This window comes from Solanum lycopersicum, chromosome 1, assembly GCF_036512215.1.
Source record: "Solanum lycopersicum chromosome 1, SLM_r2.1".
In the NCBI taxonomy this organism is placed as follows: Eukaryota; Viridiplantae; Streptophyta; class Magnoliopsida; order Solanales; family Solanaceae; genus Solanum; species Solanum lycopersicum.
In genome coordinates this window covers 86,555,769-86,674,310 of record NC_090800.1, presented here as the reverse complement: position 1 = coordinate 86,674,310, position 118,542 = coordinate 86,555,769, and the positions used below count along the sequence as shown (strand labels likewise).

Genomic DNA, 118,542 nt, shown 5'->3' with positions numbered 1-118,542 from the left:
AGTTGTATAATTTTACTTACATATATAAAAGAAAAAAATTGTACTACTTTGGTGTACATATATAAAAGATCAATTATATAAAGCGAGAAAGAGAGAAAGACAAAAGAAAATTTAAAAGGGGAAGATCGTATTTGTATAATCATAAGTGTATAGGATGAAAATATTTGAATTTGTATTTGTATATATAATTTTCTCTCACTTTATACGAACACAAACACAATGTATAGATTTGTGTTTGTGTAAAGTGAGAGAGGCGAGTGAGCGAGCGAGATCTAGGAGAGTGGCGAGCGAGATGTGGGAAATGGGAGAGTGGAGAACAAAAATATATGTATATATATACATTTTTCTCTTCCTTTATACAAACACAAACATAATTTATACATTTGCATTTTTGCATAAAGCGAGAGAGACAAGTGAGCAAGCGAGAATTGGGAGGGGGAGAGAGGGGAACAAATATATATATATATATATATATATATATTCTCTCGATTTATACAAATACAAACACATTTTACACATTTACATTTGTATAAAATCGGGAGAGGCGAAGGAGAGAACGAGACTACAACAAAAAAACTTTTAGTGGCAATAAATATTGACCTTAATAAAGAGTGCTAAAGTCTATATCGGCATTAGTTAAGTACCATTAGAACCAATTATTCTAAAGGCTTTATGGACATATACAAAGAATGCTAATTGCCGCTAAAAATATATATTTTGCAGCAGTTATTTTTTAATTGTCGCTAATGATCATTTTTGATGTACTGGTGGTGGCAAGCGAGCGAGATTTAAACCCGTAGAGAGGTGAAATAGCAACAGTTTACTATAGGATACAATTAAATCAAACTATAATAATAATATTTAATTTAAATTAATAATTTACTATTATATATCATTTTTCCTTTTTTAAATTGACCCAAAGAAGAGGGTTATAACTTTGAAAATAATCATTCTGGACTTTGGCCATAAAAATAGAAATGAATTTTAATCATGAAATTTGTGATGGTGAGAACATTTCGTGCGATGGGGAGAAAACTTAAGGTGCAAATATTTATAATGTGAAATATTAGCCGTTCTTTTTGTCATTTAATCAGCATAAAAAAAGGCAAAAAAACTCTTCTCCTTCAAATAATACTATCACAACAAAAAGGAGTTTATAACAAAGACAAAGCAAAACTAAAACTAAAAATTAAAGAAAGGCTATCGCCTCCCAACTAACAGAATATTTTAAAACACTGTTGGCTAAAGATATCAAATGAGCCACTTAAATTAAATTTAAATAAATTAAATTAAATTAAGTTAATAAAAAAGATCTCAAAAATTATTTTAATCGAAATGAACTTAAATATAAATTAAAACTCAAATTTATCTAAATTTTAATAATTTCTTTTTATATATATACAAACAACGTAAGCAAAATGAAGACGCACAACGCAAGCTGAGTCACGGGATGTATACAGGACAAGGGTCCCAATCTAAATTGTCATGCATATATGGTTGCTTTCCAAATTAATTACCCAATAATTAATCAAAATATGATCATCATTGCTACATATTATATTATAAGCATTTTATTTTTTCTCATCGATGTCCAAGTCCACGTTGGAATCCTAGCCATCTTTGACGATTAATCAATAATTCGAAGTACTTTTCTTGCATATTCTTGATAAATCAGTATTTATATAGAGATGTAGAAGGATCTGTTAATTGAGATAGCGCATTTCAAGGTCTACTTAGGGATATCGCTTTTAACAAGATTTGCTTCATGCCCAACGCTCAAATTTGAACATTTTAATTAAGAGTGAAACAGTTTCACTATTATATCAGAACTCATGTTGATATGTATAAACGTTTTTATTTGGGAAAATTGCATAAAATAACAAACTATTAATTCAAATTAAATGCTATAACTATAGTTTATTTTATTTGTAATTCGCAGCAAACATCTCCTTTTTTTTGCCATCTAGTTCAGTATAAAATTGCCATTTTCGGCATACAAATATAAAAAATGTACAACATCATGTTTGTATAAAGCGAGAGAAAGATATATATATATATATATAAATAAATATATTTTTGTCATATACACTTATAATTATATAAATACAGATTTTATTATGTAAATTACAATGTATAAATGAATTTGTACAAAATCAAATAATTTGTATAAAATTGAATGTATACAAAGTAAAAGCTTCATAGCAAATATAAAATTTGCTGTAAAACGTAATCATTTAGACTATAAATATAATATATAAATATAATTTTACGTTGACTAGCACTTTTTTCTTTGGTTGATGAGTTTCGCAGAAACGTGTGAACTATAATATCCTGTTAACTTTCTCTTATTGTATAGTTAGATGATGTGTTGTATTAATTGTTACTTCCAATTGTTGCATGCATGGTGGTAAGTATGAATTAATTTTTGTTTATTACGTGCCCTCTTTTAGTTTTAGTAGAACAAAATTAATTAAATTATGATAAGAACAAATTAAACAAGCTAAGCTAGCTGTTTTGATTTCAAAAGAGTATTTCACACGTCACAAGAGAACAATCCCTCACCTGAATAATGTGATACCTTCGTCCAAAAGAAAAAACAATTTAAATAATCGTGAGTATATTTCAAAATTATTATTTTCTTTATTATTTTCTTATTTCAATTTGTTTATTTTATTTTAAACTATTCTTTATTATATTTTAATTCTTTCTTAGTAAAACTTCTAGATTCATCTAATGTCCAAGTGACATTCTTTTTTGGTGATTGCCCCTGCCGTCTTTCGTAATATTGTACTACGAGTATAAAATTGTAACTCTAGTTCGTTACAACTTACATATGTATTATTGTTCCTTTTTATTTTTTCAAATATTTTTTTTAATATATAGTTTCTTCTTCCCAATAAGGAATTGTAAACTTTATTTGGTTTGAACGTGGATCTTGCATCAATGTGTTAACCTCTCGTGACAATATAATGCATGTCTACCTTACATGAATGATTGTAAAGAAACGTTTTACAATATAGTAACCCCCTAAGAGATGCGTGGATTTTCTTCATTTATAACAATGATGACATATAAGTTATCATTGTCATCACCATTTCCACGTCCTCTTAAATTATTCAATAAAATTCGATCAAAGAAAAAAAGAGAGAATAATATATATAGGCTAATTAATCAATTCAAACTTTTAACGTGGTGTGATTATATTAATCGTTTTGAGTCAAGTTCATATATTTTTTTATACATTTTATGTAGTTTTTCAGTCTTTTTCAGCTATAATGTGTGACTTTATGACACACCTAATAATTTCAACCGGAACTTGACTGCGTTAGTAACAATTGGTGGGTCAAATCATCTCTGAAATACTAATAATATGATGAGGTATTGATGCTTTAAGCCAAATTCACACTATTTTCCCTTCTCACTTGATTATTTAGAAATTTTACATCTTAAATATAGCTTTTCAACTATTAATATGAGATTTTATTCGTACACTCAATCATACCCTTAATAAAAAAAAAAGAGACTATACTTAATTCGTTTCGTAGATAAGCCAATATAATCATTCCAATGATTCTTGAAGACAAAAACAATCATTTATTTCTTTCAATCCGTTAAGAAGAATAAAAAAAGAATAAAATCCACTTTGTTGTTATACATATTGACAAAGTGACTTTAACTAATTTTCTTATACAGATGGTTAATAGAAATTGTAAAATATATATCTTATATTATTAGTGTAAATATCTCTACATAACCCTTATATATTTTCACTAAGTAAGGATAAAATAACTTATATGCATCACCCATCTCAACGCAATTTATGAGATTACACTTTGATTAATTATTAATTGAAGTGGAACACAAGTCCAAACAAAACATGAAATGAAATGAAACCGTCAAATGTACTCTCCATGCTTTTGGTGACATACAGAAAATTGCTTTTAGTCTAAGCTGCTGAGATGGCAAAATGTAATAGAATTTGATTGCTGCAAGCTTATGCAAAAAGAAGCCAAAGCTGGCAATCACCAAAGATACTATTAACTGAAAGCTACTTTTTTCTCCTCAATATTCTTGATCTCATGTAACAATTTAATGGCAAGTTCTATGCATGAAAATAAGCTACCATGTCTTACAAGAAACCACCCCACCCCCACCCCCAACCCATCCTAAATATAGTAACAGAGTCTGAATTTCTATTACGAGATATCAAAATATAATAAATAAATTGATATAAAAGTCAAGATCAAATATCAATATGTTATATATATATATATACATTAAAAAATATTTGTATAATAGGTGTTTATTAACATACCTCAAGTATATCTGAACCCGTCACTACCCTAGACCGATCCAATTCTTAAAGTACTGAGTAGGTTTGACTTGTACTCAAATGTTACAAATATTTAATTAATAAACTCAATATACCTATATATTAATGTAAAAATATTACTTTAAATCTTGAATCCATCTCTTTTTATCGTACCCCTACCCCTACCACCCTCACACCCTATCGACGGTTCTTGTTTGTTTTTTTCTGAGTATACAGGTCATTTCTTGAACTTCACAAAAGCCCTTTAATTTTTCTTGTATATATATATATTTATTCTCACACATAACAAACACTACTTCTCATTATAAAAACTAACCAACCCGGCCCTTTTTCTTTAGTTAAATCTTTCATTTCTCTTCTTTCTTCATTTTCCTTTTCTTCTTGTTTATTGTCAAGAAGAAGTTGGAGAAGAAGATTTTAAATATGGGGAATGACTTGTTGCCTTTGTTGACTATGGTGATTGTACAATTAGGGTATGCAGGGATGAATATTATTTCAAAGCTTGCAATGGATTCAGGCATGAACCCTTTTGTTCATGTAGCTTACAGACAAATATTTGCTACCATTGCAATTGCACCATTTGCATATTTCTTGGAAAGGTACAAACTTTATCTACAGTCTGTACCATTTATGGCTTCTATTTTCAATCTCTTTTTCCAAGAAAGCTTAAAAATTGCATGCATATTATTTTGGTTGGGTGATTTTTTCGTGACTTTTTTAAATTTTTGGAACCATGCAAATGGTTCACGAAATAGACATGGCTTAACTAGCTTACTTCTTCATTTTCACCTTCTTTATGCCAAAAATCTTGCATTTTCTTGATCTTTTTTTTTTTTGGGGGGTTAAAAAAGGTATGTATCTTTTTCATTGTGAAGGAGAAAGAAGATGGAAGAAACAAATTTACAACAAGATATTATTAGGTTGATTAATATTCTTTGTTATTTCGTACAATTTTTTTTATTTTGTTATCTACTATAGTTTAGCCAGAAATATAATCACATAACGCTAGGAAAATGATATATAGCAACTAATCATTTTTTAGTTGTACAAAATATATTTGCTTTTGGACACTAATTTGGATTGCGTACGTTTTTTTTCTTTTTTCTTTCTATTTTCATCTAATATTTGAAGTGAGATTTACGTATATGTTTTGTGCAGAAAAACAAGGCCAAAGTTAACTCCATCCATCCTTTTCCAGATTTTCTTGTGCTCTATTTTTGGGTGAGTCACTTATTCAACTTTAATTTCTAATGAAATGAAATTGTAAAAAGTAAAAATCTGATGAAAGGCTCAATTGATATGATTTTTCAGGGTTAGTATGAACCAAATAACATACTTTGTTGGCCTCAAGAATACAACTCCAACTATTTCATGTGCTTTGTCAAATCTAACCCCAGCTGTCACTTTTCTTCTAGCTATCCCCTTTGGGTAATCATTATCATGACCTCATTACTTACTTACTTACTTAATTAATTACTCGTTGAAATTTCGAGATTCAAACTTTGTAAATTTTGACAGGCTAGAAAGAGTGGGACTTGGGAGTAAAGCAGGACAAGCAAAAATGTTAGGTACAATATTATGTGTTGGTGGTGCTATGTTATTGTCATTTTACCATGGATCTATTGTTCCAATTGATCAACCAAACATCCATTGGAAATATGCACAAGACATGACACAAAATAAAAGCACCACAACCCATGAAAATTTCATATTAGGCCCTTTTCTACTCATTATTAGTGCTGTTTCTTGGGGAATTTGGTCTATCCTTCAGGTAACAAATTTTATTTTTCACCAAGATTTTAATTTTTACTATTCAATTGATATTTTATTATTATTATTATTATTTTTGGTCAGGCAAAACTAAGCATGGTGTATGCAGCTCCTTATTCTAGCTCAGCTTTGATGTGTCTAATGGCTAGTTTTCAATGTGTGATTGTTGGAATTTGCTTTGATCATAATATATCTGATTGGTCTTTGAGCCATAGCATCAGAGCTGTCTCTTCTATTTACTCCGTACGTATTTAATTTATATACACTATAACAAGTTATTTTAAAAAATATATGACTAATTAATAAAACGCGTTATTTTAATTTAAATTTACAGGGAGTGGTGTGCACTGCATTAGCTTACTGCTTAATGTCATGGTGCATAGAAAGAAAAGGTCCATTGTATGTTTCAGTATTCAATCCATTATTGCTAGTAATTGTAGCAATTCTCAGCTGGGGTGTGCTTCAAGAGAAAATCTACATCGGAACGTAAGTTAATTTATTAAATTAAAGTCTACACATTCATCGTCATTATTTGGACTAATTAATTAATGTGTATTTTTGGTAATTAATTTATTTTTCAGGGTTATAGGGTCAATTCTGATAGTATTGGGACTTTATGGAGTACTTTGGGGAAAAAATAATGAGTTGAAGCTGCTTCCAATAGAATTTGATGAAGAAATTGGTGATATTGAAAAAGAAAAACAGAAAAAGGACATGGAAATGCAGTTGCAGCATTAAAAATGCATGGACTTTATCAAGTAGTTGTAGAAGAATGTTATTTAGCTGAGCAACTCCTAAAAACTTTGTTGTATCATTATTACCATTGTTCTTGCTTCACAAATATAATGACCTCTTTTCATTGTTATATCTTGATACATACCAAAAAAATAAAAAAAAATGGAACAAATTAAAAATCAATGATTTAAAAGGTTTTATGATACCTTTTAAATTTCGAGATTCAAATCAAGGTTATTTTTAATCATAGGTTTTTCATAAATTTTTCAATTGTCAATTATTGTGACTTGTAGTACTATTTACGTAGTTTACAAATGCATATTTTTTAAAAAAAAAAATTGAAGATTCTGTAAACAAATTTTTGATCAAATTTAAACTATTTAACGATGAAGAAATGAAACGTGACGAATAAATCGGAAGGGAGGAAGTAAAATTTAGACTTTGGTTTTGTTTGTCACAAGGCCAATTTCTTTTTCACGTGGTTTAAGTCTGCTTATATGCTTTGATACAGTTTTTTAATTTCTAATTCGATTCATTTGATTATAATTATGACATGTACTCGAATTGAGAATTTATTTACTTAGAAAATTATCAGGTACACATATTATTATGTCTTGATGTTTTGCTTTCAATTTTGTGTGATATCATCTACTTTTTTTTTTATATATATAGTTTGCAAATACTCTGAACAGCTTACAATATCTCATACTATATTTTTATCACATTAATATGTACTCTCACTTTAATTTTCAGTCAATGATATTTTTTATTTTTATTTTTTGATTGTCATAATTTCTCTTTTCTAGAGTTAAAAGATAATAACTTTGGTTATCATTTTACAATATACTTTTTTCATTATATTGATATGTAAATAATTTGATTTATAGTACTTTTCGCATAATTTTGAAATATTTAAATTTTTGTTTAAAATATCGAATTAATGTAGTCAAATTTAACTTTAAAATTCGATCAAATTATTTTCAAAAAGTGCAACATAACAATTAAAATGGACGTAGGAAATAATACTAAACAATAACTTTAATCCTAAATTAAAGTTATCTCAAATTTACAAAATTGCCCTCTGATCTTGTAGCCTTAAACATGCCACATGGAAAGTTCTTAAAAAAAATGTCATTCTTTTTAAACAGATTAAAAATAAAAGGTCAATCTTTTTTAAACGAAAGGACTAATCTTTTTTCAAAATTTCTAATCTAAGCTTAAACAATCCCATATTTATATCAACCATCAACCAACATAAATACCCAACGATCAATAACTACCAACTTTATAATGATAAAATCCCTCAACAACAACTTTTTCTCCTCGGAATTTATTTTTCCTGAGTCAAATTTCATATATACGACTCATATTGAAGATGTTTATTTATCAAGCATATATCATCATTATGTATAATAATAATCGAAAAATGATACTATACAATAGAATTTAAAAAAGGGAAAATTGTATAAAACAGCAAACTAATAACCTAAATTAAATGGAATAGCTAGGGTTTGATTTAATTGTGCTCCATAGCAAACGTTGGCAAAAATTTGCCAGGCGTCTCTCTCCCAGAAGTCTCGCTCGCCACTCTCCCATTCTCGCCTCTCTCGCTTTATACACAAAAGTGTATAATTCAGTTTCTGTTTTGTATAAAGCGAGAGAAAATTGTATATACACATGCAAAAATGTATATCTTCGTGTTATACACTTAATTATACAATTTACAAACATTTTACTTCAAAAATTGCAGAGAAAAAAGCCAACGAATTATACAATTGCAGTGAAATACAATTTTCTCTAGCTTTATACAACAGAAGTGTATATATTGTGTTTCTGTTTTTGTATAAAGCGAGAAAAACATATATCTTTTTGCTATAAACTTATAATTATGCAATATACATATATTTTAATTCGATTCAACTATATGCAAAGCAAATTATACAATTGCAGCGAAATAGGCCAGCGAATTATACACTTGTATATGTATAGCGAATTATACAGTTTTTATGTTTGCTATGGAGCGCAATTATGCAAAGTTTGCTATATTATACAAATATGAATTTTTTGTTTGCTATATGTGAAAGTTGCCCTTTAAAAAATGCCAAGGATAATAGCATATAATATCTTGTATACAAGATCTAATTTATAACATTCACTTAACTATTTATTATGTGATATTATTTTTTTAGAGCAAATTTTGTTGATTGCTTAAAGTAAATTAATTAAGTTGAATAATTTTGCGAATTTTAGAAATCAAGAGAGGTAATTCGTAAATTATATTTTATATATAAATATTATTTACAAAAATTACAAGAATACAATTTAATATTTAAAAAAATTCAACCTAAATACTCTAATATATGGTGAAGAGCCTAATAGAATAGAATCCAAATCTGTAACTTAATATTTGAAAATTAAGTTACCTATTTCCAAAAAAAATAAATAAAAAAAAAAATTTAAAAATTCAAAATCGTGACAATTTATTAGGAGTGACATTAAAATACGTGAGGCTTTCGCTAAAACAAGAAGAGAACCTCCAAAATTGCCCATTTCTTGTCAATTGTACAAAGGGCAGTCTTTTTCTAGATCTACTGCCCCCTCTCTCTCTCTGTGATTCCTTCTTCATCACCGTAAGATCTCTCTCCTCTATTGCATTTGAATTTCATCTATATATCACAGACACGTCGTTCGGTTCTTAACAATTGATTTGACAAAGTTGATGTATGTATCTCTTTATTGATTGAAAAGTTTGTTGAATGGGAGATCTGGATTTTTGCTTTTTGGATCTGGGAATTTGATAAAGTTTTCATCTTTCTTTGATTTCTTGTGTTTTTCCTCTACTGATTTGATCTCCGTATGCGTTTTTGATCTGGGTTCTTCTTCTTTTTAGGATCTTGATTTGGGTTCTTCGTCTTTTTGACGAACGGATCCGGATTTTATTAGTTATGCCATTGCCCAAGATCCGATTTTAGTAGAGGGGTTCTTGATTCTTTTGATTGTTAAACTTGTTGCTACTAGATCTCTCGATGAATAAAGGATTATTGAAATTTATGATGAAATCTTCTGATACATCAAATGTATTGAAATGACGGATGAGATCAGTATGTTAAGAGGAGTACCACGCCATAATTTGGATTTATGTTGGCTTAGGATCATAATTTTGTATTGTGCATTTATGTAACCTCTTGATTCAATAAAATATGTTGTCTTAAGCTTGATTGATAGGTGAATTTGTGTGGTAATTTGAATCTTAATTTTGGTCCAACAGGCATTGAAGAAAGATGGGTTTATCATTCGGGAAGCTTTTCAGCCGGCTGTTTGCCAAGAAGGAGATGCGTATTCTGATGGTTGGTCTTGATGCAGCTGGTAAAACCACCATATTGTACAAGCTCAAGCTGGGAGAGATTGTTACCACCATTCCTACCATTGGTAATTTATGTTGTGTGTACTATACATGTTTTGTTGATTGCAGAACTGATAGATGCCTATTATCCTAGCATTGTCATTGTGTTTTTGTAATTGGCAGTTTCTGCCAAAACATCTGTATGTTATACCTACAATTTAAGCTACAGCCTTAAGTGTCCAAGTGAATACAAAGCATCCTAAGAACATGTGCAAGATTCCTGCCATCACCAAAACATCCAACGCCCAATCATAGTATTGCAGAGTTTCCTTGCAATAGCCTCCAATAGAATGCTATATAGTAGTAGAGCTTGTTGAACACATTGTTTTAACCACCAATTAAATTCCAAACTAGCGAAGTCAACAGTCGAAACTACCTTCTGGTCTGCAAAATTTATTACTTTAATAAGAAGCTATCAACTGAGCCCCCAGAAAGAAAAAATCTAACTGATTCTTCAGCAATATAATCGCAAGGACTCCTCTCTGCAGACTGAACCTAGTAGCAAATGAAAAGCAGCACTGTCTAACTTCAGGCACTAATCTTGTATGACCAGTTGTAAAACTGTAAAGAGAGCTTAGGTTCAACCAGTGACATAGAAAGCACTTTTTCATAAGGTTAAAAGGGTCCCATATCCTTCGCTAGTCATTTTCTTCAGCAAACTATTAATATAAGAAACATCCCAAACTTTTTTTGATAATTCAGAGCATGCCAACTTCCATCCTCAGCATGTATTAAGATATAAGGAACCCCTCAAGACGTTTGTTGATAAATCAGGGTACAGAAAGCAATTCTGCAGCTACCGGGCAAGGGTGCATCACTTTTTACATGAATGACTGGCTTGTCTTCTGTAAATTGTTAGATAAATTTGTCCTATTTTCTGCTTCATTATATATTTGATAATCTAGATGCAATTGCTGCTGCAAACAGCTATGCACCACAATTATGTCCTCTTTTTTTAGCAGCATGGTTTGTTCTGCTGACACACGTTTGTCTTATTTTGTGCTGATTAAAGCTATTGCTCTTAATGTTATCTGCAATAACTCTTTCTTTATCAGGATTCAATGTGGAGACTGTTGAATACAAGAACATAAGCTTCACCGTCTGGGATGTCGGGGGTCAGGACAAGGTACTTAGTGCCTTAAAACAAAGTACTATGCTCTTTTTAGTATCTGACATTAAAAGATGATTGCAAGTTCTTCTACTTTGAGTTTGTCTGACTTCATACTGACCTTACTAAGCTGCGAGTTATAGAAAGAGCATTTCTGGTTTTGAAATTATATTTTCTTTCTATTACTAGTTTTCAAATTCACCATGCCTATTTTTCCGATTTTTTTGCAAAATGTTCGTACCCACCAGCCACCAGAATAACAGAAATATAAAACCAAGAAATGATCTTTTCTTCTGTTCATTGACTTCTAGCGTTCTTTGCTGCTGTCAAGTACATATACTTATCTGGAATCTGCAGTCATGCAATGACTTCTTTCGGATATTGACTTACTTTTTGTTGTCTGTTGTTCCTTGTCAATTTTTTGGCACTTCCAGATCAGACCATTGTGGAGGCATTACTTCCAAAACACACAAGGACTTATCTTTGTGGTTGATAGTAATGATCGTGATCGTGTTGTTGAGGCCAGAGACGAGCTGCATCGGATGTTGAATGAGGTATGCAACACACACCTCTCATTCTTTCGGTTAAGATTATATTGTGTCTTGGGGTGGCCCATGTCTGGTGCAATACACAAGATACATCCAGAATAGGCCCCATGGAGCATTTAAAAGTCTGAAATGATCTGTATTTACTATTTACCAACTTTCTGTTCTAATTAACTTGTAGTTGGTTCTTTTCACTCGTACCCTATTTTGAATAAATTTTGCAATGTATGCATAGGATGAACTGAGAGATGCTGTGCTGCTTGTGTTTGCTAACAAGCAAGATCTTCCAAATGCTATGAATGCTGCTGAGATCACTGACAAGCTTGGTTTGCACTCCCTCCGTCAACGTCACTGGTATGTACTATTTTGTGTTACCTTATTTGTAAGATGTTCAAGTATATGTGTTTATTTAGTATGGTGCTGGAGATTGATAGGACTTGCATGTGCTACCAAATGCTGAATCTATGACTTTCTATAACAGGTACATTCAGAGCACATGTGCTACCTCTGGAGAAGGGTTGTATGAGGGGCTTGACTGGCTCTCAAACAACATTGCAAACAAGGTATGGGAGTGAGGCATATCGTATTAGATTTTATTTGACACTTTAATTTTGCTCTCATCTTCCAATGACCTTGTTTTTGCAGGGTTGAACACGAGATCCATGATTTTTGCAGCTATATTTTTGTCAATATAGACTTCAAACAATGTCTAGAGCACTTGTGCACCTGCTGAATGGATCCACTTATCACTATTTTTTATTTCAGTACATTTTCATTTCTTTAAAAGAATGTTACTTTACAGTAACTTTAGTTGAATTCATGTAATATTTTACATTCTGGGTTTACATATTCTCAATGACTCTGCTTTCGATATTTTGTTTTAGTTAAGACTCGAGATTCCCTCCCAGTCTTCGTTGGTTTTAGTTAATGCTGCTTTTCGATACTGCTGGAGTTTGAACTATTTTGTTTGGTTAAGAAGTTTAGGCCTCCACAACTTTATAACAAAATCTTAAAGGGTTGTCTGCATAATTCATTTACACACTTCAACTAGGGCTTATATCTATGGAATATTTGTACCCCTTAAAATTTATATCTATTTGACAATTTTTGACAATCAGCCAAATATATGAGATGTGTGATTTGAATTCAAAAATTAATTAAAAATGATATTTTAAAAAATAACTATTTTGGTTTATTTATTAACTAAAAAATAAATAAAAAGAATTTTCCAAAAAAACTACCCACCAGTAAAATGATGACACGTGGTTTGAGTTCAATTTTTTTAAAAAGCTCTATTTAAATAACTTAGAAATAATTTTATTTTTTTTATTTAACCCCCCGCCAGACCCATTTCCTCTTAATCGGCGTCGATGGCAATTACGACGCCAACAAATCATGGCCTTACCTCTTTCTTCTCCTTCATTCATTTTTATTCCTTTCGCCGGCATAAGCTGCATCACCTTTGTGTCTTTGGTTGTGGAATGATTATGATCATAACATTTTTTGGTAACAAATAATTTGCCGGATCAATATTTGAGACATAGATCTACATAAGAAAAAAAAAAAAAGCAAGAGAAGAACCATAAAGTGTGAGAGAAAGAGAGAGGGGCAGGGAATGGGGTGGGTTGTGCATGTGCGTAAATAATTGATGAAAATGGTGGATGAGAATTGAGCATAGTTATACGTTAGGGAATATTGGGATGCAGTGGAAGAAGACGACTCTTTCTTCCTTTTCTTTTTGTTAATTATTTCCTTTTTAAAAAAATATTAATTTTGTTGTAAAAATTAATAATAAAAAAATATTTTGGTACATTTATGCGCTTAAAGAGAGTAAACCACACGTTTATTGACATGTAAACATTTTGTGTCAAATATGCATGACTTTTGAACCACTGAGGTGTTCAATAGGGACATCCTATAGTTGTCTAAGTGAAGTATGCAAACAACTTTGAAGAGCTGCATATGATTTAAACCAAATGTTATTTAATAGGAGTATTTTTTAGTCTTCCAAATTCGACTCGAGGAGGAATTTTACTAGTTTAATCAGTTGACTACTTCATTTTACCTAGTTGGTGAGAGGTTGGATCTCCACCAGCAGACGAGTCAGTAGTAGGAAAGCTCCTCTTAAAGCAATCGCATGAAATAGAGAATGGACACCCCAATCCTCTCTATTTTAGACTCTACTCTTTATTTCTAGAAAATTTTCACTTTTTTAATATTTTATTATTATTTTTTAATTAACATATTATTTTATATATAATGTCATTGATTAAATATCTAATATTCATAATTATTTTTCAATGTAACACAATAATTTTTAAAATAGATTATTTATATATATTACTTTCATCCCAAATTAAAATATTTTGATTTTTTTTCTAATTTTAGTCAATAGTATAGCTTTATTTTATTATTAATTTTCACTATAAAAAATGAACAAAATTAAAATGATAAGATGAAAACTTTAATTTAAAATTACATACATAACATAATAATTTAAATATAAAACATAATACAATACATAACATAATAATTAATTCATCACAATAATAATTCAGTAGTTCGGTAGGTCGATTTTTCATATTTAACACTAATTGGAAAAAAAAATTATGATATAATGGTAAATGAAAATCTCCAATTTGAATAATTTCTTAGCTAAACATAAAAAAAGTTTGAGAAAAAGTACTCATTTTGAACTACTTAATGCATTAATAAAACATTTATGGAGCTACATAATAATTTTGAAAGTTGAATGTCTATATAATTGTGTTTTACTTTTATATGAATCTGTTCACTAATTTCTTTTCCATTGTTCAATCGCTTGATTGAATTTCTTAGAGAATTTTGTAACTAACGTAATATCGTACACGTGTTCCATAAAAAACCAAGAAGAATCACAACTCAGGAAAACATTTGGGGTCACAATGTGTTTACAACAATTTTAACCTATACAATTTATAATATAACACCAACTTTATTATTTACGTTAGTAAAAGAATCCTAAATAGAGTATTTGAAAATTCAAAATTGTGACAATTTAATAATAGGGTTGACATTAAAATATTAGAGGCTTCTAAAACAACAAGAGAACATCCAAAGGTTCCCATTTCTTGTCAATTATATACAAAGGGCAGTTTTTTCTAGATCTACTGCCCCCCCTCTCTCTCTCTGTGATTCCTTCTTCATCATTGTAAGATCTCTCTTTCCCCCTTTGAATTGCATCTATCTTTCACACACACGTCGATTTGGTTCATAACAATTGATTTTGACAGAGTTTATGTATGTATCTCTTTCTTCATTGAAGAGTTTACTGAATTGGAGATCTGGAATTTGGCCTTTTAGATCTGGGAATTTGATAAAGTTTTCATCTTTCTTTGATTTCTTGTATTTTTATTCGACTGATTTAATCTCCGTATGATTTGGGTTCTTCTTTCTTTTTGGATCTTGATTTGGGTTCTTCTTCTGGATCCGGATTTTTATTAGTTATGTAAGATCCGATTGGTCGTCGATTCTATCGATTTTTAAACCTGTTGCGATGCATCTCTCATGGATAATTGAAATTTATGATGAGATCTTTTGAAAAGGATCCAATAGTTGGTTTTTTTGATACATCTAATGCAGCGAAAATGAAGCCTGAAGATCAGACACCATAATTTGGATTTTTGTTGGCTTCAGATCATAATTTTGTTCATGATTGTGCATTTATGTAACCTAATCTGTTGGCTTAAGCTTAACGGGTGAATTTGTGTGGTAATTTGAATCTTAATTTTGGTCCTGACAGGCATTGAAAAAAAGATGGGTTTATCATTCGGGAAGCTTTTCAGCCGGTTGTTTGCCAAGAAGGAGATGCGTATTCTGATGGTTGGTCTTGATGCAGCTGGTAAAACCACAATATTGTACAAGCTCAAGCTGGGAGAGATTGTTACCACTATTCCTACCATTGGTAATTTATCTTGTGTGTTGTACTATACATGTTTTATTGCTCGCAGGACTGATATATCGCTATTATCGTATCACTGTCACTGTGTTTTTGTTTTGAGTAGTTTCTGCCTAAACATCTCTATATTAAACACACAATTTAAGCTACACCCTTAAGTATCCTGAAGTACCAACGTGAACACAAATCATCCTTAGAATTTCGTAAGTGAGCTGGCTTCATCACTCCATTACACACTTTTGATATGAACAATGGAATACAAGACATACGCCATCCCCACAACATCCGTTGCCCGATCATAGTATTGTAGAGTTTCTGCAGTAGTCTCCAATGGAATACTATATAGTAGTGGAGCTTGTTGAACACATTTAACCACCAATTAAATTCCAAACCAGACAAGCCACTAATCAAAACTATTTTCTTGTCTGAAAAATTTATTACTTTAAACAGAAGGTATCAACTATGACCCCAGAAAAATACAAATCTAACTGATTCTTCAGCAATATACTTGCTAGCAGTCCTTCTTTCTGCAGACTGACATTATCTCACTAGAACCTAGTGGCAAATCAAAATCACACTGTTTAACTGCAGGGATAACCTTCTATGACCAGTTGTAAAACCGTAAAGAGAGCTTAACTTCAAAAAGCGACATAGAAACACTTGGTCAGAAGTTTAAAGGGTCCCATTTCCTTCGTTGGTCATTTTCTTCAGCAAACTATATATTTAAGAGATGTCCCGAATATTTGTTGTTGATTCAGAGCATGTCAAACTTCCATCTTCAGCATGAGTAAGATATAAGGAACCCTTCAAGACTACTTATGTTCTGTTTCAAGATATATTTAATATTCTAGATCCACTTTCTGCTGCAAACAGCTATGCACCACAATTATGTCCTCTGTTTCTAGAAGCATGGTTGTTCTGCTGACACGTCTGTCTTATTTGTAGTGATTCAAGCTACTGCTCTTAATGTTATTTGCAATAACTCCTTCTTTATCAGGATTCAATGTGGAGACTGTTGAATACAAGAACATAAGCTTCACTGTCTGGGATGTCGGGGGTCAGGACAAGGTACTTAGTGCCTTAAAACAAAGTGCTATGCTCTTTTCAGTATCTGATATTAGAAGATGATTTTCAAGTTCTTCTACTTTGAGTTTTGCTGACTTCACACTGACCTTACTTAAACTTGGCAAGTTATAGAAAGAGCATTTGTGGTTTTGGAATTATATTTTCATTCTCTTACTAGTATTTCAGATTCACCATGCTTATTTTTCTAATTTTTCACTAAATGTTCATATTCTAGAATAACAGAAATATAAAACCAAGATATGATATTTTGTTCAGTATCATTCTAAATGTTGCGTGCTCTGCTGCTATCAAGTACATAGTTATCTAAAATCTGCAGATATGCAATGACTTGTATGGCATGTCTTTCGGATATTGACATACTTTATGTCCTCTGTTGTTCCTTGTCAATTTTCTTGCACTTCCAGATCAGACCATTGTGGAGGCATTACTTCCAAAACACACAAGGACTTATCTTTGTGGTTGATAGTAATGATCGTGATCGTGTTGTTGAGGCTAGGGATGAGCTGCATCGCATGTTGAATGAGGTATGCAGCACGCACCCTCGTTCTTTCATTTAAGATTATATTGTGTCTTGGGGAGGCCCATGTCTGGTGGTGCATACACAAGATACATCCGGAAATGGGCCCGTGGGGCACTTGAAAGTCTGCAATGATCTGTATAGCAACTTTCTGTTCTTAGTTAGCATCTTGGAGTTGGTTCCTTTCACTCATACTTTATTTTGAATGAATTTTGCAATTTATGCATAGGATGAACTGAGGGATGCTGTGCTGCTTGTGTTTGCCAACAAGCAAGATCTTCCAAATGCTATGAATGCTGCTGAGATTACCGACAAGCTTGGTTTGCACTCCCTCCGTCAGCGTCACTGGTATGTACTATTTTGTGTTACCTTATTTGTAAGATGTTCAAGTATATGTGTTTATTTAGTATGGTGCTGGAGATTGATAGGACTTGCATGTGCTACCAAATGCTGAATCTATGACTTTCTATAACAGGTACATTCAGAGCACATGTGCTACCTCTGGAGAAGGGTTGTATGAGGGGCTTGACTGGCTCTCAAACAACATTGCAAACAAGGTATGGAGCGCATTATCAGATTAGCTTTAATTTGATTCTTAAACTTGCTCTAATCATCCAATGACCTTGTTTTTGCAGGGTTGAACATGAGATCCATGATTTTTGCAGCTATATTTTTGTCAATATAGACTTCAACAATGTCTAGAACACTTGTGCACCATGCGAGATGGATCCACTTATCAGTATTATTTTTTTTTCAGTACATTTTCCTTTCTTTAAAAGAATGTTGCTTTACAGTAACTTTAGTTGAATTCATGTAATATTTTATACTCTGGGTTTACATATTCTCAATGACTCTGCTTTTGGCATTTTGTTTTAATTAAGACTTGATGTTCTCGCCCAGTGTTCGTATGTTTTAGTTAGTGAAGCTTTTCTATACTGCTGGTGAGCAGGTCTTTACTATATCTGTGCTATCTCTACTAAACAAATTTTCAGTTGAAACTATTTGTTTGGTTGAGAAGTATCCTTGCAAAGTCTAACCCTATAACAATTGAAGTTCAATAATTTCTAAGCTTCCAGAGCAGACTTGTGATAATTTTAATCTGATATAACTTTAACAAACACGAAACTGCTAGCGTCTGATCTGCCGTCAACCTGAATTAGTTCCGACTCTGAGTAATCGTATGACATTACTTGTGCACTTGCCCATCAAATCATCCAGTGTAACCTCATTTTTTGTTGTTGTCGTACTCTTGATTGTGTGTATATGTTGGCCATCAAAGACCTAATGTTTACCCTCATATATCAATAGCATATAAAGCTTGTCTTCCACTTTGGTAGGATACTAGCAATAGCACAACACCTTCCTAAAACTTCCCATTGTTAGCATTTAGACTCTATAATTCAATCTAATCCCCCGCTTACTTCATTTACTTTTACATGAGTTGTGCAATATTATTGTGTCTTAAATTATCCTTAATATTCATTCTTCATTCTTCTCCATAATTCAAACTTTTGGTCGACTTGCTCGTACTTAACACAATGGTACAGAACAATGGTACAGATGTTCTATAGAAGCATGATATGGATTCAATCACAACTTGGAAAAACATTTGGGCTCGCAATGTGTTGACAACAATTTAACCTATTCAATTTGTAAGATTACACCAACTTTTTAGTCCCCACAAGAGCATATAGAAAATAGGAGATACGTATACAAACCAAATAAACAGAATAATTCTAATCTACAAATTTAAAACTTTATCAGTTCTAGCTTCATGGTTATCTGACCAGAAAGAATGAAATGGTAAAGTACGTTGACACCAGTTCCAAAGAAGTGTGCATCAGTTCTCTTTATCTTAGAACACGGTTTGAGCTTAAGAAAAAGTTCTCTTCGCCAGCAATAGTAGAATGTAGTGTTCCACCAGCCCAACCATTGTTTAATGGACGACCAGCAGCACGACCTGGATCTCCCCCTACCACTCGAGTGCCCTCAACTTGTTTTTCATATTCAGGAAGGCCCTTTGCCTTCCTCTCTTTCCGTCGTTGCCTCTCCTCGTCTCTTTCTTTCCTCAGCCATCTCTCTACTGTCCTCTGTATATCCAGGTAGAACGACCATGCAAAGTCCAAATGAGATAAATTGCCACAGTATATATCATATGATTCAGTCATAATGTCCAGGTATTAGATAAAATCAGATCATCTATCGATGTGGACATCTAGCTAAGAGTATGAAAGGAAACATGTTTGAGTTTCAAAGAAAACCCGAATGAGGTTCTATTTTGGATTTCACATTTTCTTAGTACACCAGAACTTACCATTAGTGATAAATTGCTGATCTGCTTCACCCTATCCATTGGCATTGCTAATTGCAGCTTCCCATGAGCCACATATATCTGCAAATAAAACAATTATTCTAACCATCACTTTGTTAATTTTTTAAGAAGCTAATCCTTAACTTTTCAAGGAATCCTTCAAAGGAACAAATGCAAACTTGAAAAGGGATGTAAGTTTGATGATATTGGGTTATACATGTTCTGATTCTCAATTTCTAAAAATTACTTCAATGGGTTGTCTCAGACCTTCTAATAGGTATTTATCTCAAGATCCAAAGATAAAGCAAGAGGTAAGTAAGATCAGCTCTTACTAAATGAGAAGGCCAATTCTCAAGACCATCAAAAATGTGTGTTGCATAAATTATTGTAGCGCCTCGCTCTTCACATTCTTTGATCAGAAATTTCAAAAGATCAGCCCTTGCAAGAACATCTAGATCAACTGTTATCTCATCGAGAAGTAGTACCTAGACAAGCAGGGTTCTATCTTGTGTCAACATTTTCTTCAAGTAATCTGTAACAGTTAAAAGATAATGCTTTTCACTTGGTGAAGGTATTTACAGATATACCTTGAATGGTTTCAGAAGACCCATACATATCTGCACTCTTCTTCTTTGCCCATCAGATGATCTGTGCATTCTCCAGGACAGATCGATACCAAGAACCTTCATAAACATAAGATTAAGAATATTCACATATGCTGATTTAGTTGTTTGCATAAATGAGTTCACCACAATCAGCTTTTATCGAAGATAATTTACTGTAAAAGGTAACACCCGCCCGAAAAGGTTAAGAGGTTTAAAACTTCCTTCCGTAGTTTGCCGTGCATGTTTGTGTGTATTGACTTATTCCCATTAGCAATTTTTATCATAGTACAAAGTTAGAGCACTCCTACTTGTCATGAGAGACAGAATTCTGATTAAGCCTGGTAATTAGTAAGAAGAATAAGAGAGATAATATTTCCAGGCTTTAGCATATTGTCTATACCTTTATAAGTTTACCTCAAACACTAGCAGAATATATGATACATTCTTTTTGAGTTGCCCATGGGACTTTCTAGAATTTCACGCATATAACAATTGCTCATTTTTATCTGTACCTTAATTAGTTCGTCTCGTCTTTGTGGATCAGTACCTGGAACCCCAAAAATCATTTTCTCAGCAGAAACATCCATTTGGATAGGCACCTCAAATCCAGCAAACGCAACTTCCCTCCTCCACTGCAAAACAGAAAGCACAGCAGAACTTAGTTTTCTACTTTGGTAATCAATTTCCGAATTCACAAGTTCATTTAAAAGATGTCGCATGTTTGTCATTTCAGGAAACAGGTTTAATCAAGCGTAAACAAGATGTTAGCACTGCCGTAGCATATTGCTTCTATAACTAAAATCTTCTTGAGAAGTACCATATTACATGTAGAAACTAGCAACAAATAAATGAGAGAAACCATGTTACAGAGATTGAATTTTAAAGCTGATTCCAAATAGAACTCCAACTAAGCAAGAACTTAACCTTAGTTAAACATAACAGAAGAGCACTTAGTGCTGCTGGAATTTATTGAATTGTTACATAAGATGACACTGCCAAGTTCCAAGACATGCAATTAACAAACTAAAGAAGGTGACAGTCCTCAAAATATAATAAACTATGAAGAGATAGTGAAGGAGCAAAGCAAGAGAAGAGACACCTCTCCACCAAGATAACTGAGGTCTCCAGAAGCCGTCAAAGCAGTGTCATGAAATGCAGATCTTCCAAGGACTCTGACCATGTCTGGTTCTACCATATGCTTTCCTCCCAATATCTTCAGGATTGTAGTCTTCCCTATCAAAAGAACATGTCTCTCAGATCTCAATCAAACCTCTTATTAAGGGAATGCCTTTGGTAGGGCAAAAAATGTATATACAGTGTTTGGTTGGCTATGTTTTCTACAATTTTCTAGCAAAATAAGCAAGATGGCATCCTCTCCCTTTATGAAGGCAAGTCATTTTTCTGTACAAATATGACAATTCTTACTCACCACAACAGACATCTAAACATTGTTGTCAACCTTTAACACTAAAAAAGAATATGTCAAAACACTATCCTTGTACCTTATCTTGTACATTATACAATTACCCTGGGTTAGCACACCTTCTATATCTTATCAAATGGTGGAAACATCATTAAGAAAACAACTTCTTTTCCACGAAAAGACAATTTCGTCAACACCAAAAGGCACCCTAAAAATTCGGAATTGGGGATAGCAGGATCGAGAAACAAGTTTAATACAACCCCTTTAGAATTCTTGATTATACTAAAGAGAGTAATTCAGATTTTCAATGTGTGGAATGGAAATAGAATTAGAACCTGCGCCATTAGATCCGACAAGAAGGCATCGATCACCAGGATAAAGGGTAAGGTTGAAATCATCTATCAAAGGGGTAGATCCGGGAGGCGGATGTCCATCTATACCAGGATAGGTGAACTTGAGATTGTTGATCTCTACTGATGGCTTTTTGTCCTTTACCGCCATAATCTTTCAAGTGTTCTATGAAATGCGGCACAGAAGTATAGTACAAACTCGGCTTGTGAGACAGATTAATATAGCAAGTACAAATTAATTATGCAAAGGATATTACAAGATTCAGCCATGGCCACGTTCTTTGCTTATTTCCCACGTATATATACTTTCCCTTCCAACTACCATACTCGCAACTCGCCGACGGGCGGCAGAAATTCAATGGTCTTTATTTAATTGCACCGTTGGAAACTTTTTTCTTTTATGTCTTTATTTTCTTTAAAAGGTTGAATATAGATTTATACTATTTTATCTTAGTTAATAGGTAATAAATTTTTTTCTTTTTAAATCATAAATCCACTTCTATTTTTTAAAATTGTTCTTTCATCACGTGTTATTCAAATTAAAATGAGTACATCGATAATGAGAGATGAATAGTTAGTATCTCACTCCATCGAAACAGACATAGAAACAAATGTTTTAGTTAGACCATCAGCAATATGATTGTTGATTTCTTAACAACCGAACAAAGAGAGAAAAGACAACTCTCTGGTAAGAGTTTTACGATAAAAAATAGAGAATCAAAATAAGAGTAATTCACCTAATTTCTTCCTGAGCTTGCTTCACAAGTAGCTTATCACTTCCCACTGCAAATATCGTTCTAATGAACCGTTCCTTTAGCCAACTAGAGCTTCACGCACCCTATGATCTCGGCCAACAACGGGGTAAGCACGCAATCAAGAGATAAAGTTTTCCTACCAATAAATTGACTAAGTGATCGCGTAACATCACGTCTATCCTCGCCAAACTGATAGTTGATACCGTAAGAGTGCATCAATGTTACATTTAATTATGTCAAGCAAATGTCGCTTCCATTTAGTAATCATTTTTGGAGCAACAACAATCGTCTCGACTCCTGAATTGGCACTCCTCTATTTGTCGAACTCTTTCTTCGCATAATATAAAGTAATCGCGTTCACATTTTATTTATTGTTTCAACATTAGTTACTTCCGATTTCCCACAAATTCCATAAAATCAGTAACTGTTTTCTTTATTTTTTTCGTATTGCTCTTTGTAATTGTACCAAAATAGTATACGTAAGAAAATAACAATCAAATTGAGTAAATCTAATTTTCTTCTTCTAAAGGTAAAATGATCTCTTATAATCACTTACAAATTGAAAAAAATTAATATTATTTCAAATTTCTTTGGTGTAAAAATTAAATCTCTTAGGAAGATATAAATTAAAAAAAAAAAGAAGACAAAACCAAACCTTTTATCAACCATGGCCCTAATTATTAACCAATAAGAGAAACATTGTTCAGTAAAAATAAAATAAATATGGGGGTTTTAACAAAAATAATCATCATTTGCATTGATTTAAGAAAGTTTGTTTTCCTAATTATTTCATAAAGCGGGGATAGCTCAGTTGGGAGAGCGTCAGACTGAAGATCTGAAGGTCACGTGTTCGATCCACGTTCACCGCATATATTTTAAATTTTTTATTAATATCCTTTTCTTTCCCAAACTCTTCTCTACAAAATTGTTTTGCTCTCTTTTCCTTTTGTCCATCCTCTTCCGTACAGAGCTTGGACTACCCCATTTTGCATCTGAATTCAGGTAAACTCTCCTCATTTTCACTCGTCTCATCTTTGCCTGTCTAATTAGGGTTTGAATATTTTTGCCCCTTACATCAACTAGTGTACTCAATCTAACTTAGATCAACTCTCTAAAATCAGAGATCAGTCTTGTAACAAACCAACTAACCTGGGTTAGAGGCATAGTAGGTAGTTGCTGTCATTTTTTTTTCTTTTGTGTTACTTGTATCCAGGAAAAATTGGCTGTAATCTTCTCTTGCTAGAGATCAAGAACGGTTTTTTTTTCTTCTTTTGGGAAATGACCCACTTGTGGGATTTTACTGGGTTTCTTGTTGTTACTTCTTTTCGGAAATTGGTATACAGTGCAATATTTTGTATGTTTTTCAGAAAATTGAATTCATTCGGATCAAGAGAACTTTTGGTGTTCTCTTTGGTGGCCATGTTTTGGATAACTTATCCCACCGTTTATACCGTGGTGATGGGACTAGTTATCCTAGTTCCCAACCAAAACGACCCCTAATAGTACTATTATTTTTTAATTATTGAATTTTGGTTATGTACCTTTATTTCTACATAAGTCGTGATGAAATCTATACCCTAATCCAGTAGGCGAACCAATTCATATATTGAAAGACAAGAAGTTTAAGCATTTGAAACCATTTGGTAATCATAACATAAATCTCATAAGTCAACTCTGCAGAAAGTACGTAACACCTCCAAGACTAGTTCAAGTTCTTTGAATACTTGTTTGCAATTTCCGTTTTCAGTTTATACACGTTCATGCCAAAACTTTCTTAAATGATCTTGTAATGCTCCATTATTACAGAATAGCAGAAAACATACATTCTTTCGTCTCATGGAGTACCTTATTTTATCAAGTGTGGTTCTTCAATATGATTTCGACATTTTGTAGCGCACTCTGCTTCATATGTCTAAGAAATTATACTGCCTCAAAGAAAGGGTGCAATTCTGCAACATATATGTAAAAGGATTCTAGCTATATTACAAGTTCAAAGCATATTGGCTAAAAATTTGACCATGTGTGTCCCTAAGAAGTTGTAGAGGACAAGTATCAAAACTGTTTCATAAAAAACCTTTCGAAGGACATAGGAATCTATGAACAAAGTCTTATGATAAAACAGTCTAATATAGCACACATGGGTAAAACCCTGTAGTCTGGCTAGTTATATGTCAAGAGAGGAATACAAAGCTATCATCTCACTTCAAAGTTCCAGATAAGTGACAGGTTAACTTAAATGAATATGAGAAGTAATCAAATCCTTGAAAATTCTGGTGAAAAACAAGTCGATCTTGTGATATGCGTGATGAAAGTTTCACACTCTATTCAAGAAGCACCCCCTTTCTCTGTAGACCGCTGCAAGGCTTCTTCCATTTCTTCTGCTCTTTTCTTAATTACATCACCTTCTTCTGATGCCATCAACTTCCTCACAACGTTCTCAATAATGGATGCACTTACTAGCTCCTCGCGTTTCTCCCACTCCCTCACAATCAGGCCTATTTTCAACATTTCCATCACCAAGAAACCATTTATCTCTTGGTCAGAATGCATAGCCAAGCAGCTATAGGCACTTCCATAGTAATACTCGCTATACATGAATTCCATCCACAAAGACTCATGAACCCTCCTGTGGATGTACGAGCCAAGATTTCTGGTTGTGGTGCCTATTCTCTTACCACTAAGCCTAAATCTTTTAATCTCTTCTCCAACCCTTCTGGAAGCTCTACCCTTCTATCTTCCCCAGTAAAGATATCTCCTCTATTGGCATCTCTCAACACCCATATGAACTTCTGTTTGCTTAGTTCTAAACCCATCTCATGCTCCTTTATTTTTCTATCGGAAAATGATGTTGTTCCAAAAGATATATAAAGTACTGAGCTTGGAGGTTGTTTGTTAAGCCACTCCAAACATATATCATTCCTATTTGAGGTATGAACGAGTTTAGTAGACAGAATAGGACTAATTGCCCATTGTTTCTTGTTCAGATTAAGTTGTGCTTGTGCCAGCAAATCAAGATAATTGTCTTCAATTACTCTGCTTGTATTATAAAGATCACCTGATCAAATATCTGGATACCGGTGCTGAGAACTGATAATTCCCTGACTTCATCTGTCATAATTTCTTCGGGGGGGGGGGGGGGGGGCGGGTAGCTTTTTAAGCAATTCTTGTTAAGTTGGTCAGCATCCCAAAAAATTACTGAAATTCTAAATTGAATTCATTCAGATCAACAAACAGAAGGATTCAATATAAATGGCAGCTATTTACAGCCTTTACATCATCAATAAATCAGGAGGGCTTATCTTCTGCAAGGTGAATATAAATTCCAACACTTCTCAGCTTAGGTCATTTTATTTTGTGGTTTTAATGGGTGTGTAAGATTCCTTAGGATTATGGTTCGGCTGGAAAAATGGACACAAATGATAGTTTGAGATTGGCTAGTCTGTGGCATTCTATGCACGCTATCTCTCAGCAGTTGTCCCCAGTTAATGGTTGTGCTGGTATCGAACTCCTTCAAGCTGATACGTTTGATCTACATTGCTTCCAATCTCTTACCGGTAATTCTTACATCTCCACCATTTTGTCTTTATCTGATTTATTTTTGAGAAGCATCTTTTTCTTTTTGAGATTTTTATCAGCTTTAGGTTTTGACATCTTTTATCATGTATGTTGTGTTGTAAATTGTAGTTGTAAAATTCTCCTATAAGCTTGAATGGAATTAAAGCTTACTCAGTAGCAACAAGGTTACAAACTTAAATTTAAATCTTTGGCCCAAAAGTTATAAGAATTTAATTCATATGCTGGAAAGGGGGAAAGTTTAACCTATTTGGCACTTTAGGCTCAATTAAGTAGCTCAATATGAATAATGATTTCCTGCTGAAGTTCTGTATGCGACTTCTATGTCAGGAAATATGATGCAGCATCTTTAAGTGGTGCATGCATCTCTTCTCCATTTCCGTTATTTTTATTTGTTTAATTACCCTCCTATTTTAATTGCGGAACAAAGAAATTTCCATTTCTCTATCCAGAAAAGCTAGAAATGTGGTTTAAGAGACTACAGGATGAAAATCAGGTAGAATCTAAACGTTTCTGTAAGACTGGGTATGGAGGGCTTAGATCACCTCCGCACTGATGTGATGTGCGCTAACAATCTTAGTGTTATCGATCAGGATCTTATAGCAGCTTCTTGAGATTTTATGCACCAGTGTGGCAGTATCAAGACATTTGAGATTAAATGATAGATGAAACTAAATTTGGATAAAAATCAGGAGGACTTATTAAAGCGAATCTACACAGGCTCTTGTTGCTCAAAACAGCTCCCAGATATATATGGAAAACATCATGTAAGTTTTGGACAAAGAAACTTCTAAAGGCATGTGGTGATCCCCAAATATTTGGCATAACTTAGTCAGAAGGAATTTGTGTTCTTTTATTTGTTCCAGTGTGCATCTGAATAGTGGCCCTAATTTCAGTTAATGAAACAATTATATTTTATCAGTATGATTGCCTATTTCTATGTATGTCAGTGTTTATACTGACTTGTTTTTCAAATCTATAAGTACGCTCATGGATATTTAACAATCTAAATTGGGTATAATTTTCTATTTTCTCTGGAGCTTTGTTAAAGGATGCTGCCTCCTAGTTTCTATCTTGATACTACTGGTTAAGAGATTTGCTGAATCTGTTGAAAGTTCTTTCTACATACACAGGTCCAATGGGCATAACAAGTGAAAGGCTAATAGACAAAGTACAGGCTAATAGTAACGACGAAAAGATATAGGCTTCCTACAAGTTTATTAGGGATAACATTCGTTCTGTAATGAAAAATAGTGTTGACTAATTAGGCTCAAACAAGCTGCTTGATCTGTTTTATAATGAGTTGTGGCGTGGTTTCAATTTCCATAGCCTTGTTGAAGTTGCCTGCTTCAAGGCTAACAGGGCAAGAATGATCTGTTGAAGTTGGACAGACCAAGAAAAAAAATAAGACGAAATTTTCATGACCTCATTCTTTCCATGTTTTCAAGATCTACCTTAATTGTGAACCATAACAGATATCCAAAGAAGATTGTATGTTTCTTCAACAATAGCTAATATCTTAACCTGCATAGATGATATTCTCCTTATATTGTTGTGTTGAAACTGTACCTCACAGAATTAAGTTTCTCCCTTCGATGATACTAAGTTGAAAGAAGTGAAATATTCGAAAACAGGAACATATTTGGTGAAGATGGCAGCTCTTTGCTCATTTTTTAAGAAACAATGGAAGTTGTTCACTTGTATAATGAGTCAACGGAAATGATGAAACAATGGAAGTTGTTCACTTGTATAATGAGTCAACGGAAATGATGGAGACTAATGAGTAATACATGGAAAGCCACTTGGTAAAAATTTGATAGGCTGGTAGAATGTTTAGTGCTTCAGGCAAACTAGTGCGTCTGAGTTGAGACTGCCATGGAACATCTGACTTGATACTCAATTTTACATCTTATTTCTCAAATCTTTCTGCCTTCAGTCACTGCTGTCATTCAGGTTTACACTTTTGATTAATTTACTTGCAGGAACAAAATTCTTTGTGGTCTGTGAGCCTGGAACTCTTCATATGGAGTCCCTGTTGAAGTATATCTATGAATTATACACTGATTACGTCTTGAAGAACCCTTTCTATGAAATGGAAATGCCGATCCGGTGTGAGCTCTTTGACATAAGTTTGTCACAGGCCGTTCAGAAAGATCGCGTTGCTTTGTTGGGGAGATGAGCTAGAAAAAAAATTTATATGACAATTTTGTTGACAGGTTCGGTTATGCATCTGGAATGTGATTTTTTTCTTTGTTGTTTCAAGATAATGGCTTGTAAGATAAATTTTGAGAATCCCAAATAACATTTTTCGCGGACAATTACCAACTCGGCATGTCTCCATATTTACATGGTAAGCCTAGAGGTGAATTTTACCTTACCTGAATATTCTAGTATCTCTATAGTTGGTTCTACTTTTGAAGCTCTTAGCTGCTGCTATAGCACTATAAAGTTTAAAATCATTAAGGAAAGTAAATTGAAAGACAGCATGAATATATATAATTTCCATAGAGTGCTGTTCCAACATCTGTTCACAGATTATATAATTATCACTAAGATTCACACACACTATATAAGTTGCAAATAATACAAAAACTCACTCTTATTGGACCACCAAACTAAACCTGCCAAAAAAAATAAACAAGTGGCAGTATTTTTTCATGATACCCTCCACAACTAATAACATCAAGAGTTGATCATTGCCAGTCGTATATTTAGTTAAGCAGCTGATGGGCTAGTAATATATAAAGCACTTATGTTCGTATCCGAAAAGGCTGCTCCCCTTAATCTGTTTGCTTCAACTGTGGAACCCTGCGCCTTGTGATCCAGTGTGGTGTCATTATAAATGTCCCACCATTTCTTCACTAGCATTTTTATATCCTCTCGATCCATATGTTCTTCCTTCCCAGTGTATTTCCACGGTTTAGCCCCTGGAGAACAGTAGTGAACTGCTTTCGCCTTGTTCACCTCTATTTTCTCCGGGTGGCGCCATAGCATGGCCAGCAACATATTGTATGTATAAGGAATTGGCTTGTACACGTCTTTAAAGTACATGTTCAGAAAGTCCTACAAAAAGGATGTACATGAGAATGTGCTATAGAAACATAACTTCATATGCACACAAATGTATATATACCTGTTCAGCAAATTGGGTGGGTGGGGTAACTTTGAGTGTGTTCAAGAGACGAACATAGACAGACGGATTTGGCTGAAAGACAAACATGCCTGCATTGAAGTAAACAGATGGCCTTGGCCCCAACTCTTTGGGCCACGGCAGAACCTCATCACATGGCTCCCCATACATATCGCATATGCAGTCCGCCACCGCGTATAAATACTTATCAGGCAGCTCAAATAGATGGTCTATATTCTCAAAAACTTGCATATCTCCATCCAAATACACCATCTTACTGTACTCCACAAACTGCAATCCAATACCAAAAAACGATCATATCATCAATAAAAACAAATCACAATCATCGCAATAATTATAGTAGCTTTACTTTACCTGCCAAATCCGAAGTTTGGAGTAGTTAAGCACGTAATAAGATCGTGCATACTTATCCAACGATTGCAATGAAGGAGCTAGTGGCTCTATCTCCTTCACTATGCAACCGTGCCTCGTCAATATCATCCTGTGTTCCTCAGGCACATCAGGTAAAATTGCCACAACCAAAGGATACATAGATTTAGCTTTTATCAATCCCTTCGCTAAACCAACCACACCTTTCACATAATCACCATTACCAGCTAAGAAAGTCACATAAGCACATGATGATTTTTGAATAGTAGTAGCCATTTTTGTTCCACTTTCAAATTCTGGAGCCATATTTATCTTTTTATTTTTGTAACAGTTTTTTTTTAATGATATGTATGAGAATTGTCAGTATGGTTAATTTGTGTCTAACATATATAGTAGTAGTACATGCATGGAACGCGGTTGCATGGACAGTGAGATACCGTCATACGGAAAATTTTTCACCGACCAAAAAACTTGCAACGGATAGCGTTGAGAGTTAAACAATTGTGATGGTAGACAGACACGTGGCGGAGAGCGGTGCCACATGCTACTCTACGTGTATTTCTTTGTGCATTGCCACATGGCATTCATATAAATGGGAATACTACAATTTGTTTTTTCAACTAATAACTATATCAAGGTTTTGGAGTTATGTGTTGTTCTACTCAGTTCCGATCCTTTAATTTGTCGTGAGTGGTTTCGGCTTCTTCTCATTTTTCTTTCGATCTCCATATTTTTTCAAGTTTTTATTGGATCGATAAGGTGATAATAGTACATTATATTTTATTCTAATACTGATAATTCAAATTAAATAAGGTTTTAATCGTAGGATTATAAATGAACTATTTTATCGTATTTTTTTCTACTGCTTCGTTTTAAGAATATCATGATGAAAATCTAAAATAGTAAATATGTCCAATAATCTGTATTAATTTTTTATAAGACAAATTAAATTGCGAAAAAGTTGTCTTGACATTATTTTGAATTTAAAATTCAATAATAATAACTCAATGCTTATCGTAATTTTGTGAAGGATCTACAATTTTTAAATTTTTTCATTAAATAATACGTAGAATATATACACATTATTCACTATTATATTAAGACAAAATGTAGATAGTGTTAAAACTACAATTATGATTTGTTAAAGGAATGTCGAAAACATGCATAATGAGATGAATCGACTTAGTCCTAATAATAAGGTTTGAGAAATCCTTTTTCTTTTAATTAGTTTTTGAGATGGATTAAGTTTAATATCTAATTTAACATTTAACATGGCATCAAAACAAAAATTCATGTAAAGTACAAACTTATAGGATCAAAACTGTTCGTATTGATACATAAGGGATTATTTTGATATATTAACAAAATAAGGGACCTTTTTTTGTCATTTTTCTATTTTTCTTTTTTCCCATATTAAACTTTTTGATTATTTATTTAATTAGGAAATAAGAATAATGATATCGGCTGAGAAAGAAGAGAGGTGAATTGGTTCCAACTCCATTTCAGAGTAAAGAAAGCAAAGTTATGTTGCAATGCATTTTTCTTCTCTCCGATTCCGGGTATCCTTCCCTTCTTCTTCTTCTTCTTCTTAATCTCCGTCAAATTCATATTAATCGTAATTAAAAAAGGGGTTCTTTACATTTTAATTTGTATTTATTGGGATATTGAATCACTGGGCATTTGATTTGAAGTTTGTTACTGAAGATCTGTGTAATTCAATGACTCTGTAGGGAAGTGATGCTGGAAAAACAGCTTACTGGACACTGGGTTGATAGAGCAATATGTTCCTGGTTTTGGGATCAGTCAATTGCTCAAGGTGATTCCTTCAAGGTAGGGGCATAACAGTAATTTGTTCCAACGTTATAGTTAAAGATGCTATAAAACTGAGTGTATAGAGAAAATCAAGATTTTTGATCTTGAATTTACTGGTGTTTTTTGCTTGACCAAGTTTGAAACTTTATCTTGAAAAAAGTTTTGGCTTGTCGCAGCATTTACCGGTGATTGCTTCACCAACGCATTACCTTTTCCAAGTTAATCGTGAAGGAGTTACCTTCTTGGCGTGCACCCAAGTGGAAATGCCACCTTTAATGGCAATTGAGGTAATACACTTGGTTATTTTATGTTGTTGCTGCGGGATTGATTTCTTCTAAAATAAGATTATGAGACAAGATGGGTTTAATGGAATTGTCTTGGAACTACTAAACACCTGACCAGAATATGTTAAATGGTGATGCCTCTTGTAATTCTTACCAATTTAAAATATGAACATCCTAGCATACTATTGCTTTCAATCTCAACTGAAAGTATTCTATTTGATTAGTACGTCGAGAGGATATTGAAGGATTTGAGATAAAAACATAGCATTTTGGCCCCTGGGCTTTGGTTCAGTGAGAAGGATGCAACTCCGATGTGAGATTGAACCTAGCCACTGAATAGGAGCATGGTATGTTGGTCATCAAAATGATAGGAGCATGGTACGTAAGTGGAAGTAAAATAGTGTGGCGGATACTTCCCCGGTTTTGACCTGTGAGCTAACCGGTATTGGACCAGCTAACTCACGGAATTTTGTGGTTATCAGAAGAGAAGGACCCTTTAATGTGTGACTCTCAAGATTATTTACACTAGTATGTTATAGTAATTGGTTATTGGAAGGCAAACAAATTATGGTGTAGAGCCCCCTTCATCCACAATATATAAATGTATGTTAGATGTGTTTGTCGTAGTAGAGTTCATTAAACCTTATATTTGCTGTCGCCATAGTAGGTATGCCCTTTGTGGGCTTTTCTTATTGGTTACATGGATTAGATCTGTAAGAGTCCAGTCATACTATTGGAAGTCCTTGCACCTGGCAGTTGAGCTTTTTCTGCTAACTGATTCATTGAATCGATATGTCAAAGTTTTAGCTCTAGCTATTGTAGTCTTTTGCTGCTAGGTGAACACAGGGAGGCTAGTTGGCTACTACAGTTTGCTTATTAACTTTGAACCCCTGTATCATCTCTGCAAATGAGGGCCTTATTGATAATTTAACTATTTAATTTCTAGTTCTTGTGCAGAGTAGCTGATGTCCTGTCAGAATATCTTGGAGGGTTGAATGAAGATTTGATAAAGGATAATTTTGTGATTGTATATGAGGTAATTGACATCTCCAAGCTCTTTTTTTGGAATTGCTTGCTGCAAAATATATTTTGTAAAGATACTTTTCTTACCAAAAAAAAAAAAAAAATTTTGTTAGGAAGCTTGGAAAGATGCTAACCAGGCTAAGTTAAACCTTTTAAAAACCATCAAAGTAAGAAGATGTTAAACAAGCTGTACTTTCAGTCCATCACAATGTACAGTCAGATTCTATAGAGTGATTTGGTTGAATTTCTCAACTCCCTTTTCTTTTTCTTCTTTTTCCTTGTCAATTCTTTCCTACTAATTGTTTATTCACATACTTTAGTGCAATCACAAATGTTGTCTGTTAACCTATACTATTGACATGTTCCTGTACAGTTTTTGTATTAATTTTTCCACTCCAAAACTTTTGTTGGCTTTTGGCCGAAATTACCAGTTGACCAACTACCAGTGCAACTGTAGAGCCTGTTACCATGATATTTATTGATGCACAAAAGAGGCAGTTCTAAAAAGAAAAAAGAAGAACCTGCCAAATTCTGGCTTGTAAAGATCCTAAAGTGCTCGCTCATCGCATTAGGCCAAATACACTAGGTGACTGCTAACATGCTGAACACTGCATAAAGCTGGCTTTTCTTTCCTTCCAAACCCCCCTATGAGCTATGGCCCTACCTGCTGTGAGATGTTCCATTTACTGAAGCTTGAAATATCTGGTAGATCCTTGAGACTTCAAAGAATAGCTTAATAAAAAATTGCCGTGGGACAGAACTCTAAACAGGTGTTGGATTCTTCTAAGAACTTCAGCAAAAGTAGAGAGAACTAAAACTTCTGTGGACACAGAATGAGGAAGATTTTCCTCCCAAACTGTCTTGTTAAATTTCCTTCGACACACTAATTATATGCTGGTGGACTTCAAATTGACTATGGCCTTAACATTTGTTTTGATATGCAGCTTTTGGATGAGATGATAGACAATGGTTTCCCTCTTACTACAGAACCTAATATACTAAGGGAAATGATAGCTCCTCCAAATATCGTAAGCAAAGTATTGAGTGTTGTGACTGGTAACACTTCCAACATGAGCAACACACTTCCAGGTGCAACAGGATCTTGTGTTCCTTGGAGAAAAACAGACCTGAAGCATTCAAGCAATGAAATTTATGTTGATTTAGTTGAAGAAATGGATGCTACTATAAATAGGTTTATATCTTACTATCACTTAACCTCCATTTGCAGCTCCTTATTTCTCAGTATGTGAGAATCTGTCTATTAATATCTTTAAAATCTTATATTTATCATCAAACTTTTAAGTTTGACATGACGTAACCCATTGTATCACAAAAGGTGAAGGGTAAACACAATGATATGCTACTTCGAAGCAATCTCGGGTATACCCTAGAGGTTAAAATCTCACATAAAAACATCTAGAGGTTAAGATTTCAAGAATCAAAGAGTGATCTTAAAAGGATAGTGTGAAAACTGGCGCAGGTTAATTTTGAAGGTAACACTTTTTTCTTTCCATGTTACCTATGAACTCTTTCCACTATTTCAATTCATGTGACATTTTTCTACTAGGTAATATCTCAAAATGTTCCACACTTTTCTATTATTATATTATACCATTTTTGAGGGTTCAAATTCATCTAACCATTCAAATTAACTTTGACGTCATCTTTGTTCTATCAAGGTAAATGTTTAAGTAGTTTAGTATTCTATTCTCCATTATGCTTAAAGTTTAAACTATTTCGATGTGGAGTCAACCGTCAGCGGGAGCCATAGAGTTATGATCTGCTTCATGCCACATAAAAGGCATGCTTTTGTGCACTAGTACAAATGGCTTCTTCAGGGGAATCTGGCAGCATCCTTGAGAATTGAAATGTATTATAGTATGCATACACATGTATATGTGTGCTTGTCAAAGTATATAAGTTACATTTCTTATATTGTTTCGATGAGCATTTCCTTTCTATCAATCTGTTGTATTATAAAAGTGAACCCTAGACCATTATATATATACAAAAGAGAATTCCAAGACTTCCTCTGAATTTTCAAGAAAGTTACTAGAAACTGAACTTCTTGAAGACTGCCGTGAAGTAAAATGAAGGAAAAAGAAATCCATTTCTTGTATGTTCTGTGATATTTGCAGGACAAATAAGAGTTTCTTAATTGCTTTTCTGAACAAACTTCTCTTCATATAAAACACGCGGACATTCCTTTCTCTTTTATGGGCAATGTAACTGCACCTAAGGCGGATAGTGGAATCTGCCCAGAAGACCTGACTTTTTCCATGCCACATTCTTCTCTTTGCTGTGACCAAATTGATTTTGTTTTCTTCTTCACGATATGCCGAATAATGGATTGCTTTTCGAAATTGGGGGTTCTAAGTCTGAATACACTTGACCATTGGAGCATCTTTTTCTTATTTGTTATATTCTTGAACTAGGGTTTACAGGAATAGCCAATTACCTAAGGCTTCTGATTCTAGTTTTTTTATGCTTCTCAGAGACGGGGTTCTGGTGAAATGTGAGATCTATGGTGAAGTTCAAGTGAATTCTCATCTTTCTGGTCTTCCTGATCTTACCCTTTCATTTGCAAATACTTCCATCCTGAATGATGTAAGATTCCATCCTTGTGTTCGACTACGACCATGGGAATCAAACCAAATTCTGTCTTTTGTTCCTCCTGATGGACAATTCAAGCTCATGAGCTACAGGTTTGTGGTGTTAACTAGTGCAGTTGCCTCCACTCATGATCAAAATTTGGTGGTTTTGACTTTATGTAAAAAGTACTCTAATCTTGTGCTTACATTTGGTATGTACTTGTACATCATAGAGTTATCTTCTATTTATTCCCTCTGATACTGGAACCCATAAAATTAACCCCTTGCTTGCTTGGTAAGGAGGGTCAACCCAGCAAAAAAAAAAAACCTTTTTGATGAAATGAAAATATTTGTCAATATTGAAACTCCGACTAAATTTCATGCTGCTAACTTGCTCCTTCCAATAACGAAAGTTGAACTGTCAATGCATGCATAATGAAACCTGAAGTATTTATAAATGCACTGTATTTTCAGAAGGAAAGGTATGTCTTTTTCCGATAATTACTATTTAATGAGATGTATTCACAAGTAGTGGCAGTTGATCCATTGTTGATGGGGTTATGTGTGGATTTTGAAACTACAATGTGCATCCACCAAACATGAATTACAAGAAATGGCAAATTGTAAACCAAGCATGTGTGTTCACTATAGGATTGCATTAAAGATTTCACTTCTTTGCAGCGTTTACCTTGTCTAAACTTTTTTTTCTCCCTCTCTAATCTACACCATGCAGAATAAAGAAGTTGAAGAGCACCCCTATATATGTAAAGCCACAAATTACTTCAGACTCAGGGACATGTCGTATTAGCTTGTTAGTTGGGATACGCAATGATCCTGGGAAGGCAATTGATGATATAAACGTTCAATTTCAACTACCCCCTCGCGTTTTATCTGCAGATCTTACATCAAATTATGGAACAGTAAACATCCTTTCCAACAAGGTACGTAGTAATGCTTGTGTCTGGCAGTTAAGCAGAAGTAAATGAATGAAGATACTTGTAGTCAGTTGTAGTCCTACCGTAAAATAACAGAAACAATTATGTGATAGAGGCGGCCTTAATCTGCAAACTTTTCTAGTTTTGTCTTTGACATGTTGATTTATTAGTGCAGACATGCACTTGGTCCATTGGTAGGATGCCCAAAGACAAAACTCCTTCAATGACTGGAACATTAGTGTTGGAAACAGGAGTTGAGCGGCTTCATGTATTCCCTACGTTTCTTGTGGGATTTAAAATTTTGGGTGTTGCACTCTCAGGTTTGAAAATAGAAAAACTTGATTTCAAGAATCTACCTACCCGACCATATAAAGGATTTCGAGCTCTAACCAGGTCTGGGCAATATGAAGTCAGGTCATAATTAAATTTCAGAGCTTTGATGTTGATTGAGACTGTTGAAGAGTTCTCTGTATGATAGAATCTTATTCTTACATGATCTTTTATCCAATGTGAAAAAAATCAGACTATTTCAGAAAGATTTTTCATCAAAATAACACTGATGAAGCAATGTTTTGAATTGATCATTGCTTCATAAGCTCTGTAACCCTGATACAGCGATGTGGATTTTTTTGCTTTGCTTGTGTTCAATATTCCCATTACTTTTAAACCTAACTTTGTACATGTGGAAAAGGCAAGTTGGATCATTTGGACTCCTCTTTCCTCTCCTTTTTTGGTGCCAATAATGTGATAATATTGGAGCTAGCAGGATTATTTGGAAGCTTGTCTTTAGTTATCAATCTTAACATCAGTTTTTGGAAATTGAACTTTTTCAGCTATGATTCTAAATGAATTTACTTCAAAAAGTTAATCATCCATCTTTTACACATTTTAGTCGTTGTTGCAAATTATGAGTGGACATGAATTGAATTCCAGTGAGGGCCATACCATATCCTTTGTGGATAACAACTCTATAATTAAATTAGTGGGTCACCAGCACTTGTCTATTTTTCTTGAATTTGTTTTTTTTTTCCTACGTACGTTGCTTTTGTTTCAACAAGTCATGTCTCATATTTCTCACACGTACTGATTGTATTTTCCTATGGAAAAAAAAATGGTATTCTTATCTCAAATGACAAATATACTGGAGAAGTTTGCAACTTGGCTTCTAAAATTGACCGTTTGTGCAAAGTGGAAAATTCCATGGGCAGCTCCTTACGTTTTATCTTTGCTTTTCTTGTCGTGAACATTTTCTTTTATAGTATTTCCCTAAATTAAGAACTAACGGTTTTCTTTTTTTTTTTTTTAAATGACTGAGTTGGTTAATTTGTTAGCTGTAAGGTATAAAATCTCCAAATGTATAAACAAATTATGAGTAATTATTAATTATAGAAGCATGTGTCTTTACTAACGGATTAGATTAATCCAAATTCAATCATGCAAGACTTAGCGCTCCCAACTAATTAAGGAGTTCTTCATGGAATATCTTTAATAATTAAGTGAAGAAAAAAAAAGTGAAATTTGGAAGAAGATATAGTATGTAATTTTAAATTAAATATGATATTTTAAAATTGAATTTGTGTTTAAATATGAATACAATGGTTTTAAATTGTGAGCAATTTAGAGCGAAAATAACTATTTTGAAGTTTTTTGAATTTAAAAAATTTGTAAACAAATTTATGTTCAAATAATAACATATGCAATATAATTTTACAAAAAAGGTTGTTTGCGATAGGCTTTTTGCTTTCTAAACATCTCAAAGTTGTTTGAAAAAAATTAAAATGGAAGTCGTAACAATCAAAGAACAATAACAACAACCAACTAGTGTGACAAATAAAGCATGAAAAATATAAATATTTATAACAATCAACGAACAAGAAACTACAAGAATAGTGTCAATAAATACTATTTGCAAGAGAGTTGGTACCAATATGATCACCCCTATCATAACCCCAACAAGAAAATAAGAAAACATCTAATAATTATCAAATTCTACTCTAATTTGCGATTTTCGTATCTTTTTATTTAAGATTATGACCAACTCAAAATACACATCGTCCTCTCTATTCATCTTCCCAATACCTTTTCACCAATCATTGTCAACCTCCCACCTCACATCTATGCTTCCCATCTTTATATCCTAAATAATCTCAACTTTATTTTTCTCATTTTATCAAATCACTTCACGTTATCCTAAATATCTTCATTCCTAGTTTAACACCTAAAAAAAAAAAAATTAAAAATTCTCCTGCTGCCTTTTTTTTCCTCCAAAACTAGCAATAGTGACAAGAAACTTTTTCATCCTATTTTTGGTTTTATTTGTTTCCTTTTTCTAAAATCGTATTTTCTAGTGGTCGAAATAGAAAAAAGAAAAATGAATTTCTTCCATCACAATGCTGGCGGCTATAAATAACTCTCTACATCTGAATTAGCCATTCCCACTTTCCAAAGTTCTTCAAACTTTCCAAGAATCATTTTTTTTTCTCTCTTTCCCAAAATTGAATCTCTCTTCTTTCTTTTTTTAATCTTATCCCAAGATTTTCTCTTTTCCCTCTATATGTTTGCTGATTCAAATATTGTTCATCACAAAAATCTGTTCATCACACAATACATTATTACAACATCAACAAACTTTTTAACTACTTTCTTGCAAGCCATATATTTGCCAAATTTTGGATAATTTACTGTATGAAATCAATCAATTTGATAACTATGACGCCTTGTTGTCGAATTTTAATACCATGTAGAAGCAATTCTTTTCTGGGTCTTCCATTCAAGAAGACCCATAATTTGTCTAATTTCAGGCAAAAATGTGATTTTTATAGCTACCCATCTCGTATTTTGGGCAATGGAAGGATTATCAATCGGACCCAGAAGTTGTTTTGTGTTATGCGAAATTCATCTTGTGGTCAATCTAGGGTTTTTTCAAGAAATTTTAATGGCATTAACCCGATGGGGACCTCAAAGAGAGGTTTCCGTGTTATTGCTAGTGTTGCATCTGACTTTAGGAATCATTCAACTTCCATTGAGAAAACCCGTGTTAATAATGACAAGAATTTTGAAAGGATTTATGTTCAAGGAGGTTTCAATGCGAAGAAGCCATTGGGGTTGGAAAATGCTGATTTAGATGAACATGCTGCAACTGGTCAACATGAGAAAGTTGAGAGCGTGAAAGAGGGTGAGGAGTCACAGACGGTGAAGGAAGCATGGAAGTTGTTGGAGAATGCTGTTGTTAAATATTGTGGGAGCCCTATAGGGACTCTTGCTGCTAATGATCCTAATGATAAATTGCCATTGAATTATGATCAAGTATTTATTAGGGATTTTATTCCTTCCGCCCTCGCTTTTTTACTCAAGGGGGAGAAAGAGATTGTTAGAAACTTTCTACTTCACACTCTCCAATTGCAGGTAGTCTTCAAAAATTACTTGCTTGTGGTATTAAATTTCTGCTTCTACCAATTGGATGTGCTGTTGTGGTAGCTTTAGATTCACATAATAATTAGTATTGTTTATCTCGCCTTTGCCTACTTTCGAAAGTAAAACACAGAAAAGGTCTCACATGTACCAGTAGGACTTAGAATTGATAATGCTTTCTGTTTTTTGGAGAGAGGGGTCGGGGACCTGGCTGAACTTTTTGGTTTTTCCTAAATACTCGAGGTAAGTGTGAGATCAGGACTGTATATGATTTGCTTCTCTGAGATTCTTTATTGAATCCTTATTTGGTGGAGACTGGAGAATTGATCTTTTAAAAAGGAATTTCATGATTATGTTGTAAATTCAACCATATATCCCTTCATCCAGTCGCAATAATAGCATCAGCTATTATAGTATTATTGTTATGTGATCACATGATTAGCTACATATATTTCATTGTTTAGATCTTCCATTGATGCATCTTCAGATTTAGTCAAAAACCAATGATTGGGATAAACTATTTTTGTTGTTGGTTGGACACATGTTTTTCCTTCCCATTTTTTCTGTGTTTGAGTAGATATTGGTCTGGGTTATTAATTGATTTACTGCAAATGAATTGACAACTGTTGGTTTCTATAATTTAGAGTTGGGAGAAAACTGTGGACTGTTACAGTCCAGGGCAAGGGTTGATGCCTGCAAGTTTTAAAGTCAGAACAGTGCCTCTCGATGATAACAAATATGAAGAAGTTCTAGACCCAGATTTTGGGGAGTCAGCTATTGGCCGTGTAGCACCTGTTGACTCAGGTGTGTGTTTACTTTTCATTCCCTTCATTTAATAGTAAGTCCCATAATGTCTGCTCATTCACAGGAGGATCCAACCTTATTGTTTATTAACTAATGATTGAACATTTGGGAACTATTAGTTACTTGATCAGTTAAAGAAAAAGTTGCCTTAGAAAGAGGAGAACTTTTCTCAGGTGTTCACTTTTTGTATAAATTACCTTAAACTTTTCCTTGAGAGCAATATACTGTTACATTTGTACACCTTTATAAAAATGATAAGTGGATGCCAATGTGGACTGGACCAAAGTAGAAAATCGGTTGTTGAATGTAAGAAGAGAGTATTAATACTAACCTTTTTAAAAAAATGCAAGAAGAGAGTATCTTGGTTAATTGTTTCTAGTCTCCATAAGTGTTTATCACTAGTGAAGAGGTAGTTCGCAGTTATAGTTTATTATTTATTTCTTTGAAGGATGTCCTCTAGAAAAATAAATAACTGTAAGGAAAGAAAATTGGTCAAGAAAAGAATCATCACAAAAGTTTGGTACTTTAGCTCCATCTGTTAAATGAATATTGAAAGATCTTAAAATGTGACTTTTTCAGGCTTGTGGTGGATTATCTTATTGAGAGCTTATGGGAAGATAACCGGTGACTATGGATTACAAGAAAGAGTGGATGTACAGACTGGCATAAAGCTGATAATAAACCTGTGTTTGTCTGATGGGTTTGATATGTTTCCTTCTTTGCTAGTCACTGATGGTTCCTGCATGATAGATAGACGGATGGGTATTCATGGACATCCACTTGAGATTCAAGTAAGTTGATACTGCCAATTATCTTTTGAATGTTCAATTGGTGTAGCCTGTTCCTCTTTTTGTGTTTAAGATATATTTTAAGTTCATCTTGTGAGTTGTATGCTGACATTGGTGTATACTTATTTGATAGATGCCCCTTTTTCTAGGATATTACAGTGAATGAGAATTTGGTGATAGCTGAACTGTATAAACTTTGGAACTTGATCTTTCCTTAACTTCACACAGTAGGAGAGGGTGGCATAATCTTAATATTTTTATTCTATGTTGACAAGTGTTGGATAGCTAGTCGGAAGGATCCTTCCACCTCCAGTGATGAGGTTAGGTATTTAGGGGAGTGGCTTTACCAAATAAAAAGTAACAATGTTAATAATGTATTGTATATTTCTGGGTTGCACATTTTCAGCGAGTGATCTGAAGTGCTATCATTGTTTTCCTTCGATGATTCTCCCTTTGATCTTTTTTGGGATTGTTTGATGTTGCAGGCATTATTTTACTCAGCACTTAGGTGCTCCCATGAGCTGCTTTCTTTGGATGACGGATCCAAGAATTTGGTGAATGCCATAAACAACAGACTTAGTGCATTGTCATTTCACATTAGAGAATATTATTGGGTTGATATGAAAAAGATCAATGAAATATATCGATATAAGACAGAGGAGTATTCCACTGAAGCCACTAACAAATTCAACATCTACCCTGAACAAATCCCTCATTGGTTGATGGACTGGATTCCTGAGGAAGGTGGTTATCTTATTGGCAATTTACAACCTGCCCACATGGACTTTAGATTCTTCACACTTGGAAATTTGTGGTCCATTGTGTCGTCTTTGAGTACCCCAAAACAGAATGAGGCTATCCTGAATCTGATTGAAGCAAAGTGGTACGATCTTGTGGGTCTTATGCCCCTTAAGATATGTTACCCTGCTCTGGAGTCTGAAGATTGGCGTATAATCACTGGTAGCGACCCTAAGAACACGTGAGCTCTCTCTTTATACATACATATATTTATATAAACGTGTGTGTCAGGTCTTGCTAACCTACTGAGGGTAGCAGATTAGCATTTTACCTTTTAATTTAACTACCCTCAATAGTCATTTAAGAACACAACAATTATCAGGGCCTTTTGGTCTTTCAATTAAAAAAACTAAACGTGCTTCTTCTTCCCCTTTCGTCTACCGTCTCCTTCTGTGTTAATCTTCTCTCTCTCATCCATGAGTCTTCCAAATTTTACAAGATAGCAATGTAACGTCAAGACAACAGAGGAACTCCTTTCTCTGTCATACTGAACTTGTTAGTAATCTCTCTATATGGGTAACTTCCTGAAAAGAGATTAGCATATTTTTGTGAGTGGTAAAAAGTTCTTTTTAATTTTACATTTATGATTAAGCCCTTTTTTTCCTGTTTCTCCAACTTGATTTGAAGATTCTGAAAGTGATCAAGACTGGTTAAGTGGCTGACTACATTCTTGAGTCTTAAACATCACAGAAATATGATTCAAAAATAGGCTCATCCTCTTCAGTTTCTCCAATTTATTCTTCACAGTGAACTTTTTGTGTATTATAAATGGATACCCTTTCTCTTCCCTAATCAACTTCTAATGTTGAATATTTCTCTTTATTCACGGTATTTGAGAGCTCAAACCTTGAACAATATACCCAATGTAATCCCACAAGTGGAGTTTGGAGAGGTTAGGATGTACGCAAACCTTAAATGAGGAAGGGGTCTGTAGAAGGTGTTAGATGGGTAATAGTGACTTCAAGTGAAAAGACAAAATAAAGTCCCAGCTATTTTATAGGGTAACAAGGATTGGCAGGGTTAGTTTTGGTATATTAGAAGTGGGTACAATGCTATCCTACTACCCATTTACATAATGTGTTATCTTTGGGCATTTAAGGAGTCAAAGTTACTAATCTTTCCAAATTGACTGTTGCAGACCTTGGTCATATCATAATGGGGGTTCTTGGCCAACTCTTCTCTGGCAGGTATAGTCACATTCTCTTCTCGTGTTGATTGATGATTTTCTCTTAATGATATCTCTTTCTTCCTTCATTCAGAATTTGAAATGATTTTATTTTCCTAACTCGTGATTTTATGTTCATTCCACTGAATTCATTTGATTGATGTCCCTTACATACTGTAACTACAACGCAAGTCTTTGGAGTGCTGTAGGAGGCTGAGCAGTAACCTGATAAGCTTATAAACGTTTTATCTTTTGTGCATTGCAATTGTCCTGGATAAATAGGTAACTGAAAAGTGATCTTAGTTTTGTCCTAGTAAATTTCAACCACGGAATTATATGTAAAATTAAATTCTCCATAACCTGTACCCATTCGGTTGACTGAAGAAGCAACTTAAACTTATTGAACGAAAAGATATAACCTGATTAGACTATTACTGTCTGTTTCGTAGTTTTCATCAGTTAGTTGGTTTTTGAATTATTGCTTATGATGATAAAGTAATGTTAGCTAAAGCTACTGTAACAAACATCGCTAGCTTGCTCCTACCTTTGCTGTTTTATGATGTTGCCCTTTGTATTCATTCAGTTCACGCTGGCATGCATCAAGATGAATAGGCTTGACCTGGCTAAGAAGGCAGTGGATTCAGCTGAGAAAAGGCTTGGGGTGGATCAGTGGCCTGAATATTATGATACCAGGTATGGTAAATTTACAGGAAAGCAAGCGCGGCTGTACCAAACATGGACTATAGCTGGTTTTCTGACATCGAAAATGCTGTTGGAAAATCCAGAGACAGCTTCCTTGCTATTCTGGGAAGAAGACTATGATCTTCTTGAGAATTGTGTCTGTGCTCTTAAGAAATCTGGAAGGAAAAAGTGCTCACGTGGCGCGGCCAAGTCTCAAATCCTTGTATGAGTTACAACCAATCATTCTTTCAGAGTTTTAACTCATTTTATATGTACAGGAAATCGGTAGGATTAGGGTTTTTGTCTGGGGGGTTTTTTCAACCTCAAGACATAAAGAAAAGAAGACAGTGTTTTTCACACAGCATTATGGAATTACCATTGCTTTTATACGCCAATCAATTGTTTTAGTACATCAACTTAGGAAATGAAGCCAAGTTCATTTAAGGCCTTCATAACAGGAATTAGTCTGTATATAAATTATACTACGATGATTGGCATGTTGTATTTGTTACTTGTATTTTGTGTAAGATGAATTGGAGTGAGTTTTAATGTTCCTTTATGATTGATATTTTGTCATTTTTCCTTAAGCTCTTTATATGCTGGAACCTTTAAGATTAAAAGTCTAAATGGGAGTTAAAACTTCGTGGGAAAATCTGTTGCAGCTTCATGATTGATTCGTGGACTTTAAACCTTTATCAATTCAAATTTTTATGAAGTTAAAACTCCAATAAAGTTAAATTTATTGGAGTTTTTCCGTGATTTAACCAGGGTTATTTTATCAAAATTATTAAAAAACAGCTAAACATCGAAGGGTTAACCTTCATAACTAGAAGTTTGAACTTCCTTCCGACTTATAAATTAGAAAATAATCAGCGACTTGTACAAATGAAGCACATTTTAATACTATTATACATAATGAATCAAAGACTTGTACTTTCTGTGATCTAGCACATTCCTTAAATCGATTTGTGTTATTCCTAAATTTATGTTTAAGCAATGAATGCAAGAAAGCTAGTTTCCCAAACTCATTGTACTCAAATTCCTCAAACTATCAAGAACTCTCTTCTTTGTGCTGCAATCGACCCACCCCATTCAAACCCACCATTTTTACCCAAGCCTCCTTCTATATTAGCCACTGGTCTTCTCAAATCTTATTTTGAAAGGGGTCTGATTAGAGAAGCACGTACGCTGTTCGATGAAATGCCTGAAAGAGATGTTGTTGCTTGGACGACCATGATTTCTGGATACACTTCATGTAATCTTCATGGACGTGCTTGGGTGGTTTTCTGTGACATGATGAGGTTTACGGACGTGCGCCCCAACGAGTTCACCTTATCTTGTACGTTGAAGGCTTGTAAAGGGATCAATTCATACTCTCATGGAGCTTTGCTTCATGGTTTGGTTATGAAGCAAGGCATGGGTGGAAGTATTTATGTTTCTAATGCACTCTTGGATGTCTATGCGACGTGTTGTGTTAATATGGATGAAGCATCCGCGGTTTTTCAGGAGATTAGAGAGAGAAATGATGTGTCTTGGACTACATTCATTGCGGGATATACTCATCGTGGTGATGGTTATATGGGGCTTAGTGTTTTTAGAAGAATGTTATCGGTATGTGTTTAGATATATCCTGGCAAAAGGCCAGTTAATGTATATACAATGTAGTGCCACTTTTATCCTCTTGAATACTCATGTTATAGAAAAAATTGTATTCTAACTTTTCATGCTTTTTTGGTGTGTTTTTGGATGGACAGGAAGGGGGTGAATCAAACCCATTTAGCTTTTCAATAGCAGTCAGAGCTTGTGCCTCGGTCCATTCATGTACATATGGGAAGCAACTTCATGCTGCAATCGCCAAGCATGGATTGGACTTTAATCTACCTGTAATGAATTCTATTTTAGATATGTATTGTAGGTGTAACAGCTTAAATGATGCAAAGCAATGCTTCAATGAAATGACTCAAAGGGATTTAATCACATGGAACACTTTGATTGCTGGATATGAGAAGTCTGATCCATATGTATCTATCAGCACATACTCTTGTATGGAGCTTGAAGGTCTCAGCCCTAATTGCTTCACATTTTCCAGCATTGTAGCAGCTGTGGCCAATTTGGCAATTTTGAGTTGTGGAGAGCAGATTCATGGAAGAATCTTAAAGAGAGGCCTCGGAGGGAACTTGGAATTGGACAATGCCTTAATAGACATGTACGCAAAGTCTGGAAATATTGGAAGTGCACGTAGAATTTTTGATAAAATGCCCACGAAAAATCTGGTTTCGTGGACCTCAATGATGATTGGTTATGGAAGCCATGGATATGGAAATGAAGCTGTTGACTTTTTTGAAGAGATGGTTAAATTTAGAGTCAGGCCAGATAGGATAGCGTTTGAGGCAGTTTTAAATGCATGTAGTCATGCTGGGCTTGTAGATAAAGGTGTAAGGTATTTTATGTCAATGGTTGATGATTACAACATAGCTCCTGATCCGGAGATTTTTGGGTGTTTAGTAGATTTGCTAGGACGCGCTGGAAGAGTTGAGGAGGCTTTTAAGTTGATAGAGAGTATGCCATTTGATCCCGATGAATCTGTTTGGGGAACACTCCTAAGAGCATGTAAAGCACACAATCATCCAGATTTGGGCACGCTGGCCATAAGAAAGGTGTTGGCATTGAAGCCAAAAATTGCAGCAACTTATGTAATTCTATCAAATATCTATGCAGCTGACGGTAAATGGGGTGACTCTGCAAAAATGAGGAAGTTGATGAGAAGGATGGCTACCAAGAAAGAGGCAGGGAGAAGTTCAGTAGAGATAAAGAATCAGAACTATAGTTTTGTTGCTGGAGATAAAATGGGTCCACATATGGATTGTGTAGATGAAGTTGTAAAAATCCTGGTCGAACATATGAGACACGCACGATATATTCCTGATTTGGACTTCTTTATACATGATTTAGAAGATGGAATTTGAAAAGTAACAGCAATGAGGTACTAAGTGCTTGCTGTTATATATGTTGGCATGGTGATTTATTTTCTTCAGAAGTCATGTTGCATTCTATACAAGAGGGGGTCTTTTGAAGAAAGTTGAGGGAGGACAACCAATCAGTTTTAGTCAATAGTTGATACTGTGGAACTAGTGGGTTATGTAACAAAGTAAAATCATTCTTTGCCAGACATAGTACATTTGAATTTCATGGAAAGCTATCTCTTGATTATTCTGAACTTTCGGTCTAGGGAAGTTTCTGAATACTAAAATGCTCCTGGAAGATCCAGTGAGGGGACATTGTTATTATGGGAAGATTGAACAACTCTGTGATCTTCTTGAAATTCGCTTGTGTTCGTTAGTCATCTCCATGTCTGGAAACAAAAACAGCTTGGTGCCAAACATGGACCAGCAGATATGAATCATGAACTTCAGTGTGTCTTTTGACTTACAAAATATTTTGGAAGATCCAACATGACTACATTGTTATTATTTGAGGAATAATATGATCATTTAGAGACTTGTATCTGCTGTCTTTGCTATTCTGGGAGGAAAATTGCTCAAGTGATATTGCCAAGTCTCAGATCCGTTATATTGAGTATGACCATTCTTTAGGAGTTGGAACACATTCTACTTGTACATCGAAGTGGTTTTGGACTGTTCAGTAATTGTCTTGTCCGGAGGTTATTCTGGAATTGCTACTGTTTCTGATCCAGTCAGTTGCAAATGCTCACTGTTTATGGGAAAGGTGGAGCATCATTCACGACATGCACCAGTCAACGTTGTTATGAAGCATCATTGATCAACACCCAGAATGGTGCATAGGTTGTGGTGAACCGACAAAACAGAAGAGATGATACTATGCTAATGTTCAAGGTTGAGAGTTTAACCCCCATCAGATAGTTTGCTCTTAGTAAGCAGGCAGAGATGTAAAATTTCAACTTCATTTTCCCAGTTGATAAAATACATCATACAACTAGAAAGGGAGCGAAATACTAAAATTATAGCCTCAAGTTCATGGAAACCCTCTTTGCTGCTTTGTATCACATTCTCTATCTTATTGAGAGAACAAATCATGATTCTGAGAAATAAGAATATCATGTTACATGGCAGTTTTACAAGAGTATTGCTGGTATATTTGGCCGTATAATTGCATTGTTAGCCCCATCCGATTTGCTTCCACCGTATATGCATAAACTTGTTCATTAACTACTATTGAAATTCTTCAACATACTGCAAAATTAACATAGAAATATCACCTTTATTATGTATGCTGAAAAATGAACAAGCCATGGTTATCTCTCCGATTCAGTCCAAGGAAATTACATCTACAATTCCTTTTGTCCGTCGACTGTAAAGATACTTTCCAATCACTGCATGGTGAGATACTGATATTACTATATCACACTGCAGTTGTCACTACACATAACAAGATTATACAAATACCTGGGTCCTGGAAGAATGAGTGCAATTTTGACAATGAACTCCTTTTATGTTACAGTCCAAAATCTAATTAATTAGGATTATCATATGGCACAATCTGAAATATGTGAAGAGATCCGGTAAGAAAATGAGAGCTCAATTACAGAAGGAGTGAAAAACTGAAAGAGCTTTAGAGCCAAAAACAGTGTAAGCATCATAGCCTTTGCTTTAATATCCATATCCAAGGTCAGGATCAACAAAATGAAGATTGAATTATCATATAGGTTTGGCCATATGTTAGATGAGATAGCCTTGTTGGATCCTATGCACAGATCATACATGAATGGTGGCCCCTGGCCAGTTAATGTTGCAAGGAAGATCGAGGCATTCAAGTTGAACAACCTTCATAAGGGCCAATAACAGGGTATTAGCTACCAAAATTCCATGCAGGAACAAGAGCCATCCTTAAAATGATGAAACCGATGCCGATCCCTCACCACAATTTCCCGATCAAAAGCTTTTGATATTAGTTTTGCTGCCGCGTGACAATCACTACATATTCGCAAGTTCTTGATTATTCTTATCACAGTAGGAGGAGCGATAGCAATGAGCCCATAGGCAATTGCAAGCTTTTCACTATGCCTGAACAGGGTACTTTCTTTTTCTTCCTCATCAATATCAAGTAAAACCTCATCCGTGCCTGGGGCATAGCCCATTATTTTCAACCGTTTTTCCATTTCAGCCAACATTTCTTCAATTTCATTTATCTGGGAATGAGACTTGTCTCCTGCCAAGAATTCATGAACAGCGCCATTTGCTTCAATCATACTGCAGCCAGGAACTTTAACAACCCCCTTCCGCGTCATTGCTACTCTAATATCCAGAACACTATCCCAATTACCCTTTGAAGCATATAGGTTGGACAGTAACACATGAAATCCATCATGATCTGGCTGAAGTTCAAGTAGCTTCCTTCCAACTCTCTCCCCCATTTCACTATTACCATGTTTTCTGCAAGCTCCAAGAAGAGCACCCCAAGTGGCAACATCGGGAGCTATAGGCATGCTGTCAATAAGTGTCTCAGCTTCTTTGAGCAACCCTGTGCGAGCAAGTAGATCAACCATGCATCCATAGTGCTTGATATTAGGTTCAACATTGTAATGTGTGGTCATAGCATTAAAGTAGGACCGGCCCTCATCTACCAAGCCCATATGTCGACAGGCACCAAGAACTGCAACAAAAGTAACCTCATTAGGGGTTACTCCACATTCTTTCATCTTCTGAAACATGTCTAGTGATCTTTCCACCTGTCCATTCATGGCTAGCCCAAGAATTAAAGCATTCCAAGAAGACACCCCTTTTTCTTCCATTGCGTTGAAGACTTCCAATGCATTCTCCACACAACCACATTTCATGTACATGTCAACAAGAGTTGTACCAAGAATGCTATTAACTTTGAGCCCATTCTTTCGTATGTAAGCGTGAATCCATTTTCCTTGATCAAGGGCAGACAAGTGGGTGCAAGCCGAAAGAACACTAACCAAAGTAGTTTCATCAGGCTTACTGTCCTCATGCAGCATCTCCTGAAACAGTGCTAAAGTCTCTGAGAAATGATCATGTTGCGCATAACCAGAAATCATTGTAGTCCATGACACCACATCCTTCTCAGCCATCGAATCGAATAATTCTCTAGCCTTCTCCACAGAGCCACATTTCAAGTAGCCAGAGATCATTGAGTTCCAAGAGATCTGGTCCAGATGACTACTTGTATCAAACAATCTTTGTGCAGCCATTACATCTCCACAGGTAGAGTACATATGGATTAAAGCATTTTGAAGGTTGACATATGATTCAAAACCAACTCTTATAACCAACCCATGCACTGATTCACCAGTCTGAACAACCAACAAGTGTGCACATGCAGACAGCACACTCAGCACAACAACCTCATCTATGGAAATACCATTAGAACACATTTGCATAAACAAATCCAAAGCTTGTGTGTGCATACCATGTTGCTCATAGCAAGAAATTAAAGCAGTCCAAGAAACCACATCTTTTTGCATCATTTCGTTGAATAATTGACAAGCCTCACTCATCCTACCAGACCTACCCAACAACACAATCATAGAATTGGATGCAATAACATTCTTCATAGGCATCTTATCAAAAATTACTTTTGCCTCATCAACATTCCCAACCTGAACATAGCCTGCCAGTATCGAATTCCATGAAACCGAGTCCAGAACAGGACTTTCGTCAAACATCTTCCTTGCATCAACCAAATTTCTACAGACAGCATACATGTTAATCAAAGTGTTCTTAACATAAACATCCAGTCCAAAACCCGTTTTAATAACATGATTATGAAACTCTTTTCCTTCTGCTTCGGACAATCTAACTGTGCTAGCTTGGACCAGAAGCGGAAACGTATAATTATCAATACATACATTATTTTTCAACATTGATTTATACAAAAAAATTGTATTTTGAGGCTGGTTTCGCTGTAAATAAGCTCTCATCATGGTATTACAAATAAACCCATTTGGATTATCTATGTAATCGAAGATTTTATGAGAGTAATTAACGTGAATGAAAAGGGAGTCAGTAGAAAACTTGAGAATCCTGCTTGCAGCATAGGTATCTCTGATGAACCCAGTGGAGATCATTTGTGAAAGAATTTGACCAAAATGCTTGGAATTTTGACATCTTAGCAGAAGAACCTCCAATATAGAAAGGTTTATGGTTGTTTTTGAGGTGAGTCTTTGAACAAAATTTGACTTGAAGGGTGAAAAGGTATATACGTTTGTCAAATTCATATAGCTATGTCTAAAAGTAATCAAAAGAGCTACGGATTATAATAAATTGTGGAAAATTGAGGTGACCGGAGATGTTGCCGGAGCATTGAGTTCCGAGGATCGGAGATTTCTATTTGGTTTTTTTTCAGTTTGTTTTTCGCGCCTTTCTTGCTTTGATATTATGCGAGAACAGGTCACTTGCATCACAATTTCTTTTAAGTAAGTAGTTACATATGTAACGACACACATTAAGGATGCAAGAAGACTTTAAATAAGGTCGCATTTTTCCTTTTTAATTCTTTAACTTAATGTATCTTTCTTGGAATATTTTACAAATATTGATATCTAATCACCTTTTGATTGATCAATTTCATGAATTTTTAGTTGTTGATGACTATTGTCTGTACATTTAATTGCTTATAAATGGGTAAGTTTTGAAATCTTATCTAATGTGCAGTAGATCGAAAATATCGAGAGAACACTAGAAAAAAACATCATGTTCTCTAATAGTTTATTATATACTTTTTAATTTATTTTTTTTATTGATTTTTATTTGAAATACACGTGCAACGCACGTGTCCGGAGACTAGTAAATTACAAAAAAACACAATATCAACCTCCATTCTAACAAATATTTTAATGATATTAAGACTATATATGAAATTTAATTAATTAAACCTTTTAAAAGTTGGGAAATAATTGTGAAAGAAAAGAAGAAAAACAAATACACTAAATAAATTAGGGAAAATGCTCAAATATGTTATCAAATTTTCAGAAAAGCTCATTTATGTCATTCATTAAAAGTTTGACACATCTATGTCATTACCGTTTAAAATAATTCATGTCGTTATTTTTTAACAGAATATCAGTGGTTTTGCAAAATTATTTTTGACACATAGTCAATTATAATTCGGTCACTACATTAATTTTTTAATGAAAAAAATCAATATTTTGAACAAAGATTGAATTAAAATAACCCACCAAATAAAATTAGGGATATTTTAAAATTTGGGTGGGTTACTTTAATTCAATTTTTGTTCAGAATTCTATTTTTTTCATTATAAAACAATTAATGACAGTCATTGCTATCAAAATGGGCTTAGCCCGCAAGACCGGCCCAACCCGAACGTTGAAATAAGTGGGGTTGGGCTTAATAATTTTTGGGAAAAATAACTTAAATACACAACTATAATTTTTATATTCTCCAATTTTCCCTACTTTTTTTAAATATTACATAATTTCCTATTTTTTTTATTTTAGAGTAAGTTTTTAGATACATTACACTCTCTCCTATAATACACATTTACCAATTTTAATGCCTATTTTTTCTCCATTAAAACACTCAACCTCTTAAATCAGTTTTTGAATTTTAAATTTTTTCCATTTAAACACTCAACCTTTTAATCAGCTTTTTAATTTTGAATTATTAAATTTAATTAAATTTAAATAAAAGAACAAATTTTGAAATTTTGAATTTCAAAATTCAAAAAATATGGAAGCAGGGTAACTTCCACTGCATTCTACCGTTTTGTTCTTACCAAAGTCACCTTTCACTTCTTTTTTTTCCTTAATCGTCTTCATCCCACTATTTCTTCATAACTTTGAATCTTCTCAACCCAGCAGATTTTTCTATTTTCTTCTTTTTATTCTTAATCCATATTCGACTATTTCTTCCTAATATTGAATCGTAAGAACCCAGACTCTTTTTATAGTTAATCCATCATCAGTTCGTATATTCTTCTCTTTTTCGTTTTTGTTAATTGTTCTATTACTTCATAGTAATATAAGTGTAGTAAAGTATAATCTGTGTAGTAAAGTATAATCTGTGTTTGATGATACATGTTGAATCTGTGTGTACATTGTTTAGTCAATGTAATGATACATGTAGTAGCTATGTATCACATGTTCTGCATGTAGTATGAATTCCTGTATGATATCATGTATCAGTAAGGTATTAGTTGTTTAGTTGATTTACTCATACATGTTTTGAAACTTGTTATAATGTATCATTCATTAAGTTTAATAAATGTTTCATCAGATATAGTTGATGATACATATAGATTCTTTGTGTATGTTGTTTAGTCGCTGTTTATGATACATGTATTAGACATGTATCACATGTTATAATGTTTTATTTAATTCAATGATACATGTTATAGACATGTATCACATGTTTTTCATATAGTATGAAATTCTGAAAACTGAAACCATGTATCATTAAGCTATTTTCAACTATTGCCAAAGCCTGTGTATCATTTGTTGTGCCTTCTACACACGTTATTTCTCCACTTCTTCCATCAAAGTTACGTACAGTACCACTATTCTTCTCAATTGTGTCAATACATAATGGATATATTGAAAATCCAGGCTCATTTTTTTTCAGTTCAAAATATAGTTTAACACTCATATCGTTCTTAAGTTTCATCGGACAGGAGTTACCTTCTACAATGTATCGAATTTCAATTTCTTTCCTTGATACATCAATGTCCAACTCGGCCGCAATTGCTGCTTTGAGATTAGAAAACGAAATTGAATCACCAACAACGATTCCATCAATTTTGTAATTTTCATACTGCAATTCGTTCACCCAAATTCCGGAATATCTCATCAAAATCGAAGTATTCATCTTCAAAAACCCACTGCAACAACAAAAAAATTTCGGCAGCTCCAATTGTTTTCTAAATAACTGATACAATCTTTGATTTTCAAATTATGAAATTAATATCCAATTAAGTGCTGATTTAATGCTGATTAATGATCTGTTACCACAAATTAAGCTGTTTTAGTAACAGCTTTAAATTTACCGTTTTTATCCCCTATTTTTTCTTAACAGTTTTAAGTTACTATGTATCATTTACCATGTATCATAACTTTCTAAAGTATCACGGCTCAGCAATTTTAAGGGATTTTTTGTAATTATTAAACTTATCGGGACAGAATGTAATTATTGAATTACACTATGGGATTCCTTAAATTTATACAATTATTTTTGCCCCTTTATGAACGAGACTTTTTAGCCCGCCCCATTTAGCCCTTTGGCCTCGTAGGGCCAACCCACAAGCATCAAAGGTCAGCCTGTGGGCTATTAATTTTTTGAAATATTTTTATATATATTTTTAATAGTGTTTTATTTGTAAAGCTTTTATTAATAAATATTTTAAAAAATAAAAAATCAAGTCTTTTGCAATATCATCTTGAATGGTGAATTGTAGATGAAGATGAAATTCTCAAGGAAACAATATCATTTGATTCAAGTGTGATCGATGGTGAAAACGGAAGCAGAGTCGTAAAACTTTAGTTAATGGGTCATGTAATATTTAGAAATTTAGATTTGTTAAGTATTTGGACTGACTTTTGTTGGTGAAAATCTTTTAAACCGGCTAGTTTATTGTGGGAAAAAATGATTGAATGATCAACACTTATCCGCTAAATTTTATGTTGACTATTATATATTTTTGTAACTATTCACCAAAGTGTGTGATTCATAAATGTATTTTTTGTAAGTATTCACTGAAGTGTGTGATTTATAAATGGATTTTTGTATGAATTGACGTTGTGTTCATAGACGTTAATGTTCGATACTCATTCTAAGAGGATAATATTGTTCATTAGTTGAAAGGTCAACCCGTAACCCGCTTAGGAGTAGGTTGTGCTGCTATTTTATAGGCCCTTTAATAAAAAAGGTCATCCCACCCCAACCCATTTAATTCTCTAGTCCGTTAGGATTGGGTTGGGCCAACTCATTTTGACAGCTCTATTGGTCACGTGTCAAAAATCATTTTGCAAAATTAATGTTAAAAAATAATAGCATAAATGAACCTTTTCTTAAACGGTAATGGTATAGATGACCCAAACTTTTAACGGATAACATAAATAAGACTTTTCTAAAAGTTTAATAGCATATTTGATTATTTTTCCAGTAAATTAATATTTAAATAATTTAGACTTAAAACTTCATTAAATATAAATAAATAAAACTTAGGACCTTTTACCACATGATTAGAAAACTTTTTTTTTGTTTCCCTAGGTGTTTAGAATTTATATTGGAGCGCCGTCTAGGTTTTCAAATAATGCTCCAACAAGGTTAGAAGACATTCTGGGTGTTTGGAATTCGTATTGAAGAGTCGATTGGGTTTTCGCATAATGCTCTCAACAAGGTTAGAAGACTTTCTGGGTGTTTGAAATTCGAATTGGAGCGCTGATTAAGTTTTTGCATAATGCTCCCAACAAGGTTAGAAGATTTTCTGGGTGTTTGGAATTCGAATTGGAGCGCCGATTAAGTTTTTGCATAACACTCCCAACAAGGTTAGAAGAATTTCTGGGTGTTTGGAAATCATATTGAAGAGTCGACTAGGTTTTCCCATAATGCTCTCAACAAGGTTAAAAGACTTTCTGGGTGTTTGAAATTCGTATTGAAGTGCCGATTAGGTTTTTGCATAACGCTCCCAACAAGGTTAGAAGACTTTCCGAATGTTTGGAATTCTTATTGGAGCGCCGATTAGGTTTTCACATAACGCTTTCAACAAGGTTAGAAGACTTTTTATCTTACCATTTCCATCTTCAAAATTCACCTAAACAACAATGTTTGAATTGCTTTGATTATCTAATTATTTATTTTTATGCACATTAATTTCAAATCTTCTTCATGCTAGGATTGTTAAAGAGAAATTGTTATGAATTAAAATTTGTATAAAGATTAAGAAAATACATAGGACAATTTGACATTTAGGGTATAATTATATTTTTATAAATTTTATAAAAGAGAATCAAACATGTTACGATACAATTGATTTTTGATACGTATTATTAGTGGAAAAATAATTAAAACAGAAGAAATGTGCATAACATATTTAGAAATAGATTATGATGTAAAAGTACCAAATAAAGAAGGGATGTAAAAATAATTTGGCTACAAAGTCGAACTTAACAGATTAAACTCCTAGAATTAAGTGTTAAAAAATGGAAGTAAAAACTAATCCTATTAGAGATTGTTTAATAGCTGATTTATATAAATATTAAATCATGTTTAAGTATTAAATCAACTAGCTAAAAAGTGAGTTATGCAATATTTTTGATTGCATAAATAATTCATGTATTACTAATATTTGGCTATACGAGCATCAAACGACCCTTAAAAAAAGTTGAAATGTGCCACCCAGCCCCAAAACAATCTTAGCAAAATTTGTCACTCTTCTTCTCTTCTCCATAATAAAATTCTTTCAAATCTCATATAACCGCCAAAACTCCTTAATTTTTCTTGCGGCCATGGAAACTGAAACTGAAATGCTCAATACTTACTTCACAAATGGGGCAGAAGTTGAGATTAGCAGTGATGAGGACGGTTTTCGAGGCGCGTGGTATGAGGGAATAGTGGTTCGACCCATTCAGAAGAAACAGAGGAGGAATAAAGACGAAGACGACGACGACGACGAGAGTAGCAACAAGCTGAGGGTGTTGGTGGAGTACAAAACACTGATGGCGGATAAAAAAGGTAAACGGCCATTGAAGGAGGCAATGACTTTAGTTCAGCTGCGGCCGCGGCCGCCACCTGAACGGCGGAGGAAGTTTGAGGTCAGTGATGAGGTGGATGCTTATTACAATGATGGGTGGTGGGAGGGTGTGGTCATGGAGCTGTCGGGTGATGGGAAGTACTCTGTGTTCTTCAGGGGAACAAGGGACCAGCTGGAATTTGAGGAATCTCAGATACGGATCCATCGTGAATGGGCCAACGGTAAGTGGACCCCATCATTTGGGGACGAAGGAGAAGAAAAGCAAGATGAGAAGGTACGTTCCTCTTATCGCCTCCGATATGAGTTTCTTTTAATCAATAAAATGTGTTAGAGAACTTGCAAATTCTTTCTTGAATGGCGTTATCTGGCTCTTTAGGGTTATCAATGTGTTTCAGCTCCCAATTTACTTTGCAGAAGATAAGAAAGTTTGACTAGAAAATACTCTCTATAAGTTCTTGGGATACAGTTTAAATATGTTGCCTTTCTTGAGATGGTTGATTTGGACTTGAGAGGGAGGATATGTCAATATGCACTGGAACTTCGTAGATATAAGGGAATCAAGGAGCATTCTGAGTAGAATCGGTTTACACTACCTGGATAGGGTGTTTTTATTTTCAGCTGATCAAGGGTAACTTGAAAGTTCAAAGAAGTCTACTTGCTAGTTTCTCACCTTTATTTTTTTTTGAAACTGGTAACTTTTTGTACTCCTCGGCGTTAAGGGCGACGCTGGTGGCCTCCAAAAAAGGTATTACAAAAGAAAAGAGAAGATAGAATACTTACAAAAGCCTAAGCCTAACGAAGTAATAATTAGTGGTTATAAGATCTACTAGTTGGATCTCTTCATCTATTATATCTTGTGCTTTACACCAAAAGCCTAAGGAAGTAAGCCATTTAGTCTTTTCTATAGTACATTACTTCCCTTAAAAAATTCTTCCTTTTCATATGATCCACCATATGCAAGTTAGAGCTGGTCTCCACCATCTCTTCTGGCTCTTGCTGCCTCTCTTTCTAATCCAGCAGCTTAGCAGGCCTGATGTGTGTTCTGGAATGGTCCAGTTTATGTTGGCTATTCTGGTAAAAAGGGGCCCAAATCTATGTTGCTCGGACTCTTTAAAAATGTCAACAGGTGCATGTAGGATTCTCCTAAAGTACTGTATTTTTGAAGAATCCAACACCGGTGCGGCCTCAAAAATAAAGAGTCCACACAACTTAGCCCAAATCTTTGCTGTGTTACCTTATAGTGAAGAAATAGGTGTCTGTAGAGCTTATTTGCACTAAAATTACCTTGAGGCAATGATGCCCCTCTTTTGCAGAGCCTCAAGACTCAAGCATGCTCTTCTGGATACCAACCAAGTGAAACACTTCACTTTGGTTGGAGCCACATTCTTCAAAAATACAGCTTGAATTATAAAAGCAACATAATTTGTGCTTGAATATTTACAAAACTATACAGCTTCACTTCAAATCAACATGGATTTAAGTGTGTGTTAACAGAGATTCGGCACTATTAACCAAATCCTCTTTACCACTCAGGTGGAATACTATTGAAAAGAAGTAGTACGAGATGACTATGCAAGTATATAGGAGTAAAAATGGTACTGTCATTGATAAAAATAATTATTTGAAGACAGGCTTATGTCATCTCTTGTGACCAATCTAGCTTCAGCGTAGATTCTAAACGCACCTTCCCAGAAACAAAATGGGAGTTGGAAGCATGTTTCTGTTATTATATTTAACTGATGAGCAAATCTGGCACTTGAGTTCATCTGAAATATGTTTATATTTACCATTTCTTTTCATGATTGTAATTTGTAGGTATCTGTATGAGATAACACATAAACAAATATTATTTAAATAGGGCAGACATTTTTCAAGTTTCAGACTTTCTCTCAGTTCTGTTCATGTGTTTCACTTTTTAATTTGTTTCTTCTCTCTCCCCGCTCATCTTGACAAAAACTCCCAATTCTGTTTTTGTGTTTCACTTTGTGATTTGTTTCTTTTCTCTACCTACTTATTTTGACTTCGGCATGAAATACAGGAACTTGTATCTACTGAAACGAAACCCAACAACAAAGCTGCAGAATTTTTTAGCAAAGGGTCATTAGTCGAAGTCAGCAGTGATGAAGAAGGTTTTGAGGGTGCTTGGTTTGTTGCAACTATTGTTAAGCTTTTAGATAATGGTAACTACCTGATAGAGTATCAGAACTTAAGAAACAATGATGATACAGCATTTTTGCAAGAAGAAACTGATCGTTTGCATATACGACCTAGTCCACCTGATGTTGGATCTTTTGAAAGCTTCAAAGTCCTTGAAGAAGTTGATGCTCTGCACAATGATGGCTGGTGGGTGGGTGTGATTTCTAAAGTACTTAAAGGCCAGAGATACAAGGTTTACTTTAAGGCAAGCAACGAGGAGTTGGAGTTTAAGCATGCTGATGTAAGGCTGCATCTGGACTGGACCAATGGCAAATGGGTCAGAGCTTCCCAGGTACAGTTTCCTGGATTACCGAATTAAAAATCCATAAATTAGATTAATTTTTTCTTGGCATAGGAACATCACACATTTCTGTCCTGGAAAACGATCTTCTTTTCTTGTATTGTTATGTGACATTGCTTTTTGATTTGTATATGATGACAAAATGACCCGTGAAGGTAACTTGCTAATAAACTGGAAAGTAATTTGCAGGTTCTGTTTCCTTCCTTCAAGTATGTGTGACTGTCTGTACTCACAGACCTTCTGAAATCTGAACTCCAGCTAGGCTAAACGCTGGTGATACTGTAATGTTAGATAGTTCTTAAATTGGAGGAACAGAGTTCATGCCATCCATCTCCCTGACCCTAACATGAACAAATCCTCTCTCTCAGTCTCTCTCTCTCTCTCTCACTCTCTCTCTCTCTCTCTCTATCTATCTATCTATCTCTCTGTGTACCCTCTATCCCTAAACAAATCCTAGATGCTTTTACTCCAATTTTTGGATCACCACAATATATGTGATTCTAATGAGAATCCAACAGGATCCAGAGCTAGCTGCCATAGACTGCCTACATCTTGTTCAGTATGGTAACTTGTTCATACACATTTGGTTACTTCTCCTTGCTCTAGCTGATAGCCACTGCCCTCTAGCCCTAAGAGTTCTTGTAATAAGCTTCAATTTCATGACTAACATTTCCTAAGAGATATTTGGACCTGTATGTGAACTAGACGAATACACTGCTGGCTGCTGCTCATATAAACTCCTCAGCTAATATTATTATCTTAAAGCTATCAACATACTCTTTAGATGTGTATCTTACATTCAATTTGATCAATATTGACATACTTGATTTTCCAGGCATTAAAGTTGTGATCTTCGAGAAATTGCTATGTTGGTAGATCTGCAATCAGGATTCGTGGTGTAGCTTCTTAATGGTATATGCTTTTCTCTTGGCCATTTGTTCATTATTCATCTTGTACTGAAGTTGTGGTGTTTATAGTGTGGTGAGATGTACGTTAGGTACATACTTCTCTTCCTATTGTAGGAGTAGGAAAAATCCTATGTTGGTGGCAAAAGTATAGTCCTAGTGCTTTATTTATTATGGGTCTAAAATTGGTCTTTCGCTATTGTCGATTCCAACAGTTTTACAACAACACACCCAGTGTAATCCCACAAGTGGCTCGGGGGAGGGTGGTATGAACGCAGACCCTTACCCCTACCTTGTGAAGGGAGAGGCTGTTTCTGAAAGACCCTCGGCTCAAGTAAAACAATTTAATGGTTTTCTTAGTGTGAAATTCTAGTATTCTCCTGTAGAGAGGCTAACCAAGTTTTGTCTTTAGGTAACATGTACTTCTATGTATACCATATCTGGCCCCTTAATCCCAATTCTCATTGTATAATTATCTTATATCATCCTTTTGATCCCTATTCTCTTTTATCATTCCTAGACTCTGAGGCGCTCTTAGCTACCATCAACTATGACTATAGATTATAGATATAGTTGCCTTTGCTTTCAGACTCTTCAATCTTTTACTACCTGCCGTGTGTTCATTTTAACAAAGCTCCTTTTGTTTTTAAAACGGTTTCTCAAGCTGCCTTGATTTCTCATCTCTTGATTTTCTTTTATCTGGTTATCTAGAAAAAACTATTTTTTCACCATTTCTCTCTTTTGCCTATTTCCCCTGGTAATGCATGCTTGGGCTGTCTATTCCAGCTTATCCCCTTGTCCCATCAGGCACCTAGCGTCCATCCTTCTCCTTGCAGGCTCACCTTGGTCCCAAGTAATATTCTTACAGGACTACTGAGCAGCACTGCAGCAGAGCTTTCTCTTACCTTGACTGTACTTGGGGGCTCATGCCCAAAATGTAGGCTGCCCTTGTGCCATCCCTTCATGGTGTGGCAACTATTCTTTTACTACTTAGGGTTCCTTATTTACAAAGGACTAACAACTGTGTTCCTCATCTCAAAATCCTTCCTTCTATGCACCAACAAGCAGGGATCTTGACCATACAAAAGTTACATTAACCTCTCCTTTTGAAGTTTAAGTTCTTGTTTTGTATCTTTACTCTGTTACTTAGGCCTTTACTCTGTTACTTAGGCCTGCATGCTTTTCCAACATCTATGTAATTTTTTTCCATATTGGAACTACAATTTCATGGGCTATTTGGCGAAAGAATAAATTCGTCTTGATGGTCTTCTAAGTCCGTGAACATTCATCTAGCTTCTTTTTTTCCTTTTTGTTTTCTGGGCCGCATTTCCTCTACTGATTACATAAGCCTCTCTTACCTGAAACAAGCATCTTGTACTTCATTTCATTGTTCAATAGCTTACTCCCAGCTCATGGTTCCTAAGCTTAGTAAATAGTAAGGTTGATTCATGTAATATTTTGTTGGAGTGTGTCACACTGTGTCTTTACTACATCCATTTTTGTGCAACGTTCAAGCTAATTTAGTGTTGCGTATGTAAACTGTTTGCGTTGAGGTTCTTGATTAATAGTACTTTATTAAGTAAGCTTTCAAGTTTAGCCATATCTAATCTCTCATTTACTTGCTTGTGTAGGTTTAACGTATAATGTGGTCTGCTCAGGATTGTAACATATATTAGAAAGAGTTATTAGTTGGATTAGAAAGATTGTGGCCTATCAAGAATTTGAAAATGAACCAACCCTGTACTCCTTTAGAGAAGCCTTAAAGGTGTGTCAATATTGTTGTGCTAAGTTAAATTGTGTGTAGACTGCTCTAGTGGAATCCAAGCCGTTGTTGTCAACTTCAAGATTCATGCACTTGTATAAATTTATACTTCTTTTGTTCTTAATTTTCGTAATGTTATGGGGCGGAAATATTATTAACATTGTCAGTTCTATCATGTGAATTTATCCTATGTATGAACGTACTCAAAGGAGATCAATATATCGGAATGTAGTTTTAAACTGATCTTTCTCAAAAGTTGATTGTCATTTGATTAGGGTATCACGAGTTTGAGCTTGAACCGTGAAAAGAGTGTCTTAAACAAAAGGAGGTAAGGTTGTTGTATATTAGATTCCTATGGTCCACTTTTTTTCTGGGTTGCTCTGTCTTTGATAGCCATGGCCTTCGATTATTATTACTACAAAAAGAGGAGCACGTTTTTCTTCGTATTATTATATTTATATTTCTTTTATTGAAGATGTGAACTAAGAAGTTAATACAACAATTATAGCTGAAAAAATTAATTACGTAAATTAAGCCAAATTGTCCTTTTTAAAAATATTTACTATATATAATGTATATTTTTGTTATCTGTTATGATTTTTAAAAATATTTACTAAATATAACGTATATTTTTTGTACATGTATTTTAAGAATTGAATATTATTAAGAAGATGATGTATAAGGTGTAGTTGGATAAACAAATGATTTTTTGTCATAAATTTCTGAAGCAACACTTAGACGGAAACTTTTTTTATTTATTATTTTATCTCAGTGATAATTATTCTTAAACACGATGAATGATAAATAATAAATAAATATGTAATATAGAGATTATATAGAAGTAGTAAAAGTGTAAAACCGAAAAAATGAAACAAATCAGAACTTCTCGAAATTAATTTTAAAAAATTAAGAAAAATAAGAAACACGACATAAGACTATTTTTTTTAATAAAAAAAAAGAAAATGAAGACATGACTAATAAAATAAATGTACGTGTCCCGTTGGTATTCTCCAACAACAAGACTGATCATTATTCATTGCTGATGTCTTAATTATGAGTTACGTACCAATTAATAATTGTTAGGACTTAGGTGATGATTTTAATTAGGAGACCTACTTTAGTCCAAGCCTCTTTTTTTTTTTTAATTCTTCTCTTTATCTTTCTTCTTTTTATACACGATTGGAATCCTATCACAGATTTTTTTTTTCTTACCGAACTCAATACTTTTTAGGCCAGCCTATATGAATTGTGTGTTCTTTGAGACCTATTTTTATTGTGATCATTATTTTTTCTTTTATTTTCTAATATGTAATTCCTCTCATTTAATTTATTTTTCTTATGTTTCTTTGTTATTCGTTAAAAATAATTTACTCTTTTTTAAAAAAAAAATAAATTTACATTACATGTTCAAGATCAAGACAATTTTAATATATTCTATATATATTTAATTTTAAAACATAATATTCAAAAAAAAACTAAACATCACGTCAAGTCAAAATCAGAAATCGGTGGGAGTATATGTATATATTAAAGGGAAAATGTACAAGTACCCATTCAACGTATATCCAAAATTTCAGAGATACACTTAGGTCCTATTACACCCTGAACTTATTTTATAAGTAATTCTATTCCTTTTCGATCTACGTAGCACTAGATTGGATAAAAAAGATCAACCAGCATTGGACCCATAAGATAGTGTCACGTAGTTCAAAAAGGAACAGAAAATTACTTATAAAATAAGTTCAGGAACTCTGAAATTTCGAATATAAATTAAAAAGATAATCGTAGATTATCTCTATATTAAAACTTGATCTGTCATCTCAAAATGTTGCCCCATTTATATGAATTTAATTCCCAGCAAGCCGTCCAGTTGGAGAAAGCTTATAATTTAATGTCATTAGCTATCCGTCACAAACGGTACCACCACTCAAATATTACCTCTTCTTATCATTATTGTCTCTCAACATAATAATAATTATCTGAGTCTTAACAATTTAGTATTACTGATTCCACGCTAACAAAAATGATTTTCATCTCAATGTTCTTACAATTACTTATTCTTAAAAAAAAAACTAAAAATTGAAAATTAAAACACATAATTAAAGAAATAATATAAAAATCTTAGTATCGACTAAATGCAAATAAAGCATAGATTTAAAGATGTCCGAACAGATCATCAATTAAAGTAAGAAAATATAACACGGATTATTAACTAAGTATCATAACTTGTCAAGATTATAAAAGTGTGAGTAAATTATTAAGTGTCACACAGAGCATCCATGACATAAGGGCCTGAATGATGACCTTGTAAATACTTAATAATAATACGAATTGACAAAATGCTTCAAGTGTTGAAATCAAGCATGGATAATAGAGATCCAAGACTCATGAGAAATAAACTCTTAACTTAAAATAAGATTATTTATAATAATAATAATGTGACATAATTTAGCCACTTGATCATCATCATGAGTACATGAAGATGAATTGATAATCATCACACTAAACTTAAGTTGTAGTTAGTTGCAGTAGTAATACAACAAACTTTTTACTCAAAATAAAACTTCTTATTTTCTCAATATATATATATATATATATATATATAATAAGCAAATCAATACTATATTATTTCTTACACCTCTTTCACTTCAACTGTAGCAACACTCACTTCATTGGCTTCTTCTTTGACTTCCTTTTTGGGGACATCAAGTTCAAAGGCTGAAACAGGGAAAGTCCTAGCAAGACCAGTTGGAGACTTGAAATGGATTTTCCCAGTGGATGGCTCATCAACACAAATTTCATTGAGCGTTAGCCACATTAGAAGCTCTTTAGCTTTAACCCCAGTAAGTTTCTTGATCTTATTGGGCTCAACATAAGCTGTCACTTCAGTTGCATATTGGACTGATCTATCAATTTTTTCAAATTTGTGCTCTGTTTTTTTCTTTGATTTGAGCCAAACAAAGCCAGTGTCTTTAACATAGCCACATTCTAACATGTCTTGCATAGGGAGAAGCCCATTTGGGAGGTTCATTTCTGTTAACAAGAACTTTGATTTCTCTTGACAGATATCATTTCCAGTGTAGAATTCAGTTGCACTTGCTCTAATCTCCTCTGTTATTAGAGACATATTTTGCAGTGGATTTTTCACTTTGTAATGAATGATATATGATTGGGAAAAATGCTTCTAATATATAGATGTCAATGTGAGAGATTACCCTTGGCCTTTGGCTTAAATTTCTCAAATGCCCTTATTATATGCCCAGATTAGCAAATCAGAATTTTGCTAACTAAACTCTTCAACTCGAGGAAACTCTAATTTTAAGCTTCTTTCACCATTAATTAAGTTTATGTGACACTAAAATAATTAAATTAGACAAATACATGATCACATGCATTTTTGAAGCAAGTGAATACAATATTATTATTTTAAAATTGTCAAAATTATAATGAGTGTACTACATGTACATTCATAAGATGAGAAAGGAATTTAAAGTATTGAATTTGAATGAATTTAAAGATTCAGTTGATAAAGTCATAAGTATAGAAATCCAACTTACAGATCGAGTCAAGTATCATTTTGATTTAATATTTTTTTTTATAAGAAATGTAAAAAAGAAGTACGATTATAAATCAGCCTTCATTTTGTTTTCCCCAAAATTGCATGGAGGGAATTAAGTGGTAGTCCACCAAAAATTAGAAAAAAGTGATCATCAGAGCATTGAAAAATAATTTAAATATGGACCTACAATATGTGAAATTGGATGGGAGGTTGTGTTACAAATCAAGTATTGGAAAAAAGGGTTTGCTTACATTTAATGCAGAACTAAACGAACAGTTGGAAGGAGTACTTATAATAAATACAGTAGCGATTGTATTTTCTTGCGTATCAATATAATAAAAAAATATATCATAAAATATTAGTTTAAAATATTTATAATTTAATTTTAAAAAATAAATTATGATAATTAAAAGTGAACGAAGATAATATATATTTCAATTATAAATGAATTAAGAATTTATATTACTTAAGTATAGCTAGGCGTTAGGAGTTTGAATGCAAAAACATGACGTATATCTACTGGGCATCGGATGGATTCACTGAAAAAGAAATTAATAGCATAGAAAATGATTTCGATTAAAAAGAGAAAGTGTTAAATGATCAGAAAATTTAGCCAGAATTTGATCAGAAAATTTAAAAAATTATAACATTTATCTATTTTAAAATACATTGATGTTTTTTTATATTTTTTAGTTAAAGGTATTAACTAAAAAAGATGCACATTTAAAGGTATTACCTCTCCTCTTGCACTTTTTTTTTTAGGGGGAAAATAATTAAATGCTAAGTTCGTTCACCAAAGTCTTTTTCATTTTCCTTTCATCTTTAACTCTTACATATTACTACGTAGTTGTTATAAATATCATTGACGTGGAATAAGTTGTTGGGAAAGACAAGACACTAACAAAGAATGTCTGACAGGATAACAGCGGAAGAATACCCAAGTCTATACTTTCCCTTTTCATTTGAACCAAGAGAAAACAAACAACCACAAGCAATATGATAGTAAGGCAGCAAGTAATTCAACCAAACAAATATAACAAGACAATAATAAACCAATCACACAAGACACCAAGATTTACGTGGAAAACCCTTCGATGTGAAGAGTAAAAAACCACGGGACCAAAAGCTCCACTATAATCACCAAGAGTTACAATATTGTTCTCCAAAATTGGCCACAAAACAAAGTGCCAAACAACGAGCAACAACAAAATAAGATTGCACCAAATCTAGAGAATTAAAGGAGCAAAATCACCAATTTCGCAGCTACTGTTCACGACAGCAAAACTGAAGCTGCAGACCACCAAATCCAACTCTGTCAGTTCCTAATCAAAGATTGAGATGAAGATAATATGCTGTCCAAAAATCAGCTCAATTGGACAAGAAACGAAGCGGGAATCGCAATTTGAAGTTGGTTGTTATGGTTGGATTTTTGACTGCGAATTTCTCTCTTTTTTTTCTCTTTTGGTTGCTGAAAAACTCTCTCTAAAAAATTTGAAAATAAGACCTAAAATAGGCTTATATTTGTCTCATAAGAATGGGCTTATGGACAAAAATGGATTGGTCCAAATTGGGCTTTTATTTATCCACATAGAAAGGGAAAAAAGACCCATAACCCAACATAAGTAATAGCCAAGTTTTATAATTTAACTAGAAAAAAGTCAAAACTTCAAAAGATAGTCCCAGAAGAAAAAAAACACTATTTAATAAATGTATTATAGAAGATAGGTGGTATTATTTAATTTAGGTACACAATTTCTAAAAAGGAACAGCAAGGGCAATCATTAAACGTTAAATTTGATATCTACTCTCTGGTATAGTTTGTCTATCCTATGAAGCAAAAGAAAATTAGTGAAAAATCTATCGATTAAAACAATTTTTTTATCTTCACAAAATATGATAAAATTATATACATATTATTTTTTTTAAAATTTTACTTATAAAATTATACGAAACATCATATATTAAAAAAATTATAAAAAAAAATTCTTAAAGATAAATCATGTAACGAAAGACTCGTGAAAAATAAACTTTTCATTTAAACTAAAGTTTATTAATAATAATGTGACTAAATTCAAAGAAAAGATGAGCCACTTGATCATCATCACGAGTACATCAAGATAATCATCATCCTCAACTTAAGTAGTAGTAAAACAACAACTTTTTAATCAAAATAAAACTTTTTTTTTTCTTTAAACCTCTTTCACTTCAACAGCAGCAGCATTCACTTCTTTGGCTTCTTCTTTGACTTCCTTTTTAGGGAGATCAAGTTCAAAGGCTGAAACAGGGAAAGTTCTAGCAAGACCAGTTGGGGTCTTGAAATGGATTTTCCCAGTAGATGGCTCATCAACAGAAATTTCATTAAGTGTTAGCCACATTAGAAGCTCTTTAGCTTTAACCCCAGTAAGTTTCTTGATCTTATTGGGCTCAACATAAGCTGTCACTTCAGTTGCATATTGGACTGATCTTCCAATTTTTTCAAATTTGTGCTCTGTTTTTTTCTTTGATTTGAGCCAAACAAAGCCAGTGTCTTTAACATAGCCACATTCTAACATGTCTTGCAAAGGGAGAAGCCCATTTGGGAGGTTCATTTCTGTTAACAAGAACTTTGATTTTTCTTGACAGATATCATTTCCAGTGTAGAATTCAGTGGCACTTGCTCTCATCTCCTCTGTTATTAGAGACATCTTTTGCAATCGATTTTTCGCTTTTGTTTTATGAATGAATGAGATAGATTGGCAAAAAGGGCTTCGAATATATAGATGTCAATAGGAGAGATTACCCTTCGGTTTTGGCTTAAACTTCTCAAATGCCCTTATGATATGCCTACATATTAAACAACAGTTGTGTTTTGTTTGGGGGAACTCACATGACCACTTAAAAATAATTAATTACTCTATATAACTATAGCTTGATAATAACAATTTATTTGGAGGAGAGAGGCAAGCAAGAGAGGGCAGAGAGTGGAGAGACGTGAATTGTATATGTATATAACTGTATATTATATATATACATTTGTATAAATGACAAGCGAGATTGGGAGATGGAGGAGAGAGGCGAGCAAGATTGAGAGAGGGAGGAGAGAGGTGTACGAGAGAGGAAAGAGAGAGAGAGGTGAATTGTATATGTCTATAAGCTAAAAAAATTGTATATTATACATATTTATTTGTATATCCTGACGAATTATACATGTACAAACATGACTAACTATACAAATTTGAAGTCAGCCCACGTAATTAATGTATAATATTAGTCATGAGTGATAATTATAACAAACCATAGCTATGATGAGTAATTAAATAGTGTATAAATTCAAAATTTAGCAAATGAGAAACTTGAGGGATTTTTTTAATAGGAAATTTCAGAAATAACTAAGGCTTAGGCAATTAATGAGTTAAATACTATTCATAACTACATGTTATAAGAAGGATAGAGACAAATGAGACAGGAGGAGAGAGACAAGTGAAGTATATATAATTGGTTTGTATATTTGATCGATGTCAATTAATTATACTAGCATATTAACTAATACCTACTCTGTTCAACAATATTTATTCACTTAGACTTTGCACACTTGATAAGAAACCATAAATAAAAGAATAATTTTACTATATCATTCTTTGAATATATTTTCTTTGTCCAACAATACTTATTTATTATTGACTTTGTACCCTACTTAAGAATTTATAAATAAAAGGGTGATTTTACTATGCAAAGGATAATATAGTATTTATAAATATAAAATTATTCATTAATTTTATAAAATGAATAAGTGTTGTTAGATGTTCAAAATAATAGTGGATCGCTATTGTTAGACAGATGAAACAATAAATATGATATTTTAAAAATTATAACGAAATAATTATTATTAAATATTATTTTAATATAATGAACTAAATTTCGTGAATGGATGTATATATAAAACGGTCGTATCGGTAAGCGTTTAACAAATAAATGATACATATTCATTGAATCAATATATATATAGTAAATACATGCCATATGTTTGGTTTACCAATTGCAGCAAGATTTTCTTCCTATTTTATATTCGATTTTTAATTTTTTTTTAAAGATGAAGTACTTTCATCATCTTATAATAACTCATGTTGGTAACTTGTTGGAATTTTATTTTGAAAAAATTCTTAATTATTTGTTCATATTTTATTTGAAATATTATTAAGAAAAATAATTGACATGTCACTTAATCTATATTGATTAATAAAATTTCAAAATTAATTTATTTAATAAAAAGGTTCTATTGTTTTTAAAAATATTGATTTTCTAAAAAAAAAAATTAGCCGCAACCTTTTTTTTTTATATAGAAAAACAGAAAATTGGTATTCTCACTAAACACGAAAGTACATGAAATTATTTTGCCAAATATCTTTTTATAACTTATAAAGTATTTGCTTAACCCTTTTGTCAAGACTCACGAAGTACTTGTTCATTTTGATATTTAAAAAATATATTTTTTTAAAATTTATTATATTTCTTATTAATTATTTTGAAAAATATAAATTTTCTTAAAAATTTAATTTTCTTTATTCAATAACTTCATGACTAATGGAGAAAATATAATAATTTATTATATCAATCATTATTCTTTCAACAATTTAAAAGCGAATAAGAAATTATGCACATACGCAATACTTCTTATTTTATTTAGCTCATATTGATTTGACACTTTATTCAAGAAAATATTTGTCAAAGATTTATTATATTAGTTAAATTTAAAAATTTAAATTTGATAAATAAATACTTTACATAAGTATTTAATGACAAAAATAAAATAGTAAAATTCTCTAAATCTGTTAAAATAAACAAATAAAAGGAAAATATAGTTTTAGTATAAATATCAAGCAGGAGTAGAATTTGAAAAATATGTTTAATTTTAAGTATCACTTCCTCCGTTTTAAATTGCTTTAGTATAAAAAAAATAGGAATTATCTCAAAATAAATTTTGTTTTAGAAATCTAATTGAAAAAATAGTAATTATTTTCAACTGTATTACTTAAATAAAAGATCTGTTTCTTCTTAATCGAACCTCATTCTCAAAATTTTCTAGTAAATAAGTAAAAAAAATATAACAAATTAATTTTACATTTACTATTTCAATTTTTTTTGTGGCACAACCTTCTTTTTATTTTCCCAAAACTGTATGGAGGTGCATTAAGTGGGTAGTCCACCAAATATTAGGAAAAAAATGATCATCAGAGCATTAAAAAGAATTAAATATGGACCTACAATATGGGAAATTGGATGGAAGGTTGTGCTACAAATTAAATACTTGATTAAAAAAAAATGGGTTGCTAACATTTAATGCAGAATTAAAAAAAAAAACAGTTGGAAGGAGTAATTATATTACAAATACAGTAGATGTGAGTAGTTGGTAGAATTATTTTGGAAAAGATCCCAAAATTTGTTTTGATAGCCCTATCTTTTCCTCAAAACACAGTAAATTATCATTTATGTCAAATGACATTCGCATTTAATATTTATTTATACTATAGATCATATTGTTAGCAATTATAAATGAAATAAGTATGTATTTTTTTTCTATTTCAATCTATATAATATATTTTATGTTTTGAAAGTAAATTAGTTTAAATTTACATTTACTGGACATCCGACGAACAAAATGGAAAAGAAATTAATACTAACATAGAAGATTTCAACTAGAAAAATGTAGATTACATACTAGAGATCGGTAAGAATTGAAATTTGGAACCCTATCCAAAGTAATAGGCCTACTTGCAACAGAGATAAAGACGGTATTCGGAGGTCGACGTGTATTCGTTAAATTTAGAAAAAATCATATATATATATATATATATATATATATATATATATATATATATATATATATATATATATATATATATATATATAGGTAGAAACTAAAAACAATTAATAGTACTCTCATGACAAGCATAAAATTAAAGGGTGCAAATACATCCACCCGTGACCTAGGTGCTACCCCTTTTAGGCTTTGAATTCGGAGTTTTCAAATCTTAAATTCACCTCTAAATTGCAAGATTCTCGCAAGATACTGATAAGTTTTTACATCTGCCTCTCCTCTTGCACATTTTTTTAGGGAAAAAAGGAAATTAAATGCTAAGTTCACCAAATTCTTTTATACTACAAAGATGTTTTGAAGTTTTCATTTTACCATTACCATACTACGTTGATTTGCTTCTTTTTTCCCCCTTCATTTCCTCCCATCATATGTTTTCCAACTTTTACATATTATTACATAGTTCTTATAAATGTCATTGACGTGAAATAAGTAATATAGCCAGGCTTATAATTTAAAACTAGAAAAACAGTCAACTTCAAAAGCTAATCCTAGAAAAAATACGTAAAGTATTTATCAAATCATCAAATATATTAAAGAAGATAGGTGGTGTTATTTAATTTAGGTACACAATTTCTAAAGAGGAACAACAAGAGAAATCAAATGCACATTATAAGGAGGCCTCATTAAACGTCAAATGACATCTATTCTCTAGTATAGTTTGTCTATCCTATGAAGCAAAAGTAAATAATGAAAAATATATCAATTAAAACGACTTTTCTATTTTCATAAGATAGGATTAGACTACATACACACTACCATTTCAGACCTCACTTCTGAAATTACATAGGACATTACATATTGAAAAGATACGATTTGTACGTTTTTAATAATTATGATTGAACTAGGAAAATTATTGTTGTATACTAGGTTGGCGATACTTGCAGAACAATAGCGGATGAATATTTATTGTTGTTAAGTGCTAAAAGTAGCAATAAAAATAGAATTTATCAATAACTGAAGTATCAAAATGTTGTTATCCCTAAAGCAAAATTAAGAGGAAGAAATTAATAATTTTGGTATCTTAGAGGTATAGTAATTAATTAATAATAATAATAGTGTCACTAAATTCGAATAAAAGATAACATAATTAGCCACTTAATGATGAGTACAATAAGATGGATTAGATAATTACCATCCTCAACTTAAGTAGTAGTAGTACAACAACTTTTTAAATCAAAGTTTAGTAAAATAAGCAAAGATTAATTAGATTATAGTTAATACTAAGGCAAATAATTACTAAATTGTTTTTCTTTTTTTCCCCTTCTTACACCTCTTTCACTTCCACAGCAGGAGCAACAACATCACTCACTTCTTTAACTTCCTTTTTGGGCTCATTAAGTTCAAATGCTGCAACAGGAAAAGTCCTAGAAAGCCCAGTTGGAGTCTTGAAATGGATTTTCCCGGTGGATGGTTCATCAACACAAATTTCATTGAGTGTTAACCACATAAGTAGCTCTTTAGCTTTAACCCCAGTAAGTTTCTTTATCTTATTGGGCTCAACATAAGCTGTCACTTCAGTTGCATATTGGACTGATTTACCAATTTTTTCAAACTTGTGTTCTGTTTTTTTCTTTGATTTGAGCCAAACAAAGCCAGTGTCTTTTACATAGCCACATTCTAACATGTCTTGCATAGGAAGTAGGCCATTTGGTAGGCCTACTTCTGTCAGCAACAACTTTGATTTCTCTTGGCAGATATCATTTCCAGTGTAGAATTCAGTTGCACTTGCTCTCATCTCCTCCGTCACTAGAGACATTTTTTTATTTTTGGTTTACTATGTTTCTAATGAAAGAGATGTTGTGGAATGAGATGGGTCAATTATGTTTCGACTATATATAGATGGATTGGTTATAGGGCTCAAATTTCCAAAATGCCCTTATGAATTATCATATGAGAACGTTAAACAATAATGTTTTTGGCCAGAACCTATGTTATTTATTTATTGAATATTTTAACCCTTTTAATTTTAATACATTTTAACTAAAAATTAAAAAAAATTATTTTAAAATTAAAAAAATATTATAGACTTATTAATTTCTTGATCATTTAGCAATACCCATTTTGTTTTATTAAATATTTTAAGCTAGAAAGTTGTTATTCTCACTAAACATGAAAAAGGCATGAAGTTGAGCGTGTCCAGTCCGTCTCTATTTCAAAGTAAAAGAAACATATGAATGTTGTGATTTTCAAATTAAAGATTTATAAAATATATTAAAATATCATTTAATTTTATTGTATTAGACATATCACGTGAAGTTAAAAGTAAAGAATTGCCAACAAGAAAATAAAGTTTTTTTTATAAAAAAAAATACTCATATTAATTACTGTGTTTTTTCTTTAGGGGCATGCAAAGTTCAAAAGTACATATGTAATAATAAACAAGAAGAGTAATAGATAAAAGGTAAAATAGTTATATTTTGAGTCGCTATTTGCTTTAATAAACATAAAATGAGCTTAAACAATATTCTCTCCGTCCATAATTGTTTGTCAGGGTAAGGAAAATTTTAATACTAGATCGTAGTTTTACTAAGATAACCCTTTCTATAACAAGAACATCAAAAGTTTACATAACTTTTCAATTGAACAAAATGGAGTAATTATTAAGGGTAGAATTAAAAAAAATGACTTAATTATTTCTTAATTGTTTAAATTAACAATTAATCTGGGACATCTATTTTTTATATACCCGCCAAACAATTGTAAACGGAGAGAGGGGTACTTATTTTGAGAGGAAAAGGAGCACAATATTACAACTACTTCTTTGTTTTCCCCAAAATTGTGTGGATGACATTAACTTGGTAGTCCACCAAAACATGGAAAAAGAGTGATTCGACCATTGAAAACAAAATGGTCCTATACAATATGGAGAATTAGATGGAAGGGTGTAGTACAAAATAAATATTCAAAAGTAAACCTTGTTAATATTTAATGCAGAATTTATTTAAATAAAAACAGTTGGAAGGAATAACAAATACAGTATGTAATATGAGTAGTTGGAGAGGGTTAACCTATATATATAGTAGAGTAATTCTGCTAGAAGAATCCCAAAAAAATAAAATTTTCTCTTCCTCGGTAAATTATCATACATTGTTTTCAGACCAATTAATGTCAACCACCACATTCACACCAAGAACTAAATAAAAACCATCCGCACCTTCCATGATAGAAGACGCCGAAAAAATATTTATTTGCACTCGATGTTAATACTAGACCATAGCGGGATGTAAACACATGACATACATCTACTCGACACCGAATAAACACAATGAATAAGAAATTAATATTAAAGAGAATGATTGAAAAGCTAAACCTAGATAGGTGGCGGTGCTATTTAACATACTACACACAGCCTTGCAAGCAGGGGCCAAGCCATAGGCCAATATATCTAATTTAATGCGAAAATAACACTTCATAAAAAGAGCAGCCAAGAGAAATCAAATACAGGTATTATACCTACGAGTCACCTTCATACATTATAGTTTATCTATCCTAAGATCTATCGGAATCATTCTATCTACACTAAGACAGGGATAAGGCTGCATACACGCCTGATTAGTGATTACACCGCATTGAAAAAGTACAACTTTACAGAGTACGAAGGTGTCAATACTTGTGCTGAACAAATGTGGATTGAATATTTATTACTGTTATGTGCTTTATAGCAGTAATAGGAATCTACACATTATATTTAACCACAAACAACAACCAGCCTGACAAGCTTACAATTATTATTTCTTGTTTCAATGTGGCTGACCAATTGATAGCTCTACTTAATAAAGGCAACCACCAACTCCACTCCATTTAATCTTCCTTTCCACCAAAGAAATAATTTCTTATCTCAGCTAACAATTCGAATGGAAGAAAACCAAACATAGAATTTATCAATAACTGAGAGATAAAAACCTTAGCATCCCTAAAGCAATATGAGGAAGAAATTACCAATTTTGGTATCTAGACCCTTTATAAAACGAATTCAAAGTGTACATATATCTATGATATTTAGAAGATATAACACTACATGTCGAAGAAATGTTTCCAAGTTCCAAATGAGCCTTCAACTTATTCTATAGAAGGAAAAGTCCATGCAATTGTTCTAACTAGAAAATCATACGGAACAAATAACATAAGAATTATTATTCAACGATTCAATTTTAGCTAGTAGAGTAGAAATGACTCTGAAAAGAACAAGGAGCACATGAGTTTCTGAAGAAAACAAACATGAACCACTTGGATTCTGCTGCTGCTTGCTTTTTTTTTTAAAAAAAATAAATTGTTACTGTGTCGAGGTTTGGAGATTTAAAAGCAAACTAACTGAGAGCAGCTCCAGTGTCTGTTCCCCCTCCACTGGCAAAGTTGTTCAACAAGGACTCGAGGTGTTCAATTTCCTTTGGTATGGAAGCAGTTAGGACCTGTATCCAGAGAGGTAGAAAATTGGCATAATTGTCAGACCTATGGCTAAAGATTCATCGACCATCAGACATTTGCTCACAATGCCATAAAACCAACTTAATCTTTTGAGTGCTAATAATTAGTTTCTTACATAATCAAAGGGTCAGAGGAACCATATGGTTGCTTAAGCCTTAAAAGCAAATGAACAATTTATGCCAACATACCTCATACCCCGACTCTGTAATAAGGACTTCATCTTCAATTCTTATGCCAATGCCATGGAACCTGATTGACAAAAGCGATTATAAATGATGAGATTTAAGTACATAGAAGTGCAAGTAAAATAACGATTTCTAAGGAAAAAAGTGTGCCTTCTAGCTCCTTAACTACAGATGAATCACCAGGCAACAGAAATTTAAATTTGACAGCTACTTAGTTAAAGTGAGCAATTATTCTTTCTCCACAAATTTTACAACAAAGCAACAATTTATTCTTGAACCGGACAACCTGAGAATGCCATTGCTACATGGAATATTTATTTTGAGGAGTGGAATCTTTTTTAAATCTTGCAAAAGAAATTTCGAATCAAAGGTTGCTGATACCAGTCTTGGTTGAACATAATTAGCCTTTAGTCATTCACTGAAACCCCAACCTAACTGGGACTCTTTTGTACAATTACTCAAAATGACTATTACTGCTACAGGTTACAACTCTAAGAGCTTTGCAACAGTTGATTTGACTTACAAGATCTACCTGACCAACCTAGAAAATACAATGTCATATGATTCTCTACCTTTTATGCATAAAAGAGTAATTCTTCATTCATCCACCAGAATACATTTTGACATATAGGACCAGTTCAATAAACTGAGAATCTCCAAGGAACTCAAGGATGATCTAAGATACAGAAATCTGAATGCATGTTGAAAGGAACATCAATTTGATAATGTAACAAGTATACCTTTCTGGACAATCAACTAATGAAGGGATGTATACTCCTGGTTCAATTGTGATGACCTACATATAAAAGTCCATGAAGATCGATTAGAGGCTCTTGCAGAAATCACAAGTAATTAGAAGCTGACATCAGAAGGACTCTTCTATTTTTGTGGTCAGTAATAATGTAGACACCACCAGATAGAGCAGGAGCTAACAAATGTCTAATGACCTGGCAATTTTTTCCGATACTACTTAGCTTTAGTTTGTCTGATTTCATCTGGTCATTTTGGGTCATATGCATCTCCTTCATCACATTTACAGAAAGCGTAATCACAATTGGTCATGACTTTGTCCAAATGCCAGATGTACGAATGCACAGACTGAACACATATTCCAAGAGTCCGAGGTACGAAAACAATAACATGCACATAACCGCAGGACAATCCTAAGCTATGTGCTTCATCAAATATAGATGTAATGCCGAATTAGCATATTTTTCCTCAGACATGATCACCAAGAATTATACAAAGTAAGAACCTCTGAGTAGAATGTAGATGGTGCTTCTTGTTCAAAATATAGTAGTTTCGAGAAAAGTTGAAAGACCAAACAACACATGCACAGTTCACATATCTCTGGCACTATAGAGTATAGACCTCAGAAAAAGCATATGTATAACATTATAACTTACATCTACACCAACACCAATTAGTTGTATCATTGGAGTCGCAATCAGTAGTTTTATATAAAACATTTGACTTGATATCTATATTTCATATGTTTTCCTGTCATATCAGACAGGTTGGGAGCATATTCCAATTTTCTATGATTCGATGGATGGTAGAAAGGAACGCAATGGGATAACTACTAATTTTTCCTACTAAGAAGCAAGCATGTTGGACGTTAAGTAGCTTTCACAAGAGTGAGGTACTTATCATGAAATGGATTATACATTAAGTATAAGAGCAGTTTGTACTACCAACATGAAAATAAGATGGACGCGCTACTAAATTTTTTACTGCAACTGCATATAACATTACGATTCCCACAGGAATAAACGTTCCTAGTGACTCAGAATGAAAAGATATACAAGAAATTTATTTTTAAGAGATAAAGAACAGACACACCAGGAAAGAAACCTTTATCACTAACAAAAATCAGATCGCATATGAAGCCGGGTTAATGAAGAAAAGGTTCTAGGAATTATTCATTTCAAATTAATCAATGAAAACACACCTAGAGAGAAAAGTAAAAAGATATCAAAAATCATTATTAAGCAAATGTGTGCTACCCTGACGTAAGCAACCTTCTACCAACTTCATTTCGGAAATTTAATTTCTCCCTCTAACTACTAGTCTACTATAGAAGTGATCAAAATTAGAAAGAGATGCCAATCCTTCTCATCTGAAAGAGAGATGGAAAACTGTCTCCACCTGCAATGATGGACTGTGTGGGGAGAGAAAAACCATAGTTGCTTTGAAGTTAAAATCATCCATTTTCAGGAACTAAAGATGAAATGTTTAGAGCTTTTCTTTTTTCTTGTGAAAGCATATTTCAATGGAAGATTCAGAATCTATTTTCGATGTAATAATTCCTTATGAGAAGATTAAGGACTTGGAGCTTATTTTTTTGTTCATATTGGATGTAAATATAGGGGACTACACGCCCTTTGTGTAGCTTGTTATTAATTTACAAATATGTTACCTGCTTCAACAAAAATAATTAGAGGCTGCAATAGGACCAAAGAGGAGCATATGACAACCAGTAAAGAAACTATGCATACATATCATCATGCAACTTCCTGTTGTAACACTTCACATTTCTATAGAACTTTGACTATATGGCTCTAAAATCATAAGCAGCATGGTTAGTGGGTTTATATTGTAATTCATTCAACAATCAAGGAGAGAATGTCTGAATTATCCATTGGGAAAAACTTATTGTAAATTGCTGAAAAAGAATGTTGCAGTATGGCAAATCTCATTTGTTTCCAAATGACAACTCACTGGAGTTCATTCGCGAGGAGGTTTTCAAAAGAATGAGAACCAATTTATTTTGCTTACCTTGTACTTCCCCAATTATTTTCAGAAATCAAAGTAATCATCTGTAAGGGAGGAAACTTACTACACCAGGTTTCAGAGGTCGATCATATCCAATTGAAGAAGAATCATGAACGTCCATTCCTAGATAATGACCTGGAAATACGAGGCAATCCATAGTTCATTCAGAGATGGTCGCAGTGGCACAAGAATTTGCTTGTCTTTTCAGCAAAAAAAATCACAATAGGAATAATAACTGAGAGGACAATCTGAAAGGGAGCAAATATCTGCTGCTATTGCACATGCAGTGTTCTTATATATACAGTGGAAGAGTAAGGGATTAAAGGAATAACCTATATTTGTAGGATTTAACAATGCATATCTCCTATCATTTTTTAGTATCCCAATCTCCTTGAATCCTCTTCGCAGCTTTTCTTCCTATCCCACATGAAAACAAGAAAAGCAAGAATAAGACCTTGGCACAGCTTAAAAATATCTAAAAAGAAAGAATGTGCTGGTATGGGACAATTACTCACTACAGAATGTATATCATAACACCCTCATATCTTGAACAGTAATAAGACCTTTTTAATAAGCTGCCCTAACAATAACACAAACAATGACCCTTATGTAAAAAAGCAAAACAATCATTTGCATTAACCAAGTAATGCTATAATTCACTGAGAATCAGTTCCAAAGCACACTAGTTTACCTTTTACTGAAGCATTACCATTCATCATATATGAAGAAATACAATTTTCAAATCAAAGGAGAGGCAACCAAAAGGCATCTGACTCTCTCCAGCATCACATCACTAAACTAAGCCTTAAAAGGAATTAAACTTTGACCATATCTTCAAAAATACCGTTAAGCCTCATTTATCTCAGCTCATGCAAATGAAAATCTCGAAGTTACGTTGCTATCCACAACTTGGGTGGGGAGATAGTCAGCGTAACTTGACAATCAGGCAAAAGACAAATAAGATCTGATGTAACCAACTGTACCCAAAATTAGATCACTGAGACTGGACTACCAATGTAACTTGCAACATAATTGGCTCATAACACTATGAAAGTTGAAGGCAAGAAGAAAGAAAAAAAATAAATTCCTAATCCCACCAATCCCTGGAATATAAAACAAAAGAAGTTACAGATCAACTAAAAAGTACCGAGTAGCGGTGTATTTCTCGGATGCTTGTGCCAGGTCTGCACATCTCCACGCATTTCTTGTTTGTCTCCAAAATAAGATCATAAAGTTCTTCCTGGAAGGTACAGACCAATGGATCTTAACACCAAGTTCCAGCCAATAAATATGTAGAGAGATTATACCACAGAAAAAGTTAGCAATCAAAGCCATATTTATTTCGCAAGCATAATCTGTAAAGAAATAAATCAAGATTTTGTTGTTTATTAGGAACAGATTTTATTATCATTCTCATGACCATCGAAGATCTAGAATTGATTCAGACCTCATACCAGCAAATTTGAAGTGCTGGAAATTAATATCTAGCTTTTGAAAACCTTTTCTGTGTAGCAAGGTTTCCAACATATTAGGATCGAGGTGGATAAGTTTGGGCTGGCAGCCCAAGCATTGGATCCAGTACTCAAATTTAGTGGCTGTCAATGAGCATATGATGTGCAAATTCTCATGTGAAAAACACGTCAGTTTTATTCTCTCCTGAGGTTATGGTGCTTCACACTTCAGAATTGGTGATAGACAACGTTTATAATTTTGAAGGTAAGACTGCAGTTCAGCAAAATTGTCTAGCTGGACATCCAGACCAGGTAAAAAATTTGTTGGGGGGTGCTAGGTTAGTACTGGAATAAAGAGTGTTCCGAAAAAATGCCCATAGGGTACATCTACTACACATAGAAAGCAGAATCTCAGGTTCCAGACTGAGTAGATATACCTAGTTATTATGAGTGGTCTTCACTAAACTCAGATCTCAGGATTGATGCAATGGGTGGAAACTGCGCAGCCATTTTATATCTTCACCTGCATAAGCTCCTCTTCATTACTACCCTCTGTCTAAATAATTTTCAGCATCTTCACATAAGTTGGTTATGGATGTTGGTAAAACATTAATCCAGTTTAAAGACAATACTGGAAGCTCTTAATATTTATTAACAAGAGAACTCAATGTTAGAGAGCTTAACTGGTAAAGATAATTAAATGGTTAGAAAGAATTCTGGATGTCTCTGTTATGGTTTAAGCAAAAATATGTTTTATCTTTTCAATTGACTAAGAAATTTGATGAAAGAAGTTAGCAAGTAGGGAGTTGCACTATATTTTTCACCAGACCAGGGACTATCATATATGCCCTATGTAGTTAAGTACTTGACAACCATAGTTTGGACTTTCTAGATTAATGAAACTTTCCACTAGAGAAAGATGCAATAGTTTACCAATCAAAAATGGAAAGATGCAATAGTATGGTATTCATCTGGAGGGTGAAGCAAGAGCTTCTAGGGTACATCACCTGATGGTTTTCATTTTACTATTTGACTTTCTAGATTCTTTTTGGGTAGACTTTTGGGATTTGAATTGATGATCAGTGCATTCTTTCTGAAATGGGAGGTTGTCTGGAACTTTGATCAGCTAATAGGGTTATCACATGCAGGACCCAGGCTTTGACATGTGTGCGCGCATGAGCGCGCAGGAGAGGGGAGGGGGGAACTGAAGTAAATCAGAGTTTCTGTACTTACATGAACAGGAGAAAAATTGCCAAAGGGTGGCCAAGTACGAGTAAGATCACTGACATAACCATGGAGCTCGCATCCGACATCCATCAAGACAAGGTTACCATCTTTAATCTGTTAAAACAACAAAGTCCCCATCTTCAATCTGTTAAAACAACAAATTAGATAGTTGTATTCAATATGCTTGATATTCAAATCCAACTGCGTTTGAAGATACTAAACATACTTTCTGGTCATTACGAGAATAATGAATGACACTTCCATTAGGTCCGCCACCAACAACAGGGTTAAACCTGCAGAACAGAAAGAGGAAAAATGTATAATCCTTGTCACGATCTCAGCTAGAAGAACGACTCAAATGGAAAACAGTAAGGAAACTGAAGTTGTTAGATTAGGAGAGGGGGAAGCAAAACAAGACGAATGGGTGGAGATTAATCCCACACTGTATCTGGTGAACTATCTGGAGGGAGAGGAATGGAAGAAGCTTTGAAGATAGATTCAACAACATTTAGAAAATCAAAGGGAGCTGAATATCAACTTTCTACTTTTGGTGTAAAGAACATTGAATAGAAAATGCTGAACAGTTAGTAGATCCTTTAGGATTACGGTAATTAATCTCTTGTTTTAGCTTGTTAAAACCTTTCTGGAGGTCTCCAGCTGTTATCACTCCTTAGTCATCCAATAGTTAAAGCATTAGTTATTTCTTTTTAGAAGTAGTTATTTCCTTTTAGTAGTTCTTATTTTCTTGTAATAGTGCAGTTTTTCATTCCAGTAATGTCAGAAAGTCCTGTCCTAGTTTCTAGGGGTAATTATCCTTTAAGTGTTGTATTTAAATTGTCTGTTTGTCTTGGGAAATGCAAGCAGAAAAGTAATTCAAGGTTTTGAGTACTTTAACTCAAGAGATTGCAAGTTCTCTCTTAACGAACAAGCACCAAAGGTCGTAAGAAGAAAACTTCAGATTTCATATTCCATCGCCCCACAACCAGATATATATCAGGGGGACCATAACACCAACATACATAATTGCTGAGGAATACAACATTACCAGTTTAAAAAAAAAACTATAAGAAAACTCAGAGAATAGAAGAATAAGAAAATCAATTGCATGTTTAGATACGAGGAAAATGCATTTTGATTCACTCTGCTGCAACCCATGCTAGACTAAAATACTTAAAAAATTGCAAGCTGCTCCGCTCTCTAAATACAAACTTCCAAACATCATACAAGAAAAACTTACGCCATTCTTTGGGCACCTCTAACTCTGCATTCATATTCGAATTTGGCTGACAGCATTCCTTCATCAGGAAACAACTTCGAGTACAGCATGGTATGGATAAGCGCCTACCAAAAACATATACATTAGAACATCAAGAAACAAAAACTAACTTTTATACAGTATAAATAAGGACTGAACTAGTGAGAGGAAAATATCAACACTCATATATAACACCCAGCTATATTGCTAGACAACTGCATACAAGTTTCAGGAATAGGAAGAAACATTTTCGGGACCAGTCTCTCCTAAGCAAACATGCAAATCATGATTGTGAAATAGGATGTACAGATAGTACATTCACATCTTTCTTTAAGCATGCCTAGAACTTCTGAACTACTAAACAAAGAATCACATTATCAAAAACAGAATTGTACGTGCAAGAACAGTTCCTTCTCAATTAGAGCAGAATGTGTTTACCCAACTAAGCAAGTACAGACTCCAATTTTTGGGAATATTAAGAACAGTCTTCTATTACACTAATGATCCTTTTATCTATACATTTTTCCTTTTTTGAATAACTTCAGGATCTTCAGAATGTAGTATCTTCAACCTGAAGACACCATCCTTGACATGAAATAAGAAGAGGAAATAAAGGGAAATGCAAACGCATATTTTTACCTTTTAAAGAAAATTAGTCATACAATAAAATGACAAACATGTCACTTAAGATGCCATCAGCTGATATCCAAACAATGCTTTTTATAATTTTGAAACAATCTCGGTCATATCTCAATACCCTTGTGACATGTTAACGGCCTGAAGAGTATCAACTTCAGAAGAAGACAAATAAACATATACAAGTTAAGCCAGATGTACTCTATCTATCCATCTCTATAACTCAGAGATGATTTTCCATGTGCAATCAGAAAAAGAACTACCATTACCTGACAAGCTATTGATGCAGAATCTCTCATCAATTTAAGCTCTGCTGGAGACTTCACCAGCCGGGCTTCATGAGTGTAAACTGAGAAATCTTTTACTTTGCAATTGTTTACTGCTTTTCTATAGGCCTCTAGTTCCATGTAAGATGAAGTCGTTGTCTTCACATTATGGAACACAATAGAAGAACTTTCTATCATCCTGGAAAGCATCTGACAAATCCAGCCAAAAATTAAAGAAAAGAGAAATTGCTGCATGGGAGCAACTAAAATAAAGTGACTACACTGAAGCATGTAAAGACAGCTACGAAGGAAATAACTGGCATACTTCCCTTTCTGACATATAGTATATAAATAATCATGATATGTGTGTCACATCTTCATTTCCTATACTTTTTTGTAAGGAAAAAGTTCATTGATGTTCCCGGATTTAAGCTCATATGGAATTGGTATATGATAAGTAGAGAATCTACCATAATACGGTTCTCTATAAATAACACTAGGTCGTATATACATCTTCCTTTCCTGTCCTCTGTGTTGTCAATCTAAATACTAATTCTTGTTACATGGTCTAAGAGGTTAACCAAACAGCCTAACAAAAACTGTTCCCTCTGCCTAAATCATCCTAGTTTCCTTTTAGAAATCAGTGTCCACTCTCCTTAAAGCAAAGTGTTAACCTTCACTCTTCGATTTCATGCTCATAATATTATATTCTCAACCCATCCTAACATGATGCCTGCTTGATTTCACATATTATGAGGAGAAGTTACATCCAGTGATAGGTCCTGTCAAACATGAAGTTTTTTAGGTAAGGCAAGCCTGGCTTCTATATATGTGAAAACTTTGACAGTCCGTCCACTTTGTTCCAGCTATACCTTTTACACATATTAAGGAGAAAAACTACTTTTCCAGGAAAGAAAAGAGAAAAAGGAGTTTTGCACAGCAATCCATTCCAAGGATTTAGCAACAGTTAGAGTATCTATAAGATATCTTTATAGGTCCAGTTTTCTAACAGTAAATTCCATAATCAAGAGGAAGAAAGATTATATAGGGTTCCACAATAGAAAGGATGTTACTCTATGCCGTTTTACTTATCAATATGAGAGGTATTTGCTTCTAACAAGAATCTCAAACTTATTTGCAGTTGTAGATACGACACTTTAAAAAAGTTTTACCTCAGGCAATCTGCTAATGGGGTAAGCAAGGTCAGCCTTGAATATATCTAGAGCTGCATCAACTCCAGCCACTTCTCCTTGCCAAAGAACGTCCTAAAAATACTTCTGACTTTAAAACTGGAAGCAATCTTTAACTTTATACAATCTACACGAACCATAATACCATGGTAGTGGCTAAATCTAAAAAAAATGTTACTAAAATTGAGATATTTGTTCTATAAATAGGACAAAGCTTTCCTCTTATTAACAGCTTCCTGTCAACAATAACAAGGCAAGTGAATGATTATGGAAGTACCTGTAGGCTTGGTTCTGGCATGAACATGCATAAACCACAGTCATGCCCTAGAACTGCAACACCACCAGGTTGTTGGCATCCGGTGATGTATAAATAGTCAGCATCCTGCCTAAAATTGTAAGGTACAACATCAGTCATCATTTTTGTAGGAGCAGCTGCAACAATAGCTAAACTATTCTCCGGAAGGAAGTCCAATAGTTTCTTCCTTCTCTGCATATATTCTTCACTGGTAATGCCAGGAGTAATCTCCCCTTCCTTCATTAACTGCATGCAATTACATAACAACATTTTACTGTTATTCCCAACAGAGTGTTCCAAAGAAAGGTGGGTACAAGAAAAGAAAACGAGAATTAAATTTTACTCAATCTTTATCTTTTGTTAATGTCAAAAGCCCAAATTCCATGTTACCAAGTATCAATGCTACATATGCAGTGTTGAATTACCTGAGGGTGAGTGGCAGGAGTTGGCTGCCCAGCATCATAAACTTTCTTGGTAGAATATGCACTGGTTTTGACTACCTATCATATCCAAACCATATTATATAAGCAGGAAACCAAAATAAATTGAATAAGAAAAAGACTTACTAAATCTAGACATCAGAAATCAACTTCAAACAAAAATAAACCATAGTTTACCCAAGAAAGAGGGGGAAATCCAGTACATTGCAAAAACAAAAGTACTCAAGATTAAATTTTGCGAACAGGGGATAAATGGGATGGAAGTTTTGAATATATTCATTAATTCAATGCCCTCAAGAAATATGCAATATCTCAATATATGTACACTACTAACTCAAAAACAAGAATTAGAAGTGAAATAGACAAGGTTCATAGGAAGAGTAAAAGAAAAGATAAACAAACTTGATTAAGTAATCTTGATGAGATTTTGTGAAGTGGGTTTCTTCGGAGAGCCTGCATGTTGTTTCCTTTTTTCTTGTTTCTTGTTCTTGTTCGTCTTCTTGACTGGGGTACTAGGTCCAGAACTGTGGTTCCTTTGTTATGTGTTTCTTGACTTTTCTCCCTTTGGGGTTTAAGGTCCCTATGACTTCTTATATTTGAAGTAGCGACCCATTAAACATTTAATTATCTATTTCGTCCTAATATTTATACTATTTCAGATTTGACTCCCTTCTTTTAGGCGAAACAGCAAAAAACCCTCACTCTTACTCATCTCTAACATTTTAACCCTCATTTTCTTTTCTCTTTTTTTCGTTTTTGGGAGGATATTTTTTATGACTTAAGAGTAATGTTTGGCCAAGTGGCTAAAAAGTAAAAATGATTTATTTTTGTTAAAAAAAAAATTAAGAAAAGTACTTTTTAAAGCATAAAATAATTTTGCCTAATCATTTTAGAAGTGTTTTTATATAGTTTTCACAAAAATCTGGAAAAAAAATCAGTCATAAATGAATAAAATAATTTTTTAAAAAAAATATATATAATGGTTAAGACGAATTGTAATGCTTATATAAGTTGTTCTTTTTTAAAGCGTCAATATTCCAAGAGGATCTTGAGACTATAAGGGTTAAGGGTTGGTTTAGTAGTAAGAGCGCAACACCCATGATATATGTAGGTTAACTACACATTACGGATTTGAATTCTGTTAAGGAAACAATGCCAATTATCCCAAAAAATAATTTTTTTTAAAAAAAAGTTATAATGGGCCAACCCCATGATCATGAATGAATTGATCTTGAGAGAAGTACAGAAAAAAAGCCAATTATACAAATTCTAACATGTTAGTACAAGCTTAAGCATAATCCCTAAATCTTTTACAGCAAAAGATGATGTGCATCAAGGCTTTGACTTACATGAAACGTTTGAGGAATTCTTTTATCTGATCTATATATGGAGGTCTTGTAGGAATTATATGACCAAAGTCATGTTCAATAACAACGGAGCAGCCATTCTCAAACACAGAAGCAAGATGTCTACTAGCTTGGTTCTCTATCTGTCTATCTTTACCCTTGTCGTTGCCAAATATATGAAGTGAAGGAACATTGATTGAACCTTGCTGGCAATTGTTCATATTAACAGCAAACCCCGAGCACAGAATCGCAAATCTGAATTCCATCTCTCCTTTTAGCTTCTGCTGATGTAGGCAAACTAAAGCGGCCATTGCAGCTCCTTGTGAAAATCCCAATATCCCATCAAAAGGGCCTGTTTTCGAATATAAGTCTTTTACATATGCAATTGATTTGTCGAAACCTTCAGTTTGCTTCTGGTACTGAAGAGGATCAAATGGACTATCAGCTATCTTCCAGTCAGAATCGTTCTTTCCCTTGTGATCAGGTGCAACTAACCATGAGAACTTTTTACTGCAATTCTCTGAGGGTGGACGGTTATTTTCCATTTCTGATGCAGAATCACAGTTTCTACGAATTTGATAAACGAATGACAATTCATGAGGTGCATCCACAAAGGCAAGCTCTGCAATGCTCTTGAGTTTCTTGGCCAGCGATGCAGTTCTGCCTTTGAAACCAGAAGCATTCTGGCGGAAGCCATGAAGGCAAAGAATTCTCAGTTTTCGCAATGTCCTGGGTCCTGCAGTGTATTCCACTTCATAATGTCAACGGTCTTTGGAAACACCAAGCAGAGAAAAGAAAAATCCTAAAAACATATCCCTGAATTAGTCTTCCTAAACAAGTGTGTGCTGGCAACAATGAGTGGGACTCGAGAAACAATCACAAACACTGAGCCATGAGGAATAAAAGAAACACGACAATGTTAGATGGTGTACTATAGCAATTTTTGATTGTCAAACAGCGCGGCTTAAATCAAAACTAATAGGGTGCATACCTACTCTACAATATTTGGATAGTCATACAGCTCGCTTAGATCAAGTTCAAAGAGTGCATGCAAAGCTGAACTCGGACAATACTCTAGACACCATAGTATTACCTGAAACCAAGGGAGATGGAGCAATTCTATCCGAGGTAGAGACAGCTTCAAGCTCCCTGACTTCTGATACTTCCACTGAGTCGTCAAACTCTGTTGCTGAAGTTGGCTGAATACACTGGCTATTTTTCTGGCACAGTTCACAGACATAAGAAAAATCCTTCTCCTGCAAGACATGAAACATTTACAAAAAGGACGAGAGATGAAGAAAAGATGACAAAACAATCAAAAAGGAATACACCTGATATCCCAAATTGAGCATACAAAGTTGACTTCCAAGATGATTGAGACAAGACCATTATGTTACAGTAATAATGTCATACTTGGAACTTTGAATATTTGAAAAGGGTACATAGATGTTACATCAAACTCAAATACTTTAAAGCAATATTATTAAATTGATTTGATTTCATAAAAAGAGAAAGCAGATATCTAGTAGTTCGCCGGAAGTCCAGAAAAAGATGAAAGATATGATGGGCCTTGCTCATCAATTAATTGGGAGAATCAACCCAAAAGTACTTACTAGGTAATGAATATCCATCATCAAGGTTTCTGATGGGAACCCAAAATTAATGCTAAAATTTCTCAGCAGATAGGTCTTAAGGCAATACAAGCAACGATCATTAGTTGAGAATTGAGATCTAGCTGTTAACCATCAAAGAAAATGCTTCATGCACTCATCACTGCTATATACACACCATGCAACAACAGTTCAAGTACTACACAAGCATCCTGCAGCTAGTCTCTTTCCTTTATTTCTTTCTGCGTCCATGTTTATAGATACTTTTATAGTATTCATTCTCACCTTGCATAATCTGTCGATAGCATAACAACCAAAGGACTAAAAGAAGAAAGCTATTGTCTGTTTGTATTAACCATTCAATTATTCTTCAATCCCAGGTTAGCTGGAAATAGCTAGATGAATCCTTACTATCTAACCCCCTCTATTCAGACCCCTTTCATTCTAACTCAAATACTTGTCATTAAAGGTAAATTAGAGACTCACCTGCAGGGTAAGTAAACCTCATGAGTCTGAACCCTTTCTGGTGAACCAAACCGAGTATTTAAGTGGAGAAAGATAGAGAGGAGGGGCTATTATCCTATGAGTTTCAAAACTGGAAATAATGGATTTCCTCATTATGAAAGAAGTGTAAATTGGAGATTATCTAAAAGTGGAGGTTGAGAATCCTGGCAAATATTGGCCCTAATGTAACTATAATGACAACAATTAAGCCTAAATTCCAATATGCGGCACTGCATATATAAATCCTTTGCTTCCATTATGTTCTAGTCTTTGTTAAATTTTCCAAAAAATTGTAGCTCAGCTAAGACACTTTCCTCCATTGACTTTACATGTAGCTATACCCTTTTATCATTGTCAATCATGATAGTGTGGTAACACCAAGATATTGCATGTAGAGGTCTATGTTGGGCATGGTCAAATCATTTCATGCAACCTTCTCATTCTATTCTCTATATGTGCTTCTTGAGCTCATTGCCGGAGTTAATGATTTCTAATTTTACCCAATCATGTATAACCGTGCATCTATCTTGACATCCGCATTTCTAAGACATCCATTCCAATATAAAATTTAACGGTCTCACAACCTTCTTATGAAACTTGACTACCACTTTGTTACATCTCTTTCTGCCGCATAGCACTCCTATACCACTGCCTATTTGCAATAATTAATGATAGTAAAGAACCTCTGGAAGAAAGTAAATCTCTAACAAGCAACTGCAACTGCCAGGTGAAGGTTTCTAGTTAAAAAAAGAAAAGAAAAAAGAAAACAAAAAAGCAGGGAGTCACATATCTTCACACTTTATGAAGAGCTCCTATGAGAGTCTAAGCAAATACAATTGAAAATTCCTTCTCAAATAATCAAGTTCACAAGACAAGTATGCATTGAATTTTTGAGCCACCAAATAGTTATTAGTACCCAATCTATCTAATGCAATCAAGAGATTGTCAGATCAATCTTCCTAGTGATACTTACCCGGCAATTATCACAGATTAATACAAGCATCCTACAGTACGTGCACCGGGTCCGTGGCGAGTAATCATCAAAAGGAGAACTACAGAGAAGACAAGTACCCAAAATTGTTGAATCTGAGCTTCCAACTGAAACCCTGGCAAAATCAGAAAGAAGCAGGGCAAAACATTGAGAATGACTCCAGTGATTGGTGAATACTCTACAAAGAAAGTAAATGACACCCAGCACAGCATTCCCAAAAGAGTATTATGGCATGGATACTGACGCAGGAAAAAAATAAGTTTCTGCTATTATGCATCTTTTGGAAATAAATAAATATATCGAGTGAAAGACCTATATGCTTAATGTGCCAACATGAAGAGCTGCATTATTTTGTAGTTATCTCCTCTGAGATAAAGTGCAGAGACACATATTTTGGACGGAGATGTTTCCAAGTATTAGTTTAAGATTGTAATCACAGCAGTAAGAATAATGGATCAGTGAAACCAAGAATCTGACTAGGGCTTGACTAGGAAGCATGGAAGTACAGTGATCATACCTGTGATCAAAGACAAAATTCTTTCCTCTGAAAAAACCACCATCAGGAAATTGCTCCAGATATCGTTGTATCCCACCATAAAGCTGTGGAAAGCAAATACTTTGAATCAACACTAAACATAATTTAGCCGGTAAGCCAGAATTTTTCCACATCACAAAGATCCTGATAGTCATGAAATGGAATTTAAAAATGGATCTGGTTATTCTCCAAAAAGAAATTCTTTAGAAAGCAAAACATGGATATTTCAAACACGTCCATCTAAGCATTATGAAATCTCGAGCTTACCATGGCAAAGCTTAAAAGATCAATTTCATGGTTTCAAAACAAAATTTTAAAAGGTTAACCATTGACATGAGGTTTCACATTCCAAATTCATCAGAATAGCACTTAAGAAAATATAAATCATAGTTTAGTTGAACTTTCCAATGCCAGAGAAAGGCCCAACAATGTTAAACAACTGCACTAGAAGATCTGGTTTTCTTAACAGTTTACCTGGAAAACATTTTCAAAGCCGGCACCTTTAGACCTGATATAGGCTGATGCCATCTCGCATCTAATTCCTCCCGTACAGTACCTGAAAAACATCAACAGGCGATAAAAACCCAGATTCTCATACAACAGCAGGATGTAGATCATTATTAGAATGCAAGCAATTCATACAGTGTTACATCTGATAATTAAGAGTCTAGGTGCTGCTATTTTACATCAAACTCTGAATTACATGCATTTAACACATTATCCTCTGCAACTACTCATCCACTCTTTTCCTTCCAAATCGTAATATTCCTAAAGAAATTATCTATACTACCAATATATTACATTGCATTCAAGTATATTTTGATAGTTAAGCATCAATACAATGTTATTTAACATCTTAACTTTGAATTAAATGCCTGTTGCACTATCCAACATTTATTACTCCTTAGTCCTAACACTTTTCCATGCACCTAAATCTACCGATAGTAATGTATCATAAAGCCATATCCAAGAAACAAAAGGGCAAAAACAATTTTTTTAAAAGAAAAACAGTAAGAGGAATAAGCTGCAAATTGTAGCAACTAGACAGTAAACACAATGTGTTCTACACATAATAGTTGAAGGGCACAGATTACAACAAAAGGAAACAAGTTTTTAGTTCACTGCTGTATAATAACATGAAGGCACAATGCCACAGATTTGAAGTTTAGAACAAATCATCGCCTGCAATGTAACATAAAGCCAAGGGGAGACTGGAAATTTTGAAGGGAACAAACTAGTGAAGCAGGATAGCAGCAGCACTTTAACTGAGTAGAAGTAAACCCTGTACAGTTTCTCTCAATGTAAAATGCATACGATAGCATCAAATAAAAATGCAAAATCACAAGAATGAACATAAGAGAAATAGTTCATGCAATTCATCAGAATTATAATCCACCCAACAAGGATACAATGTTGTGGAACAACACGTACATGAGAATATTGTTCCCATGCAACTTCTCGGAGTTGTTATCTATCCAAGAAGGGAGGTCACTGTACTGCCGAATTTCTGGATCCAAAGTCTCTACATTTGGAGTATAAAACTTCCCGATTCTAGTCTCATATAAATTCCTTGCATCAATAAGGACAGTTCCTTTATCGCTGCTTGGAATCAGTTTGTCTTGAGAGTTCCCTGGTAAAAGACAGAAAATTAAACAGCTACTAGAGAAATATGCAGATTCCTCCTACAAATCTCAATGTGAGAACATCAGAATAATATCATAGTTTACTTAAAAGCACATTGATTAAGCTTCATCAAAGAGGTGGAGCACAAACCAACATTGTGAAGGACAGAGTGGAATTCAGCTGCAGATAGATGCTTCCCCGCATTTGAAATATCAGGAGGTGAACTTGGCAGGGGACAGGAACTTAAAGTTACCAATTCCTGAGTGAGAAGGTGAGGTTAGCATCACTTGGAAAGAAAACGATCAAGAAAGAGATAAAGACAAACAAACTTCACTACAAGTCAATTACTAAACAAAAATTAGCCAGATTTTCCTCTTCATGTAAGAAAATTCAACACATTTTATTGTCACCAATAGATGCTTACTCAATTACTTTTTTATTTCAAAGTCTATGTGCTCTGTTATTAGCCTAGACAAAGTTCAACATCCCGATTACAGTCAGTTTCATTCCACATAGACATTATATCCAAGATTTGCTGGCCAAGTCAAATGGATAGCTGAAGCTAGCAGCATTTGGTTTTCTTTAGTAGACACCCAATTTACCCTTATTGTTATTTTGGTTAGAAATATCAACAATATCATGCGTACGTAGAAGATGCCAGTCGAAGACCAAGACCAACAACAGCATTTAAGAAATATAGGATCAGGACAGAGTAGTATCAAGATAGCCTATTTCTACATTGCTCCAATGGTATGCCCAAAAGGCTAGGCCAATGGCAAGGATGAAATTTTGTGAAGTACGGATTAGGTGCAAGTGACAGGTTTGAAACCTGCTGCGAACAAAAGATTATTAAGTTGGAATTAGAGTAGAAGGGCCATAGTCCCCGGTATTTCAAAATCAATAACTCGCAGAGTGTGGTTAGACCCCCAAAGTAGGCACAAGTGTGATTGTTCCGAGACATTGCTCCAATGGTTTGGCTTCAAAAAGAAATAATCATCTAAGGGTTTTGGAGGAGATTACTCCAGCTTCTTCTGATCCTATGTTACTTAGCAAGTTATATGGTTTGGAAAAAAAATCAATAGGTGTCAAGACTTATAGTTCAATGAATACATACAATTAACAAATTCATTGCAATTTTGTTTTTCTCTTTATACATATCAAACTTTGCTATAGTTCAGTTTCTAATTGCTAAATTAGAAACGTATGACTTAGGAGTTTATACGTTGTAGCAGAACTTCTACCCACAAAGGTAGACATTCAGTAAATAAAATTGTGAATTGTAACTTTGAGGATGCAAGTCAAGAACAGTGAGTAGCAGGGTCAATGCCGATTGCCCACACATTTGCAGTACCTTTAATTCTATCATACAGAAAGTAGCAACCAAACTTCTATTTAGAGAAAAGGCCAAAACATGGACAAGTTTTTCATTCAATTAACTTACTAATTTGCTACTAATGAAAGCATTAAGTTCCATAGGTATGACCAAGTCTGACAACTAATCGGAATCAACCATATGAACTTCTTCTGCAAATGAGAACATAAAAATAGAACAGGATGAAATTAGCAATCCAACCTTAACTATACGTATGGACAGGGAAGTAAATCCACATTCCACGGCGACCCTATCATTTGATGGTTCATGGCAAGAAGCAAGCTTAAAGTCTGTCCCTTCAAACAAACAATTCAACTTCACTGCAGCAATGTGCTCCTCCAAAGCAGATAACTTGCCCCCAACCTGCAGAAACCCGCCAAATAGGTCAGAATCATCATACTTGGAGACGCATCACACTAAAATATAATTGTTTCAAGTGCGTAATACTCCTATCCCAAAAGAGTATTGGAGTTCGAACTCAAATAAAATTTACTTATGTCTAAACTACATAAGAGATTAAAAAAAAATATAAAAATTGTTCTGACTCTCCAAAAATGACTATTAAGTATCAAACAAATTATGATGTCTCTAATGCAAATGACATTCAAAAAAAAAAAACAATTTTGAACAAATGGGGGTCTTCATATTCCATTTAAATGATGGAAATAAGGGCAAGAAAGAGAAATTACAGTGACATTTACGCCATTGTGAGAGAGGCGGACACGACCCAGGAGGGAAAGACACTTGCAATTGGACTCGTAGAAGTTGAATAGTGCTTCAAGATCGGGAATGGTGGCGTACTTGTAGTATAACAACACGCCGTAATCTTCTTCTTGATTCGACATTGATGCCATGATTCTTTCTTGGAGATTTGCTTAAACCCTTTTTCCTTCCGATCCTGCAAACCCCTTCTTCTTTGGTTTAATTGCAAGTTAGCCCCTCTATTTTTGTTGTAATCTTTGGTGAGAATTTATAATTACAACAATCTCATAATAGAGCTATTTCCATATTGGAAACTAAGTGCGCTATTAAAACATGAATAATGACATTTCTTTAAATAACATATAATTCGATTATTATTTTATTCAATATAAATATTTTTTGGATAAATATTGTGTTAACAAAAGTGTATTTAAATAATGTTACACACTTTAACATTTTCACGAAATATAAAAACTATGTGTTCTCTTGATTTATCGAATTTTTGATCACCAATTGAGTTATTCCAAGAAAAAAATACTGTTTTTTATTTTATGACAAATCCCAAATTCAAATCACTGGCCCACCCCCGAAGGATAAATATTGTTTTTTTTTATTAAAAAGGCTTTCTCAATGTTTAAAAAATATAAATTAAAGTCGAGTTTAATGAATGTATATATTGATTTTCCAGTTACATGAGAGAATCTAACATCATTATCGAATAAAATTGTGAAAATTAAAAATTGACGTATTTTGAATTTATCTTTTTGATAAAGCTTATCTTTCGACGACTTTTCTTTAAAATACTTTATCTCTATTAAAATTAATAATTATGTAAGTAGGTAATCCTTTGTGTTTATGCATATCTTTTTTTTTATATTAAATATAAAGTATAGGACAATCTTAATTTTACTTTTATATTTTGTTACTTATAACTCAATTAGCATCATATTATCAGATTTTTCTAATTGTTAACAGGTTTATATATTAAATTCATTAGATTTTCTAATTATCACAAAATTCTATACGACTATGTATACATGAAATTTGATAAATTAAAAGAGCAATTGAAAAATGCATAATAAGTATAAACTCACACATGCATGCTGCAATAAAATGATCCAGTTATAATTTTGCAAATGTGTACCCCCTGTTTAGACGTTCGTTACTCATTTTATTGTATTGTTAGTTAAAATATAATGCTATTTTTGTTGTTATTTAAATCTTATTATATTGTATTGTTGAAATTATCGTTAGATAACAATGAAAAAACCTATTTTATGAAACAATCAATTTTGTGTGATTGCATCAAAACCTTAATATTTTCTTCTTAATTTGTCTTTGTTAATTATTTAATATCATATTTCATCTTTTACTCTATATTTTTTTTTAATAGATTTATTATGTACTCTATTTTTCTAGTAAATTTATCATTCAAATATTGATTTATAATGTTACATAATGACAGAGGACAAAAAAAATTATTCAAACATTATATTTATTAAAATAGCACTATATATTACGATAGGATACGTAACATCCATCTCATTATGTTATAATAATGTATAAATTTGTCATATAAAATTTATAATAATAATAATAGAGACAGATTAATTATCTCTTTGGTGTGCGCGTGAGAGATAAAAATAAAATAAAATGTATTAATAGGAACTCCCAAAGTGTTAAACAAAGACCAAAAATTAGGCTGTAATTTTCCGTAACGTGTCTTTAAAGCAAAAAACAAGAATACCCAAAGTGAGAATTCTTCAATCTCTAAAAGCTTTTTCTCTTCTTCTCACTTTTCCAGTCTTGTTTGTCTACAGAGAGGGAGAGGGAGAGGCATTGTCCCCTCAATTTCCCACAAAAAAAATGTCTCTTCGACCCAGCAATCGAACTGAAGTTCGCAAGAAATCTTACAAAATTGGGGTTGATGCAGATGAAGCTCGTAGAAGGAGAGAGGACAATTTGGTTGAGATCAGGAAGAATAAGCGAGAAGACAATCTTCTCAAGAAACGCAGAGAGGGTCTTCTTCTTCACTCTCAGCAATTACCCGATGCCACTCAAACCCCTGCTGCTATTGAGAAAAGGGTAATTTTTTCAACTCATTATACCCATTTTTTATATACCCTTTTGAGATTTTTATGGGTTTTGTTTATTTTGTTATTGATCTCAACGATGCGGTGATTCTTGATTTGATTGGTCGATTAAAGTTTGTACTTGTGAAGTGAATTAATCGAAGTCTCTTTCTTTTTTAGAAAAAAATTGTTGTTGCTGAAGTTTGACTACACTTAGTAGTCCACCTTGAGATCCTAATTAATTGTTTGGAAATATTTTTGCGATAAGCAAGAAACACCAGATATTCAACTTTGATTATATCTTTTTTGGCACTGCAGAGAATTAGATGCTGACTTGCTCCGCTAAAAATACCTTTTTCTAAAGATGTGCAGCCTTGGATTACCATTGGGATAGACAAAATGAAATTTTATGCATAACTAATTATTTTGTAATTTGAAAACTCAATTCTTTGGGTGTAAAGAGAGAATGCCAGTTTGTACAGGTTATAAAGACATATGGTGGATGCCACACACAATCACTTGTATATAGTTTTGCACCATCCTAGTAAGAAATGGATAAAAATGTTTCTTCATTTATTAAAAAATGTTAAAAATATTTGCCAAATTTCACTTGGTTGATCAAATTGAGGGAGTGGTAGACCGAGTAGGTTAGTAAGTAGCAGTGATGCTTGGTACCTATGGCTGGTGGAAGGTGGCATGTATCTTGTGAATTAGTTGAGGTGCATGCAAGTTGGTTCGGACACCATGGTTATCAAAAAAAAGGAAAAAAAGAGCATAGCAATGATGTTGGAACTGCACACCGACTAAACTCAGCAAGAGCTTAAAAGGGAACCCATACTTTAGATATAGTGTTCCACAATAATTTTAATTAAATCAACGAAACTACTCCTGGGTAAGTCCTTTGTGATCTCAGATATTCATAATTAGAGCTAACTTTTCTTTTTGTAATTGAGTTCTTATTTTCACCTTTCTTTCACATCTTTATTTGTATATGACATTTTTTGCAAGTGTGAATAAGAAAGTTGAAAATCTTGGGTTAGTATGTCTGTAATTATTTAATGAATAACATGTCTATAATTGATTGTTCCCCAGGTCAATTATGGATATGTTATTCATTTTTTCAATATTCTTATTTCATCCAAAAATGAATAACAGACATGAAAACCGAAAAGCAAAACTCAGTTTGATAATGTTATTCTCTTTGATGAGAAGTGAAGCTCACACTTCAAACAAGGTATGTGCTTCATCAAAATAAATGTCATATGGGTTAGAAAGTGTGGAAGTTTTTCAACATAATTAGGATAAAACTCTTTATATTTAGAAATCCATTAATATGAACCAAGTGATTGCAATTTTGATCCATCCACTGCTTAAAGTGATGCAAAGCAAGAGGTTATATGTGCTTCAGAGGAGTGACCTTTCAAACATGACGAGCAAAGAGTTCCAAATGATAGGCAGTTGATTCTTTGAGTCTCAACTTTAAGGATTTGGATTAATATCACTGTTATTGTATAATGGATGCTGGGATTAGTTATTTTATTTGCAATTTCACTATTATAGTACTATATTCATAGTGTAAACTTTTTTTTAACTTTTTTGTAAATTGTACACTTCACTTCAAAGAAGGGTACACTATCCTTTTCACCTTTTGCTTTAAGCCTTGTGAACCTTGTTGGTTATTTGTGCTTTTCACTTTAAAACATTGTTTTTTAACTTAAGGAAGGTCAAGAACTTAAAATCTGAACATACGAAATAAAAGTTAAAACATTGTTTTTAACTTTCAGTATCAGTACAGCCATGGATTTCAATAGAAAATATAGTTTCAAATTTCAGCAATAGTTCCGCAGCCTAATGAGGAAGTAGGACCAAGGTTTTGTAGAAAGAAGAGATGAGAACAAAAGATGAATGATGCTAGCATCAACACAATCATAAAACCCTTCGGGTTGGCCCAATGGTTTGAGCTTGGGACTTCCATGTTGGAGGCCTCAAGCTTGAAACCCCTTGTTAGCAAGGGGTTTGCCTTCTGGGTTAAGCTCGTCACACCAGGCAAGCCTGATGCAGGTTACCTCTCCTATGTGGTTTGCGAGCTATTGCATAGGAGCGGGGTTTTACCCTGTGCGAACCCGAAAGGCAGCGGTTGCGGGTTTCCCTTGTCATTAAAAAACAATCATGAATGTGAAATTTGATGTGTACAGACAGAAAGAAACAATAGATGCTTTCAAAGCACCTCTTGCCCAACATGAAGTTGTATTTGGAATTTGGAGAACACCCAGCACCCTGTTTTCATTCACTTTATTTTCCCTTTTCAAATTTTACTTTAATTTTTTTTGTTTTATAAAAATGACACCATTTAAATTTTACTTCATTTTTTTAAAGGAAAAGTATTTGCAAACAACCAAATATTATTTGCAAAAATTATAACCAAACAAAACTTCAATTTCAATTTAAAAAATTCCAGATAAAGTGAAAATATTTGTAATAGTATGTAGTAATTCGTATATGAGATCTAATCTATGACCTTATGTGATTATCTATTATGATATATTCAGATTTGATTGTACGTCTCAGTAAAATTAGTCAAGTTGGTGATTTTGCTAGTTTTTAGAAATTTGGGGGTAAAATCATATTTAGAGAAAGTACATTCAAATTCTAAATATTCTTTGCAAAATGTATGACCCAAATACAACTCAAACTTCAACTTCAAAAATTCCCAATGAAGTGTATAATATTTGGTTCTCATGAAGAAACGCCCACTAAAGATGACACTCTCATCCTTCCCTTCCCCAACTTTTTTTACTATAATCTCGGTCCACTTCTAATGTCTTTTTGTGTTTTCTTACAGCTGGAAAGTATTCCTATTATGGTCCAAGGAGTATGGTCAGAAGATCCTGCGGCGCAAGTCGAAGCAACTACTCATTTCAGGAAGCTCTTATCGATTGGTATTTCTTTGTTCTGTTGTTTTTGGGTTTAGATTTCTTAATTTTTTTGCTATTTTGACAATAGTCTTGTTAACTGTAGAGCGCAGCCCTCCAATTGATGAGGTAATTAAAGCTGGAGTTATTCCTCGATTTGTTGAATTTCTCGGACGGCAGGACTTACCTCAGCTTCAAGTAAGTGTACCTACTCTTTCCTTCTTTTCCTGTTATGTTGCCTTTACTCAGGATGCAGCAACCATCTTAAATTTGCCTTGATCTTTCCTATGGCTGAAGTTTGAAGCTGCCTGGGCGTTGACAAATGTTGCATCTGGAACATCAGAACATACTCGTGTTGTGATTGACCATGGAGCTGTTCCTATGTTTGTACAACTTCTAAGCTCAACCAGTGATGATGTCCGTGAACAGGTAATCTTATTTTGTTATTTCATCTTATTCTTATTTATGCACCTGAATGTTGGATGTGAATTTCAATATTCCCCCGTTGAGCGTTAGAGTTTGAACTATGTCATCTGTTGCACAGATATCTTCGGTTTCTGGAACAGGAATGACTTTGCAATTTGTCATGTAACCTAAAACATTATTCAGTTGTTGAGCTTCTTTAAATTAAAGTCAATATACTTCAAGACTAAGTTGCTCGGAATCTCCAAAAATATTGTGCACCTGTGTCGGATCTTTCAAAAATACACTATTTTGGAGGATCCGACACGCGCTCGTCGACATTTTTGAAGAGTCTGAGCAACATAACTTTAAGAAACTTGATAAGGAAAACAATTATTCTGTATATTAGATTTGATTTTGCTTAAATACTAGAATCGTGAAGAAATGATTAAATGGATAACATTTTTCTTGATGTGCAGTTGCATATAGAGACAAAAAAAGCAATGAAGATGTGAAACAAAAGATAATACTTTGGATAACTAAATTTAAATTCCATGTAGATAGGGTATTGTTTCGTAATTGTGGGAGGCACTTTGCTAAGGGATTAGTGAGTTGTATAGTGTCATTGTCAAGGAGTTCGTGAAAGCCCAGCTGATAATACAGAGTTCGCTCTAATAGGCTGATACCACTTGATAAGCTTCAGGTTGCTTCAGTGTTGTCAAAGGCACGCTTAAGCACTGAAGCGAGGTTGATAAGCTTCAGTGTTGTCAAAGGCACGCTTAAGCACTGAAGCGAGGTAACTCCTTTTGGCTCTATATGGGTATGATTTTCTGGTCCTTTCTTGTTCTCCATGTGGGCCAACTCCTCGCCATAATTCATGGGCAATTCTTCCACAATAAGTATCTTCATGATTTCGAATTGAAGCTCATCAACCTTGTCTTGCATATCCTTAAACTTTCAAAGCTTCGTCCTAGTCCTTTATCGGAAGTATGTCACCATAGATCTATCACTAGCGGTATTAATTGTTGTATGACTATAGGTCTGAAATTTTTCCAGATTTTGCTTCTGCAATTTGTGTTGGTGATACTGTGTTGTTTTCAAAGAATCATGTGTCCAAACTTCTAAAAAATAGTGCAAGTCCCTTGACAAAGTAAACGTTAGTTTTTAATAATTTTTTGGCTCTTCCTTAAAATTCTGACAACAGTTTTATCTTTACACCAATTTACTGAACAGGCAGTCTGGGCTTTGGGCAATGTTGCCGGTGATTCCCCAAGTTGTAGAGATCTTGTTCTAGGTCAGGGTGCATTGATGCCATTGCTAGCTCAGTTGAATGAACACTCAAAGCTTTCAATGCTAAGAAATGCAACATGGACTCTTTCCAACTTTTGTCGAGGCAAACCACCAACACCATTTGAGGCAGTAAGTGGACGTAAATTATGCTTCCTTATTAATGACATCATTTTTTGTATCTTTCGATATTGTGCTATTTCCGGATCTATCTAGATAGGTAAAAATTTATTTCAGAAATAATTATCTGAGTGTGTATTTTATAGGTCAGACCTGCATTACCAGTTCTTCAACAACTTATCCACATGAACGATGAAGAAGTCTTGACAGATGCTTGCTGGGCTCTTTCTTATTTATCTGATGGACCAAATGATAAGATTCAGGCTGTAATTGATGCGGGTGTCTGTCCACGACTAGTGGAGCTTCTTCTGTAAGTTCCAATTATCTCTACACTCATTGCTTTGCTTTAAATTAGTCAGTATCATGCATTTATGGGTTGGCGATTTCTCTTTGACGTCCAACTTTATACTTGCATTTTCATAAATTTCAGCTGATTAAATGCTAACCTTGCCTTTTCCCTCCTTGTCCTATGAAGTCATCCATCGCCTACTGTTCTCATACCTGCTCTCCGGACTGCGGGAAATATTGTTACTGGTGATGATGCTCAAACACAGGTAATGCGACATCATAATCAATGCTGTGATGTTACTTTATCTTGTTCAAATTATCTTTGCACTGTCTTTCAGGTCACTCCATCTCCACATTAAAAATCTAAATGATATGAAAATTGTTATCCAGTTGATTATGTTATCCATGTTTAGCATCATGTGGATCTGTTTATTGAGCAAAACAATACTTTTGAGGAAAATTTATTATGGTGCTTTGTCTTTTAGGATGAAGTTGTGTAAATATTCTTTATAATCAGGAAAAATGGGAAATTCTGCTAATATCACCTATGCTGCTACTTGGATATGGATTAAAGTGGTCCTCTTTCCTCTATTTTTCTGTCTATTTTCACATGACTTACTGGTATTTATATTTCAGTTTGTGATTGACAACCAAGTCTTGCCATGTCTGTATCAATTGTTAACTCAAAATCACAAGAAAAGCATCAAGAAAGAAGCATGTTGGACAATCTCTAATATCACTGCTGGAAACAGAGCCCAAATACAGGTATATCTTCATTCACTTAAGTGCTTCTGATTTTATTAGTCTCCTGCCAGCTTGGAGTAGTTTGCATTTCTACATCAAATGTTATTTTTTAAGTTCAGTTTCAAATAATAAATGAATGTTGTCTTTAAGTTGTTTGCGTGGAAGCTAAGTGCCTAAAAACTTTTGGGTTTGAACAAGTACTCTGTGCATAATGCTAATTATTGTCTTGCTCCTCCTCTCTTTGTTTCCACACTCTGGCTGTCAAGCTCTGTGTTGTTGTTATATAGATGCTAGGCATAGTCGAGAATTCTTTCTCTATACTTCTGTTTATTTTATTGTAGTTCTATATTTTATTCAATGACCTTCCAGAAGTAGATTAAAACTATGCTTTACAACCTGTCTGTCCCTTTCCTTTTCTGAGGGTTTGATGGTCATTGGGTTGAGGTGGTTTTGTTATTACACTTTCCCCTTTTTATGTGATTCAAAAGGTCACGTATTAGCATTACATTTTGGGATAGTTTCAGAGACCTCCCCTCATGTTTGACTTCACAATACTCACCTCCCTTGTGGTTTATGATAGTACACTTGCCTCCCTTATTTTGATTTCATTGTAACAATTTCTTTAATCCATTTATGTTTCAAAAAAATTCTTTCAACCCACCCATTTATTAATAATAAAAAAGAATACCATTTGACTAATTTCCCCATATTAGTACTCTTTTGTTTAAAAACATCTTTTAATATTTTTCACTCTATTTACTTATTCTTCTAATAGCTATATATATTTAAGTAAATTCAAAAGACTAGGTCCGTTCCAGAGGTCTTTCACTTCATCTTCTTCTCTCATGGTGTGATGGCTTAGCAGAGGCACTCTGAGGCTGCAGTTCTATTTTCTTTTGCCGGAAAACAGTGGTTCACTCAGGTCAAGAAGATAGTTAAGAAATTTAAATACCTCAGAAATTTTGGATCTTGCGCTAATTGATGAAACTAATGAGGGTATCAACCAAAAGCTTAAACTATGAAGTAACACTTTAGACAGTAAGGTTTTTGGACATGTACATGCAATATCTGTGTCATTGCATGTTTAGGTGTCATAAGAGTGAAATTGAGTGATATTAGATAGGCTTGTGCTGTCTAAAAATGCACAATTAGATGCTTGGGCTCGACTTTCCAGAGAATGAGATGATGTTGCTCACGATTAGAGTATGCTTGTTGAAATGAAGAAGTGCTATTGGAGTGTTACGTGATGGGAAGATGTCTACTCAGAAGTTGTTTCATTGAGAAGCTTGTTTCTTTTTTATCAAGTTTGTTGCCGCTTTTTTGCCTTTCACCCTTTCCAGGACGTGACAAATTTATTCAGGAATCAAATATTCTTTTCCTTTATCCCTCTTGCTGCTAATGCACTTGCTTATTTCCTTCTAAATAGGCTGTTATTGAGGCGAATATTATTCTTCCTTTGGTACACCTATTGCAAAATGCAGAATTTGACATTAAGAAGGAGGCAGCTTGGGCTATCTCTAATGCTACCTCTGGAGGATCTAATGACCAGATTAGGTTTGTTCTTTCTCTGTATATTCTCTGTGAGTCCCCTTTAATTCTTCTATTCATCTCACATGACTTATGATCGGGTCATACTCTTCTTGTAATCGGAGCCGACATGATTTTTAATGAGGTTGTAAGTAAATAACTATTCTTGAAGTTTGAGCAAAACTAACAGCAGATTTTCTTCTTATTTGATAAATGATGATCTGGCGCTCTTAATAGACATTTTATTGGAGTGCGATCTTGTGATAAAATAGGTAAAGCTCCTGATTTTGAAACACGGTCTGATTATTATTAAACCTTTCAATTGAATGAGCAAATCGTGAATTACCTTTCCATTGTGGAAAGACAAACATTTCAGTCACGAGTTGAAAGATCTATGGGGATAAGAGAAGTCAATGGGGTCAGAAGCTGTGTCATTCATGCTAATAATGTATCAATTTCTATTAATGGGACGTGTTGTTTATCCTATTGCAGGTTCTTGACTAGTCAAGGTTGCATTAAGCCACTATGTGATCTCCTAATTTGTCCAGATCCCAGAATCGTTACAGTATGCTTGGAGGGGCTCGAGAATATACTGAAGGTGGGCGAGGTGGACAAAGAAGCTGGGACGAATGGTGGAATCAATATGTATACACACATGATCGATGAATGTGATGGATTGGACAAGATTGAGAATCTCCAAACTCACGATAACAATGAGATATATGAGAAGGCTGTAAAGATCTTGGAGAAATACTGGGCTGAAGAAGATGAAGAACAAAATCTCCCTGATGGTGCTGATGGAAATCCGCAAGGTTTCCAATTCGGAAACAACCAGCCTAATGTTCCTGCAGGAGGATTCAAGTTTGGCTAGAAGATTAGTGAGTTTGTTTTGTTTCATAGGTCTCTTCACTGTTTTTGGATCACAATTTTTAGACTATGTAATTGGATCGTTTTGTCGCCAAGGGTCAGGGTTTTTGGTCTGGCACAAAGGCCTTTTGAATTGTCTGAAAATGTAATGGTTTAGTTTGTGTTTTCTAAAATTTCAAAATCACATTACCAGAGTGTTCTTTTGGCTGGCTGTTTGTGTGGGGTACATGGTATATTTATGGTTGAATTCATAATGTGTGTTTTAAATGTTGCTCAAGAAAATTACCAGCAACTCAATTGGTCATATAGATGTTTTCTTGTGAACCATCTTTCACCAGTTATATATTGCAAGTTTTATAGGATTTTATGTTGTATATGTCTACCACAAATCATAACGTCTATATCACAATCTTGCAGTGTTCCTATTCTATTCGTTCATTTTTACTTGTCACATTTGGATTTGCCATATTCATTAAGAAATAATGATTGTATGATTATTTTACCGCGCTATATCTATTAATTGATCTTCAGTATTAGATTCTGAAAAATTATTTTGAATAGTAAGTAATTAAAGTTATGGATCTAAAGCTGTTGCATTTAAAATAGGCAATGAAGTAATTAATACATCCCTATAGTATCCTTTTAAAATAAATAAATAAAGGTGGTGGGGTTTGCAAAAGTTTAATTTAATACAAGTTCATTCGAAAACAAATGCAATAAAGACACTAGAAAAACAAATTAATTTCTTCAGTATCAAATGACGCTTGGGATTGTTTGTAACAATTGAACTGAATATGTCAATAAATATCTCATATTTTGATATAAATAGTTAAAAATGAAAATGAGGAAGATCAGAAGTTCAGTATAAAGGCCAATGTAAAATTTAAATTTTATAGGTTCTTATTATTAATTTAAGTTAATTTTTATGCATAAATTTGTATTTGGTATTAAAATTTTGAGTTCGAATAAATCTAAAAGCATAATATTGGATCCGCGTTTAATTGAGTGAAAGAATCTGAGTAAGACCAAATATCTCACATATATTAATAAAATTCAAACAAAGTTATATTTTATATATAAAATAGTAACTGGCATACCATCACCCTATTCAATGTAACACAATTCACAACATCTTAACTCTTAAGTCTATTTCTTAATGAACAAGTATTGGTAGTCCAATATGAACATACAAATCACCAACAAATACGACACCATGATATTGACTTTTCATGGTGTCAAAATCACAGGGTCCATTTGTAAACACGCAGATTTATTTATCAAATCTTAAATATATTATATAGAAAAATAAAATTAAAAATTGTAAAAAAAATATCTTAAAAAATATGATAAATAAATTAAAATTAAAAAAATATGTACTAAACATAAATTTATATTTAATATTCATAGACGTTTAATATTGATTTCCTGATATAAATATAGGATCTTAAGTAAACATTATTTGAATTGGTCCAAAATAATAATTGATGCTCTAGCACCACTCTAATAGTTAATGGAAAGGTAACCTTCAGTACCATTTATTTAATATCTAAATTCTAAAAATTATATTTTATTATACTACATTTTCTCTTCGTAACACAACTTATTTGAATGTTTTCTTTTAAATTGGCAGAAATTTAGTCTAAGAAAAAATAATATTTTTTTAAAAATGGAAACTAAGTTCCATAAGAAAACGAAAATGATTTACTGTGGTGCCAAAATAATACCGAAATAAGTTTTCTTTTTTATTGCTAAAATTGTATATACTTAAATGGTAGTAATATATATTCTTTTAAGTTTTGACTAAGATTAAAATACTTAAATAATTTGGCCAATTGAGACATTTAAATAAATATCACATTATTTAATCAGGAATATAGAAAAAATAGAAATAAAAAGAATCGATCTTGCTATAATTGAATTTATTGTTGGCAACAGAATTAAGACGACATTATATCCAAGCAATGTGGAAGTCAGTAGACGACCAGGCAGTCGTGTCATAGGAGTTATATTAAAAAAATTGTAACATTATTCTTTTTTATATTGATTATGAATATTAATTTTGATATTATGTAATTTATTTATTTATATTGATAATTTGATAAGTTATTCAATAAATATAATGAAAAAATAATTTTATGAGATAATTTTATCTATATTCACATTCTCATACCGAGAGATGAACCATAGAGTTAAAGCTTCTCATTGTCCATCCCTCTCTCGGCAGATGACAATGTATATATAAGTACGGACCTAGGAAGGCCTAGCGGATGTTTACTTTTAAATTGATACATCTATTAAGAAACGAAAGAGGGTCTAAAATATCTTCAAAGTATTGGAAATGGTATAAAATTACCCTTCATCCACCTATTGGCTCCAAAATACTCTTCCCACCCACCTATTGGGTCCAAAATATCCTTGTCATCCACCCTTTGGTTCAAAATTGATCACTTATTTAACGGTTTTATATTAAAACTATTTAAATATTTTTTTAATTATGTGGCGCTCAACTATTTGTTATAATTTAATTTATTAGTATAATTTATAACTCAATCCACAACCCATCATCTATTACTAATTAAACCCTCCAAATTAATAAATCACTCACATTATTAATGCAACAATAGAAAAGCTACTGCCAGTTGAGTGTTTTAAAAAATTCGAGACGAAAATATCTATAGAATTTAATTATCATACATTCAAGTGTCTAAATAAAAATTACTTGATAAACTTAAAAGTTCGTCTTAATTATTCTTACGTTCCAATTATGTGATGTTACTTCATAGGTAATTTTTTTTCAAAATAATATATTAAAAGTTTTAAAACAAATCATAAACATTAATAAAATTATATTTTTAAAAGTGCATGAATTAATTCGTGATGTATTACTTCTTTACCTCTAATCATAAATTTCTAATTCAATCTTGAAAGATAATCAAATTGAAAGTGTCCTCCTAAATAAGCGGCTCAACATAAATTTAATTGGGGCTTCGACTCGGACTCGAATAATTTTGAATGTCAATTTCATTAATTTATAATTTCATCGTGTATTAGTAGTGTTTATGACAATTTTGATATTATAGTTGGATTATTAATTGGGTGGGGTTTAGTTAGTAATGGGTGGGTAGTGGGTTGATTTATAAATACAAAAAAGATAAATTATAACCAATAGTTGAACATCAAATATTTTAAAAATATTTAAATAGTTTAAATTTAAAATCATTAATAAGTAGTCAATTTTGAACTCAAAGATGGATGACAAAGGTATTTTGGAGCCAATATGTGGATGAAGGATAATTTTGTACCATTTTCAATACTTCAAGGGTATTTTAGACCCTTTTCCGATTAAGAAATCAATAATTAAAATAGTGAATTTACTATTTTATTTCTATTAATTATGAAGTGAATGAATTAAAAATCTGAGATTTTTCAAAATAATTAATTGAGAATATATTGATTAAAGAAATTGTTCTTTCTTAATTTATTAAAATAAATAAATAATTAAAAATAATTTTAAAAATTAAAAAAAAAAAAATAATTAAAAATAGAGGGGTATGAAATTAGATATCCTCACGAGTTGTCCCCTTCGTTATCTAACTATAATGGCTTTTGTTTGGTAGAGTTTCAATTATATACTCTTAAATTCACAACTAGAAATCAGAACTATCATCGAAAATAATTGAAATTCCATGACAACCAAGAGGTTCAACAAGCATTTATTGTAGACGGTTGCACTAAAATGTTATTACACATATAATTTAATACTTCTATTCATTTCATAATAGTGGTTCATTTTACTATTTTGTGATGTCAATAACACTTTTTCATTTTATAAAATTAATATATAATTTTATACTTAATTCTTTTTTATTATTAATTATAATTATTTTTTAACAAAATAATAATATAATAAAATTATTCTTTTATTCGTAGTTTCAAAAATATATAAAGTCAATACTAAACTAATACTATTGGACAGAGAGTGGTGCTTAGTCTATATCACAGATAGTTTCTGAAGCGAGAAAATTAAATGTCAATCACGAAAAGAGTTGTATTGAACACTGTGGGTATAGTTCTCGTTTATTTATTACTTTCCTTCGTTCATTTTTAATTTGTTTACTATGCGAAAAATAATTGTTAAATAATGTCACTTATTTTATTTGAAAAAATTAAGAAATAATTTTTCTTATCTATTTTATTATTATTATTAAATACTAATTTAATATCAATATATTTTTTAAAACACTAAATTTAATTTATTTAAAGAATATTATAGTAATGTTATTTATATTACTTGTTGTTTCTTAAGGTACGTGTCAAATTGTAAATAGTATTACATGAAATTATTTTTTGGGTAAGGATGCTTTTTTGAGCCAGCGTTTTTTCTAAAAGCGAAGAGGAGGAAAGGGGGAGAGGCATTTTACGTAGCATGAGGCAACACACTAGTCTCAATATAAGGGGTTTAGATTGTTATGTATTTTAAATTTTATAATATTATTAAGAAACTAAGTGAGCAACTGCAAATTGATCAAATAAATTATGTTATTAATGATATAGAAAGTTATACTAGTGATTTTTATTTGAGAAAGATTACTTTTACTTTGGGTTGTTTGATAAATTTAAAATCAATTAAATAAGTTTAAAGACAAAAACAGGAGATCTTTTTCTTTTTTTTGAATTAAAAGCATTTTAAGTTTAATTTTTAAAAATTTACTCTCTCGATTTATCTTTTCCTGTCCATTATAATATTTGGATGTCCAACAATATTCTCTCCAAAGTTGTATTTGTGCAGTACATAAAATTAATGAATAATTTATAATATATCTATTTTATTTGTATTATTTATTGTTTTTTAATCTTCGTGTCAAATCAATAGTAAATAACTATAATTTATAAGACACTTTAAACATGCTCGGAGCCATTCCCGAGACATACACTTTTTACTCCCAAAACTTATTCTTTCATACCCATGAGTTATGCCTCAAATTCTCAAAATATATGTGTCTAATAGATTTACATTTTTCTTTATTTGTTTCACAGGATAAATTTAAATCGCACTTTGCAAGGTTCTTTCGGAATGTTTTCAATAAAATTTTCTTTATATTCAAAGCGATCCTCCAAAATTTCTGATCAAGGACGAAACACTTTCACTAATACATTACAAACTTACATTAGTTATGAACATTTTTCATTTTGTACTTTGTTGGTTAGATATTTCCTACTCCAAAACTCACCTCAAAAACACTTTTAAAAATACAAGTTTGAACCGGTTCTGAGAAAATATCTCTTAAAGGAACCGTCGTCTTTTTTGTCTTTAAAAAATCTGTCTTTTTGGTTATATAATAAACTTTGTTCTTATCTACACAATATATACTGAAGGTGGGCGAGGTGGACAAAGAAGCTGGGACGAATGGTGGAATCAATATGTATACACACATGATCGATGAATGTGATGGATTGGACAAGATTGAGAATCTCCAAACTCACGATAACAATGAGATATATGAGAAGGCTGTAAAGATCTTGGAGAAATACTGGGCTGAAGAAGATGAAGAACAAAATCTCCCTGATGGTGCTGATGGAAATCCGCAAGGTTTCCAATTCGGAAACAACCAGCCTAATGTTCCTGCAGGAGGATTCAAGTTTGGCTAGAAGATTAGTGAGTTTGTTTTGTTTCATAGGTCTCTTCACTGTTTTTGGATCACAATTTTTAGACTATGTAATTGGATCGTTTTGTCGCCAAGGGTCAGGGTTTTTGGTCTGGCACAAAGGCCTTTTGAATTGTCTGAAAATGTAATGGTTTAGTTTGTGTTTTCTAAAATTTCAAAATCACATTACCAGAGTGTTCTTTTGGCTGGCTGTTTGTGTGGGGTACATGGTATATTTATGGTTGAATTCATAATGTGTGTTTTAAATGTTGCTCAAGAAAATTACCAGCAACTCAATTGGTCATATAGATGTTTTCTTGTGAACCATCTTTCACCAGTTATATATTGCAAGTTTTATAGGATTTTATGTTGTATATGTCTACCACAAATCATAACGTCTATATCACAATCTTGCAGTGTTCCTATTCTATTCGTTCATTTTTACTTGTCACATTTGGATTTGCCATATTCATTAAGAAATAATGATTGTATGATTATTTTACCGCGCTATATCTATTAATTGATCTTCAGTATTAGATTCTGAAAAATTATTTTGAATAGTAAGTAATTAAAGTTATGGATCTAAAGCTGTTGCATTTAAAATAGGCAATGAAGTAATTAATACATCCCTATAGTATCCTTTTAAAATAAATAAATAAAGGTGGTGGGGTTTGCAAAAGTTTAATTTAATACAAGTTCATTCGAAAACAAATGCAATAAAGACACTAGAAAAACAAATTAATTTCTTCAGTATCAAATGACGCTTGGGATTGTTTGTAACAATTGAACTGAATATGTCAATAAATATCTCATATTTTGATATAAATAGTTAAAAATGAAAATGAGGAAGATCAGAAGTTCAGTATAAAGGCCAATGTAAAATTTAAATTTTATAGGTTCTTATTATTAATTTAAGTTAATTTTTATGCATAAATTTGTATTTGGTATTAAAATTTTGAGTTCGAATAAATCTAAAAGCATAATATTGGATCCGCGTTTAATTGAGTGAAAGAATCTGAGTAAGACCAAATATCTCACATATATTAATAAAATTCAAACAAAGTTATATTTTATATATAAAATAGTAACTGGCATACCATCACCCTATTCAATGTAACACAATTCACAACATCTTAACTCTTAAGTCTATTTCTTAATGAACAAGTATTGGTAGTCCAATATGAACATACAAATCACCAACAAATACGACACCATGATATTGACTTTTCATGGTGTCAAAATCACAGGGTCCATTTGTAAACACGCAGATTTATTTATCAAATCTTAAATATATTATATAGAAAAATAAAATTAAAAATTGTAAAAAAAATATCTTAAAAAATATGATAAATAAATTAAAATTAAAAAAATATGTACTAAACATAAATTTATATTTAATATTCATAGACGTTTAATATTGATTTCCTGATATAAATATAGGATCTTAAGTAAACATTATTTGAATTGGTCCAAAATAATAATTGATGCTCTAGCACCACTCTAATAGTTAATGGAAAGGTAACCTTCAGTACCATTTATTTAATATCTAAATTCTAAAAATTATATTTTATTATACTACATTTTCTCTTCGTAACACAACTTATTTGAATGTTTTCTTTTAAATTGGCAGAAATTTAGTCTAAGAAAAAATAATATTTTTTTAAAAATGGAAACTAAGTTCCATAAGAAAACGAAAATGATTTACTGTGGTGCCAAAATAATACCGAAATAAGTTTTCTTTTTTATTGCTAAAATTGTATATACTTAAATGGTAGTAATATATATTCTTTTAAGTTTTGACTAAGATTAAAATACTTAAATAATTTGGCCAATTGAGACATTTAAATAAATATCACATTATTTAATCAGGAATATAGAAAAAATAGAAATAAAAAGAATCGATCTTGCTATAATTGAATTTATTGTTGGCAACAGAATTAAGACGACATTATATCCAAGCAATGTGGAAGTCAGTAGACGACCAGGCAGTCGTGTCATAGGAGTTATATTAAAAAAATTGTAACATTATTCTTTTTTATATTGATTATGAATATTAATTTTGATATTATGTAATTTATTTATTTATATTGATAATTTGATAAGTTATTCAATAAATATAATGAAAAAATAATTTTATGAGATAATTTTATCTATATTCACATTCTCATACCGAGAGATGAACCATAGAGTTAAAGCTTCTCATTGTCCATCCCTCTCTCGGCAGATGACAATGTATATATAAGTACGGACCTAGGAAGGCCTAGCGGATGTTTACTTTTAAATTGATACATCTATTAAGAAACGAAAGAGGGTCTAAAATATCTTCAAAGTATTGGAAATGGTATAAAATTACCCTTCATCCACCTATTGGCTCCAAAATACTCTTCCCACCCACCTATTGGGTCCAAAATATCCTTGTCATCCACCCTTTGGTTCAAAATTGATCACTTATTTAACGGTTTTATATTAAAACTATTTAAATATTTTTTTAATTATGTGGCGCTCAACTATTTGTTATAATTTAATTTATTAGTATAATTTATAACTCAATCCACAACCCATCATCTATTACTAATTAAACCCTCCAAATTAATAAATCACTCACATTATTAATGCAACAATAGAAAAGCTACTGCCAGTTGAGTGTTTTAAAAAATTCGAGACGAAAATATCTATAGAATTTAATTATCATACATTCAAGTGTCTAAATAAAAATTACTTGATAAACTTAAAAGTTCGTCTTAATTATTCTTACGTTCCAATTATGTGATGTTACTTCATAGGTAATTTTTTTTCAAAATAATATATTAAAAGTTTTAAAACAAATCATAAACATTAATAAAATTATATTTTTAAAAGTGCATGAATTAATTCGTGATGTATTACTTCTTTACCTCTAATCATAAATTTCTAATTCAATCTTGAAAGATAATCAAATTGAAAGTGTCCTCCTAAATAAGCGGCTCAACATAAATTTAATTGGGGCTTCGACTCGGACTCGAATAATTTTGAATGTCAATTTCATTAATTTATAATTTCATCGTGTATTAGTAGTGTTTATGACAATTTTGATATTATAGTTGGATTATTAATTGGGTGGGGTTTAGTTAGTAATGGGTGGGTAGTGGGTTGATTTATAAATACAAAAAAGATAAATTATAACCAATAGTTGAACATCAAATATTTTAAAAATATTTAAATAGTTTAAATTTAAAATCATTAATAAGTAGTCAATTTTGAACTCAAAGATGGATGACAAAGGTATTTTGGAGCCAATATGTGGATGAAGGATAATTTTGTACCATTTTCAATACTTCAAGGGTATTTTAGACCCTTTTCCGATTAAGAAATCAATAATTAAAATAGTGAATTTACTATTTTATTTCTATTAATTATGAAGTGAATGAATTAAAAATCTGAGATTTTTCAAAATAATTAATTGAGAATATATTGATTAAAGAAATTGTTCTTTCTTAATTTATTAAAATAAATAAATAATTAAAAATAATTTTAAAAATTAAAAAAAAAAAAATAATTAAAAATAGAGGGGTATGAAATTAGATATCCTCACGAGTTGTCCCCTTCGTTATCTAACTATAATGGCTTTTGTTTGGTAGAGTTTCAATTATATACTCTTAAATTCACAACTAGAAATCAGAACTATCATCGAAAATAATTGAAATTCCATGACAACCAAGAGGTTCAACAAGCATTTATTGTAGACGGTTGCACTAAAATGTTATTACACATATAATTTAATACTTCTATTCATTTCATAATAGTGGTTCATTTTACTATTTTGTGATGTCAATAACACTTTTTCATTTTATAAAATTAATATATAATTTTATACTTAATTCTTTTTTATTATTAATTATAATTATTTTTTAACAAAATAATAATATAATAAAATTATTCTTTTATTCGTAGTTTCAAAAATATATAAAGTCAATACTAAACTAATACTATTGGACAGAGAGTGGTGCTTAGTCTATATCACAGATAGTTTCTGAAGCGAGAAAATTAAATGTCAATCACGAAAAGAGTTGTATTGAACACTGTGGGTATAGTTCTCGTTTATTTATTACTTTCCTTCGTTCATTTTTAATTTGTTTACTATGCGAAAAATAATTGTTAAATAATGTCACTTATTTTATTTGAAAAAATTAAGAAATAATTTTTCTTATCTATTTTATTATTATTATTAAATACTAATTTAATATCAATATATTTTTTAAAACACTAAATTTAATTTATTTAAAGAATATTATAGTAATGTTATTTATATTACTTGTTGTTTCTTAAGGTACGTGTCAAATTGTAAATAGTATTACATGAAATTATTTTTTGGGTAAGGATGCTTTTTTGAGCCAGCGTTTTTTCTAAAAGCGAAGAGGAGGAAAGGGGGAGAGGCATTTTACGTAGCATGAGGCAACACACTAGTCTCAATATAAGGGGTTTAGATTGTTATGTATTTTAAATTTTATAATATTATTAAGAAACTAAGTGAGCAACTGCAAATTGATCAAATAAATTATGTTATTAATGATATAGAAAGTTATACTAGTGATTTTTATTTGAGAAAGATTACTTTTACTTTGGGTTGTTTGATAAATTTAAAATCAATTAAATAAGTTTAAAGACAAAAACAGGAGATCTTTTTCTTTTTTTTGAATTAAAAGCATTTTAAGTTTAATTTTTAAAAATTTACTCTCTCGATTTATCTTTTCCTGTCCATTATAATATTTGGATGTCCAACAATATTCTCTCCAAAGTTGTATTTGTGCAGTACATAAAATTAATGAATAATTTATAATATATCTATTTTATTTGTATTATTTATTGTTTTTTAATCTTCGTGTCAAATCAATAGTAAATAACTATAATTTATAAGACACTTTAAACATGCTCGGAGCCATTCCCGAGACATACACTTTTTACTCCCAAAACTTATTCTTTCATACCCATGAGTTATGCCTCAAATTCTCAAAATATATGTGTCTAATAGATTTACATTTTTCTTTATTTGTTTCACAGGATAAATTTAAATCGCACTTTGCAAGGTTCTTTCGGAATGTTTTCAATAAAATTTTCTTTATATTCAAAGCGATCCTCCAAAATTTCTGATCAAGGACGAAACACTTTCACTAATACATTACAAACTTACATTAGTTATGAACATTTTTCATTTTGTACTTTGTTGGTTAGATATTTCCTACTCCAAAACTCACCTCAAAAACACTTTTAAAAATACAAGTTTGAACCGGTTCTGAGAAAATATCTCTTAAAGGAACCGTCGTCTTTTTTGTCTTTAAAAAATCTGTCTTTTTGGTTATATAATAAACTTTGTTCTTATCTACACAATATATACTGAAGGTGGGCGAGGTGGACAAAGAAGCTGGGACGAATGGTGGAATCAATATGTATACACACATGATCGATGAATGTGATGGATTGGACAAGATTGAGAATCTCCAAACTCACGATAACAATGAGATATATGAGAAGGCTGTAAAGATCTTGGAGAAATACTGGGCTGAAGAAGATGAAGAACAAAATCTCCCTGATGGTGCTGATGGAAATCCGCAAGGTTTCCAATTCGGAAACAACCAGCCTAATGTTCCTGCAGGAGGATTCAAGTTTGGCTAGAAGATTAGTGAGTTTGTTTTGTTTCATAGGTCTCTTCACTGTTTTTGGATCACAATTTTTAGACTATGTAATTGGATCGTTTTGTCGCCAAGGGTCAGGGTTTTTGGTCTGGCACAAAGGCCTTTTGAATTGTCTGAAAATGTAATGGTTTAGTTTGTGTTTTCTAAAATTTCAAAATCACATTACCAGAGTGTTCTTTTGGCTGGCTGTTTGTGTGGGGTACATGGTATATTTATGGTTGAATTCATAATGTGTGTTTTAAATGTTGCTCAAGAAAATTACCAGCAACTCAATTGGTCATATAGATGTTTTCTTGTGAACCATCTTTCACCAGTTATATATTGCAAGTTTTATAGGATTTTATGTTGTATATGTCTACCACAAATCATAACGTCTATATCACAATCTTGCAGTGTTCCTATTCTATTCGTTCATTTTTACTTGTCACATTTGGATTTGCCATATTCATTAAGAAATAATGATTGTATGATTATTTTACCGCGCTATATCTATTAATTGATCTTCAGTATTAGATTCTGAAAAATTATTTTGAATAGTAAGTAATTAAAGTTATGGATCTAAAGCTGTTGCATTTAAAATAGGCAATGAAGTAATTAATACATCCCTATAGTATCCTTTTAAAATAAATAAATAAAGGTGGTGGGGTTTGCAAAAGTTTAATTTAATACAAGTTCATTCGAAAACAAATGCAATAAAGACACTAGAAAAACAAATTAATTTCTTCAGTATCAAATGACGCTTGGGATTGTTTGTAACAATTGAACTGAATATGTCAATAAATATCTCATATTTTGATATAAATAGTTAAAAATGAAAATGAGGAAGATCAGAAGTTCAGTATAAAGGCCAATGTAAAATTTAAATTTTATAGGTTCTTATTATTAATTTAAGTTAATTTTTATGCATAAATTTGTATTTGGTATTAAAATTTTGAGTTCGAATAAATCTAAAAGCATAATATTGGATCCGCGTTTAATTGAGTGAAAGAATCTGAGTAAGACCAAATATCTCACATATATTAATAAAATTCAAACAAAGTTATATTTTATATATAAAATAGTAACTGGCATACCATCACCCTATTCAATGTAACACAATTCACAACATCTTAACTCTTAAGTCTATTTCTTAATGAACAAGTATTGGTAGTCCAATATGAACATACAAATCACCAACAAATACGACACCATGATATTGACTTTTCATGGTGTCAAAATCACAGGGTCCATTTGTAAACACGCAGATTTATTTATCAAATCTTAAATATATTATATAGAAAAATAAAATTAAAAATTGTAAAAAAAATATCTTAAAAAATATGATAAATAAATTAAAATTAAAAAAATATGTACTAAACATAAATTTATATTTAATATTCATAGACGTTTAATATTGATTTCCTGATATAAATATAGGATCTTAAGTAAACATTATTTGAATTGGTCCAAAATAATAATTGATGCTCTAGCACCACTCTAATAGTTAATGGAAAGGTAACCTTCAGTACCATTTATTTAATATCTAAATTCTAAAAATTATATTTTATTATACTACATTTTCTCTTCGTAACACAACTTATTTGAATGTTTTCTTTTAAATTGGCAGAAATTTAGTCTAAGAAAAAATAATATTTTTTTAAAAATGGAAACTAAGTTCCATAAGAAAACGAAAATGATTTACTGTGGTGCCAAAATAATACCGAAATAAGTTTTCTTTTTTATTGCTAAAATTGTATATACTTAAATGGTAGTAATATATATTCTTTTAAGTTTTGACTAAGATTAAAATACTTAAATAATTTGGCCAATTGAGACATTTAAATAAATATCACATTATTTAATCAGGAATATAGAAAAAATAGAAATAAAAAGAATCGATCTTGCTATAATTGAATTTATTGTTGGCAACAGAATTAAGACGACATTATATCCAAGCAATGTGGAAGTCAGTAGACGACCAGGCAGTCGTGTCATAGGAGTTATATTAAAAAAATTGTAACATTATTCTTTTTTATATTGATTATGAATATTAATTTTGATATTATGTAATTTATTTATTTATATTGATAATTTGATAAGTTATTCAATAAATATAATGAAAAAATAATTTTATGAGATAATTTTATCTATATTCACATTCTCATACCGAGAGATGAACCATAGAGTTAAAGCTTCTCATTGTCCATCCCTCTCTCGGCAGATGACAATGTATATATAAGTACGGACCTAGGAAGGCCTAGCGGATGTTTACTTTTAAATTGATACATCTATTAAGAAACGAAAGAGGGTCTAAAATATCTTCAAAGTATTGGAAATGGTATAAAATTACCCTTCATCCACCTATTGGCTCCAAAATACTCTTCCCACCCACCTATTGGGTCCAAAATATCCTTGTCATCCACCCTTTGGTTCAAAATTGATCACTTATTTAACGGTTTTATATTAAAACTATTTAAATATTTTTTTAATTATGTGGCGCTCAACTATTTGTTATAATTTAATTTATTAGTATAATTTATAACTCAATCCACAACCCATCATCTATTACTAATTAAACCCTCCAAATTAATAAATCACTCACATTATTAATGCAACAATAGAAAAGCTACTGCCAGTTGAGTGTTTTAAAAAAT

The 118,542-nt window shown here is 32.8% G+C and overlaps 17 protein-coding genes, 1 non-coding gene and 1 pseudogene across 21 annotated transcripts; 10 read left to right on the top strand and 9 right to left on the bottom strand.

Annotated features, from left to right (window-relative positions):
* The first annotated feature begins 4,622 nt into the window (after positions 1 to 4,622).
* On the top strand, positions 4,623 to 6,968 carry LOC101256713 (WAT1-related protein At1g09380). 2 transcript variants are annotated; one of them, XM_004230284.5, is made up of 7 exons: positions 4,623 to 4,932; positions 5,492 to 5,554; positions 5,645 to 5,761; positions 5,852 to 6,104; positions 6,188 to 6,346; positions 6,438 to 6,589; positions 6,685 to 6,968. In XM_004230284.5, the coding sequence occupies exons 1-7, from the start codon at positions 4,757 to 4,759 to the stop codon at positions 6,839 to 6,841; spliced, it is 1,077 nt and encodes a 358-aa protein (XP_004230332.1). In that variant the 5' UTR covers positions 4,623 to 4,756; the 3' UTR covers positions 6,842 to 6,968. The 2 variants fall into 2 exon arrangements, with proteins under 2 accessions (XP_004230332.1, XP_025888721.1); XM_026032936.2 differs by lacking the exon at positions 4,623 to 4,932 and adding an exon at positions 5,172 to 5,253.
* Positions 6,969 to 9,215: 2,247 nt separating this feature from the next.
* LOC101249410 (ADP-ribosylation factor 1) lies at positions 9,216 to 12,767 on the top strand. The gene is made up of 7 exons (XM_010315414.3): positions 9,216 to 9,468; positions 10,107 to 10,267; positions 11,297 to 11,367; positions 11,784 to 11,903; positions 12,130 to 12,248; positions 12,376 to 12,457; positions 12,540 to 12,767. Exons 2-7 carry the CDS (start codon positions 10,120 to 10,122, stop codon positions 12,543 to 12,545), a joined length of 546 nt encoding a protein of 181 aa, XP_010313716.1. The 5' UTR covers positions 9,216 to 9,468; positions 10,107 to 10,119; the 3' UTR covers positions 12,546 to 12,767.
* Positions 12,768 to 14,683: 1,916 nt separating this feature from the next.
* Positions 14,684 to 18,333, top strand: LOC104644826 (ADP-ribosylation factor 1). Of its 2 annotated transcripts, none has more exons than XM_010315398.4 (7): positions 14,684 to 15,084; positions 15,676 to 15,837; positions 16,829 to 16,899; positions 17,322 to 17,441; positions 17,664 to 17,782; positions 17,910 to 17,991; positions 18,070 to 18,333. In XM_010315398.4, exons 2-7 carry the CDS (start codon positions 15,690 to 15,692, stop codon positions 18,073 to 18,075), a joined length of 546 nt encoding a protein of 181 aa, XP_010313700.1. In that variant the 5' UTR covers positions 14,684 to 15,084; positions 15,676 to 15,689; the 3' UTR covers positions 18,076 to 18,333. The 2 variants fall into 2 exon arrangements, with proteins under 2 accessions (XP_010313700.1, XP_010313704.1); XM_010315402.4 differs by having other exon boundaries at positions 14,961 to 15,173.
* Positions 18,334 to 19,057: 724 nt separating this feature from the next.
* Positions 19,058 to 22,579, bottom strand: ABCI2 (ABC transporter I family member 2). The gene is made up of 7 exons (XM_004230283.5): positions 22,109 to 22,579; positions 21,450 to 21,583; positions 20,863 to 20,982; positions 20,333 to 20,428; positions 20,078 to 20,230; positions 19,749 to 19,826; positions 19,058 to 19,524 (listed from the first exon to the last, which is right to left on the bottom strand). Exons 1-7 carry the CDS (start codon positions 22,272 to 22,274, stop codon positions 19,285 to 19,287), a joined length of 987 nt encoding a protein of 328 aa, XP_004230331.1. The 5' UTR covers positions 22,275 to 22,579; the 3' UTR covers positions 19,058 to 19,284.
* A 1,095-nt stretch (positions 22,580 to 23,674) lies between these two features.
* TRNAF-GAA (transfer RNA phenylalanine (anticodon GAA)) lies at positions 23,675 to 23,747 on the top strand. Its single transcript has one exon. It is a non-coding gene; the product is annotated as a tRNA-Phe (tRNA).
* Positions 23,748 to 23,755: 8 nt separating this feature from the next.
* Positions 23,756 to 28,776, top strand: LOC101249127 (uncharacterized). Its single transcript, XM_010315386.4, has 4 exons — positions 23,756 to 23,880; positions 26,101 to 26,187; positions 26,264 to 26,432; positions 28,434 to 28,776. The coding sequence occupies exons 2-4, from the start codon at positions 26,128 to 26,130 to the stop codon at positions 28,628 to 28,630; spliced, it is 426 nt and encodes a 141-aa protein (XP_010313688.1). The 5' UTR covers positions 23,756 to 23,880; positions 26,101 to 26,127; the 3' UTR covers positions 28,631 to 28,776.
* Positions 25,132 to 25,993, bottom strand: LOC104645465 (zeatin O-xylosyltransferase-like; annotated as a pseudogene).
* Positions 28,777 to 28,939: 163 nt separating the features above from the next.
* On the bottom strand, positions 28,940 to 30,325 carry GolS-1 (UDP-galactose:myo-inositol galactosyltransferase). The gene is made up of 3 exons (NM_001247557.2): positions 29,957 to 30,325; positions 29,585 to 29,872; positions 28,940 to 29,514 (listed from the first exon to the last, which is right to left on the bottom strand). Exons 1-3 carry the CDS (start codon positions 30,275 to 30,277, stop codon positions 29,167 to 29,169), a joined length of 957 nt encoding a protein of 318 aa, NP_001234486.2. The 5' UTR covers positions 30,278 to 30,325; the 3' UTR covers positions 28,940 to 29,166.
* Positions 30,326 to 31,391: 1,066 nt separating this feature from the next.
* LOC101256128 (AP-3 complex subunit mu) lies at positions 31,392 to 37,306 on the top strand. 2 transcript variants are annotated; one of them, XM_069296929.1, is made up of 8 exons: positions 31,392 to 31,530; positions 31,702 to 31,801; positions 31,960 to 32,070; positions 33,014 to 33,103; positions 34,035 to 34,282; positions 35,586 to 35,795; positions 36,415 to 36,622; positions 36,787 to 37,283. In XM_069296929.1, exons 1-8 carry the CDS (start codon positions 31,496 to 31,498, stop codon positions 36,841 to 36,843), a joined length of 1,059 nt encoding a protein of 352 aa, XP_069153030.1. In that variant the 5' UTR covers positions 31,392 to 31,495; the 3' UTR covers positions 36,844 to 37,283. The 2 variants fall into 2 exon arrangements, with proteins under 2 accessions (XP_069153030.1, NP_001353486.1); NM_001366557.1 differs by having other exon boundaries at positions 31,422 to 31,530; positions 36,792 to 37,306.
* A 602-nt stretch (positions 37,307 to 37,908) lies between these two features.
* LOC101255835 (alkaline/neutral invertase A, mitochondrial) lies at positions 37,909 to 44,829 on the top strand. The gene is made up of 6 exons (XM_004230281.5): positions 37,909 to 40,021; positions 40,672 to 40,831; positions 41,411 to 41,622; positions 42,105 to 42,598; positions 43,556 to 43,604; positions 44,166 to 44,829. Exons 1-6 carry the CDS (start codon positions 39,302 to 39,304, stop codon positions 44,490 to 44,492), a joined length of 1,962 nt encoding a protein of 653 aa, XP_004230329.1. The 5' UTR covers positions 37,909 to 39,301; the 3' UTR covers positions 44,493 to 44,829.
* A 191-nt stretch (positions 44,830 to 45,020) lies between these two features.
* Positions 45,021 to 48,362, top strand: LOC101248822 (putative pentatricopeptide repeat-containing protein At1g56570). The gene is made up of 2 exons (XM_004231252.5): positions 45,021 to 45,874; positions 46,018 to 48,362. Exons 1-2 carry the CDS (start codon positions 45,260 to 45,262, stop codon positions 47,227 to 47,229), a joined length of 1,827 nt encoding a protein of 608 aa, XP_004231300.1. The 5' UTR covers positions 45,021 to 45,259; the 3' UTR covers positions 47,230 to 48,362.
* A 367-nt stretch (positions 48,363 to 48,729) lies between these two features.
* LOC101248527 (pentatricopeptide repeat-containing protein At3g62890-like) lies at positions 48,730 to 51,721 on the bottom strand. Its single transcript, XM_010315374.4, has one exon. The coding sequence runs from the start codon at positions 51,480 to 51,482 to the stop codon at positions 49,095 to 49,097; it is 2,388 nt and encodes a 795-aa protein (XP_010313676.1). The 5' UTR covers positions 51,483 to 51,721; the 3' UTR covers positions 48,730 to 49,094.
* A 4,806-nt stretch (positions 51,722 to 56,527) lies between these two features.
* On the top strand, positions 56,528 to 62,374 carry LOC101255538 (protein AGENET DOMAIN (AGD)-CONTAINING P1). The gene is made up of 4 exons (XM_004230280.5): positions 56,528 to 57,245; positions 59,010 to 59,459; positions 60,304 to 60,380; positions 62,005 to 62,374. Exons 1-3 carry the CDS (start codon positions 56,727 to 56,729, stop codon positions 60,316 to 60,318), a joined length of 984 nt encoding a protein of 327 aa, XP_004230328.1. The 5' UTR covers positions 56,528 to 56,726; the 3' UTR covers positions 60,319 to 60,380; positions 62,005 to 62,374.
* A 2,163-nt stretch (positions 62,375 to 64,537) lies between these two features.
* LOC101255245 (uncharacterized) lies at positions 64,538 to 67,383 on the bottom strand. Its single transcript, XM_069292647.1, has one exon. The coding sequence runs from the start codon at positions 65,260 to 65,262 to the stop codon at positions 64,768 to 64,770; it is 495 nt and encodes a 164-aa protein (XP_069148748.1). The 5' UTR covers positions 65,263 to 67,383; the 3' UTR covers positions 64,538 to 64,767.
* A 339-nt stretch (positions 67,384 to 67,722) lies between these two features.
* Positions 67,723 to 69,072, bottom strand: LOC101254945 (uncharacterized). Its single transcript, XM_004230278.5, has one exon. The coding sequence runs from the start codon at positions 68,376 to 68,378 to the stop codon at positions 67,884 to 67,886; it is 495 nt and encodes a 164-aa protein (XP_004230326.1). The 5' UTR covers positions 68,379 to 69,072; the 3' UTR covers positions 67,723 to 67,883.
* A 3,512-nt stretch (positions 69,073 to 72,584) lies between these two features.
* On the bottom strand, positions 72,585 to 73,370 carry LOC101254641 (uncharacterized). The gene has a single exon (XM_004230277.5). The coding sequence runs from the start codon at positions 73,302 to 73,304 to the stop codon at positions 72,813 to 72,815; it is 492 nt and encodes a 163-aa protein (XP_004230325.1). The 5' UTR covers positions 73,305 to 73,370; the 3' UTR covers positions 72,585 to 72,812.
* Positions 73,371 to 75,472: 2,102 nt separating this feature from the next.
* Positions 75,473 to 86,271, bottom strand: LOC101254340 (intermediate cleaving peptidase 55, mitochondrial). Its single transcript, XM_004230276.4, has 14 exons — positions 86,096 to 86,271; positions 85,679 to 85,753; positions 85,236 to 85,499; positions 84,941 to 85,033; positions 83,772 to 83,978; positions 82,849 to 82,952; positions 81,838 to 81,904; positions 81,618 to 81,725; positions 80,081 to 80,173; positions 79,266 to 79,350; positions 78,998 to 79,068; positions 76,899 to 76,954; positions 76,162 to 76,222; positions 75,473 to 75,957 (listed from the first exon to the last, which is right to left on the bottom strand). Exons 1-14 carry the CDS (start codon positions 86,150 to 86,152, stop codon positions 75,856 to 75,858), a joined length of 1,443 nt encoding a protein of 480 aa, XP_004230324.1. The 5' UTR covers positions 86,153 to 86,271; the 3' UTR covers positions 75,473 to 75,855.
* Positions 86,272 to 86,852: 581 nt separating this feature from the next.
* LOC101254037 (rhodanese-like domain-containing protein 6) lies at positions 86,853 to 94,704 on the bottom strand. Its single transcript, XM_004230275.5, has 9 exons — positions 94,364 to 94,704; positions 93,876 to 94,037; positions 92,453 to 92,561; positions 92,111 to 92,309; positions 91,154 to 91,235; positions 90,662 to 90,744; positions 90,127 to 90,259; positions 88,133 to 88,295; positions 86,853 to 87,775 (listed from the first exon to the last, which is right to left on the bottom strand). The coding sequence occupies exons 1-9, from the start codon at positions 94,526 to 94,528 to the stop codon at positions 87,039 to 87,041; spliced, it is 1,833 nt and encodes a 610-aa protein (XP_004230323.1). The 5' UTR covers positions 94,529 to 94,704; the 3' UTR covers positions 86,853 to 87,038.
* Positions 94,705 to 96,000: 1,296 nt separating this feature from the next.
* On the top strand, positions 96,001 to 104,957 carry LOC101253727 (importin subunit alpha-4). Its single transcript, XM_004230274.5, has 10 exons — positions 96,001 to 96,461; positions 99,291 to 99,387; positions 99,467 to 99,558; positions 99,658 to 99,789; positions 100,996 to 101,181; positions 101,316 to 101,479; positions 101,645 to 101,723; positions 102,094 to 102,222; positions 103,628 to 103,755; positions 104,221 to 104,957. The coding sequence occupies exons 1-10, from the start codon at positions 96,243 to 96,245 to the stop codon at positions 104,597 to 104,599; spliced, it is 1,605 nt and encodes a 534-aa protein (XP_004230322.1). The 5' UTR covers positions 96,001 to 96,242; the 3' UTR covers positions 104,600 to 104,957.
* The last annotated feature ends 13,585 nt before the right edge of the window (positions 104,958 to 118,542 follow it).

What these genes read in the sequence shown, in the direction of transcription:
- LOC101256713 (XM_004230284.5), top strand. Translation starts at nt 4,757, where the DNA reads ATGGGGAATGACTTGTTGCCTTTGTTGACTATGGTGATTGTACAATTA. An exon ending in CTGTCTCTTCTATTTACTCC is followed by an intron (nt 6,347 to 6,437) that starts GTACGTATTTAA and finishes TTAAATTTACAG; the next exon opens with GGAGTGGTGTGCACTGCATT. An exon ending in GAGAAAATCTACATCGGAAC is followed by an intron (nt 6,590 to 6,684) that starts GTAAGTTAATTT and finishes TTTATTTTTCAG; the next exon opens with GGTTATAGGGTCAATTCTGA.
- LOC101249410 (XM_010315414.3), top strand. Translation starts at nt 10,120, where the DNA reads ATGGGTTTATCATTCGGGAAGCTTTTCAGCCGGCTGTTTGCCAAGAAG. An exon ending in TACCACCATTCCTACCATTG is followed by an intron (nt 10,268 to 11,296) that starts GTAATTTATGTT and finishes TTTCTTTATCAG; the next exon opens with GATTCAATGTGGAGACTGTT. An exon ending in TGCATCGGATGTTGAATGAG is followed by an intron (nt 11,904 to 12,129) that starts GTATGCAACACA and finishes ATGTATGCATAG; the next exon opens with GATGAACTGAGAGATGCTGT.
- LOC104644826 (XM_010315398.4), top strand. Translation starts at nt 15,690, where the DNA reads ATGGGTTTATCATTCGGGAAGCTTTTCAGCCGGTTGTTTGCCAAGAAG. An exon ending in TGCATCGCATGTTGAATGAG is followed by an intron (nt 17,442 to 17,663) that starts GTATGCAGCACG and finishes ATTTATGCATAG; the next exon opens with GATGAACTGAGGGATGCTGT. An exon ending in TCCCTCCGTCAGCGTCACTG is followed by an intron (nt 17,783 to 17,909) that starts GTATGTACTATT and finishes TTTCTATAACAG; the next exon opens with GTACATTCAGAGCACATGTG.
- ABCI2 (XM_004230283.5), bottom strand. Translation starts at nt 22,274, where the DNA reads ATGGCGGTAAAGGACAAAAAGCCATCAGTAGAGATCAACAATCTCAAG. An exon ending in TGTCGGATCTAATGGCGCAG is followed by an intron (nt 21,584 to 22,108) that starts GTTCTAATTCTA and finishes TTCTTTTGATAG; the next exon opens with GGAAGACTACAATCCTGAAG. An exon ending in GTCTTCTGAAACCATTCAAG is followed by an intron (nt 20,231 to 20,332) that starts GTATATCTGTAA and finishes CTGCTTGTCTAG; the next exon opens with GTACTACTTCTCGATGAGAT.
- LOC101249127 (XM_010315386.4), top strand. Translation starts at nt 26,128, where the DNA reads ATGGCAGCTATTTACAGCCTTTACATCATCAATAAATCAGGAGGGCTT. An exon ending in GAGGGCTTATCTTCTGCAAG is followed by an intron (nt 26,188 to 26,263) that starts GTGAATATAAAT and finishes AAGATTCCTTAG; the next exon opens with GATTATGGTTCGGCTGGAAA. An exon ending in TTGCTTCCAATCTCTTACCG is followed by an intron (nt 26,433 to 28,433) that starts GTAATTCTTACA and finishes ATTTACTTGCAG; the next exon opens with GAACAAAATTCTTTGTGGTC.
- GolS-1 (NM_001247557.2), bottom strand. Translation starts at nt 30,277, where the DNA reads ATGGCTCCAGAATTTGAAAGTGGAACAAAAATGGCTACTACTATTCAA. An exon ending in CCAAACTTCGGATTTGGCAG is followed by an intron (nt 29,873 to 29,956) that starts GTAAAGTAAAGC and finishes ATTGGATTGCAG; the next exon opens with TTTGTGGAGTACAGTAAGAT. An exon ending in CCACCCAATTTGCTGAACAG is followed by an intron (nt 29,515 to 29,584) that starts GTATATATACAT and finishes TCCTTTTTGTAG; the next exon opens with GACTTTCTGAACATGTACTT.
- LOC101256128 (NM_001366557.1), top strand. Translation starts at nt 31,496, where the DNA reads ATGTTGCAATGCATTTTTCTTCTCTCCGATTCCGG. An exon ending in TTTCTTCTCTCCGATTCCGG is followed by an intron (nt 31,531 to 31,701) that starts GTATCCTTCCCT and finishes ATGACTCTGTAG; the next exon opens with GGAAGTGATGCTGGAAAAAC. An exon ending in ATTTTGTGATTGTATATGAG is followed by an intron (nt 33,104 to 34,034) that starts GTAATTGACATC and finishes TTTGATATGCAG; the next exon opens with CTTTTGGATGAGATGATAGA.
- LOC101255835 (XM_004230281.5), top strand. Translation starts at nt 39,302, where the DNA reads ATGAAATCAATCAATTTGATAACTATGACGCCTTGTTGTCGAATTTTA. An exon ending in GGTAGCGACCCTAAGAACAC is followed by an intron (nt 42,599 to 43,555) that starts GTGAGCTCTCTC and finishes TGACTGTTGCAG; the next exon opens with ACCTTGGTCATATCATAATG. An exon ending in GGCCAACTCTTCTCTGGCAG is followed by an intron (nt 43,605 to 44,165) that starts GTATAGTCACAT and finishes GTATTCATTCAG; the next exon opens with TTCACGCTGGCATGCATCAA.
- LOC101248822 (XM_004231252.5), top strand. Translation starts at nt 45,260, where the DNA reads ATGAATGCAAGAAAGCTAGTTTCCCAAACTCATTGTACTCAAATTCCT. An exon ending in TTTTTAGAAGAATGTTATCG is followed by an intron (nt 45,875 to 46,017) that starts GTATGTGTTTAG and finishes TTGGATGGACAG; the next exon opens with GAAGGGGGTGAATCAAACCC.
- LOC101248527 (XM_010315374.4), bottom strand. Translation starts at nt 51,482, where the DNA reads ATGAATTTGACAAACGTATATACCTTTTCACCCTTCAAGTCAAATTTT.
- LOC101255538 (XM_004230280.5), top strand. Translation starts at nt 56,727, where the DNA reads ATGGAAACTGAAACTGAAATGCTCAATACTTACTTCACAAATGGGGCA. An exon ending in AAGAAAAGCAAGATGAGAAG is followed by an intron (nt 57,246 to 59,009) that starts GTACGTTCCTCT and finishes CATGAAATACAG; the next exon opens with GAACTTGTATCTACTGAAAC.
- LOC101255245 (XM_069292647.1), bottom strand. Translation starts at nt 65,262, where the DNA reads ATGTCTCTAATAACAGAGGAGATTAGAGCAAGTGCAACTGAATTCTAC.
- LOC101254945 (XM_004230278.5), bottom strand. Translation starts at nt 68,378, where the DNA reads ATGTCTCTAATAACAGAGGAGATGAGAGCAAGTGCCACTGAATTCTAC.
- LOC101254641 (XM_004230277.5), bottom strand. Translation starts at nt 73,304, where the DNA reads ATGTCTCTAGTGACGGAGGAGATGAGAGCAAGTGCAACTGAATTCTAC.
- LOC101254340 (XM_004230276.4), bottom strand. Translation starts at nt 86,152, where the DNA reads ATGCAGGCTCTCCGAAGAAACCCACTTCACAAAATCTCATCAAGATTA. An exon ending in TGCCAGAACCAAGCCTACAG is followed by an intron (nt 85,034 to 85,235) that starts GTACTTCCATAA and finishes AAGTATTTTTAG; the next exon opens with GACGTTCTTTGGCAAGGAGA. An exon ending in AGAGGTGCCCAAAGAATGGC is followed by an intron (nt 81,905 to 82,848) that starts GTAAGTTTTTCT and finishes TCTGTTCTGCAG; the next exon opens with GTTTAACCCTGTTGTTGGTG.
- LOC101254037 (XM_004230275.5), bottom strand. Translation starts at nt 94,528, where the DNA reads ATGGCATCAATGTCGAATCAAGAAGAAGATTACGGCGTGTTGTTATAC. An exon ending in CTCTGTCCTTCACAATGTTG is followed by an intron (nt 92,310 to 92,452) that starts GTTTGTGCTCCA and finishes GTCTTTTACCAG; the next exon opens with GGAACTCTCAAGACAAACTG. An exon ending in GCTTTGAAAATGTTTTCCAG is followed by an intron (nt 90,745 to 91,153) that starts GTAAACTGTTAA and finishes TGCTTTCCACAG; the next exon opens with CTTTATGGTGGGATACAACG.
- LOC101253727 (XM_004230274.5), top strand. Translation starts at nt 96,243, where the DNA reads ATGTCTCTTCGACCCAGCAATCGAACTGAAGTTCGCAAGAAATCTTAC. An exon ending in CGACTAGTGGAGCTTCTTCT is followed by an intron (nt 101,480 to 101,644) that starts GTAAGTTCCAAT and finishes TGTCCTATGAAG; the next exon opens with TCATCCATCGCCTACTGTTC. An exon ending in GAAACAGAGCCCAAATACAG is followed by an intron (nt 102,223 to 103,627) that starts GTATATCTTCAT and finishes CCTTCTAAATAG; the next exon opens with GCTGTTATTGAGGCGAATAT.